The sequence below is a fragment of the Artemia franciscana genome, chromosome 6, assembly GCF_032884065.1.
Source record: "Artemia franciscana chromosome 6, ASM3288406v1, whole genome shotgun sequence".
Lineage (NCBI taxonomy): Eukaryota > Metazoa > Arthropoda > Branchiopoda > Anostraca > Artemiidae > Artemia > Artemia franciscana.
This window is the reverse complement of record NC_088868.1, coordinates 11961353-12079997: the sequence shown is the minus strand read 5'-3', so window position 1 is coordinate 12079997 and position 118645 is coordinate 11961353. Positions and strand designations below refer to the sequence as shown.

The window sequence follows — 118645 nt, the reverse complement described above, 5'->3', positions numbered from 1 at the left end:
TTATTTTCTTTAAATTTCTTTTTTACAGCTTTTGCTTGTCCTTATTGTCAACCTAAATAGTCAATGCATATTATATATATTTAGCGTTAGTCCAGGCATTGAATAGAAGAGTCAGGCTAGAAACTTTGTAGAAATTATTGAAAAAAAAGTTAAGAATACAAATATCAAAAATAATAACTGCAAAAGAAAATTCAGAAAACACAATTTTTAATGAATTTGGATACATTATACACATAGACATATATACATTTGGATATATATATATATATATATATATATATATATATATATATATATATATATATATATATATATATATATATATATATATATATATATATATATATATATATATATATATATATATATATATATATATATATATATATATATATATATATATATATATATATATATATATATATATATATATATATATATATATAGATAGATAATTTTTTCATTTGCAACAATTAAATAAACAAATATGACAAACCAGTGCCCCTTCCTTGGGGGCATACGTTAGCGCTGACAATGTTACAATGTTACATACACTACGAAAATAAAAACTGACAATGTTACATACATTAGCACTGACAAAATAAAAATGAATCAAGCTAAAGTAAATACAAGCCGACCAGCATCAGCATAAATATACTAAAAAAAAAAATAATAATAATTCCCCGTAACATATTAAACACAAATCACCTAATCATTTGTTGTTTAATAAAATATTTGAAAACCCATCATAGCTTACATATAAATCCGTCATACCTTTAATCGGACCCAATAATTTTGACAAATTTCAACTTTGCGATTATATTTTGCAACTTTTTAATAAATAGTAAGTTCATTATTTCTGAAAAAATTATTCTCATCACTGCGTCGTTAATTTTTTTTAATAATTTTAAAAACTCGCTTATTGCTACATTCTCGTACTGATACTGGAATTGAGTTCCAAATTTTTGACCCAGTTTGACGGATGCTGAAACCCACTCTTGACGTAGGACGAAATTCACATGAAAAATCTGAACGATGAGTGGTTGGATAGTTATGAAATTGGGAATTAGTTGAAAAAATACCAGCGAAATTTGAAGGTAAACTGTTGTATAAACAATCATAACAAATATTAGAAATAGAAATTGTAAGAAGTTAATCCAAAGTGGAAATTCCTGAATTCCCATATAACTGTCTAACTGAAGATCCATGCTCAACATTAAAAAGAATTCTCATTGTTTTATTCTGGAGTGTTTGGAGCTATTTAAATACAGATGGAAAAATAGAAGCCAAAGCATAAATACAATAAAGAAAATATGGGTGGACAAAAGAATAATAAATTGCTTTTAGAATATTTTTAGGAAAAAATAACGAAGACCTCATAGAATACCAACATTTCGGGAAACTTTTAACGATAGTGTCTTCACATGTTTATATAATGACAAATTTTCATCTAAAATAACACCAAGGTATTTAAACTGACCAACCCTTTTTAATTCAAGACCACTCAACAAAAGAGAAAATCCATCTGAAATGAATTCGCGAAATAACATATATTGGCATTTTTATCATTAAGAGCTAGTAAATTCCTTGAGTACCAAAAAGATACACCTTGTAACATGCATTCAAGGATATGGAAAAGAACAGCTAAGTCCCGGTGAGAGGAAAAAAATACTACATCACCAGCAAAAATAATTATTTTACGAAGAGGCAAAACATCCGGTAAATCATTTATAAAACGAAAAAATAAAACAGGCCCAAGGACAGAGCCCTGAGGTATACCATAATTAGTCTGGAAAGTACCTGAACGAAATTCACGGGATTTATCAATACATTCTAGTCGTCTCCCAGAAACGGGGGAAACCAGAAAGGTAAGATGGAAAAAAATTAACAGTTTGTGATGGAAATCCATAAGACTTAAGTTTCATAAGAAGCAAAGAATGATCTACAGTGTCAAACGCTTTAGCGACATCAAGGAAAATTGCCAAAGCATGTTGATCACCATCTAATGAGTCATTTATATTCAATAAAAGTTCATGAATTGCCAATTCAGTTGACTTTCCCTTTATAAATCCATATCGAGAAGTGTGTAATATCTTATTATCGAATAAATATTTTTGTAGTTGACTATTTGCAATTTTTTCCAAAATTTTACTATAAACTGAAAGCAAAGAAATACCTCTATAATCTGAATAACCAGTTGAATTACCGGCTTTAAGTAATGCTATAACATTTGCTTTTTTTAAAAGCTCAGGAAAAATCCCATGTGTAAGTGATAGATTAAAATTAACTTTGTTTAAGCTTCATAATAATTTTTTTTTTTATCTCATGAGGCGGAATCTCAGAAAAAGTAAAAATCATTTCCGCATGTTGTCCATTACCTGGAATAATAGGGGAAAATCAGCTGTGCACTCATATAGTCTAGAACCAATATTACTACAATAATCTCCCAAATCATTTAAAATATCTTTAGGTTGTGTAATTTGTTCCCCATTTATTTCCAGGCAATGTACACTAGTACTCTTACGACTGTGAGAACGTATTCCTTTATTTATCATTTGCCATGTCTTTCTCATATCAGATTTATATTCCAGGAATTTATCATTATAGAATTTTCTCTTCCCATGTCTTATAATTGAATTTAGCTTATTCCTATAAACTCTAAATTCTTTAAAAGATTCGGGTGTCTGCAATTTCAAATAATTCTTAAGCTTTTTATTTTTATGTTTTAGTGATACCAAAATACCTTCTAAAATCCATGGGTCAAATCTCTGCGCAAATTTTCTATGCAAAACACGTGTCGAAGAAGTCCTACCCCGCAGTCGAATCATTTGATCAATAAAATTCGAAAATGCAGCATTTGCATCATCTGAATTATAAACCGATCTTCAATCATGATCCTCAATTAACTGCTGAAGGACTTTACAATCAATCCATTCAAATCGTTTCTTCGAATTATTCCTTATTGAATCACGATGTTGTTTTAAAAAAACAAGTTTTTTAAATCAAAGTAAAGAGCGACATTAAAACTTAAAACGAACAGAAATTACTCCGTATATGAAAGGGGCTTTTCCTCCTCGACACCCCGCTCCTTGCGCTAAAGTTTGATTCTTTCTCGCAACTCTACTTTTTAAAACAATAAAATACTTTAGCGTAAAGAGCGGGGCGTTGAGAAGGAAAAGCCCCTTTCATATGCGGAGTAATTTCTGTTCGTTTTAAGTTTTAATGTCGCTCCTTATTTTCATATAAAAAACTTGTTTTTTTTCTTTAATTTCTGAACGTTTTTGAATCAATACATGTTTTGATTTTGGCTCTCCGCAGAGCAATAATAAAACGAAATTTGTATATTTTTTTTTTCTGCTAAATGGCTTTCTCATAATTTTGATCGAATGATTTTGAGAAAAAAAGAGCTGGGGAGGAAGCCTAGTTGCCCTCCGATTTTCGGTTAATTAAAAAGGCAACTAGAACTTTTAATTTTTTACGAATCTTTTCATAAGTAAAAGATATACGTAACTTATAAATTAGCTTACGTAAAGAACTTTTGTATTCTCATGTTTTTATATATGAGGGGGTTCGCCCCCTCGTCAGTACCTCGCTCTTTACACTAAAGCTTAAATTTTGTCCCAATTTATTCAGAATGACCCCTGAATCACAAAAGCCGCAGAATAAATAGTTGAAATTACTAAAAATACTTTAGCGTAAAGAGCAAGGTATTAGGAGGAGGTGAGCCCCTCATACGGGTAATAATTTTTATTCGTTTTAAGTTTTAATGCTGCTGCTTACTTCCAGCTGAAGAAAAACTTTTTCATGTTTATTTTTTCATTGTTTTTATTTAAATAATGCTAGTAAATCCTGCGCCCCCTTCATGGAAATTTTCTTCCCCCATGACAAATTCCTCGATGAAAAGTTCCCCCAGCATACCCCCCTCTTCTCAACCCCTGCCTCCAACCAAAAAATCTTCCTGAAAACGCCTGTACACTTCCCAATAACCATTACTATGTGTAAGCACTGGTCAAAGTTTTGAACTTGTAACCCCTCCCATGGGGACTGTGGGGGAGTAAGTCGTCCCCAAAGACATAGTTATAAGGTTTTTCGACTACGTTGAATCAAATGGCTATCTCAGAATTTTGATCCGTTGACTTTGGTAAAATAATTAGCGTGGGAGGGGGCCTAGGTGCCCTCCAATTTTCTTAATCACTTAAAAAGGGGACTAGAACTTTTCATATCCGCTAAAATGAGCCCTCTTGGAACATTCTAGGACAACTGGGTCGATACGATCACCCCTGGGGAAAAAAAACAACAAAAAAACAAATAAACACGCATCCGTGATCTGCCTTCTGGCAAAAAATACAAAATTCCACATTTCTGTAGATAGGAGCTTGAAACTTCTACAGTAAGGTTCTCTGATACGCTGAATCTGATGGTGTGATTTTCGTTAAGATTCTATGAGTTTTAGGGGGCGTTTCCCCCTCTTTTCTAAAATAATGCAAATTTCTCAGGCTCGTAACTCTCGATGGGTAAGACTAAACTTGATGAAACTTATAGATTTAAAATCAGCATTAAAATGCGATTCTTTTGATGTAGCTATTGGTATCAAAATTCCTTTTTTTACAGTTTTGAATAATATTGAGCCGGGTTGCTCCTTACTACAGTTCGTTACCACGAACTGTTTGATTTTTTAAATCAAAAAGAACACTCACCGGAAAATGATCTGACACATCAGACAAAATTACAAACGATTTTGTTGCATGGACTAAATCAGAAGAATGAAATATGTTATCCAATAGTGTAGCTGTATTAGCTGTGACTCCAGTTGGGCGAGATAAACTTGGAAGAAAACTAGAACCCATTATTATGGCCAACATCGATATTCAACGAATCAAAATTGAAGTCACCAGAAATTACGATCGGTTTCCTAGACACTTCTAGGTTCTTCAACTAGGTTCTAAAACTTCAAAAAAATCTTTAGGATTGCCAGACGGAGGTCTATAAACAGGCCAAAAATTAAAATAGTCTCACATAACCCTTCCTCAAAAACAGAAAAATCACTGAGAAATCGAAAAGACCAATCATCACGAATATGTAATATCGGCCCTCCCCTCCTATTCTGACAACTTGTACGTGAAATACACTTCATCCCAGGCTGATCAAACAGTTCGTGGTAACGAACTGTAGTAAGGAGCGACCCGGCTCAATAGTAACCAAAACTCTAATATTGATACCAATACCTACATGATAGGTATTGATACCAGTACCTACATCAAAAGAATTGCATTTTAATGCTGATTTTAAATATATAAGTTTCATCAAGTTTAGTCTTACCCATCAAAAGTTACGAGCCTGAGAAAATTTGCGTTATTTTAGAAAATAGGGGGAAACGCCCCCTAAAACTCATAGAATCTTAACGAAAATCACACCATCAGATTCAGCGTATCAGAGAATCCTACTGTAGAAGTTTCAAGCTCCTATCTACAGAAATGTGGAATTTTGTATTTTTTGCCAGAAGGCAGATCACGAATGCGTGTTTATTTGTTTTTTTGTTGTTTTTTTTCCCCAGGGGTGATCGTATCGACCCAGTTGTCCTAGAATGTTGCAAGAGGGCTCATTCTAGCGGAAATGAAAAGTTCTAGTCCCCTTTTTAAGTGACCAAAAAAATTGGAGGGCACCTAGGCCCCCTCCCACGCTAATTATTTTACCAAAGTCAACGGATCAAAATTCTGAGATAGCCATTTTATTCATCGTAGTCGAAAAACCTTATAACTATGTCGTTGGGGACGACTTACTCCCCCACAGTCCCCATGGGAGGGGCAACAAGTTACAAACTTTGACCAATGCTTACATATAGTAATGGTTATTGGGAAGTGTATAGGCGTTTTCAGGAGGATTTTTTTGGTTGGGGGAGGGGTTGAGAAGAGGGGGATATGCTGGGGGAATTTTCCATCGATAATTTGTCATGGGGGAAGAAAATCTCCATGAAGGGAGCGCAGGATTTACTAGCATTATTTACAAACACAATGAAAAAATAAATATGAAAAAGTTCTTTCAGCTGGAAGTAAGGAACAGCATTAAAACTTAAAACAAACAGAAATTATTACCCATTTGAGGGGCTCACCTCCTCCTAATACCTCGCTCTTTACGTTAAAGTATTTTTAGTAATTTCAACTATTTATTCTACGGTTTTGTGATTCTGGGGTCATTCTTAATGAATTGGGACAAAATTTAAATATTTAAATTTAATTTTACAAAATTACGTAAATCTTTTACTAATAAAAAGATTCGTAAAAAATTGAAAGTTCTAGTTGCCTTTTTAATTGACCAAAAAATCGGAGGGCAACTAGGCTTCCTCCCCCGCTCTTTTTTCTCAAAATCATTCGATCAAAATTATGAGAAAGCCATTTACAAAAAAAAAAAAAATGCAAATTTCGTTTTAATTATTCCTCTGCGGAGAGCCGTAATCAAAACATGCATTGATTCAAAAACGTTCAGAAATTAAATAAAAAAAAACAAGTTTTTTTTAACTGAAAGTAAGGAGCGACATTAAAACTTAAAACGAACAGAAATTACTTCGTATATGAAAGAGGCTGCTTCCTCATCAACGCCCTGCTCTTTACGCTAAAGTTTTTTACTGTTTTAAAAATAAGAATTGAGAGACAGAGTCAAACTTTAGCGTAAAGACCGGGGCGTTGATGAGGAAGCAGCCTCTTTCATATACGAATTAATTTCTGTTCGTTTTAAGTTTTAATGTCGCTCCTTACTTTCAGTTAAAAAAAACTTGTTTTTTTTTATTTAATTTCTGAACGTTTTTGAATCAATGCATGTTTTGATTTTGGCTCTCCGCAGAGGAATAATTAAAAAGCACTTTTAAAAAGCACTTTTTTCTCCCAATTGACTAAATTCTTTCTCTAATACCCAAAAAAATTAGAATTCCCAAAATAAAAGATGATAATATAGGGCAGTTACTGAGAGGTGGGGACACAGGTATAAGGCTTCTGTCCCCTGGCATAACGGTTTGTCCAACAACCTTTTGCATTTTCGAATCCTTATCAAAACCTTACATCCTAAGATTAAGCAGCATAATTGGTATTCTCTTAATGTCATACCAATCGGTTGTAAGTTGATAGTGAATGATTTTATAGGTCATTACTCTACTCTCAAAAGCAAGGTTAATCTGCCTATACTATACAAAAACCTTAAAATTAATAATGACTTTTAGTTCTCCAATGTCATTCATTCAATTTCCAAGGTAACCTTTTTTAGTGGACAAACTAGATAGAAAAAAAATGAAATAGAAGAACATGTTTCCCTTTCGAGCCTATATGACTTTGCGGTATTAGTCAATCATGGTAAAATCCGATTCTTTTACTTTGCTAAGAAGGAGGGAGTGAATTTCTCTGTTATAGGATAAATTTTCAAAATTACCTGACAAATTTTCTTCCTCACGAAGCATGTTGATAGAATGATTGAAAAAAATTAGAAAAGTTTTATTTTACAAAGGAAAAATCTAGTGCGAAGAAAATGGAGGGTTTACAGCGTGAAAACTAGTGCTCATGTCAAACGAAAAATCGTCATCTAATATCTGGCGACTGCTTTCCTTTTTTAGCCTACCCTAAAGCGTTACATGCTTGTCTTTTTAGGTACTTTAAATATAGGGCAGGGTAAAGAAAGCAACTTTTCACCAGTAGACATACCAGCTGAAAGTTTATTACTGTACTTAACCTGCCGAGATTTTATGAAGCTAAGCTTGACCTACTTTTTACAGACTGGATTTTGACTAAAAAAGAATAATTTTTGACATCAATAAAAATGCAAATTAATTACATCTTACAGAGAAATTTCAGCTTTAATCCTATTTAAAAGAAAGATTGATTATATCAGTTATTCAATTTTCTTCGAAATATCATAGTCTTCTAATAAACAGGCGAGACGCTACAAAATTTGGGACTAGTTGTTTTAATTCCTATGTTCTCAAGTCGAATTGCCAAAGATCAGTAATTTATTCGGCAATTCGGTGTATTATTGCCTGGCGACAATTACCGGTACGTAAATTTCCTCCCCTCTTTGATCTAGTCCATGTATCTTCTCACCTCAATAAGACTTTGCATTATATGAAATGAACTATTTTCAAATCCTTTTCTCCATCCTTTTCTTCTTCCAGTAGAACTTCTCCCTAATATTCAGAAATTTATGAAATTCTGCAGTTGGTTTCTAAGGACCCTTAAGAAAATTCCCATCCCCAAATAGATTTGAGCTTACGTACATGCTCTGCTCACTTCTAGTTTGAACATTTACCTGAAAGAATTTTGTAAATGCACTAAAATCTAACTTTTTTGAAATTATACTGATTTTTCCTATTTTACAAGAATGAAATTATAGTTATTCAATATTCCAGTGGCATCATCACAATTAATTTATTCAGAGGATATCACTTATTGCTGAATTTCTGCGTAATTAAGACGCATAGTAAGTAGTTGTATTTGAAATCATTCCTGCTGCAATTTTATCATAGCTATTCATTTGAATAATTGTTTTCGACTATTTTCACTTCGTTTAAATAAATTTAAAAATATAAAATTTAAAGGAATAATTCTGTGTAACGCCAGTTTTTCAATAGTAGTCGTAGTTCAAAAATTGAACCTAAATATTCAATTTTGACTCCAATTTTTTAATAGAGCAGAGCGTGCTCTACCTGTATCTCCTCAAATGTAAGCTATCTGACAACGCCCCTGGTAAACATTAAACTTTAAACAAAGCAAACATTATTTGTGCTCATGGGCTCACGTTGGAAATTGTGTCACGACTCACGATTAGTTAAGTCTCTGCTGTGACAATTTTTATTCTTTTCTTTTTAGTGCCATTCTGCCAAAAAGGGCAGCTCTTCTTTTCTACTAATATATGCCCATGATTGCGATCACGTCCTCCGAAGGAGAGGTCAAACAGATATCCTCAAAGAAGAGATTAAAATTAGATCCCTTAGTGATTTATTAACAACAGAAAGACAACAATACAGATAATAGATAACTTTGATGACCACACTGCCTTTCCATGATGAAAGTAAAACAGTTCAAAATAGGGATGAAACCTTTTTATTCATAGTGAATAGATATAAAATTATTTAACTAGATATTTCGAACACATATACAGTGTTCATCATCAGCAGTAAAACTCTGCTTTACTGCTGATGAGTTTTACTGCTGATGATGAACTCTGTATATGTGTTCGAAATATCCAGTTAAATAATTTTATATGTATTCACTATCAATAAAAAGGTTTCATCCCGATTTTGAACTGTTTTACTTTTTAATACAGATAATAGAATAGCCAAATCAGCTTCATGAGTTAAATACTTTATTGGCTTCATGCAAACCTGAATTGTGCAATGGAGCTGTGACAGAGCTGCTGCACCTGTTCTACAGTTGCTGGTGAATCTATAAAATAAAAATAATAGTTAAATATATAATACTAGGAGATAGTTACAAAAATTATTTAAAATAAAAATTAAAATTCTTAAATACAGACAATCTGACACTTTTTTGTCATATATATATGATATATATATATATATATATATATATATATATATATATATATATATATATATATATATATATATATATATCATGAAAAGAGAAATCACCAATGCTACAGCACAAACACAAAAAAAAAAAAAAAAAAAAAAAAAAAAAAAGAGAGACAGAAGGAGAAAAGGAAGACTGTTTTCCTAAATTAGTGATTAATATAGACCAGCACTTGAATGAGGCCTTAACCCTACTCATCCATACAATCACATAGGTCAAACAGCATAGCCACACACAATCAACCATAAAGAATAATCCATGGACTGGCAGTCATGTCGTCAATAAGTATAAGTCGTCATTTACCGAACAAAAGAAAAAATAATATAGACAAATAATTCAGAGGCAACACCCAACATAAGGGCTCATCAGGTGAATAGACTGGCCTATATAGGGTTTCGCCACTCTAAATTCTCTACCCAGCACAGTGTTGTGGCTACCACAGAATATCCATGGCATCCCCGCGTCAGGTATCACCCCCAAAATACATGCCTATGAAAAAAAAACAGCAACTGTAAAACAACCAAGTAAAACCAAAACAAGCTTATCTTGTTAATATATCCCTCCCTTTAGCAACAATAGGTAAACTAAATATTATAAATTTTACCAAATCACAAATATTAACACATTGTAAAAAACCTGAATGAACTAAACAATTATAGAATTCATCTTTACCATGTGGCTAATTTTTTAAAAAAAAATCCACTCAATTAGAAACACAATTCAAAATAAATGGCGCTGTGACAACATTTCTCGAACCTCCGAAATTAGTTAAAAATTTCTTTAAGTATTTCTAGATCGGCAACATTTTATTTCAGGAATCATTCTTAAATAGTTGGAACAAAAAGTAAACTTTAGCGTAAAGAGCGAGGTATTGAGGAGGGAACAACCCCCTCATAGATGCAATAGTTTCTGTTCGTTTTAAATGTTAAAGTTACTCCTTACTTTCAGTTGGAAAAAACTAGTTGTTTTTTAATTTAATTGTAGACAAGAACTTGAAACCCTTCACAGTAGGGTTCTCTAATATGCTGGGTCTAAGGCCCGGGACACGTTTGACCGAAACGTATTTTTCCAACTCAGCGTTTCTTAGAGGTGTATAGGATAGCAGTGCGACAGACACATTGGGTGGTAAATTTAGCAATTTAGCAATCTAAAATGCCACTCTTTTGTTTTAGCATGTTTTCTTCTGGATAGCCCCTACTCAACAGATTTTACCTTTTTTAAAAACAAATAAAGGTATTGTTCTAAAAAAATTACCAAAACTATTTAATGAAGGAGGAGGTGGTAAAAAAAAAATCAAAGGGGGTCACGGCTCTCCCCAAATGAGCTTCTCGTTTTGAGTTTTTTTTTTTTTTTTTTTTTTTAATACTTCATAATCTCTTTTATGGGGAAGCCACTCTCAGCTGTACAGTCAGTTTGGTGGTTATAAAGCTCAGACTAAAAAAAAAAAAAAAAAAAAAAAAAGAATCCACATACCAGGCAGTAGACCTAATCCAACAAAAATAAGACAGTTGTATATTTTTATGCAAAAGACTACAAAAAAAAATATTCAAACGATAGATGAAAAATTATCACATTCTGTTTCGATGTGAGTTTCCTTACAACAGGTGGGATCGAATAGCTGACCCTTTAACTTCTAGGCGCGTCTCTATCCATTGCACTATCACAAGGTATTTTGTGGTTTTATTCTTTAAGAGATTCGTTCACTTATTTTAGACAGAAGAATGGTGATGGCTGGTGCAGAGCCACGTTTTAGTGAACCTTAAAGCAGATTTGAGGATTTATTTACATCTCATGGGCAACTTGAAACTACTACTACTACTACTATTAATAACTCACTGCAGCACCAAGCCACCTGAGGCCAACACAGCTACACACGCTCCTCCTCCAACCTAATCTGTTCAAGGCCTCCCTCTTTAAACCCTCCCAGGAAGTTCCCATTTCCTTTAAATCTTTATTTACAACATCCTCCCAACCCAGAAAAGGACGATCTGCTTTCCGTGTAGCCCCAGACGGTTGGCCAAAAAGGACAATCTTCGGCAATCTGTCATCCTTCATCCGCAGAACGTGGCATAGCTATCTTAACCTTTCTTTCATTATAGCCCTAGAAAGCGGGCTTGAACCAAATTTTTCGTACAACCTACTGTTTGAAATACGGCCAGTCAGCCGGGAACCCCGAACAATCCGTACGTGAAAAGATAAAATGGTAAACGTCAAGAAAAGGGGCTCTTCAGAAGGAGACATGCCAGAACAAAAAGAGAAACATTTCTATATTACTAATGTTTTCTAATTTTCATGGTTTTGATAATACAGCCGCAGTATTTTTCACAATTCATCCCCAGCACTCCTCTAATGGTCACATTTAGCCCTAGGCTACATAAAAAAAAAACAAGATAAAAATGATGATATTTTTACTTTATAACATGTAACAAGCATCAATTAATGATACTTTCTAGTTTTCTCCAGTTTAATTCTTGTTTTTGAATCATTTCTCATAAAACTAGTCCTTCCAGGTTCATGAAACGAAATTACACCCGAGTCCATTCTATTTGAATTCTTAAGATGGGTTTCCTGAACTCATTTCTACTTTCACACTGTCAATTCTTGTCGACACAGAATTGTTGGCGTAAAAAGTGAATGAAAAATCTTCAAGTTTTGCACGGGAAACATAAAACTTGGTCAAAAGAATTGGATTTTTATGCTGATTTAAAATATATAAGTTTCATCAAATTTAGTCTTACTTATCAAAAGTTAAAAGCCTGGGAAAATTTGCCTCGTTTTGGAAAATGGAGGGAAACACCCCCTAAAAGTCATAGAATCTTAACGAAAATCACACCATCACATTCAGCGTATCAAAGAACCCTGAGAATCAAGCTCCTATCTACAAAAATGTGGAATTTCGTATTTTTTGCCAGAATACCGATCACGGGTGCGTATTTATTTATTTTTTTATTATTATTTTTTTCAGGGGTGATTGTATCGACCCAGTGGTCCTAGCATGTCGTGAGAGGGATCATTCTAACGGAAGTTAAAAGTTCTAGTGCCCTAATTAAGTGATCAAAAAATTAGAGGGCACCTAGACCCCCTCCCAAACTCATTTTTTCCCAAAGTCAACGGATACAAATTCTGAGATAGCCGTTTTTCTCAGCATAGTAAAAAAAACCTAATAACTTTGTCTTTGGGGACGACTTACTCCCTCACAGACCCCAGGGGAGGGGCTACAAGTTACAAACTTTGACCAGTGTTAACATATAGTAATGGTTGTCGGAAAGTGTACAGACGGTTTAAGGGGAATTTTTTTCTTGGATAGGGAGGGGGTTGAGGCGAGGGGTTACGTGAGAGGATCTTTCCATGGAGGAGTTTGTCATGGGAGGAGAGAATTTCCATAAAGGGGGTGCAGTATTTTCTAATATTATTCAAAACAAAAAACAATGAAAAGATAAACGTGAAAATGTTTTTTCAACTGAAAGTAAGGAGCATCATTAAAACAAAACGAACGGAAATTATCACGCATATGAGAGGTTCATCTCCTCCTAAATACCTGCTCTTTACGCTAAAGTATTTTTCGTAATTTCAACTATTTCTTCTACGGCCTTTGTGATTCAGGGGTCAATCTTAAAGAATTGGGACAAAATTTAAGCTTTAGTGTAAAGAGCAAGGTATTAAAGAGGGGGCAAACCCCTCATATACGTAATGAGTATATATGAATATAGAAGTTTGTTACGAAAGTTAATTCGGAAGTTACGTATATTTTTTATTAATAAAAACGTTCGTAAAAAATAAAAAGTTCTAGTTGTCTTTTTAAGTAATCAAAAGATTGAAGGGTAACTAAGCCTCCTCCCCCATTACTTTTTTCTCAAAATCGTCCGATCAAAACTAAGAAAAAGCCATTTAGCCAAAAAAAAAAAAAAAAAAAAAAAAAAAAAAAAAAAAAAAAAATGCAAATTTCGTTCTAAGTATTCATGTGCGGAGAGCCAAAATGAAAACATACATTAATTCAAAAACTTTCAGAAATTAAATAAAAAAAACTTAAACAAGTTTTTTAAACTGAAAGTAAGGAGCGACACTAAATCTTAAAACAAACAGAAATTACTCCGTATATAAAAGGGACTGTTCCCTCCTCAACGCCCCGCTCTTTACGCTAAACTTTTTCACTGTTTTAAAAAGTAGATTTGAGAGAAAGAGTCAAACTTTAGAGCAAAGATCGGGACGTTGAGGAGGGAACAGCCCCTCTCATATACGGAATTATTTCTGTTCGTTTTAAGTTTTAATGTCGCTCCTTACTTTTAGTTAAAAATAAACTTTTTTTTATTTAATAGCAAAGTTGAAGCAAGGAGAGACTCGGGCAAATAGTAACGTAAACTCTAAATAGGGTATTCAGATAACAAATGGTACATAAGAAAATTTAATTTTTATGTTGATTCCAAATGCAAAAACTTCATAATATTTACGGTTCATCTGAGAAACACGTATCGCTCAAAGCTGTCCTTGGTAAGTAGTTGTTACGCACCTGAATGTCCTTATGCCCTGAATGGGAAACTGTATCTTAAATAAAATTCCTCCCCAAGTACCTGCATAATTTGGCTGTGAATAAAAGAAGACTAGAAGATAAATTTGGATCAATATCCCATTGCTTTATCTCCCCATATTCTAGTAAAACATTAAAACTGCAAAGAAAATCTCGTTTTTTTTTATCAAACAGAAAAGCAAGTTTTTCAACTGAAAGTAAGGAGCAAAATTAAAACTGAAAACAAAACGAAATATTCCGTATATGGGGGAACTCTCCTTAACCCCTCGCTCGTTACGCTGAAGTTTAATGCTTTAAAAAGGCTTTTATTTCAATTAAAGGGGTTGACCCCTTGTGTATCAGGGGCCCTTCCTAAAGATTTGTGACATAAAGTCAAGCTTCAGACTAAAGAGTGAGGGTTCGAAGGGGGGATAATAGCTCCTGTCATATTTTGAATAATTTATGTTTGTTTTATCCCTTCTTACTTTCAGTTGAAACATTTTGTTATTTGTTTTCTATTTAATATCAGAGGCGAATACTCTTGAAATGTGTCGTTAGTAATTTGTCAACGAATCCTTTTTCTCCGCTAAATAGGTTCACTTCTTGGCATATTTGGCAAGTGCATATGTTGAAGTCAAACTGTAAGTATTTCAGTCTTAATTGATTTATTTAATGTATCTAAGGTATGTTTATTTAGCGTCCAGTGTAACGAAGCTCTAGCATTCTAAACGAAGTTCATAGTTTGATTATTTATACGATAAACAAAAATAAGATTAGGAGACTTTCCTTTTACATTCTTATGCGTAATATACTTAATGGTCTTAGTCAGCCTAAGATGCAACTCAAGGATTATGCTAGGAAGGACTATGAACTCGACTGGTAATTTTATTCTGTCGTATGAACCTTGGCACTCTCCCGAGTTTTCATTCAAGGTTTTCCGCAGTCAGAACTCGAACAAAGCAGACGAAGAAACAGGGCCGAATCCAGTATTTTTTTGTGGGGGAAGGGGGCTACAAAAGAATTTTTTAGGGAGGGGAGGGCTTACATAGAAAAAACTTTTAAAACACATAAAAAATTTGCTTCTATTCATTTTTGTTACGTTTTTGCAAGTCGAAAAAAAAACATTTCAGGGGGAGTCAAACCCCCACCTTAGATACGGCCTTGCGAAGGAATGTTACTCTTTCTTGCTAGTTTGTGAAAACATTCGTGCCAGAGTGTCTGTGAATAATTACTCTGTGGTGACAATGGTTAAAAATGGCTCTGAAGCATGGGTGCTCCGAAAAACGGATGAAAATTCACTAGATGTTTTCAAGAGAAATTACCTACGTGTTGTTCTGGGTACCCGGCTGACCAACCGTATTTCAAACAGTGGGTTGCACGAAAAATGTGGTCCAATCCCGCTTTCTAGGGATATAATGAAAGAAAGGTTGAGATGGCTAGGCCACGATCTGCGGATGAAGGATGACAGATTAACGAAGATTGTCCTTTTTGGCCAGCCGTCTGGGGCTAAGTGGAAAGTAGGTCTTCCTCGTCTGGGGTAGGGGGATGTCGTAAATAAAGATTTAAAGGAAATGGGAACTTCCTGGGAGGGCGTAAAGAGGGAGGTCTTGAATTGATTAGGTTGGAGGAGGACCGTGCGTAGCTGTGTTGGCCTCAGGCGGCTTGGTGCTGCAGAGAATTAGTAGTGGTAGTAGTAGTAGTAGTATTTGAAGGAGCAGAAAACCGTTAATAGGAATGTGTCGCTATTTTGTTCTCTCTACTGATAGCTCCACCCCGTGGCCATTTGGCAAACGCTGGTGTTCTGCAGGGAGACATCCAGGGCCCCCTCTTACTGTTATATACATTAATAGAGCATGGAAAAGCTTTTTGAACGCTATATCCCACTTTGCCAACCCAAAAAAGCCCGTTCAACTACCTCAAAAAGAAAGCAAAACCTGTAAATAATTCAGTATTGCTTCAAGTGGATCTCCCCTTACTATACGAATGAGGTCACAAATAGTCATACAGATCTACCTATATAGAGGAAGCTATCAGAGAGACTTGCTGAACTTTTTCTCCTGGGGATTTGCTTATTAGCTGACCTTTATTGGAATACCAAACTCAAATGAGTCTGATGCTATTGTACTACGAAGCTAGGATTGATTCTTTGCTCCAAAAATCCTCTCGCATCCAGCTTGAACATCCATCGAGATAAGTTTCCAAACTGTGTCTATAGCTCTAAAAAGAATCCGAATAATCTCTCACTCTCAGACTTTGGTAAAAATCTAATTCACTTATTTCAGACTCTAGTATACCACTTCTGACTCCAGTATATCACTTGTGAGCTGGTAATAGTGTATGTGTCTGACTGAATTTTGATAAATTGCTACTTCATACGTCTCTAACTCTAAAAAGAATCCAATTCACCTGTCTCTTTGTCAAACTTTGGTAAAAGCCTAATTCATCTATTTCAGACTCTAGTATACCACTTGTGAGCTGATAGTAGCGCCTGTGTTTGACAGAATCTTTATAAAATTCTCACTCCATGTGTCTCTAGCTCTAAAAATAATCTGAATAATCTCTCTCTCAGACTTTAATAAAAACCAAATTCAGTTATTTCAGACTCTAGTATACCACTTGTGAGCTGGTAGTAGTGTATGTGTCTCACATAATCATGATAAATTCCCACTTCATATGTCTCTAACTCTAGAAAAAATCCATTTTATCTCTCCCAGCCCTTGGTAAAAATAAATTCACCTATTTGAGACTCTAGTATACAGCTTATGAGCTGGTTGTAGCGTCTCTCTCTGACTGAATCTCGATAAATTCTCACTTCATATACATCTGAGTCTAAAAAGAATCCGATTTATGTCTCTCTCACGAAGGTAAAACCCAAATTAACCCATTTCAGATTCTAGAATACAACTTGTGAGCTAGCCGAAGCGTCTGTATCTGACTGAATCTTGATAAATTCTCACTTCATGTCCCTAACTTTAAAAAGAATCCGATTTATCTCTCTCCGACGACGGTAAAAACAAAAATCACCTATTTCAGACTCTAGTATACCACTGGTAAGCTGGTAGTAGTGTCAGTGTTTGATTGAATCTTGGTAATTTCCCACCTCATACGTCTTTAACTCTAAAAACAATACGATTCGTCCCTCTACTACTTTGGTAAAAACCAAATTCTCTATTTCAGACTCAAGTATACCACTTGTGAGGTGATAATAGTGCCTGTGTTTGATTCGGTCTTGATAAATTCTTACGCCATATATTTCTAGCTCTAAAAAGAATTCAATTCGTCTCTCTCTCTCATACTTTAGTAAAAACCTAATTCATCTATTTCAGACTCAGACTCTATTATGTCCCTAATTGTAAAAAGAATCCCATTCATCACTCGCATACTTTGGTAAAAGCCTAATTCACCTTTTTCAGACTCTACCTCTTCTGACCTGATAGCAGTGTCTGCATTCGACTGAATCTTGAAAATCTTTACTTCATATGTCTCTAACTCTATAAAGAATCCCGTTCTCCTCTGTCAGACTTTGTTAAAAACCTAGTTCATCTATTTCAGACTCTTGTTTACTACTTGTGAGCTGGTAGCAGAGTCCATGTTTGACTAAATCTTGATAATTCGCCAATTCTTATGTCTCTAACTCTAAAAAAATCTGATTCCTCGAACCTAGACTTCGGTAAAAACCTAATTCACCTCTTTCAGACTCTAGTATACCACTTCTGAGCTAATAGTATTTTCTGTGTTTGACTGAATCTTGATAAATTCCAATTTCATACGTCTCTAACTCTAAAAAGAATTCGATTCATCTCTCTTAGAATTTGGCAAAAACCTAATACACCTGTTTCAGACTCTAGTAAACCGCATGTGAGCTGGTATAGTTTCTAAGTTTGACTGAATCTTGAGGCATTTCCGCTTCAAATGTCTCTAACTCTAAACAGAATCCAATTAATCTCTTTCAAACTTTGGTAAAAACCACATTCATCTATTTCAAATTCTAATATATCACTTGTGAGCTGGCAGTAATGTCTGTATCTGATTGAATCTTGATAAAGTCTCACTTCTTATATCTCGATACCAATTTTGAGCGAATAGTTGTGTCTGTGTCTGTCTGAATCTTGAAAAATTTTCATTTCATATGTTTCCAACTCTAATACGAATCCTCTTCACCTTTCTCAGACTTTGGTAAAAAAAACCTAATTGACATAATTTAGACAATAATGTACAATTCGTGAGCTGATAGTAGTGTCCATATTTGACTGAATCTTGATAACTTCCCGCATCCTATGTCTCTAACTAAAAAAATAATTCAATTCATCTCTCTTTGACTTTGGTAAAATTCTAATTCATCTATTTCAGACTTTAGTATACCACTTGTGAGCTTTTAGTAATGTCTGTTTCTGACTGAATCTTGATAAATTCCCACTTCATATGTTTCTAAAAAGAAACCATTTCATCTTTCTCAGACTTTGTTACAAACCTAATTAATTTATTTCAGAATCTAGTATGCCACTTGTGAGCTGGTAGTAGGGTCTTTGTCTAACTGAATCTTGATAAATTCTCACTTGGTATGTTTTAACTATAAGAGGAATCAAATTCATCTCTCTCAGACTTTGGTAAAATCCTGATTCACCTATTTCAGACTCTAGTATACCACTAGTGAGCTTGTATGAGTGGGTGTTTGCTTGCCTGTGTGGATTCTGAATAAATTCAGCTCATCCCAATAAGACTTCAATAAAACCCCGCTTAATCTATCTCTGATTCTAATATTTTCCCATATAAACCCACTAGTGATATCTATTTCTCTGAAAATTCCATTTCTTACATCTCCAACTTTTTAATAAACATCCTAAACGGTCGACTTACTAGCGTACTCTAAAAATAATGGAAACATAAAATTTCCAATTAAAAAGTAATGTATAAATATTTATTATGAAATAACGACATGTAGTACATCATCATAAAAATAAACACATAATTATTTTTTTAATAGGAAAAATCATGATTAACATATCTACATCATTTTTATTTCGTATTTCGAAAGTTTGACAAGTGATTTTTTTTGGTTTTAAGTATATTTTGTCATTATAGGACATGAAAAAAATTGGAAAATTTCTATTTGAAAAAATTAAAGTTCAAAAGAATTAAGTAGAGAAATAAGGGGCAAAAAGTTGGGAGGGGACATTGGGGCCATTGGAAGTTGGGCGTGATTGACCAAAAGTTCCCTCTGTAAGAAGTTTTGATATAAGCACTTATTCCAATGAATGTGGTGATACAAGTGGTTGCATTATGTCTATGTTATAGATGCCGTTTTGTAAAGTTCAATACTATATGAAAATTTCTATTAATCCAATTTGAAATCAAATGAAACGATTCCCTTAAGTGCTCATTCCTCTGATTACGTCGATTCTACATTCCAAGGTTGAATACATGTTAAGCATGTTCTAACAGGAATATGTAGGTCATTCACCGGATCCGGTTGCCAGAAAAACCGGCTATGCTAATGAGGTATCTCTCTTTTAGTATGGTTATGTAAGTGAGTCAATGACCCAATTTATATAGGCAATCTTTAGTGGCTCAGGGTCTTACCGCTGGACCCACCCTTAGAATGGCTATTTCCCCAAGTCCTGGTTCTAAAAATGGACTGTCTCCATGAAAAGTTACGAGAGTAGGTCTTGATAGGGCTTTTTACTCTGACTTCTGATGTTTTGAAACAAATTTAATGAAAATACTAATTAAAACAAGTTTCTATGATAAGAATATGCTCCATGCAATCAGGGAGGCCTAATCCTAGTCAAAAAAGGGCTATATCAATGAAAAGTAAAAAAAGTATTCTTAATACGTCTTTTCACTCTAAATTCCGAGTTTTGCCAATAATTTTATAGAAAATACTAACTAAAACCCGTTTGTATGATTCAAATATGCACCACGCAAAAAAAGGACTGCTTCCTTGAAAAGCTCAAGTACCTGTGCGCAAATAGACCATATAGCGCCAAAACCTATTTCCACTAATCGATTTCTTGATCACTCCTGAAACGTACACTGGTATCTGTCTAGTGTAAACAACATGTCTTGGACAAACCCCCTAAGAAGCAAATTCCTAGTCCTCGGTACCCAAGGAGCATATTTGTAGGATATTAAAGTTTATCATGTCTGGTATTCACATTTAAAATGAGCATCTTAATAATTCAAGGCAAATTTAAATAAAGCATCTTTTCCATCTGACATTTAACTAGGATAAGCCAAAGACGTAGAGTCTATAGTATAGACAAGCTGTAGTGCCCAAATAAGGGTGTAAACTCTGTAGCTGGATACCCATCACTACTCATAAATTATAGTAACCAGTACTTGTATCGACGCTAAGAAGTGTCTTCAAAAGACACTTTTTTACACACGTATAATTAGATATAAAAAACAGAAAAAATACACCTTTACTAACAATGGCATCTTGTTAATCGCAGAAGGAAGACCTTTAAACTTCATCCCTGGCAGAAAACGACGGTACCTGAGACCACAAAGCTGATAGAGCATGGCAAACAGAGAAGACATACATCGTATACAATCGAATAGGCCTCTATGTTTACCGACCTGAAACCCTTTTGACATCAGCAGCCTTCCATATACATATTACGAAAACAAGTTGGGGCAACATTATAAATAAAATGATGCATTAATTTGAATTTACAAAACAAACGAAGTTATGAAAATTTTAGAAATTTTGTCAGTTTTGGTGACCTTGAGGAGTGGCGCCCCTCGAGGAAATTATAGCCTAGTATACGACAGAGCACTTACACCGTATTGTGATTAATGGATGATTCTCCTGGGTTTGGTCTGTGAAATTTTGGTAAAAGTCGAGAAAAATATATCAAAAAAAATCTAGGATAGAACCGTTTTAATTTTAATTTAATTTAAATTGAATTTCAAAAACTTGAGCTTCAGTTCTCATAATTTGTAAAAAAAACTTCCGAGTTGTGAGGTTTGAGAAGCTTTTTACAGTATTTTTACTCGCCTAGAGCAACTATTAAAACATTGAAAGCAGCATAAATATTTTATCCTTCCAATTTAAAATTTTCACTCCTTGGGGAGGAGGGGTAAGCAATATATTCCCAGTTTTCTTCAATATACTTTATTGGTTTTGTTTTGCCTAGCACACTGGTTTCTAGCAAGTAATGATCCCATCAGCATGTGTGCACTTTCATGTTATCTGCATTATTGATTTCCTTAAGAACCGAAATTTGCAATCGGCATCCATTAGTTTTGATTCTATTTATTTATTTATTTTATTTTTCACCCATACGATACATGAAGTATATACGGTGGAGTAAGAATAAATATGAAAAAAGACAAAAAGAGAAACAAATACACACACAAAATCAACGAACAAAAACAGATAAGACGGTGGTGAGGGGATAGGCGCGCAGTAGCTGTACTGGAGAGTTTTCTGTTAAGAATCTCCAACTTTAAAGCTATATCAGGAACTGAAAAATTTCTGATCGGAATCCGGTTCTTTGTCAAAGGTGGAAGATATAGAAGAAAAAACCACAATTTGGAAGCTGCTGCATCAACACAGATCTTTAGTGAAGTAACAGTGAATCATTACCATTATTGCTATTAATATCAGTTTGAAACAAATTAAACGTATTATTAAACTACCCTATACAGAAAGAGTAATGAATACAATCGTAACTCATGAAGATTATGCCCTTACAGATCTAAACAGCCGGAAGTAATAAGCCAGAAACGGTTCACAACTGTTCCCGGTGGATTTCACTTCAAATAACTTCTACAGTTAAAGTGAAGTTATTACAGTTCGCAGCCTGAAATAAAGCCTTTATCAGGAAAAGACGAAAAGAAACTTACCGAATTGGAACCATTTTTCGATACCAGCATCTTTCCTTGCAGATGAGATAGCGTGCCGTAGAGCGTTTAAAACGGAAACAGATAGACATAGTGGCGGTTCTCCAACAGCTAAGAAATAAAAATTTACTTTAATTCTTCCAGAAAATGAAAGTATTTAAATTAGAAAATTTTTCTATTAATCTCACTGGCGTAACTAAGAGTATCTAAAGAGAGCTAATCAATCCCTAGGAACGTGTAAAAAAAAAATTGGAAAAATTTCTACTTGAAAACAAAAAAAAATCAGATTACAACTAAAAGTAGTTAAACATCAGGGTAAAAAAAGATATTGATGTAAATTATCTAGTGGCAATAAATTTATTTCTAATATCTCAAAACGGCAACTTAGATCGTTGACATTTTCTTCCTTTTGAAACCATTTAAGTAAAATTTTTAATAGCTTCGATGATTTAAAAAAGCTTGCTAAAACTTTTTTTTTAATATTGATAATATCTGAAACAATATGCTACTAAGTAATCATACTATGTATATTATTGCCAAACTTAGATCTTAAAGTCTCCATCAAAGTACCCTGACGAACATTAACTGAGGTTAAAGGTCAGAGCTGTTCTGACGGTGTGGCGGTCGTGGGTCTCCACTCTGTCATATACTTTTTCTCCATCCTTATACCTAGACAGAAAATACTCCCTGCAAGGCCTCATAGAAAAGTTGGGTTGTACTATAGGCTTTGCGAAGTCTTCCAGAAGTTTGTGTAAGAAAAACCTTGACTGAGATCAGCATCACAGGTGACCTCGAGGAGGGAATACACCTCAGGGAAACTAAATCCTAGTTAATGACGATGTATTATATTTATTTTGAGGAAAAGATAATTATTCTGTGGTTCTTTTGAGAATGTACAAGTAGTGAGAAAGGGCCCAAATTGCAAAAACCTCCATTCAACTGAATGTCCCTGCAGCCTCTTGCTGTCCGATTGCAAGTCAGCTTAAGCGCTTTGCGTAGACCTGAGAAGGACTTGTTAGTCCCTGGAATGCACTTTTGAGTGTCTTTTATTTTTTAATGAGGCTCCGAAGGCTTGTCGATGTCGAAAGTCAACTATCATATTTATGTTTGTCTAAAGAGTTTACGGTTTTATAATGAAAGAAAGGTAAAAATAGTTGATCTATGTTTTACGAGTGAACGATTAAGTTACCAAAATAGTATTTTTGGTAGCCCTGGAATGGGTGAAGCAGTGGTCATAAGGAAAGACTAAAGAAAATCGAAACTTTACGTGAAGGAGTGAGTCTTTGAAAGGTTAACGGGGGTGGACGCGAATACTTAAATATGCTACACTTCAGCGGGCTTGATACTACAATGAGTTGTCAGTAGCAGTAGTAGCATAGCTAATAAAGGTCCGAACCAGTAGCCTTTCTGGCCTCCCTTGAACCTGGGGTAATATCTTGATTGCTTTTTTTCAAGATCCTTCAAAATTTTTAAGTCAAATTTTGACAAAATTTTCATTTGTTAACGACAGTGTTTTCAATCGAAAATAGTTTAGTTACTTATCTGTTGTAGCCACCACACTCAAGTTCTTTTTCTGACAGAACCGGTTTCTGTCCGTAGTTTCTTTCATTTTAGCGTGAGAAAGTGTATATCCACTACAATGTAGGTATGTTTTAATTAAATATTTTAGTTGGTATTTTGGTTAGATTAGAAAACAATTAAGTATAATGCGTTTTGGGGGAACTGGTTTCCATAATTCTCTGTTTTAGTTTCCAAATTTCGTTGCTAAAGTATTTTATTTTCATCAAGCTTGTGTATATTTCACTAATATTAACCTAACTTCACTTATTGAGTGTGGTGGCTATAATAGATAAGTACTATAGCTTATTTTTTGATTTATTGCTTAAATTATTTAACTATCACTAATTATTTACTCTAATCATCATCATTTAAGTATTTCATTTTTAAATTTAGTTTTATCTTATTGATTAATTAAAATTTACTGATCATTTTCCTTTATTAACTGTGCCATCTACTTTATTGCAATATATACGAAATTTTTTCTCAATTAAAAAAAATGATTATAAACATTAGATTATATATTTAGAATCTTTCACCCCTAATGTTTCTACGCCTGGGGCAAGTTCCCCCTCTGTGCCTTCCCTAAAACCGCTTCTGGTCCACACAAATAAGAGCGGGATTACTACGTCTCTTAAACCCCCTTCTAAGGTTAGGTGCCTGTGCTTTAATGAAACGAGAAACAATTTCTAAAAAACAAAGTCCTCGATATAATAAGTTTTGAGACAATTACCCTAGTTTTGAAATTTTTAAAAAAATACCCTTTGTTTTCTTCCTCTCGAAAACATCTCTTTTAAATATAGAACAGCATCAAATTAGGTAATAAAAACTTTCAATTTAACCAATCTAAATACTTTTCACTAAACTATAGAAGACATGCCTTCGAGGGGTCTCAGAAGGACCATTTCAGAAGGAGGCATTTCTTCATTCATAGTAATTGCTGTTCATTTTCAGCCTAAGTTCGGCTTATCTTTTTTCTCAGGGGGGAGGGCAAAAGTAGACTTTGCCAACCCTTGCTGCACCATTACTACTGTGAATATAACCCAATTTCGCCCATCAATACTACCATTTTAGCTTGTTTTGCCTCCCCCTCTACCCCCGTTTCTAGATTCGGCCCTGTTTTCAGCTATAATCTAGCTTATGCTCGTTTCAACCTCCCCATAATTAACATGTTCCTTGATTTTGTGGCTGCGTTCGACTCAGTAACCCGCGGAAACCTTTGGCGAATCATGGTGGAAGACGGTATGCTGGTTGAATTCGTGGAGCTGTTGAAAGCCTACTACGAGAATTGCAAATCGATCGTAAGAGTGCTGGGCGAGGAAACTGAGCCCTTCAGTGTGGAAAGCGGTGTGAAACAGGGGCGCATATTGTCCCATGTTTTGTTTAACCACTGCATGTATAGATTGGATTCTAGAAAGGGCACTCTCTCAAGTTTTGATGGTATTGTTATGGGATTGGGCATTAATGAGTCTGACCTGGACCACGCGGATGACATCGACGCTTTTGCTGCTGATCCAGCAACTGCCCAAGCAATGTTGAATGAACTAGCACATTTCTCTCAGCTACTGGGTATGAATATCAACACTGCCAAAACTAAAGTCATGGATCTAAATGCACAGGCGGATTATCAGCTTATTCTTTACAGACAAGAATTGGAAAAAGTCGATAGCTTCACCTATCTTGGCTCAGTAATAGACCCTCGTGGAGGTTGTGAATTTACGTACAGAATAGAATCAACAAGCCCAGGCCACCTTCTCACAACTCCGCCACCATTTATGGAACGGCGGGAGACCAGCATGAAGACAAAAATTCCCGTATATAAAGCGGCTGTTAGATCTATCCTTTTTTATGCAGTCGAAACTTGGTCACTGAAGGTGCTTCATCTCCATTATTTGGAATTCTCTGACCACCGCTGTCTACGAACAATCCTAAAGATTCGATACTCCAACAGAATCTCAAATGTTGATGTGCCCCACCACTGCTGTAAAATCGAAACCCACCGCTACGATTGTCAAACAGAGAAGACTGCGTTGGCTTGGTCATGTGCCTAGAAGACCCAATGACTGTATCATAAAGCAAGTGCTTCTAGCTGCCCCGTTGCCAGATTGGTGCAGACGGCCTGGTGGTCAATTGAAGAATAGGTGGGCAAAATACCAAAAACGACCGCAACCACATTGGTGGATTTCGAAGATTTGGCAGAAAGTGGGAGAGCTGCTGGCTCCGGTTTGCTGAAGAGTTGGCACAAGGTCGCGACAAATGGGAGTCTACGAATACCACACGTAGTCTTCTAGATGCCGGGTGAGGCGTCCTTGTCTGGTCCCGCTACAAGTACAAGTAAATACAAATAAAATATGCTCGTCTCACAGTAAAATTTGCGCTTTATGTTTGGCGGAAAAACTTTGCTTTTAAAGTTTTGTTTCTGCTTATTTCTTAATTTAAATATTATTTGTATATGTTTTATATAGAAACTTTTTTTTTAAGCTTTATTGTCCGGAACATTCGAAATGTTTACAGCTCCACATGTACAACTGTTTCTAAGTTACAAAATCACAGTTGGTGGGTAATACAGAGTTCTCAGGAAAACTTCTTTAAATTTTCATATTTAACCTTATGAATTTTCAAAAATTAGCACATATTCCAGCAAGCTTAGATTTATATCAGTAACAACGTTCCCAGGATTTTCCTCTGTTCTTACTAAAATCTTGCTTAAGACTAATAGAGCTATTCTTTTAAATGCAACATGGATTTTGATCAAAAATAAAATTATAGCGTCATTTTAATCCAGGAATAGGACTATTCATATGAAATAGAAAAAAATATAAAACTCTAATAATGTTTCCCATTCGGCTTCCCACCCCACAAAATACCATTCAACCTCACAATGACCCGAAATCTTTCCATGTGATTCTCCTTCAAAATAAAAAATTTGTAACAATAAGATATTTCAAAACTTTGTTCGAACTGGCTGACAAGTGCTAAGCAGCTGCTAACTGCTAAGTTGGCAGTGACTGAGCCTCAAATGGAACTAAATCTGTGTTTTAGATAACTACATAATGTATGTTGCTTTACAACCATCGCATTGCAATTTTAAACTCATATTTAAAACTAGCTGTTGGGGTGGCGCTTCGCGCCACCCCAACACCTAGTTGGTGGGGGCGCTTCGCGCCCCCCCAAGCCCTCCCCGCCGGCGTAAGTCGTTACGCGCCATATTAATTACGCGTCATTGTAGTTGTGTCCCTATGTCCCACCTGTGAATATAGATAGATATATCTATCTATATATATACAAATAAGTTCTCTGTCTGTGTGTCTGTCAGGTGACGTCATGTTTCTGTGTCGACTGACGTCATGAAGTTAGTTGTCGTCATTTTTGCTATGACGGTGACGTCATTAAAGATATTTAAGACATATATGTTAACGTAGAAATCTATTAATGTTTAAGTTTATAATGACTGATGAACTTACAATGGCAAAAGCCGATGAAGATGCTCAAAGAGTCTATGCCAAAAAACTTGCTGCTGATAGAGAAAGTCAGAAAAGAAAGCGTGCCGAGGAATCAAAAGAACAGCAAGGAAACAGGCTTGAGGCTGATAGAGAAAGAGAGAACAGAAAGCGTGCCGAGGAACTACCAGAGCAACGCGAAAGCAGACTTCCTGCTAAAAGAGAAAGTGAAAAAAGAAGGCGTGCCGAGGAATCACAAAAACAGCAAGAAATCAGGCTTGCTGCTGATAGAGAAAGTAAGAAAAGAAAGCGTGCCGAGGAATCACAAGAACAGCAAGAAATCAGGCTTGCTGCTGATAGAGAAAGTAAGAAAAGAAAGCGTGCCGAGGAATCAGAGCAACCTGAAAGTTATCGCCTGGCATTCAGGTACAGCCCAGTCGATGATTATAGCTTGAGTAGATGTGTTCAAATCGGGACAATGTCTAAAATTTGTCCCTATTGCAAGGCCTTGAAATTCAATGGTGAAACAATGGGAATGTGTTGCGCCTCAGGAAAAGTTAAACTTCCTCTATTGGCTGCACCACCAGAGCCATTGAAGACTTTCCTTACTGGAACTACGTCAGAATCTAAGCGTTTTTTGTCACAAATCAGAAAATACAACTCATGTTTCCAAATGATGTCGTTTGGAGCCCAAATCGAAGATCCAGATCAATTTATGTCTACTTTCAAAGTAAAAGGGCAAATTTATCATAGAGCAGGGTCCCTTCTACCATTCTCAGGCGAGAATCATAAATTTTTACAATTGTGATAGAAATTCTGAATTGAATGCACGTTGCGAAATTTCTCCCAACGTTGAAAGGACAATCGTTTCCCAATTGCAACATCTTTTCCACGAAAATAATAATTTAGTGAAGTGTTTGGGTCAGTTCGATGCTGGATGTACTCAGTGGAATGGCAAAAACGAGGTTTGCCACACACACATATACTAATCTGGCTACATAAAAAAATTACTTCGAACGAAATTGATGATGTGATTTCCGCTAAAATACCTGATAAAAATGTCGATAAGGAGTTACATGATATTATTGTAAAAAATATGATACATGGACCTTGCGGTGCACTGAACGAAAATTCACCATGCATGGCCAAAGGAAGGTGCACAAAGCAATATCCTCGACTTTTAGTATCTAACACAATTACTGGCAATGATGGTTACCCACAATATAGAAGAAGATCTACTGAAGATGGCGGTAAAACAGCAATAATAAAGAAGCGTAACGAAACCACCATCGAAGTAGATAACCAGTGGGTTGTTCCATATTCCCCATTATTATCAAAAACATTTAATGCACACATAAACGTTGAATACTGTAACTCCGTAAAGGCAATCAAATACATATGTAAATACGTCAACAAAGGCAGTGACATGGCAGTTTTTGGCTTGCAGCCCGAAATCAAAGATTTCGACGAAATCGTACAATATCAGGCTGAAAGATACATAAGCAGTAATGAAGCTGTTTGGCGAATTCTTTCATTTCCGATACATGAACGTAGTCCAGCTGTTGTTCACTTAGCGGTACATTTACAGAATGGTCAACGTGTTTATTTCTCGGAAACCAACGTGCAACAAAGAGCCCTGAATCCACCGGATACAAAATTAACAGCTTTTTTTTCGCTTTGCAAAAATGATTCTTTTGCAAAAAAAACTGCTGTATACTGAAGTGCCTTCGTATTGCACGTGGAATACTAAAAATAAAGTATTTGAACGTCGAAGACAGGGTAATTCAGTCGACGGCCAACCTACCATCTTCAAAGATACCACGATAGGAAGACTCTACACCGTTCACCCCAATCAACATGAATGCTTCTTTCTACGCCTGCTTTTGGTGAATGTACCCGGTCCGACATCCTTTGAGTATTTGAGAACTGTAAACGGTACTATACATGACACTTACCGTAGTGCATGCCAAGCTCTGAATTTATTGGAGAATGACCAACACTGGGATAACTGCATCAATGACGCGTGCGAAACGTCAACCCCAAGTCAAATTCGTGCATTGTTTGGCATCATTTTAACAACTTGCTCTCCATCAGCTCCTACAGAGTTATGGGAAAAATATAAGTCAAAAATGTCCGAAGATATACTCCATCGAAAACAGTTAGAGACGTCAGATATGACTTTTGATTTTACATCAGAAATCTATAACTACACTTTAGTTATTGTAGAAGATTTGTGCGTACGTATGGCAAACAAATCTCTTCAGGATTTGGGAATGCCTTGACCTAACCGTATCGCTGCTGTTTCGACATGTGCGGAATTTGATCGTGAACAAACTTACAGTACGAGTGATCTATTGTCGTATGTACAAAATAACATTTCCAAGTTAATGTCGGAACAAAAAGACATTTATGATACGATAATGCATTGTGTCGATAACAACGTTGGAGAAATTTTCTTTTTGGATGCGCCAGGAGGTACTGGTAAAACGTTTGTGATAAAACTGATTCTGGCATCAATTCGATCAAAAAATGATATAGCGTTGGCAATTGCGTCGTCCGGAATAGCCGCAACATTGCTGCCTGGTGGAAGAACTGCTCATTCCGCTTTGAAATTGCCTCTGAATTTGCATTCTACAGATACTCCCACGTGCAATATTTCCAAATCATCTGGGATGGGTAAAGTATTGCAGCAATGTAAACTTATTATTTGGGATGAGTGCACAATGGCACACAAAAAATCGCTCGAGGCTCTGGATCAATGCTTGAAAGATTTGAGAGGGAAGTCGAAACCCTTTGGCGGCACATTAATATTGCTTGCGGGAGATTTCAGGCAAACATAACCTATAATACCTAGATCAACTCCTGCAGACGAAATGAATGCTTGCCTGAAAAATTCTAATTTATGGGGACACGTAAAAATATTAAAATTAACTACAAATATGCGTGTCCGATTGCAAAACGATGACTCTGGTCAAACATTTTCAGATCAATTGCTGGCAATTGGAAACGGAAAGCTCCACGTAGACTCAATTTCAGGACGTATACAACTACCTGCTGATTTCTGTAATTTAGTGACGTCCAAAAATGAATTGATTGAAAAAGTATTTCCGAATATTCTAAAAAATTATAAAAATAATAAATGGCTAAGTGAAAGAGCGATTCTCGCACCCAAAAATATAGACGTCCACGAAATCAACAATATTGTTTTGACCAAGATTCGAGACCAGGCAGTCCTTTACAAGTCAGTCGACACAGTTTTGGAACCAAATGAAGCGGTTAATTATCCATCTGAATTTTTAAATTCCATAGATCTTTCAGGGTTTCCACCACACGTGCTACAACTAAAAATAGGCGTACCAATAATACTTTTAAGAAATATCAACCCACCAAAGCTTTGCAATGGCACGCGACTTGCCGTAAAAAAAAAACAATGGAAAACCTAATAGAGGCCACAATCTTGAAATGGCCTTTTGAGGGTGAGGCTGTTCTTATTCCTCGCATTCCCATGATTCCAACGGATCTGCCTTTTCAATTTAAAAGATTGCAATTCCCAATTCGATTAGCATTTGCAATCACCATTAACAAAGCTCAAGGTCAATCATTAGAAAAATGTGGTATAGATCTTAATACTGATTGTTTTTCCCATGGACAATTGTACGTTGCATGTTCGAGGGTCGGTAAACCTGACAATCTATTTATATGCAGCGACAATTGGACAGCGAAGAATGTTGTATATTCGCAAGTTTTACGCAGTTAATTTGTATTGTATCTATCTATCTATATAAAAACGAGTTGTGTGTATGCATGTTTGTTTGTTTGTAAAAAGAGCGTTTGCATAAAAAGAGCGTATATGACGTCATTATTAGTACATTCGGCTTTGTATATGCACAGACAATGGGAAAGCCAAGAATGTTGTATATTCGCAATTTTTACGTATTTTAACTCCTGCAGACGAAATGAATGCTTGCCTGAAAAATTCTAATTTATGGGCACACGTAAAAATATTAAAATTAACTACAAATATGCGTGTCCGATTGCAAAACGATGACTCTGGTCAAACATTTTCAGATCAATTGCTGGCAATTGGAAACGGAAAGCTCCCAGTAGTGGGAAAGCCAAGAATGTTGTATATTCGCAATTTTTACGTAGTTTGAAACACATATATAAATCTATCTATATTCACAGGTGGGACACAGGGACACAACTACAATGGCGCGTAACTAATATGGCACGTAACGACTTACGCGCGCGGGGGGGCGCGAAGCGCCCCACCAACTAGGTGTTGGGCTGGCACGAAGCGCCACCCCAACAGCTAGTATCTATATATATAAAAATAAGTTGTCTGTCTGTGGATCTGTGGATCAGGTGACGTCATGTTTCGGTGTCGGCTGACGTCATGAAATTAGGTGTCAGGTGACGTCATGTTTCTGTGTCGGCTGACGTCATGAAATTAGTTGTCGTCATTTTTGATTTGACGGTGACGTCATTCAAGTTATATAAGACATATGTTCACGTAGAAATCTATTAATGTTTAAGTTTACAATGACTGATGAAGATGCTCAAAGAGTCTATGCCAAAAAACTTGCTGCTGATAGTTTCTCGGCACGCTTTCTTTTCTGACTTTCTCTATCCTTAATTTAATCCTTAATTTAACCTGAATAAATTCTACATATTTTGTATTTAGGGAAAAGCCGTAATAAGTCGACTGTTTTGAGGTATGCGTCATAGTTGCAGCGATATAGTAAAGAGTGAAGCCCATAGTGACCAAAAACTTAAAAAATGAATTTTTAAATAAGTTTTTAAGTGTGAAGGAATTACTCGATGATGCTGATTTAGCATTGCTAACTATTATATTATGCTTTAAAGTTTAACAAAAATTAATGATAACAGCAATATTATGAGACAGTGACAATTTGTCTCCCTTCTCTAGATTTTGAAGAATGTATATGACAACCTGCATACATTACTATATAACTTAAAACAAGTCTACATCATCCTTTACATTTTTTTTTATCAAAAGTATGTGAACAGTCTATTCTAAAAATCAACATATAAGGTACCTTGTGATAGCGCAGTGGGTTAGGCCACGGCTCCAAATGATGGGGCTAAGGTTCAATCCTGCCTGTCGCAAGGACCAATGTATGTAAGAGCCAATTCTATGTAAGAACCAATAATTTTTTTCTTATGTTTGAATCAATTTGTTATATCGTTTCCATCTAACTTGAGACAATTTTTATCATGTGAATAAATAAAATACATATTTTTGTCTTCTAAATTTTTAACTTGTCAATTTTATTTTCTTCACATTTGGCCAAAGATATAAGACGTAAATTGGCCCAAAAGACACAAGAGCTTTGTTTCACAAAGAAAGTGAGACATCTTTTCAAATACCGAGATTGGCGTTATTATGTATCTGTTTTAAAAGGAATATGGTTGTGTACTTTTAAATTCTAATAAGTTTCTTCACTTTCTATTTTATTTTATCAAACAGTTCGTGTTAACGAACTGTAGTAAGGAGCAACCCGGCTCAATAGTAATCAAACCTCTAAGAAAAGGAATTATGATATCAATAGCTACATCGAAAGAATTGTATTTTAATGCTGATTCTAAATATATAAGTTTCATCAAATTTAGTCTTATCCATCAAAAGTTACGAGCCTGAGAAAATTTGCCTTATTTAAGATCAAAGGGGGAAACACCCCCTACAAGGCATAGAAGCTTAACGAAAATCACACCATCAGATTCAACGCATCAGAGAACCCTACTGTAGAAGTTTCAAGCTCTTATCTACAAAAATGTGGAATTTTGTATTTTTTGCCAGAAGGCAGATCAAGGATGCGTGTTTATTTGTTTGTTTGTTTTTTTGTTTTTAGTTTTTTTTTCCCCATGGGTGATCGTATCGACCCAGTTGTCCTAGAATGTTGCAAGAGGGCTCATTCTAACGGAAATAAAGTGTTCTAGTGCCCTTTTTAAGTGACTAAAAAAATTAAAGGGCACCTAGGCCCCCTCCCACGCTAATTATTTTCCCAAAGTCAGCGGATCAAAATACTGAGATAACGATTTTGTTCAGCGTAGTCGAAAAACCTTATAACTATGTCTTTAGTGACGACTTACTCCCCCACTGTCCCCATGGGAGGAGCTACAAGTTACAAACTAGTGCTTACATATAGTAATGGTTATTTGGAAGTGTACAGACGTTTTCAGGGGGATTTGTTGGTTGGGAGAGTGGTTGAGAAGAGGGGATATGTTGGGGGAACTTTCCTTGGAGGAATTTGTCATGGGGGAAGAAAATTTCCATGAACGAAGCTCAGGATTTCCTAGCATAATTAAAAAGAAACAATGAAAGAATAAATATGAAAAAGTTTTTTTTTTCAACTGGAAGTAAGGAGCAGCATTTAAACTTAAAACGAACAGAAATTATTACGCATATGAGGTTCTCACCTCCTCCTAATACCTCGCTCTTTACGCTGAAGTATTTTTACTAATTTCAACTATTTATTCTACGTCTTTAGTGATTCAGGGGTCATTCTTAATGCATTGGGACAATATTTAAACTTTAGTGTAAAGAGCGAGGTACTAACGAGGGGTTCAACCCCCTCATATCTATCTATATGAAAATAAGTTGCATGTATATCTGTTACACTATCTTCTATAAAAAAGGAAAAAAAACTGAAAAAAATAAGAGAAATAAAAGAAAACTAAAACAAGAAATAAACTAAAAAAAACTAAAAAGAAAAAACTAAAGAAAAAAACTAAGAAAACAAAAAAAAATAAAAGAAAACTAACAAAAAGGACAAAAACTAAAAAAAAACAAGAAAAAAATAAAAAAATAAGAAAATCTAAAGGAAAACTAAAAAAGAACTAAAAAGAAAAAAAACTAAAAAAGAACTAAAAAGATAAAAGAAAGACGAAAAACAACTAAAAAAATAAAAAAATACAAAAAATCGAAGAAAGAAAAAGACGAAACTAAAAAAAGAAAAAATTAAAAATGGAAAAAAACTAAAAACAAAAAAAAATGAAAAAAACGAAAAACTAAAAAAGAAAGGACTAAAAAAAGAAAAAAAAGACAAAAACTAAAGAAAAGAAAAAATCAAAAGAAAAAAAGAAAAAAAAAGTAAAAAAACAGAAAAAGAAAAATTAAAAAAGAAAAACTAAAAAACGGAAAAATTGAAAAAAGAAAAAAATTAAAATGAGGAAAAAAAAGAAAAACTAAGCTCAATGACAATTGAGCTTAGGCAATTCAATGGCAATTGCCTCAATGGCGAACTGTTTGATTCCATCTTTATAAATAAATGAAAAAAAAGAAAAAACTAAAAAAAAAGAAAAAAATATAAACCAAAAGAAAAAAAAGAAAAACTAAATCTATTAACAAAAGAAAAAAATAAAAAAACTAACAAAAAAGAAATGTAGAAAAATAAAAAAGAAAAAAAAAGGAAAAAACTAAAAAAGGAAAAAAAATAGAAGAAGAAAAGAAAAACTAAATCTACTAACCAAAAAAAATATATCCATCTATCTATCTATATATATATAAAAAATGTAGTGTCGGTCCGGCCGTCTGTTACACTATCTTTACCGTTACACCGTTACCCCTTATTATTGTTATAAAAGAAAAAAACACTAAAAAAACTAAAAAAGGTAAAAAACTAAAAAAAAAAACTAAAAAGAAAAACAAAAAAAACTGAAAATCTTAAAAAAAGTATAAAGAAGCAAAAAACTAAAAAAGAAAAAATAACCAAAAAAGAAAAGTAAAAAGATAAGAAACTAAAAAAAGAAAAAAACTAAAAACTAAAAAAGAAAAAAAGAAAAAGAAAGGAGAGAAAAACTAAAAAATAAAGAAGAAAAGAAAACTAAACTAGGAAAAATTGAAAAAAAAAATCTACACAAAACAAGCGAAAAATGTATAGCAATAAAACGTGAAAAAACACAAAAACTGATTATTTAAGAAAATCATCACGATGGTTCATACCTGCCCGGAGGACTTTTCCGATATTATTTACATTTAAGTAGCACCAGATTTTCAAAATTTAAAGAATATATTTAATTTAATATTATAAAATTTAATTTTATAACACCTACTTTTCATAGATAAGGAATCCATGACACATGTCTCTTATAATAATCTAACAATTTGTTTGATTTTCCAGAAATCCCTTCACTGATGTGCTTTCGTAGTAGGCTGTGCTTAATATCTAATATTAACAACAATTAGGCGCACCCTGATTTAAATTTGTCAGATGGCCGCAAAGCATCATTCTCCTCAGTTTTTACCAAAGCCAGTTTCAGGTTGTTTATATAAGCTATAAAAAACGATATTTTTTCCAAGCTTATAGTTGTATTTTTTCAAATTTTCATCCAATTGCTATACTCTTTTTGTTAACATACTTTTGTTTCTGTTACCAAACTTTTTAAATAATTTACAAACTTAATGATTTTGTCGCCAACACTTCTGTTAGCGACAAAATCATTTGTCGCCTGACAGGAAAATGTCAGCAAGTATCCTTAAACACTTTTTGGGAAAAAATCTAGTAATAACGTTGTAGTCAAAAGAATAATAAACTATTGACAACAAAATATGGTGAAAAGTGGAGCAATTGCGGCTTTGACAAAAAATTAGTCTTTGATGCAAATCAGAAATTCTGACTTCCAAGCTTGAGAGTTTCTTTTTTCAACTTTTCATCCAATTATTATGCTTTTTTTTTAATTTGTTAACACAATTTTTGTTTCTATCACCATTTTTTTTTAATATTTTACGAATATAATTATTTTTGTTGCCAAAACTTTTGTTTTTACGAACTAACAGGAAAATGTCAGCAAGTATCCTTAGTAAACATTTTTTGGGGAAAAATCTAGTAATAAACTTGTAGTCAAAAGAATAACAAACCCTTAACTACAAATTATGGTGAAAAGTGAAGCCATTGCGGCTTTGACAAAAAATTAGACTTTGATGCAAATGAGAATTTCTAACTGCTGCGGAGTTGTGGGTGGCGATGGAAGAATTGTGGGGCTAAAGAGTTTAGGGCTAAGGAGTTGTGGGTGCTGATTTGCGTATGTTAAAATTTGTGTGGTAAAGAGTAATGTGGTCACCGTCATAATTTTAGTTCCTCCAAATCTACGTTTATAGGTGACTATAGTGAACAAAAAGTAGTGCTAAAGAATTGATAGAAAATGTTGATTTTGTTTACTAAAAAGTAGAGAAGCTGAAAAGTCAATTCAGCACTATAAAAATACCATCAAACTGTAAAAATCTAATTTGAAATAAATCTTCATCGCCTACATATACTTTCGCAGTTTGGCTTCCTTTGGCACTAGGACCCTTTTTTCTGTTTTTGGTCTGTGATGGTTTATTTTTCTTATTTTTAATATCTTAATTCTACTTTAATTTTTTCCCCTATTTTTGAATCTCTCGTTTTGCTGATTGCTCAATGTATAACATATGTACAATATTTATGTACAATACTATGTACAATATTTATGTATTCAATATTTATGTATGTTTAATCACTATGCACAATATTTAACAGATTTTTCTTTTAAATTCTCTATTTTATAGTTGAACTTCAAATTCCTTTGTTTTTTCATGCTCAGTCACTTTGTCATTAAATCTTTCCTAAGAATAATCCAAAAACAAAGTTCCAATAATGAAGGTGATCACAGAGGCCAAAATAAACTTAAAAACATTCAGTGGAAAAGACTTGCTAATTTATATTCTAATAAACAGTGAAAAATTCGTAAATATGATAACCAGCCGAAAAATAGAGGCTGTTAAAATAGTAGCCCTCAATTAGCATTGAGGGCTCAATTAGTAACATCTGCCTAAACATTCCTGCCTAAACAGTCTGTGATTTCTCTTTGAGTGTCCCGGGCTTCATTTTTATTCCTTGTGTCCCGGTCGTCATTTATATCCCCTTGTGCCCCCCGGCGTCCCCGTTGTAGTTGTGTCCCTGTGTCCCGGTCGTCATTTATATTCCCTGTGTCCCGGTCGTCATTTGTATCCCGGTGTCCCGGTCTGTATATACATTCGTTTTTGAAATGGTATATGATGAAATAAATTTTTGTATTTTTCCCCTTTTTTTCTTTTTATTTTTTTTTTTTTTTGGTTTTTACTTTTTTTTTAGTTTTTTTAGTTTTTTTTCTTTTTTCTTTTTAGTTTTTTTTTATTTTTATTTTTTTTAGTTTTGTTTTTCTCCTTTATTTTTCATTTTTTTCCCTTTTTTCTTTTTTTTTCTTTTCTAGTTTTTTTTTAGTTTTTTAGCTTTTTTAGTTTTTTTTTATTAGTTTTTAGTTTTTTTTTTCTTTTTAGTTTTTTTGTAGTTTTTACCTTTGTTTTAGATTTTTTAGTTTTTTTTTACTTATGTCCTGGTCGTCATTTATACTCCCTGTGTCCCGGTCGTCATTTGTGTCCCGCTGCTTTGTTGATGGTGATTGCTAATCGAACATTCCTTGTGTCCCGGTCACTTTCTCTTTGAGTGTCCCGGTCGTCATTTATATTACCTAGTCACCAAACTTTTTTTTACCGCCAAATATGTTCGTCTTAATACTACTATCCTATACAGCTCTGAAAAACGCTCAGTAAAGGAAATACTCGGCAAAAAACGCAAAGTTCGTCTCTTGCCTTCAGTATTCAAGAAATAGCAGGTTATATGATCGGAATGGCTACTGCTTCAAAAGGAAAGATAGTTGTGGTTTCTTATAATTATTTTATAAAATTCGACAAGTTTTCTCAGGCTCACAACTTCTGATCCTTAATTTGACCTGAATGAATTCTACATATTTTGTATTTAGGGAAAAGCCGTAATAAGTCGATTGTTTTGAGGTATGCGTCATAGTTGCAGCGACATAGTAGAGTGAAGCCCATTGTGACCAAAAACTTAAAAAATGAATTTTTAAACAGGTTTTTAATTGTGAAGGAATTACTCGATGATGCTGATTTGGCATTGCTAACTATTATATCATGCTTTAAATTTTAACAAAAATTAATGATAAAAGCAATATTATGAGACAGTGACAATTTGTCTCCCTTCTCTACATTTTGAAGAATGTATATGACAACCTGCATACATTACTATATAACTTAAAACAAGTCTATATCATCTATCTATCTATCTATCTATATATATAAAAATAAGTTGTCTGTCTGTGTGTCTGTCTGTGGATCAGGTGAAGTCATGTTTCTGTGTTGACTGACGTCATGAAATTAGTTGTCGTCATTTTTGCTTTGACGGTGACGTCATTCAAGATATTTAAGACATTTGTTCACGGAAAAATGTTTAATTGTAAAATGACTGAAGAACCTACAATGGCAACAGCCGAGGAAGCTGCTCAAAGAGTTTATGCCAAAAAACTTGCTGCTGATAGAGAAAGTAAGAAAAGAAAGCGTTCCGAGGAATCACAAGAACAGCAAGAAAACAGGCTTGCAGCTGATAGAGAAAGTAAGAAAAGAAAGCGTGCCGGGGAATCACAAGAACAGCAAGAAAACAGGCTTGCGGCTAAAGAACGCAAAACCGCGCAGTTAGATGAAAATCCACCTGGACAGCGAGAGTCAAAACATATCAAAACTGAAAATGATAGCGATGATGATTGGCTTGGGGATTTTGACTTGGATAAGGTCATCAATGTCTACCAGATTTAAGTTAAAAAAACAAAGGTTTGTCGATATGTACTTCATTGTGACGCTGAAAAATAAAGAAGAAAAAGAAAACTGAAAAAGGAAAAAAGGTAAAAAACTAAAAAAAAAAACTAAAAAGAAAAAACACTCAAAGAGAAATTACAGACCGGGACACAAATGACGACCGAGACAGAGGGAATATAAGTGACGACCGGGAACCTCAAAGAGAAATTACAGACTGGGACACCCGGACACAAATCACGACCGGGACACAGGGACACAACTACAACGGGGAGGCCGAGGGCACAGGCGGGATATATAAATGACGACCGGGACACAGGGGCTAGTACTTTATATTTTTTTTATTTATTAAAAGTATGTGAACAGTCTATTCTAAAAATCAACATATGTGGTACCTTGTGATAGCGCAGTGGGTTATGCCTCGGCTCCAAATGATGTGGCTAAGGTTCAATCCCGCCTGTCGCAAGGAAGTAGAACTCTTAAATTCGATTAACATTAATTTAATATAATTTTTTTCGTATGTTTGAATCAATTTGTTATATCGTTTCCATCTAACTTGAGACAATTTCTATCATGTGAATAAATAAAATACATATTTTTGTCTTCTAAATTTTTAACTTGTCAATTTTATTTTCTTCACATTTGGCCAAAGATATAAGACGTAAATTAGCCCAAAAGACACAAGAGCTTTGTTTCACAAAGAAAGTGATACATATTTTCAAATACCGAGATTGGCGTTATTATGTATCTGTTTTAAAAGGAATATGGTTGTGTACTTTTAAATTCTAATAAGTTTCTTCACTTTCTATTTTGTTTTATCAAACAGTTCGTGGTAACGAACTGTAGTAAGGAGCGACCCGGCTCAATAGTAATCAAACCTCTGAAAAATGGAATTATGATATCAATAGCTACATCGAAAGAATCGTATTTTAATGCTGATTCTAAATATATAAGTTTCATCAAGTTTAGTCTTACCCACCAAAAGTTACGAGCCTGAGAAAATTTTCGTATCGACCCAGTGGTCCTAGAATGTTGCGAGAGGGCTCATTCTAACAGAAATAAAATGTTCTAGTGCCCTTTTTAAGTGACCAAAAAAATTGAAGGGCACCTAGGCCTCCTCCCACGCTACTTATTTTCCCAAAGTCAGCGGATCAAAATACTGAGATAACGATTTTGTTCAGCGTAATCGAAAAACGTTATAACTATGTCTTTAGTGACGACTTACTCCCCCACTGTCCCCGTGGGAGGAGCTACAAGTTACAAACTAGTGGTTACATATAGTAATGGTTATTTGGAAGTGTACAGACGTTTTCAGGGGGATTTGTTGGTTGGGGGAGTGGTTGAGAAGAGCGGATATGTTGGGGGAATTTTCCTTGGAGGAATTTGTCATGGGGGAAGAAAATTTCCATGAACGAAGATCAGGATTTCCAAGAATTATTAAAAAGAAACAATGAAAGAATAAATATGAAAAAGTTTTTTTCAACTGGAAGTAAGGAGCAGCATTAAAACTTAAAACGAACAGAAATTATTACGCATATGAGGTTCTCCCCTCCTCCTAATACCTCGCTCTTTACGCTGAAGTATTTTTAGTTTTTTCAACTATTTATTCTACGTCTTTAGTGATTCAGGGGTCATTCTTAATGCATTGGGACAATATTTAAGCTTTAATGTAAAGAGCGAGGTACTAACAAGGGGTTCAACCCCCTAATATCTATTTATATAAAAATAAGTTCCATGTATATCCGTTAAACTATCTTCTATAAAAAAAGGAAAAAAACTGAAAAAAATAAGAGAAATAAAAAAAAACTAAAAAAAGAAAAAAACTTAAAAAAAACTAAAGAAAAAACTAAGAAAAAAAAAGAAAAAGAAAACTAACACAAAGGACAAAAACTAAAAAAAAACAAGAAAAAAACTAAAAAAAATAAGAAAAAATAAAAGAAATTAAAAACTAAAGGAAAACTAAAAAAGAACTAAAAAGTAAAAAACTAAAAAAGAACTAGAAACAAAAAAAGAAAAAGACTAAAAACAACTAAAAAAATACAAAAAATCAAAAAAAGAAAAAGACGAAACTAAAAAAAGAAAAAATTAAAAATGGAAAAAAACTAAAAACAAAAAAAAATATGAAAAAAACGAAAAACCAAAAAAAGAAAGGACTAAAAAAAGAAAAACTAAAAAAAAGAAAAAAGACGAAAACTAAAGAAAAGAAAAAATCAAAAGAAAAAAAGAAAAAAGAAAAAAAAGAAAAAAAACTAAAAAAGAAAAATTTAAAAAGAAAAACTAAATAAAGGAAAAATTGAAAAAAGAAAAAAAAGAAAAATGAGGAAAAAAAGAAAAACTAAGCTCAATGGCAATTGAGCTTAGGCAATTCAATGGTAATTCAATGGCAATTGCCTCAATGGCGAACTGTTTGATTCCATCTGATATTTTTTCCAAGCTTATAGTTTTTTTTCAAATTTTCATCCAATTGCTATACTCTTTTTGTTAACATAATTGTTGTTTCTGTTACCAAACTTTTTAAATAAATTACAAACTGGAAGTAAGGAGCAGCATTAAAACTTAGAACGAACAGAAATTATTATGCATATGAAGTTCTCACCTCCTCCTAATACCTCGCTCTTTACGCTGAAGCATTTTTAGTTTTTTCAACTATTTATTCTACGTCTTTAGTGATTCAGGGGTCATTCTTAATGCATTGGGACAATATTTAAGCTTTAATGTAAAGAGCGAGGTACTAACAAGGGGTTCAACCCCCTAATATCTATCTATATAAAAATAAGTTGCATGTATATCCGTTACACTATCTTCTATAAAAAAAGGAAAAAAACTGAAAAAAAATAAGAGAAATAAAAGAAAACTAAAAAAAGAAATAAACTTAAAAAAAACTAAAGAAAAAAACTAAGAAAAAAAAGAAAAAGAAAACTAACACAAAGGACAAAAACTAAAAAAAAACAAGAAAAAAACTAAAAAAATAAGAAAAAATAAAAGAAATTAAAAACTAAAGGAAAACTAAAAAAGAACTAAAAAGTAAAAAAGTAAAAAAGAACTAAAAAGTAAAAAAGTAAAAAGACTAAAAACAACTAAAAAATATAAAAAAATACAAAAAATCAAAAAAAGAAAAAGACGAAACTAAAAAAAGAAAAAATTAAAAATGGAAAAAAACTAAAAACAAAAAAAATATGAAAAAAAAGAAAAACCAAAAAAGAAAGGACTAAAAAAAGAAAACTAAAAAAAAGAAAAAAGACGAAAACTAAAGAAAAGAAAAAATCAAAAGAAAAAAAGAAAAAAGAAAAAAAGAAAAAAAACTAAAAAAGAAAAATTAAAAAAGAAAAACTAAATAAAGGAAAAATTGAAAAAAGAAAAAAAAGAAAAATGAGGAAAAAAAAGAAAAACTAAGCTCAATGGCAATTGAGCTTAGGCAATTCAATGGCAATTCCATGGCAATTGCCTCAATGGCGAACTGTTTGATTCCATCTGTATAAATAAATGAAAAAAAAGAAAAAACTAAAAAAAAGAAAAAATATAAACCAAAAGAAAAAAAAGGAAAACTAAATCTATTAACAAAAGAAAAAAATAAAAAAACTAACAAAAAAGAAATGTAGAAAAATAAAAAAGAAAAAAAGGAAAAAACTAAAAAAGGAACAAAACTAGAAGAAGAAAAGAAAAACTAAATCTACTAACAAAAAAAATATATCCATCTATCTATCTATACATATAAAAAAAATGTAGTGTCGGTCCGGCCGTCTGTTACACTATCTTTACCGTTACACCGTTACCCGTTACTATTGTTATAAAAGAAAAAACACTAAAAAAACTAAAAAAAGGTAAAAAACTAAAAAAAAACTAAAAAGAAAAACAAAAAAAAAGCTGAAAAAGCTTAAAAAAAAGTATAAAGAAGAAAAAAACTAAAAAAGAAAAAACAACCAAACAAGAAAAGTAAAAAGATAAGAAACTAAAAAAAGAAAAAAACTAAAAAAGAAAAAAAAGAAAAAGCAAGAAAGGAGAGAAAAACTAAAAAATAAAGAAGAAAAGAAAACTAAACTAGGAAAAATTGAAAAAAAAATCTACACAAAACAAGCGAAAAAAGTATAGGAATAAAACGTGAAAAAACACAAAAACTGATTATTTAAGAAAGTCATCACGATGGTTCATACCTGCCCGGAGGACTTTTCCGATATTATTTACATTTAAGTAGCACCAGATTTTCAAAATTTAAAGAATATATTTAATTTAATATTATAAAATTTAATTTTATAACACCTACTTTTCATAGATAAGGAATCCATGACACATGTCTCTTATAATAATCTAAGAATTTGTTTGATTTTCCAGAAATCCCTTCACTGATGTGCTTTCGTAGTAGGCTGTGCTTAATATCTAATATTAACAACAATTAGGCGCACCCTGATTTAAATTTGTCAGATGGCCGCAAAGCATCATTCTCCTCAGTTTTTACCAAAGCCAGGTTTCAGGTTGTTTATATAAGCTATAAAAAACGATATTTTTTCCAAGCTTATAGTTTTTTTTTCAAATTTTCATCCAATTGCTATACTCTTTTTGTTAACATAATTTTTGTTTCTGTTACCAAACTTTTTAAATAATTTACAAACTTAATGGTTTTGTCGCCTACACTTCTGTTAGCGACAAAATCATTTGTCGCCTGACAGGAAAATGTCAGCAAGTATCCTTAAACACTTTTTGGGAAAAAATCTAGTAATAACGTTGTAGTCAAAAGAATAATAAACTATTGACAACAAAATATGGTGAAAAGTGGAGCAATTGCGGCTTTGACAAAAAATTAGTCTTTGATGCAAATCAGAAATTCTGACTTCCAAGCTTGAGAGTTTCTTTTTTCAACTTTTCATCCAATTATTATGCTTTTTTTTAATTTGTTAACACAATTTTTGTTTCTATCACCATTTTTTTTTTAATATTTTACGAATATAATTATTTTTGTTGCCAAAACTTTTGTTTCTACGAATTAACAGGAAAATGGCAGCAAGTATCCTTAGTAAACATTTTTTGGGGAAAAATCTAGTAATAAACTTGTAGTCAAAAGAATAACAAACCCTTAACTACAAATTATGGTGAAAAGTGAAGCCATTGCGGCTTTGACAAAAAATTAGACTTTGATGCAAATGAGAATTTCTAACTGCTGCGGAGTGGTGGGGTGGCGATGGAAGAATTGTGGGGCTAAAGAGTTTAGGGCTAAGGAGTTGTGGGTGCTGATTTGCGTATGTTAAAATTTGTGTGGTAAAGAGTAATGTGGTCACCGTCATAATTTTAGTTCCTCCAAATCTACGTTTATAGGTGACTCTAGTGAACAAAAAGTAGTGCTAAAGAATTGATAGAAAATGTTGATTTTGTTTACTAAAAAGTAGAGAAGCTGAAAAGTCAATTCAGCACTATAAAAATACCATCAAACTGTAAAAATCTAATTTGAAATAAATCTTCATCGCCTACATATACTTTCGCAGTTTGGCTTCCTTTGGCACTAAGACCCTTTTTTCTGTTTTTGGTCTGTGATGGTTTATTTTTCTTATTTTTAATATCTTAATTCTACTTTAATTTTTTCCCCTATTTTTGAATCTCTCGTTTTGCTGATTGCTCAATGTATCACATATGTACAATATTTATGTACAATACTATGTACAATATTTATGTATTCAATATTTATGTATGTTTAATCACTATGCACAATATTTAACAGATTTTTCTTTTAAATTCTCTATTTTATAGTTGAACCTCAAATTCCTTTGTTTTTTCATGCTCAGTCACTTTGTCATTAAATCTTTCCTAAGAATAATCCAAAAACAAAGTTTCAATAATGAAGGTGATCACAGAGGCCAAAATAAACTTAAAAACATTCAGTGGAAAAAACTTGCTAATTTATATTCTAATAAACAGTGAAAAATTCGTAAATATGATAACCAGCCGAAAAATAGAGGCTGTTAAAATAGTAGCCCTCAATTAGCATTGAGGGCTCAATTAGTAACATCTGCCTAAACATTCCTTTAAAGCTTCATCTTAATATCCTTCATGTATGTCCCGGTGTCCCAGTCTGTGATTTCTCTTTGAGTGTCCCGGGCTTCATTTATATTCCTTGTGTCCCGGTGTCCCGGTCGTCATTTATATCCCCTTGTGCCCCCCGGCGTCCCCGTTGTAGTTGTGTCCCTGTGTCCCGGTCGTCATTTATATTCCCTGTGTCCAAGTCGTCATTTGTATCCCGGTGTCCCGGTCTGTATATACATTCGGTTTGGAAATGGTATATGATGAAATAAATTTTTGTATTTTTCCCCTTTTTTTCTTTTTATTTTTTTTTGGTTTTTACTTTTTTTTTAGTTTTTTTAGTTTTTTTTCTTTTTTCTTTTTAGTTTTTTTTTATTTTTATTTTTTTAGTTTTGTTTTTCTCCTTTATTTTTCATTTTTTTTTCCCCTTTTTTCTTTTTTTTTCTTTTCTAGTTTTTTTAGTTTTTTAGCTTTTTTAGTTTTTTTATTAGTTTTTAGTTTTTTTTTTCTTTTTAGTTTTTTTGTAGTTTTTACCTTTGTTTTAGATTTTTTAGTTTTTTTTTACTTATGTCCTGGTCGTCATTTATACTCCCTGTGTCCCGGTCGTCATTTGTGTCCCGGTGCTTTGTTGATGGTGATTGCTAATCGAACATTCCTTGTGTCCCGGTCACTTTCTCTTTGAGTGTCCCGGTCGTCATTTATATTACCTATGTGCCGGTGTCCCGGTGGTCATTTGTGTCCCGATGTCCCGGTCTGTAATTTCGTCAGTCGAAAAATTGACGTCAGTCGACACACAAACATGACGTCACTCGACAGACACACACACACACTCACAAAGACAACTAATAAGTTGTATATATATACAACTTATTATATACAACAACAGTTGTATATATATATATACTAGCTGTTGGGATGGCACTTCGCGCCAGCCCAACACCAAGTTGTTGGGGGCGCTTCGCGCCCCCCTAAGCCCCCCCGCGCGCGTAAATCGTTACGCGCCATATTAGTTACGCGCCATTGTAGTTGTGTCCCTATGTCCCACCTGTGAATATATATATATATATATATATATATATATGTTTTTAACTACGTAAAACTTGCGAATATACAACATTCTTTGCTGTCCCATTGTCTGTGCATATAAATAGATTGTCAGGTTTACCGACTCTTGAACATACAACATATAATGGTCCATGGGAAAACAATCCGTATTCAGATCTATACCTCATGATTCTAATGATTGCCCTTGAGCTTTGTTGATGGTGATTGCTAATCGACCATTCCCTGTGTCGCTGTCATCATTTATATATCCCCCTGTGCCCCCCGGCGTCCCCTTTGTAGTTGTGTCCCTGTGTCCCGGTCGTCATTTATATTCCCTGTGTCCCGGTCGTCATTTGTGTCCCGGTCGTCATTTGTGTCCCGGTGTCCCAGTCTGTGATTTCTCTTTGAGTGTCCCGGGCTTCATTTATATTCCTTGTGTCCCGGTGTCCCGGTCGTCATTTATATCCCCTTGTGCCCCCCGGCGTCCCCGTTGTAGTTGTGTCCCTTTGTCTCGGTCGTCATTTATATTCCCTGTGTCCCGGTCGTCATTTGTATCCCGGTGTCCCGGTCTGTATATACATTCGTTTTTTTAGTTTTTTTTTCTCCTTTATTTTTCATTTTTTTCCTTTTTTAGTTTTTTCTTTTTTAGTTTTTTTAGTTTTTTAGCTTTTTTAGTTTTTTTTATTAGTTTTTAGTTTTTTTTTCTTTTTGGTTTTTTTTGTAGTTTTTACCTTTTTTTAGTTTTTTTTACTTATGTCCTGGTCGTCATTTATACTCCCTGTGTCCCGGTCGTCATTTGTGTCCCGGTGCTTTGTTGATGGTGATTGCTAATCGAACATTCCTTTTGTCCCGGTCGCTTTCTCTTTGAGTGTCGTCATTTATATTCCCTATGTGCCGGTGTCCCGGTCACCATTTGTGTCCCGATGTCCCGGTCTGTAATTTCGTCAGTTGAAAACATGACTTCAGTCGACACACAAACATGACGTCACCCGACAGACAGACCCACACACACACAGACAACTTATTTATATCCCCCTGTGCCCCTTTTTTTAGTTTTCTTTTTCTCCTTTATTTTAGGATTTTTTTCTTTTTTAGGTTTTAGTTTTTTAACTTTTTTTTACTTTTTTTTGCTTTTTTTTTGTTTTTTTTTGTAGTTTTGTAAGGTTTGAACCTGGAACCTCTCGAACCTAGAACCTGGAACATACCGCGTTACCAACTCAGCTACATCAGCTTGTATACTTTCGTTTTGAATTGGTATATGATGAAATAATTCAGACGTCATATGCGGACAGACAGACAGACAAACAGACAGACATAACCCACAAACAACTTATTTTTATATATATAGATATATATATATATATATATATATATATATATATATATATATATATATATATATATATATATATATATATATATATATATATATATATATATATATATAGACATTCACTTATAAACGATCTCCTATTTTTCACTCACTGTAGTGGCAATGAACGGCTACATTGCTGCCGTCAACGCTTGTGTCACCAAACTTTTTTTTTTACCGCCAAATATGTTCGTCTTAATACTACTATCCTATACAGCTCTGAAAAACGCTCAGTAAAGGAAATACTCGGCAAAAAACGCAAAGTTCGTCTCTTGCCTTCAGTATTCAAGAAATAGCAGGTTATATGATCGGAATGGCTACTGCTTCAAAAGGAAAGATAGTTGTGGTTTCTTATAATTATTTTATAAAATTTGACAAGTTTTCTCAGGCTCACAACTTCTGATCCTTAATTTGACCTGAATGAATTCTACATATTTCGTATTTAGGGAAAAGCCGTAATAAGTCGATTGTTTTGAGGTATGCGTCATAGTTGCAGCGACATAGTAAAGAGTGAAGCCCATTGTGACCAAAAACTTAAAAAATGAATTTTTAAACAGGTTTTTAATTGTGAAGGAATTACTCGATGATGCTGATTTGGCATTGCTAACTATTATATCATGCTTTAAAGTTTAACAAAAATTAATGATAAAAGCAATATTATGAGACAGTGACAATTTGTCTCCCTTCTCTACATTTTGAAGAATGTATATGACAACCTGCATACATTACTATATAACTTAAAACAAGTCTATATCATACTTTATATTTTTTTATTTATTAAAAGTATGTGAACAGTCTATTCTAAAAATCAACATATGTGGTACCTTGTGATAGCGCAGTGGGTTACGCCACGGCTCCAAATGATGTGGCTAAGGTTCAATCCCGCCTGTCGCAAGGAAGCTTAACCCATAAATATTCTTAACATTAATTTAATATAATTTTTTTCGTATGTTTGAATCAATTTGTTATATCGTTTCCATCTAACTTGAGACAATTTCTATCATGTGAATAAATAAAATACATATTTTTGTCTTCTAAATTTTTAACTTGTCAATTTTATTTTCTTCACATTTGGCCAAAGATATAAGACGTAAATTGGCCCAAAAGACACAAGAGCTTTGTTTCACAAAGAAAGTGAGACATATTTTCAAATACCGAGATTGGCGTTATTATGTATCTGTTTTAAAAGGAATATGGTTGTGTACTTTTAAATTCTAATAAGTTTCTTCACTTTCTATTTTGTTTTATCAAACAGTTCGTGGTAACGAACTGTAGTAAGGAGCGACCCGGCTCAATAGTAATCAAACCTCTAAAAAATGGAATTATGATATCAATAGCTACATCGAAAGAATCTTATTTTAATGCTGATTCTAAATATATACGTTTCATCAAGTTTAGTCTTACCCACCAAAAGTTACGAGCCTGAGAAAATTTGCCTTATTTAAGAACAGAGAGGGAAACACCCCCTACAAGGCATAGAAGCTTAACGAAAATCGCACCATCAGATTCAACGCATCAGAGAACCCTACTGTAGAAGTTTCAAGCTCTTATCTACAAAAATGTGGAATTTTGTATTTTTTGCCAGAAGGCAGATCACGGATGCGTGTTTATTTGTTTGTTTGTTTTTTTTTGTTTTTTTTTCCCCCAGGGGTGATCGTATCGACCCAGTGGTCCTAGAACGTTGCGAGAGGGCTCATTCTAACAGAAATAAAATGTTCTAGTGCCCTTTTTAAGTGACCAAAAAAATTGAAGGGCACCTAGGCCCCCTGCCACGCTACTTATTTTCCCAAAGTCAGCGGATCAAAATACTGAGATAACGATTTTGTTCAGCGTAATCGAAAAACTTTATAACTATGTCTTTAGTGACGACTTACTCCCCCACTGTCCCCGTGGGAGGAGCTACAAGTTACAAACTAGTGGTTACATATAGTAATGGTTATTTGGAAGTGTACAGACGTTTTCAGGGGGATTTGTTGGTCGGGGGAGTGGTTGAGAAGAGGGGATATGTTGGGGGAACTTTCCATGGAGGAATTTGTCATGGGGGAAGAAACTTTCTATGAACGAAGCTCAGGATTTGCTAGCATTATTAAAAAGAAACAATGAAAGAATAAATATGAAAAAGTTTTTTTCAACTGGAAGTAAGGAGCAGCATTAAAACTTAAAACGAACAGAAATTATTACGCATATGAGGTTCTCACCTCCTCCTAATACCTCGCTCTTTACGCTGAAGTATTTTTAGTTTTTTCAACTATTTATTCTACGTCTTTAGTGATTCAGGGGTCATTCTTAATGCATTGGGACAATATTTAAGCTTTAATGTAAAGAGCGAGGTACTAACGAGGGGTTCAACCCCCTAATATCTATCTATATAAAAATAAGTTGCATGTATATCCGTTACACTATCTTCTATAAAAAAAAGGAAAAAAACTGAAAAAAATAAGAGAAATAAAAGAAAACTAAAAAAAAGAAATAAACTTAAAAAAAACTAAAGAAAAAAACTAAGAAATAAAAGAAAAAGAAAACTAACAAAAAGGACAAAAACTAAAAAAACAAGAAAAAAACTAAAAAAATAAGAAAAAATAAAAGAAATTAAAAACTAAAGGAAAACTAAAAAAGAACTAAAAAGTAAAAAACTAAAAAAGAACTAGAAACAAAAAAAGAAAAAGACTAAAAACAACTAAAAAAATAAAAAAAATAAATACGAAAAAAACGAAAAACCAAAAAAAGAAAGGACTAAAAAAAGAAAAACTAAAAAAAAGAAAAAAAGACGAAAACTAAAGAAAAGAAAAAATCAAAAGAAAAAAAGAAAAAGAAAAAAAAACTAAAAAAGAAAAATTAAAAAAGAAAAACTGAATAAAGGAAAAATTGAAAAAAGAAAAAAAATAAAAATGAGGAAAAAAAGAAAAACTAAGCTCAATGGCAATTGAGCTTAGGCAATTCAATGGCAATTCAATGGCAATTGCCTCAATGGCGAACTGTTTGATTCCTTCTGTATAAATAAATGAAAAAAAAGAAAAAACTAAAAAAAAAAAAAATATATAAACCAAAAGAAAAAAAAGGAAAACAGAATCTATTAACAAAAGAAAAAAAGAAAAAAAACTAACAAAAAAGAAATGTAGAAAAATAAAAAAGAAAAAAAAGGAAAAAACTAAAAAAGGAACAAAACTAGAAGAAGAAAAGAAAAACTAAATCTACTAACAAAAAAAATATATCCATCTATCTATCTATATATATAAAAAAAATTTAGTGTCGGTCCGGCCGTCTGTTACACTATCTTTACCGTTACACCGTTACCCGTTATTATTGTTATAAAAGAAAAAACACTAAAAAAACTAAAAAAAGGTAAAAAACTAAAAAAAAACTAAAAAGAAAAACAAAAAAAAGCTGAAAAAGCTTAAAAAAAGTATAAAGAAGAAAAAAACTAAAAAAGAAAAAACAACCAAAAAAGAAAAGTAAAAAGATAAGAAACTAAAAAAAGAAAAAAACTAAAAACTAAAAAAGAAAAAAAAGAAAAAGCAAGAAAGGAGAGAAAAACTAAAAAATAAAGAAGAAAAGAAAACTGAACTAGGAAAAATTGAAAAAAAAATCTACACAAAACAAGCGAAAAAAGTATAGCAATAAAACGTGAAAAAACACAAAAACTGATTATTTAAGAAAATCATCACGATGGTTCATACCTGCCCGGAGGACTTTTCCGATATTATTTACATTTAAGTAGCACCAGATTTTCAAAATTTAAAGAATATATTTAATTTAATATTATAAAATTTAATTTTATAACACCTACTTTTCATAGATAAGGAATCCATGACACATGTCTCTTATAATAATCTAAGAATTTGTTTGATTTTCCAGAAATCCCTTCACTGATGTGCTTTCGTAGTAGGCTGTGCTTAATATCTAATATTAACAACAATTAGGCGCACCCTGATTTAAATTTGTCAGATGGCCACAAAGCATCATTCTCCTCAGTTTTTACCAAAGCCAGGTTTCAGGTTGTTTATATAAGCTATAAAAAACGATATTTTTTCCAAGCTTATAGTTGTATTTTTTCAAATTTTCATCCAATTGCTATACTCTTTTTGTTAACATACTTTTGTTTCTGTTACCAAACTTTTTAAATAATTTACAAACTTAATGATTTTGTCGCCAACACTTCTGTTAGCGACAAAATCATTTGTCGCCTGACAGGAAAATGTCAGCAAGTATCCTTAAACACTTTTTGGGAAAAAATCTAGTAATAACGTTGTAGTCAAAAGAATAATAAACTATTGACAACAAAATATGGTGAAAAGTGGAGCAATTGCGGCTTTGACAAAAAATTAGTCTTTGATGCAAATCAGAAATTCTCACTTCCAAGCTTGAGAGTTTCTTTTTTCAACTTTTCATCCAATTATTATGTTTTTTTTAATTTGTTAACACAATTTTTGTTTCTATCACCATTTTTTTTAATATTGTACGAATATAATTATTTTTGTTGCCAAAACTTTTGTTTCTACGAACTAACAGGAAAATGTCAGCAAGTATCCTTAGTAAACATTTTTTGGGGAAAAATCTAGTAATAAACTTGTAGTCAAAACAATAACAAACCCTTAACTACAAATTATGGTGAAAAGTGGAGCCATTGCAGCTTTGACAAAAATTAGACTTTGATGCAAATGAGAATTTCTAACTGCTGCGGAGTTGTAGGGTGGCGATGGAAGAATTGTGGGGCTAAAGAGTTTAGGGCTAAGGAGTTGTGGGTGCTGATTTGCGTATGTTAAAATTTGTGTGGTAAAGAGTAATGTGGTCACCGTCATAATTTTAGTTCCTCCAAATCTACGTTTATAGGTGACTCTAGTGAACAAAAAGTAGTGCTAAAGAATTGATAGAAAATGTTGATTTTGTTTACTAAAAAGTAGACAAGCTGAAAAGTCAATTCAGCACTATAAAAATACCATCAAACTGTAAAAATCTAATTTGAAATAAATCTTCATCGCCTACATATACTTTCGCAGTTTGGCTTCCTTTGGCACTAGGACCCTTTTTTCTGTTTTTGGTCTGTGATGGTTTATTTTTCTTATTTTTAATATCTTAATTCTACTTTAATTTTTTCCCCTATTTTTGAATCTCTCGTTTTGCTGATTGCTCAATGTATCACATATGTACAATACTATGTACAATATTTATGTATTCAATATTTATGTATGTTTAATCATTATGCACAATATTTAACAGATTTTTCTTTTAAATTCTCTACTTTATAGTTGAACTTCAAATTCCTTTGTTTTTTCATGCTCAGTCACTTTGTCATTAAATCTTTCCTAAGAATAATCCAAAAACAAAGTTTCAATAATGAAGGTGATCACAGAGGCCAAAATAAACTTAAAAACATTCAGTGGAAAAAACTTGCTAATTTATATTCTAATAAACAGTGAAAAATTCGTAAATATGATAACCAGCCGAAAAATAGAGGCTGTTAAAATAGTAGCCCTCAATTAGCATTGAGGGCTCAATTAGTAACATCTGCCTAAACATTCCTTTAAAGCTTCATCTTAATATCCTTCATGTATGTCCCGGTGTCCCAGTCTGTGATTTCTCTTTGAGTGTCCCGGGCTTCATTTATATTCCTTGTGTCCCGGTGTCACGGTCGTCATTTATATCCCCTTGTGCCCCCCGGCGTCCCCGTTCTAGTTGTGTCCCTGTGTCCCGGTCGTCATTTATATTCCCTGTGTCCCGGTCGTCATTTGTATCCCGGTGTCCCGGTCTGTATATACATTCGTTTTTGAAATGGTATATGATGAAATAAATTTTTGTATTTTTCCCCTTTTTTTCTTTTTATTTTTTTTTTTGGTTTTTACTTTTTTTTAGTTTTTTTAGTTTTTTTTTCTTTTTTCTTTTTATTTTTTTTTTATTTTTATTTTTTTAGTTTTGTTTTTCTCCTTTATTTTTCATTTTTTTTCCCTTTTTTCTTTTTTTTTCTTTTCTAGTTTTTTTAGTTTTTTAGCTTTTTTAGTTTTTTTATTAGTTTTTAGTTTTTTTTTCTTTTTAGTTTTTTTGTAGTTTTTACCTTTTTTTTAGTTTCTTTAGTTTTTTTTTACTTATGTCCTGGTCGTCATTTATACTCCCTGTGTCCCGGTCGTCATTTGTGTCCCGGTGCTTTGTTGATGGTGATCGCTAATCGAACATTCCTTGTGTCCCGGTCACTTTCTCTTTGAGTGTCCCGGTCGTCATTTATATTACCTATTTGCCGGTGTCCCAGGTGGTCATTTGTGTCCCGATGTCCCGGTCTGTAATTTCGTCAGTCGAAAAATTGACGTCAGTCGACACACAAACATGACGTCACTCGACAGACACACACACACACTCACACAGACAACTAATAAGTTGTATATATATACAACTTATTATATACAACAACAGTTGTATATATATATATATATACTAGCTGTTGGGGTGGCACTTCGCGCCAGCCCAACACCAAGTTGGTGGGGGCGCTTCGCGCCCCCCCAAGCCCCCCGCGCGCGTAAATCGTTACGCGCCATATTAGTTACGCGCCATTGTAGTTGTGTCCCTATGTCCCACCTGTGAATATAGATAGATATATATATATATATATATATATATATATATATATATATATATATATATATATATATATATATATATATATATGTTTTTAACTACGTAAAACTTGCGAATATACAACATTCTTTGCTGTCCCATTGTCTGTGCATATAAATAGATTGTCAGGTTTACCGACTCTTGAACATACAACATATAATGGTCCATGGGAAAACAATCCGTATTCAGATCTATACCTCATGATTCTGGTGATTGCCCTTGAGCTTTGTTGATGATGATTGCTAATCGACCATTCCCTGTGTCGCTGTCATCATTTATATATCCCCCTGTGCCCCCCCCGGCGTCCCCTTTGTAGTTGTGTCCCTGTGTCCCGGTCGTCATTTATATTCCCTGTGTCCCGGTCGTCATTTGTGTCCCGGTGTCCCAGTCTGTGATTTCTCTTTGAGTGTCCCGGGCTTCATTTATATTCCTTGTGTCCCGGTGTCCCGGTCGTCATTTATATCCCCTTGTGCCCCCCGGCGTCCCCGTTGTAGTTGTGTCCCTGTGTCCCGGTCGTCATTTATATTCCTTGTGTCCCGGTCGTCATTTGTATCCCGGTGTCCCGGTCTGTATATACATTCGTTTTTTTAGTTTTTTTCTCCTTTATTTTTCATTTTTGTCCTTTTTTATTTTTTTCTTTTTTAGTTTTTTTAGTTTTTTTAGTTTTTTAGCTTTTTTAGTTTTTTTATTAGTTTTTAGTTTTTTTTTCTTTTTAGTTTTTTTTGTAGTTTTTACCTTTTTTTTAGTTTTTTTTTTTTACTTATGTCCTGGTGCTTTGTTGATGGTGATTGCTAATCGAACATTCCTTTTGTCCCGGTCGCTTTCTCTTTGAGTATCGTCATTTATATTCCCTATGTGCCGGTGTCCCGGTCACCATTTGTGTCCCGATGTCCCGGTCTGTAATTTCGTCAGTTGAAAACATGACGTCAGTCGACACACAAACATGACGTCACCCGACAGACAGACCCACACACAAAGACAACTTATTTATATCCCCCTGTGCCCCTTTTTTTAGTTTTCTTTTTCTCCTTTATTTTTCAGTTTTTTCCTTTTTTAGTTTTTTTCTTTTTTAGTTTTTAGTTTTTTTATTTATTTTTTTTTAGTTTTTGGTTTGTTTTGTAGTTTTTACCTTTTTTTTAGTTATTTTTATTAGTTTTTAGGTTTTTTTTCTTTTTTAGGTTTTAGTTTTTTACCTTTTTTTTACTGTTTTTAGCTTCTTTTTTTTTTGTAGTTTTTGTAAGGTTTGAACCTGGAACCTCTCGAACCTAGAACCTGGAACATACCGCGTTACCAACTCAGCTACATCAGCTTGTATACTTTCGTTTTGAATTGGTATATGATGAAATAATTCAGACGTCATATGCGGACAGACAGACAGACAGACATAACCCACAAACAACTTATTTTTATATATATAGATATATATATATATATATATATATATATATATATATATATATATATATATATATATATATATATATATATATATATATATATATATATATATATATATATATATATATATATATATATATCATGAAAAGAAAAATCACTAATGCCACAGCACAAACACACACAAAAAAAAAAAAAAAAAAAAAAAAAAAAAAAAAAAAAAAAAAAAGAGAGACAGAAGGAGAAAAGGAAGAGTGTTAATAAGTCGATTGTTTTGAGGTCTGCGTCATAGTTGCAGCGACATAGTAGAGTGAAGCCCATTGTGACCAAAAACTTAAAAAATGAATTTTTAAACAGGTTTTTAATTGTGAAGGAATTACTCGATGATGCTGATTTGGCATTGCTAACTATTATATCATGCTTTAAAGTTTAACAAAAATTAATGATAAAAGCAATATTATGAGACAGTGACAATTTGTCTCCCTTCTCTACATTTTGAAGAATGTATATGACAGCCTGCATACATTACTATATAACTTAAAACAAGTCTATATCATACTTTATATTTTTTTATTTATTAAAAGTATGTGAACAGTCTATTCTAAAAATCAACATATGTGGCACCTTGTGATAGCGCAGTGGGCTATGCCACGGCTCAAAATGATGTGACTAAGGTTCAATCCCGCCTGTCGCAAGGAAGCAGAACTCTTAAATTTCCTTAACATTAATTTAATATAATTTTTTTCGTATGTTTGAATCAATTTGTTATATCGTTTCCATCTAACTTGAGACAATTTCTATCATGTGAATAAATAAAATACATATTTTTGTCTTCTAAATTTTTAACTTGTAAATTTTATTTTCTTCACATTTGGCCAAAGATATAAGACGTAAATTTGCCCAAAAGACACAAGAGCTTTGTTTCACAAAGAAAGTGATACATATTTTCAAATACCGAGATTGGCGTTATCATGTATCTGTTTTAAAAGGAATATGGTTGTGTACTTTTAATTTTTAATAAGTTTCTTCACTTTCTATTTTGTTTTATCAAAAAGTTCGTGGTAACGAACTGTAGTAAGGAGCGACCCGGCTCAATAGTAATCAAATCTCTAAAAAATGGAATTATGATATCAATAGCTACATCGAAAGAATCGTATTTTAATGCTGATTCTAAATATATAAGTTTCATCAAGTTTAGTCTTACCCACCAAAAGTTACGAGCCTGAGAAAATTTGCCTTATTTAAGAACAGAGGGGGAAACACCCCCTACAAGGCATAGAAGCTTAACGAAAATCGCACCATCAGATTCAACGCATCAGAGAACCCTACTGTAGAAGTTTCAAGCTCTTATCTACAAAAATGTGGAATTTTGTATTTTTTGCCAGAAGGCAGATCACGGATGCGTGTTTATTTGTTTGTTTGTTTTTTTGTTTTTTTTCCCCAGGGGTGATCGTATCGACCCAGTGGTCCTAGAATGTTGCGAGAGGGCTCATTCTAACAGAAATAAAATGTTCTAGTGCCCTTTTTAAGTGACCAAAAAAATTGAAGGGCACCTAGGCCCCCTCCCACGCTACTTATTTTCCCAAAGTCAGCGGATCAAAATACTGAGATAACGATTTTGTTCAGCGTAATCGAAAAACCTTATAACTATGTCTTTAGTGACGACTTACTCCCCCACTGTCCCCGTGGGAGGAGCTACAAGTTACAAACTAGTGGTTACATATAGTAATGGTTATTTGGAAGTGTACAAACGTTTTCAGGGGGATTTGGTGGTTGGGGGAGTGGTTGAGAAGAGGGGATATGTTGGGGGAACTTTCCTTGGAGGAATTTGTCATGGGGGAAGAAAATTTCCATGAACGAAGCTCAGGATTTCCTAGCCTTATTAAAAAGAAACAATGAAAGAATAAATATGAAAAAGTTTTTTTCAACTGGAAGTAAGGAGCACCATTAAAACTTAAAACGAACAGAAATTATTACGCATATGAGGTTCTCACCTCCTCCTAATACCTCGCTCTTTAAGCTGAAGTATTTTTAGTTTTTTCAACTATTTATTCTCCGTCTTTAGTGATTCAGGGGTCATTCTTAATGCATTGGGACAATATTTAAGCTTTAATGTAAAGAGTGAGGTACTAACAAGGGGTTCAACCCCCTAATATCTATCTATATAAAAATAAGTTGCATGTATATCCGTTACACTATCTTCTATAAAAAAGGAAAAAAACTGAAAAAAATAAGAGAAATAAAAAAAAACTAAAAAAAGAAATAAACTAAAAAAAAACTAAAAAGAAAAAACTAAAGAAAAAAAAACTAAGGAAACAAAAAAAAATAAAAGAAAACTAACAAAAAGGACAAAAACTAAAAAAAAAACAAGAAAAAAATAAAAAAATTAGAAAATCTAAAGGAAAACTAAAAAAGAACTAAAAAGAAAAAAAAACTAAAAAAGAACTAAAAAGAAAAAAGAAAGACTAAAAACAACTAAAAAAATACAAAAAATCAAAGAAAGAAAAAGACGAAACTAAAAAAAGAAAAAATTAAAAATGGAAAAAAACTAAAAACAAAAAAAAATGAAAAAAACGAAAAACTAAAAAAGAAAAGACTTAAAAAAGAAAAAAAAGAAGAAAACTAAAGAAAAGAAAAAATCAAAAGAAAAAAAGAAAAAAAATTAAAAAAACTGAAAAAGAAAAATTAAAAAAGAAAAACTAAAAAACGGAAAAATTGAAAAAAGGAAAAAAATAAAAATGAGGAAAAAAAAGAAAAACTAAGCTCAATGACAATTGAGCTTAGGCAATTGTTTTTAAGAAAAAAACACTAAAAAAACTAAAAAAGGTAAAAAACTAAAAAAAAAAACTACAAAGAAAAACAAAAAAACTGAAAATCTTAAAAAAACTAAAACAGAAAAAATAACCAAAAAAGAAAAGTAAAAAGATAAGAAACTAAAAAAAGAAAAAAACTAAAAACTAAAAAAGAAAAAAAGAAAAAGAAAGGAGAGAAAAACTAAAAAATAAAGAAGAAAAGAAAACTAAACTAGGAAAAATTGAAAAAAAAAATCTACACAAAACAAGCGAAAAATGTATAGCAATAAAACGTGAAAAAACATAAAAACTGATTATTTAAGAAAATCATCACGATGGTTCATACCTGCCCGGTGGACTTTTCCGATATTATTTACATTTAAGTAGCACCAGATTTTCAAAATTTAAAGAATATATTTAATTTAATATTATAAAATTTAATTTTATAACACCTACTTTTCATAGATAAGGAATCCATGACACATGTCTCTTATAATAATCTAAGAATTTGTTTGATTTTCCAGAAATCCCTTCACTGATGTGCTTTCGTAGTAGGCTGTGCTTAATATCTAATATTAACAACAATTAGGCGCACCCTGATTTAAATTTGTCAGATGGCCGCAAAGCATCATTCTCCTCATTTTTTACCAAAGCCAGTTTCAGGTTGTTTATATAAGCTATAAAAAACGATATTTTTTCCAAGCTTATAGTTTTTTTTTTCAAATTTTCATCCAATTGCTATACTCTTTTTGTTAACATAATTTTTGTTTCTGTTACCAAACTTTTTAAATAATTTACAAACTTAATGGTTTTGTCGCCAACACTTCTGTTAGCGACAAAATCATTTGTCGCCTGACAGGAAAATGTCAGCAAGTATCCTTAAACACTTTTTGGGAAAAAATCTAGTAATAACGTTGTAGTCAAAAGAATAATAAACTATTGACAACAAAATATGGTGAAAAGTGGAGCAATTGCGGCTTTGACAAAAAATTAGTCTTTGATGCAAATCAGAAATTCTGACTTCCAAGCTTGAGAGTTTCTTTTTTCAACTTTTCATCCAATTATTATGCTTTTTTTTAATTTGTTAACACAATTTTTGTTTCTATCACCATTTTTTTTAATATTTTACGAATATAATTATTTTTGTTGCCAAAACTTTTGTTTCTACGAACTAACAGGAAAATGTCAGCAAGTATCCTTAGTAAACATTTTTTGGGGAAAAATCTAGTAATAAACTTGTAGTCAAAAGAATAACAAACCCTTAACTACAAATTATGGTGAAAATTGCGGCTTTGACAAAAAATTAGACTTTGATGCAAATGAGAATTTCTAACTGCTGCGGAGTTGTGGGGTGGCGATGGAAGAATTGTGGGGCTAAAGAGTTTAGGGCTAAGGAGTTGTGGGTGCTGATTTGCGTATGTTAAAATTTGTGTGGTAAAGAGTAATGTGGTCACCGTCATAATTTTAGTTCCTCCAAATCTACGTTTATAGGTGACTCTAGTGAACAAAAAGTAGTGCTAAAGAATTGATAGAAAATGTTGATTTTGTTTACTAAAAAGTAGACAAGCTGAAAAGTCAATTCAGCACTATAAAAATACCATCAAACTGTAAAAATCTAATTTGAAATAAATCTTCATCGCCTAGATATACTTTCGCAGTTTGGCTTCCTTTGGCACTAGGACCCTTTTTTCTGTTTTTGGTCTGTGATGGTTTGTTTTTCTTATTTTTAATATCTTAATTCTACTTTAATTTTTTCCCCTATTTATGAATCTCTCGTTTTGCTGATTGCTCAATGTATCACATATGTACAATATTTATGTGCAATACTATGTACAATATTTATGTATTCAATATTTATGTATGTTTAATCATTATGCACAATATTTAACAGATTTTTCTTTTAAATTCTCTACTTTATAGTTGAACTTCAAATTCCTTTGTTTTTTCATGCTCAGTCACTTTGTCATTAAATCTTTCCTAAGAATAATCCAAAAACAAAGTTTCAATAATGAAGGTGATCACAGAGGCCAAAATAAACTTAAAAACATTCAGTGGAAAAAACTTGCTAATTTATATTCTAATAAACAGTGAAAAATTCGTAAATATGATAACCAGCCGAAAAACAGAGGCTGTTAAAATAGTAGCCCTCAATTAGCATTGAGGGATCAATTAGTAACATCTGCCTAAACATTCCTTTAAAGCTTCATCTTAATATCCTTAGCTCGCAAAGTCGCAATAGTTATAGCAGCATTAGTAGTAGTATAAGTATAGCACCTTTGGTTTCTTCAACATCCAAAAGTTTTTTATATACAACTCGTGCTATGAGCAACCATTGGACAACAACACATATATTACAAGAATAATTAAATTCTTTTACTTTTATAACAACATAATTTATATAACATTATATATAAAATATTCTATAACAACATAATTAAATTCTTTTACTTTTATAACAATATATATATTACAAGAATAAGTAAATTGTTTTACTTTTATAACAACATAATTTATATAACATTATATATAAAATATTCTGTAACAACATAATTAAATTCTTTTACTTTTATAACAATATATATATTACAAGAATAATTAAATTGTTTTACTTTTAATTCATTGATTCTAATTTATTTTAATGAAGATTTGTTTTAAATTTGACCTAAATAATAATTTAAAAATGTTCAAATTAATGTTCTAGAATGTTTATTTTAGATTTAATTTATAAGTTAATTGTAATTCCGTGTTAAAAAAATGTAAGTTAGGAGTGATTCGGTTCAATAGCAACCGAAATTCCAAAAAGCGGAATTTTGATGTACATAAAAGCATCAAAAGTTTTGGCTTATAATGTTCCAAATATAAACGATTCCTCAAGTTTAGTGCTACCCATCAAAACCAAAAATAACAGAAAAAATGTATACTATTCCTTGTTCTAGTCAACTATTGAAACATACTGCTTCCTGTCAGAGATTGTCGCCAAAAACCAACAAAATTAAGCAAAAGATCCAAGACAAGAAAAACCTAATAGAGCATACAAAAAAAAATCACGAAACAATAAAATTAATAAAGAACATCTTTGAGCAGGCACTTACTTACAATCATTTTTAATACTTGTTACTTTTTTTTACAACATACCCTGTAATTTTCCCCGGACAATTCCTACATATATATCTGGGTTTGAGAAGAAAAGAAATATAGTACACACCTTTCGACCTCATCACTCCGGCAGTATTATTTGGATTGTCGTACAATGTGATGCGAAAGTCAATTGGAATGTCCAGAGCAGTCGGGGGTTTGTACTCCTAAACATAAAATATGAATTAAAAGGACCAAAGCAAACAACTAATGAAGCGTCACATATTTTACAGTCATGAGTCGTGATTTTACAGATGTGACTGGGTCATATCTTGAAAGGCCCAGAGCCATACGAAAAATGCGAGAGAAGTTGCCACCTCTCCCCCCCCCCTTGTGTAAATCTAACAATTCCATTTATTCTGGCCACACAGCACACTTCCACCACGGCTGACTTTTTCATACCAAATGTAGTAGGAACATTTTCGCCACACTGTACCCTCTCGTTCAACGTATTACAAATTTTAAATGCAGGGTATGTCCCACATGGTGTGCACTATTTTTGGGAGTGGTCAATCGTTTGAAAATGTTCTAGTGCTAAGTTCTGGACATACTCAAAGGGATCCATACACACACACTTGTTTCTATGTTCTAGTGTTGTTGGTGGCAGTCCTGGCCTCTGTTGCACTTGGGGCAAAATTTTAATTACCCCCCCCCCGAAAAAAGAAAGAAATCAGGCCAAATTTTAACAAAATTTTCATTTATTAATTAAACTCCTATTTATTTTGAATGCGAAATATCACAAAGAACCTTAAAATTAATTAAATTCGACCAACTTATAATACTCTTATTTTCAAAGAATTGTGACGAAGATATGAGAAAAATAAAAATTTCGGAAAATTTTCATATACTTACTGCCCTCTGAAGTGGCGGATTCAGGGAGACCTTGCCTCCCAAACCTGTTTCTGGCGCCCACACTCCTTTTTCTGTTTTTCAATTTCTTTTTTGAATTGTCAATTTGGTCAATTATTGGTGCCCTTGTCACATTGGCCCTTCAAGATTTTGCTTATTGGCACTTTTGTCAATTTGGCCCCAATCCCAAAATTTTGCTCTAGATCTGTCATTGGCCATCTACGCCCTCTACTTTATTTTAATAAAATAAAATTCCAAGTTGTAAATGATTATAACCGTTAGATTGTTTATTTGAAACTTTGCTTCCTTAAAATTTCTGCACCTGAGTGGTCCTATAACCAACTCTGCGTGTTGTATGCTTTGTCTATAGCCTATTTCCTGTTAATCGACCTTGAAATCCTTTAATAATTTGTTCAAAAATAGAATCAAGATTTTAATTTGTAATCCTACTAAATTTAACTTTCAGCAGGTCTATATTCATCACCGGCTGGACTAGAATCCTCATCTAGTTAAAGCGACTCAAAAAAAGTGAAAGTATGATGCAATAAGAAACTACAAGTTGACGTTAGTCATTAATTGTTTCACTGAGTAGCAACTGCCATCGCTATTATTTTCTTTAAATTTCTTTTTTGCAGCTTTTGCTTGTCCATATTGTCAACCTAAATAGCCAATGCATGTTATATATATTTAGCGTTAGTCCAGGCATTGAATAGAAGAGTCAAGCTAAAAACTTTGTAGAAATTATTGAACAAAAAGTTAAGAATACAAATATCAAAAATAATAACTGCAAAAGAAAATTCAGAAAACACAATTTTTAATGAATTTGGATACAATATATATATATATATATATATATATATATATATATATATATATATATATATATATATATATATATATATATATATATATATATATATATATATATATATATATAATATATATATATATATATATATATAATTTTTTTATTTGCAACAATTAAATAAACAAATATGACAAACCAGTGCACATGCCTGGGGGCATACGTTAGCGCTGACAATGTTACAATGTTACATACACTACGAAAATAAAAACTGACAATGTTACATACATTAGCACTGACAAAATAAAAATAAATCAAGCCAAAGTAAATACAAGCCGACCAGCATCAGCATAAATATACTAAAAAAAAAATAATAATTTCCCGTAACATATTAAACACAAATCACCTAATCATTTGTTGTTTAATAAAATATTTGAAAACCCATCATAGCTTACATATAAATCCGTCATACCTTTAATCGGACCCAATAATTTTGACAAATTTCAACTTTGCGATTATATTTTGCAACTTTTTAATAAATAGTAAGTTCATTATTTCTGAAAAAATTATTCTCATCACTGCGTCGTTAATTCTTTTTAATAATTTTAAAAACTCTCGCTTATTGCTACATTCTCGTACTGATACTGGAATTGAGTTCCAAATTTTTGACCCAGTTTGACGGATGCTGAAACCCACTCTTGACGTAGGACGAAATTCACATGAAAAATCTGAACGATGAGTGGTTGGATAGTTATGAAATTGGGAATTAGTTGAAAAAATACCAGCGAAATTTGAAGGTAAACTATTGTTTAAACAATCATGACAAATATTAGAAATAGAAATTGTATGAAGTTAATCCAAAGAGGAAATTCCTGAATTCCCATATAACTGTCTAACTGAAGATCCATGCTCAACATTAAAAAGAATTCTCAATGTTTTATTCTGGAGTGTTTGGAGAGATTTAAATACAGATGGAAAAGTAGAAGCCGAAGCATAAATACAATAAAGAAAATATGGGTGGACAAAAGAATAATAAATTGCTTTTAGAACATTTTTAGGAAAAAATAACGAAGACGTCATAGAATACCAACATTTCGGGAAATTTTTAACGATAGTGTCTTCACATGTTTATATAATGACAAATTTTCATCCAAAATAACACCAAGGTATTTAAACTGACCAACCCTCTTTAATTCAAGACCATTCAACAAAAGAGAAAATCCATCTGAAATGAATTCGTGAAAACAACATATATTGGCATTTTTTCTCATTAAGAGCTAGTAAATTCCTTGAGTACCAAAAAGATACACCTTGTAACGTGCATTCAAGGGTATGGAAAAGAACAGCTAAGTCCCGGTGAGAGGAAAAAAAATACTACATCACCAGCAAAAATAATTATTTTACGAAGAGGCAAAACATCCGGTAAATCATTTATAAAACGAAAAAATAAAACAGGCCCAAGGACAGAGCCCTGAGGTATACCATAATTAGTCTGGAAAGTACCTGAACGAAATTCACGGGATTTATCAATACATTCTAGTCGTCTCCCAGAAACGGGGGAAACCAGAAAGGTAAGATGGAAAAAAATTAACAGTTTGTGATGGAAATCCATAAGACTTAAGTTTCATAAGAAGCAAAGAATGATCTACAGTGTCAAACGCTTTAGCGACATCAAGGAAAATTGCCAAAGCATGTTGATCACCATCTAATGAGTCATTTATATTCAATAAAAGTTCATGAATTGCCAATTCAGTTGACTTTCCCTTTATAAATCAATATCGAGAAGTGTGTAATATCTTATTATCGAATAAATATTTTTGTAGTTGACTATTTGCAATTTTTTCCAAAATTTTACTATAAACTGAAAGCAAAGAAATACCTCTATAATCTGAATAATCAGTTGAATTACCGGCTTTAAGTAATGCTATAACATTTGCTTTTTATAAAAGCTCAGGAAAAATCCCATGTGTAAGTGACAGATTAAAAATAAACTTTGTTTAAGCTTCATAATAATTTTTTTTTATCTCCTGAGGCGGAATCTCAGAAAAAGTAAAAATCATTTCCGCATGTTGTCCATTACCTGGAATAATAGGGGAAATCAGCTGTGCACTCATATAGTCTAGAACCAATATTACTAAAATAATCTCCCAAATCATTTAAAATATCTCTAGGTTGTGTAATTTGTTCCCCATTTATTTCCAGGCAATGTTCACTAGTACTCTTACGACTATGAGAACGTATTCCTTTATTTGTCATTTGCCATGTCTTTCTCATATCAGATTTATATTCCAGGAATTTATCATTATAGAATTTTCTCTTCCCATGTCTTATAATTGAATTTAGCTTATTCCTATAAACTCTACATTCTTTAAAAGATGCGGGTGTCTGCAATTTCAAATAATTCTTAAGCTTTTTATTTTTATGTTTTAGTGATGCCAAAATACCTTCTAAAATCCATGGGTCAAATCTCTGCGCAAATTTTCCATGCAAAACACGTGTCGAAGAATTCCTACCCCGCAGTCGAATCATTTGATCACTAAAATTCGAAAATGCAGCATTTGCATCATCTGAATTATAAACCGATCTTCAATCATGATCCTCAATTAACTGCTGAAGGACTTTACAATCAATCCATTCATTTCGTTTCTTCGAATTATTCTTTATTGAATCACGATGTTGTTTAAAAAAAACAAGTTTTTTAAATCAAAGAAAGGAGCGACATCAAAACTTAAAACGAACAGAAATTACTCCGTATATGAAAGGGGCTTTTCCTTCTCAACGCCCCGCTCCTTGCGCTAAAGTTTGATTCTTTCTCGCAACTCTACTTTTTAAAACAATAAAATACTTTAGCGTAAAGAGCGGGGCGTTGAGAAGGAAAAGCCCCTTTCATATGCGGAGTAATTTCTGTTCGTTTTAAGTTTTAATGTCACTCCTTACTTTCATATAAAAAACTTGTTTTTTTTTATTTAATTTCTGAACGTTTTTGAATCAATACATGTTTTGATTTTGGCTCTCCGCAGAGGAATACTTAAAACGAAATTTGTATATTTATTTTTTTTTTTGCTAAATGGCTTTCTCATAATTTTGATCGAATGATTTTGAGAAAAAAAGAGCGGGGGAAGAAGCCTAGTTGCCCTCCGATTTTCGGTTAATTAAAAAGGCAACTAGAACTTTTAATTTTTTACGAATCTTTTTATAAGTAAAAGATATACGTAGCTTATAAATTAGCTTACGTAAAGAACTTTTGTATTCTCATGTTTTTATATATGAGGGGGTTCGCCCCCTCGTCAGTACCTCGCTCTTTACACTAAAGCTTAAATTTTGTCCCAATTCATTAAGAATGACCCCTGAATCACAAAAGCCGCAGAATAAATAGTTGAAATTACTAAAAATACTTTAGCATAAAGAGCGGGGTATTAGGAGGAGGTGAGCCCCTCATATGGGTAATAATTTTTGTTCGTTTTAAGTTTTAATGCTGCTGCTTACTTCCAGCAGAAAAAAAACTTTTTCATATTTATTTTTTCATTGTTTTTTTTTAAATAATGCTAGTAAATCCTGCGCCCCCTTCATGGAAATTTTCTTCCCCCATGACAAATTCCTCGATGAAAAGTTCCCCCTGCATACCCCCCTCTTCTCAACCCCTGTCTCCAACCAAAAATTCCTCCTGAAAACGCCTGTACACTTCCCAATAACCATTACTATGTGTAAGCACTGGTCAAAGTTTTGAACTTTTAACCCCTCCCACGGGGACTGTGGGGGAGTAAGTCGTCCCCAAAGACATAGTTATAAGGTTTTTTGACTACGTTGAATCAAATTGCTATCTCAGAATTTTGATCCGTTGACGTTGGGAAAATAATTAGCGTGGGAGGGGGCCTAGGTGCCCTCCAATTTTTTGGTCACTTAAAAAGGGCACTAGAACTTTTCATTGTTAGAACGAGCCCTCTTGCAACATTCTAGGACAGCTGGGTCGATACGATCACCCATGGGAAAAAAAAAACTAAAAACAAAAAAACAAACAAACAAATAAACACGCATCCGTGATCTGCCTTCTGGCAAAAAATATAAATTCCGCATTTTTGTAGATGGGAGCTTGAGACTTCTACAGAAAGGGTTCTCTGATACGCTGAATCTGATGGTGTGAGATTCTAGATCTCATTCAACGAGAATCGTTAAGATTCTATGACTTTTAGGGGGTGTTCCCCCCTATTTTCTAAAATAATGTAAATTTTCTCAGGCTCGTAACTCTCGATGGGTAAGACTAAACTTGATGAAACTTATATATTTAAAATCAGCATTAAAATGCGATTCTTTTGATGTAGCTATTGGTACCGAAATTCCATTTTTTAGAGTTTTGGATAATATTGAGCCGGGTCGCTCCTTACTACAGTTCGTTACCACGAACTGTTTGATTTTTTAAATCAAGAAGAACACTCACCGGAAAATGATCTGACATATCAGACAAATTACAAACGATTTTGTTGCATGGACTAAATCAGAAGAATGAAATATGTTATCCAATAGTGTAGCTGTATTAGCTGTGACTCCAGTTGGGAGAGATAAACTTGGAAGACAACTAGAACACATTATTATTGCCAACATCGATATTCAACGAATCAAAATTGAAGTCACCAGAAATTACGATCGGTTTCCTAGACGCTTCTAGGTTCTTCAACTAGGTTCTAAAACTTCAAAAAAATCTTTAGGATTGCCAGACGGAGGTCTATAAACAGGCCTAAAAATTAAAATAGACTCACATAACCCTTCCTCAAAAACAGAAAAATCACTGAGAAATCAAAAAGACCAATCATCACGAATATGTAATATTGGCCATCCCCTCCTATTCTGACACCTTGTACGTGAAATACACTTCATCCCAGGCTGATCTAACATTGTAAGAGGTGTATTAGTAGACAAAAAAGTTTCACAAACCCCGACAACGTCCTTAGGACTAGATGTAAGCAAGAACTTGAGTTCGCTGAATGCACTTTGCAACCCTTGCGCATTAATTATATATATATACATATATATATATATATATATATATATATATATATATATATATATATATATATATATATATATATATATATACTACCACTACTACTACTACTACTACTACTACTAATAACTCACTGCAGCACCAAGCCACCTGAGGCCGACACAGCTACGCAAGCTCCACCTCCAACCTAATCTATTCAAGGCCTCCCTCTTTACACCCTCCCAGGAAGTTCCCATTTCCCTTAAATTTTTGTTTATGACATCCTCCCAACCCAGACAAGGACGACATGCTTTCCGTGTAGCCCCAGACGGTTCGCCAAAAAGGACGAACTTCGGCAATCTCTCATCCTTCATCCACAGAACATGGCCTAGCCATCTCAACCTTTCTTTCATTACAGCCCTAGAAAGCAGGATTGAACCACATTTTTCGCACAACCTACTGTTTGAAATACGGTCAGTCAGCTGGGTACCCAGAACAATCCGTAGGCAATTTCTCTGGAAAAAATCTATAAAATTTTCATCTGCCTTTCGGATCGCCCATGCTTCAGAGCCATATTTGACCACTGTCTTCACTGTAGCTTCCAATATTCTAATCCTGGTTTGCAGACTTATCTTTCTATTCTTCCAAACTTTTTTTAACTATTCTATTCTAGCACCCTGAACTCGCAAAACCTCTAAAAATTCATTCATTTTGCTCAAACTTTCATCTAATATGCTTAAATCATCTGTATAATCTAAGTCCAGGAGATTTTTTCCTCCCCATTTGATTCCATGGTCTCCAATTGCCTTTCCTGTGCTCCTTGAGGCGAAGTCAATCAAAATGATCCATATAAAGGGGGATAGAACACAACCCTGCTTAACTCCAGATTTAATACAAAACCAGTTGCTAACGTTATTTCCTACCTTAACCGCAGCGGTATTATTCTCGTACACAGCACAATCACTTTAATGTATGTTTCTGGTATACCACATAAGGATAAGACCTTTGCTAACGCTCTTCTATCAACAGAATGACAACGAAGGGACTTCTCAATTATTAACCTAATAGTAAAAACTTGGTTAACACATCCTCTACCTTTTCTAAAACCGCACTGTTCTATCCTTAAAACTTTGTCTACAGCATCTCTCAGTCTAAAAAGTATCATATTACTCAGTAATCTGCTACCTAAAGAGACCAGACTAATAACTCGATAATTACGACACTCACTCTTGTCATCTTTCTCATACAGTGGTTTAATTAAGGTTTTCCTAAAATCATTAGGTACTTCCCCTTTTTCAAAAATCATATTCATAATCTTCAGTAGCTTATTCCTAACCTCAGAGCCACCATATTTAAGAAACTCATTTATCACACTATCAGCACCTGGAGCCTTATTCTTTATCCTTTATACTTAGTCTTTATACTTAATCCTTTTAGTACTGTCGCTAATTCTTCCTCACTAAACAAATCTTCCTTCACATCCAAGGCATCAAAAACTTTTTCATTTTCATCTGTATCTTTTCCTGCAACTGTGTCTCGGTTTAGCACATTCTCAAAATGTTCCACCCATCTTTTTTTAACTTTTTCCTTATATATATATATATATATATATATATATATATATATATATATATATATATATATATATATATATATATATATATATATATATATACAGATATATATATAGATATATATATATAGTACGCCACCAATGGATTATAGTGAGTTATGACGGTTTCTTTGAGCTTATTTTCAATTAGGAAGCTCTGCCCCAAAGCCAATTCTTAAATTCAGAAGAAGTTGGAAGACGGTGAGCGCTAGGTCAAGATTATATGGTGCACGTTTAAAAACAAAAACGATAAATGCACACAAACAAGGGGTAACAGCTAGAAGGGTGCAGAAGATTAGTTGTCCGAACCCCCAACATTTTGAAAAATATCTTTAGTTTTCCATATGATTTTTGTTTCTATTTTCGTAAAACAAATCCCCCCACCAGATTAGGAAAAATACATTTTTCTTTCCCATCCGACACTTTCGTTTATTGGCACCCCTGTACACAAAACTTCAAAAGAACATCCAAAAACAACGAGCTTTTGCAGCTGTATTTTGGACATAAAAAGGTGGACTGCTTGCGGAGTTTATGCAGCCAGGGACAGCTTCTTATCACGAAAATTTTGCTGCTTACAGCGAGCTATCCAAACAGGCTACAGGCCAATTTGACTTCTGGTGTTTTGATCCGTGGCAGTGCCAGTCCTCACAGTGGTCGTGTAAATCGCTCCTTGATCAATTAAATTAGAAAAAAAAATCGGATTTTTTCAGCTAAAAGTGAGGAGCAATATTAAAACTTAAAACAAAAGAAAATATTCAGGATATGAAGGTATCCGCTATAGTTGGACGTTTTGTCACAATACTTCACAAAAAACTGCTGAAACCCGTTGACCGTTGAATTTGAATGATAAGTACTTTTCAATAGCTTTAAGATTTTAGAGTAAAATATATTGTTGAAGAAGAGGCAGCCCGCCTGATACACGAAATAATTTCTGCTCATTTGAAGTTTTACTATTGCTCTTTACTGTCAGCTAACAAACCGGTTTTTTTTACATAATTTCTGACCATTTTTCCAATCATTCCAGGAAAAGCCTCTCCCCCATTTGTAAAATCTTACCAAAAAAATCCTTCTGGAAACTTACATCCTCATGGAAATTTCTGCCCGTGGAAACTCATCACGCAAAAAATCCCTCACCCAAAAAATAAAAAAATTCGACATATTTCCTGATAATAAATATTATGTAAGAACGGGGAAACTATATATCTTACAAGCCTTTCTTTAGGGTCTATGGGGGGTCAAGTCATCTCCATAGGGATAGTAATTGGACCTTTCAACTATGCTGAATCAAACGGCTTTCTCAAAATTGGAATTAAATGTCTCTCGGAAAAAACGGGCGTGGGACGGGGGTTAGTTGCCCTCCAATATTTTTCTCAATTAAAAAAGGCACCAGAGATTTTGACTTTCGTTCAATGAGCTCTCTTCCCTTCATCTAGTTCATCTCACGATCATCCCTGTGGAAGAAAAAACAAACACTTTTCCGTGATCTTTCTTCAGGAAAAAAAATACAGAATTTCACATTTTTGTAGATAGGAGCTTGAAACCTCTACAATGGCGTTTTCTGATATACTGAACCTGATAGTGTGATTTTCAATAAGATCCCTTGACTTTTTCCGAGTGTTTACCCCTTTTTTTCTAAAACTGGGTAAATTTTCTTAAGCTAGTAGCTTTTAATGGGTAACATTAAACATAATGAATTTATTATATCTGGAATCAGCGTAAAAAGCCTCTTTTGACGTATCAGATGTTACAGAAATCTCAAATTTTAGAATTTCGGTCACTATTGTGCCAAGTTGCTTTTTACTTTGAGTTCGTTACCACGAACTGTTTGGTTAAACGAGACATTCTTGAACACCCAGTATATAGTCTTGACTTAATGCGGAATGACTGCCATCTACATTCTGATTAGAAATAGCGCCTTGGAGCCAGCGCTCCCCAGCTTACTAGGAGCTCGGAAAAACCGTCATAACTTACTTTAGCGTTTTGACGATGATATTTAATTAAGCGTATTACCATTAGCAGTAAGATCATTTTTGGTTTCATCTGTCTCTCTGTATAGCCATTCGGAGGTCAATAAGATTCTTTACGTGTTTTTAAATTCAAAATTGTCGAAACAATTCAACCAACAAATTTTCAATTGTGGATCGTTTTGTTAACAGCTGTTCGTCACAAATGTGTAGCTTCCAGGATTGCCGACTTGTTGGTCCATGAATGTATCCCCTTAGCATCCAAAAATGTGCCATTTTTAGCTTAAATGTGTCCGTCTTGAAATCTCAAAAACTATAGGTTAATTTTTTACCACACGTTTTATTGACAAAATGACGCTTCGTTAACCTCTTTCAAAGTGGTGAGTTAACATCAATATAATGAAAACGAAAAAAAATTAATATGAAACATTCATACAAAGTGACATAGTGTGAAAGCACGAAACTCGTACAAACATGCAAATCTCTTACTTTGGAGAAAATTCTTTACTTACGACATCTCTGACAAAACCAGGTTGCTAAAAAAAAAACCATACCGAGAAAAAGCACCACGGTACTTTGTTGAAAAGTGTCGTATTTATTTTTTTTCCAAAATATGTATCTAGTAGGGAAGTGTTTCATTTTATTTCATAAATTTGTAAAATGTATCTTTTTTTGCCCTATTATGTCCCAAATTTTGAAAAATGTATCGCTTTTCGAAAATAGCGACGAAGACCACACTGCCTTTCCATAACAAACAAATACAACGTAGAAACAATAGGGAAAGTTTTTTCAAGACAATGGAAATTATTTATGTAGATATTTCGGCCCTATGTCCAAGGGCCGTCTTCAGCACAATACAATACTATATATATATATAAAAGAACTTACGTCAAATTGTGAGAATTAAAACTGAATATAAAAACACTTATTAAAACAATTTTTTTTAAAAATATAGCCCTAGCATCCTTACTTCAGCGAAGTTCAACCAGGACTCTATGGTGATAAAATATTGGTCCTGGTTGAACTTCGCTGAAGTAAGGATGCTAGGGCTATATTTTTAAAAAAAATTGTTTTAATAAGTGTTTTTATATTCAGTTTTAATTCTCACAATTTGACGTAAGTTCTTTTATATATATATATAGTATTGTATTGTGCTGAAGACGGCCCTTGGACATAGGGCCGAAATATCTACATAAATAATTTCCATTGTCTTGAAAAAACTTTCCCTATTGTTTCTACGTTGTATTTGTTTGTATTGCTTTTTTGCTCTTTTATATCAATGTGTCCTGGCACATGGGCATGTGCCCTTTTGATACGAAATGGGTCCAGCTGGCAACCCTGTCAGCTGCTCGCTGCCATCAATTTATTCACCAACATTACCCCGGCCTAAGCAAAGTGACAAGATAAGGCTTATAATTCACGGTTGCTAAGCGATAACTCCAAAGGAAGTTAAAATTATGGTTAATAGTGAAAAAGTAAGTAAATAAAAAAATATTGGCGAGTGTCATAAGAAAAGGATATAGAAAGACAAATGCTTTCCATTGTATAAAGCTAAAAGAAAAACTACATAACAAAGCTTAAACTTTATAAAATAGACAATGTGACACTCTTGGGAATAAAAGTCGCTAGAACTAAGTCCTTTGAGGGATAAAAAATTATTTATGTTAAGCTTAAAAATTATAAAATAGGAAATAGGAAAATTGGGGACCAAAAGATGATAGAACTAAGCCTTCTTTGGATAGGAGATCATTTACATTAACAATTATAATAAATAATAATTTATTTATAACCCACAAAGTACATTAAACTGTGGAGTAAACACACAAAAAAAGAAAAAACAAGACAAAAAACATAATAACATAAATAACATAGCAGCATAACGACATACAACATAAATAAATTACCTCCAATCAAAAAATGGCCAAAGAGGGTCAAAAACACCGACCATTTGCCGAGTTTTAAAACATATATCTTTAGATAAATGTTTCAGTCGCGAGGGCGCATCAACGATGTCAAATTTAGAGACGACTGTATGATTCCGATACCACCGAGGCAGACGCAGCAAATACTTGCAATACTTAAAATATCCTGAGCGTATTTTCTTTGTATCCTTCTTGCGAAGGAGGAAAGCAAAACCAGAAAGATAAAAAAACAGCAGGAGCACAAAAACTAGAATAAAGACGGCATAGTCCATTTCGGTTATACCGACCACGATTTGGTGAAATTTTCGCGTATCCAACCCGCATACTTTTCAGCACGCTGGACGTAATAGCGGAGCAAGTAGACGAAAGTGACGTGGAAAAAGAGAGACCCAACCATTTAATACTTGCTGAACATGGTATAGTTGAAGAACCCAAGCAAAGAGGTGATGCTGGTGGAGGACTCCCAAAACACAAAAACTCACATTTGGAGGCATTAACTGAAAGGCCTACTGTGGATAGTGCGGCTGAAAGCCGGTAGAAGTTGGTAATTAGACTATTTTTTGTCCGGCTAAGAAGCAGAACATCATCAGCATATGCAACGTGACTAATACCTAAATTATCATTGTAAAAAATTGACGGTTGAAGACGTTGGAGACACGAAGCTAAAACACATTTAAAAATGCTTGGGGATAACACGGCACCTTGCCTAACGCCTTTTTTAACAGGAATATACTCCCCTACCGTACCATTCCACTTCACCCTAACTGAAGAATTAGCATACCAATACTTAAGCACGGAAACAATAGAAAGGTTAACACCCGAGGCTGCTAGAGAAAACAAAGCATTTGGATGAATTACATTATCAAAAGCACTAGATATGTCAACAGTCAAACAATACAGGGTACTTTTTTGAGCAACAGCTTGTTTCATTAGCCGACCCACAATATGGTGAGCTTGAAAACAGCCCATACCTTTTCTAAAACCAAGCTGGAAGGGTGTAAAATTGCACTTGGAGTTAATGGCCGTCAGCAATACATATTCAAATAGCTTACTAACAAAACAAGACACAGTGATAGGACGATAATTAGAGCAAGCACTGGGGTCCTTACCCCTCTTGACTATGGGAGATATACAACCGGACAAAAAACTATCTGGCACAACGGACTGTGCCAAACACATCTGAAACAATAATTGCAAATGCTTCAGCAGTTCAGGACAATCATAAGCAAAAAACTTGAAGCAAAGACCATCACTATCGAGAGACTCAGACTTATTCACTTGCATAAGAGCTCGGAGTATAACACCAGATTCCACCGACAACACTTGAGATTGGTTGATACGAATTGGGAGGATTGAGTTTACAAGCTTTGTAAAATGATTTTGGAGATTAATATTAAACGAAAGCAAAATATTTTTATAATGAGAAACGAAGTCACATAGCCGAAGAGACGAATTAATTGGAGGTGAACACTTAACACTGTTTATAACACGATCCCAGGATTTCTTGTCACAAGGACCATCCCAGGCATTCAGTCTCGCTCTACGCAGGGAATATTTGTACTCTCGTTTGGTTTTCTGTTTTATTTGATGTACTGAACCAGAAGAAGGACGATCACAGGCTATCCACATACGGAGCCAGAACTTAGCTTTTTGTTTAGCTATCTTCACTTTAGGATCAACTTTCCAAAAGGGATTGCGAGTACCCGTTCGCACGCACTCGGAGAGTACAGCTGTTTTAGCGGCAGACTTTAGACAGAACACTATTTGCTGATAATACGAGTTGATATCTATCCGCGTTGAATTTGTAGATACAGATGTTTGCAATAAGTGAAAAGGCACTTTAATAGATGATAATAACTGGGACAATGTCAATACATAAAGTGGAACATTGGTATTTTCCCAATTTAGCTTTGAGAACCACTTGGGAGAGTTACGTTGCACAGAGGTCGCCATGGAGCAAGATAGTTGGCACGTGATTGGTAAATGATCGTCGTCGATTTTAGAGCCTTCCACATGAACTATTGATGAAAGTAGAGTTGAATCTGACACAATTACATGATCAAGGTTGGAAGTAAGACCACCACGATTGTGAATATAAGTAAATAGAAGATCTTTATCAGCAAGATGGAATCCTCCAGGTAGTGAATCGAGAAAGATTTCAGATCGGTCGGAATTAGATAATAAGTCAGTGTTCATGTCACCGGCGAGAACCCATTTGGTATTTTGTTTTGAAAGGTCGCTAAGTAGTGTTCGTAGGCGATTACATGCTTGTGAAAAACTAGACAATGACTGCACAGTCTTTTTATTACAGGGGAAATAAATGTTTATAAATGCGGTATCACCACATTTTATCGCTAAGATGTTAGCGTCGCTTTGCAATAATATCGGCTGAGTCTTGTGTCTGAAATAGATGGCCAGACCTCCTGATGGTCTTCCACGGGTTTTTTGGGCGGCTCTCAAGAAGGTATAATGGGTCCGAGAACGCTTTAGGCTATCAACATTCACTTTAGAGAGAAGGTGCTCCTGTAGAAACACAATATCATTTTCAAGTAGCTCACTTATCAGTAGATCCTTGTCTTTTGTACCATTAATATTAAGGGAAACAAAGCTAAACGGAGTTTGAGCATTCATTTATTAGCATTGTTGAGAGCCGATCGGAGAACTTTGCATTTCAGGCTAAAACTTACATGTTCCATAGTACAATTTGCACATTTTGGTGAGGCTTGGCAAGGGTTTTCCTTGGAATTCACATGAGGGCAAGAACATCTGGAACACTTGGGATGTGCTGGTGAGCTGGGACAAGCTCCAATCAGGTGATCAGTACTTTGACAGCGAAAGCATCGACGCGGAATGGATTGAAAGGGCTTAGCGCGAAAAATTTCATATCCAATACGGATTCCCGACTCCAGAACCGCATTCAGAGCGGTTTTGTCGACGAACTCGAGGCGAAAAGTACGAGAGTCGCCGATTTGACTAGCACTAATAAGTCCTTCCACTGAGGCCTCCAAATCAGCTCTTGAATAATTATGGGGTATATCCCGGACCACAGCTAAAGGCTTTTTATCAATCACTCTGGCTCCAACGTTAGGGATGGAGCTAGTAACAGCTTCAGCAAGCGAGTCGGCTGAGCGCTTATCGCGTACCATCACAACCCAGCTTTTGCTATGTGGCTTAGATTTTAGACTTATGATTCCGTCGTGACCATCCAACGTTTCGAGCTTCTTCATGCGAAGGATAGGGTCGCTGAGCTCCGGGGGCGGGTTTCTTACAACGACAGCGTAGGGTGGTTTTTTCGTATTTTGAGTAGGGGCTACAAGCTTAGACTGTCCCTCTGTAACCTTGGACGCAATATCACGCAGATGTTCAAGGCAAGAATTCACCTTGGCACTGAGGGTACTGAAGGCATCGACAGGGATCATTGGCACTTCGCTGGGACATTTGATAACAAAGTCCGGAAGCTTTATGTTCTGGGAATCGCACTTTACAAGCGAAGAAATAATGTCCGAAGCACAGTTCAATGCAGCATTGGCTCCTACGAGCTTCGATGGGACTTCATTCGGAAAAAGATTTAAAAAAAGCAATTTACGGGTCTCACCAAGAGAAGAAGACTCGAAGAAATCGGCCAAGTACTCTTTTATCGTATCGGGCGAAACTCCTTTTGCAAGATTTTTCTGTACAAAGCACAGGATAGGATTGTAGAAAAGTTCATTTTCGCACCAATTGCCAATTCCCATTTTCTCTAGATTGAAGGTTCACTTGCGAGAGAAGTAAGGGAAGCGTTGGAGGCTGCCTACCTTGTCCCTGCAATTTAAGGGACAAGCCCGGCGGGTACCACGGCTCTTGCAAACAGCTCTCCCCCACCCTTCTGCTTACTTTTCTCCTCTCACCTTAATCGTAACGCAATCGTCTATAATATCGGAAATTATAATTATTTTTGCAACTGCTTAATCCTGACCTATATCATATATAGGTCATGAAAATATCGATAAGAGAAATCACTGTTCCCAAGGGAATTTTCACTCAAGTCTGAAAATAATCCTCTTATTTATAATTCTTTGGACACTGAATTAATTATTATGAAAAAATTGGCTATATGTCAGGTAGAGACGATAATCCTGTACCAAATATTAGTGATAGGTTCAATCCAAATATAGGTCCTCACACCTTGAACTCTGAATCAATACTGATTGTAAATTATATATATTATACAATTATAATAATTGTGTGCTAACGTTAAACTTGGGTTCAGTTCACAGCATCTTTTTCTGAAGTCTGTTCGAAATAGCCCTAAAAAGATTATACTTGGTTGTTTTTGTTAATTTTTTCGTTTTGTAAATGACTCTATTCAATAATAATAAAAAATGCTAATCAAACAAGGATTTGCAGAAAAATTAATAAACAACAAATAAAACGTAAGTGAAGTTAACTAGGAAAAACTTTATAAACTTCGCATACGTCTGACAAAAAATGACGAAAGGATCAAAAAAATTTCAGGGGGGATGCTAAAAACTTCATTTTTCGTGAATTGTTTCAACGTAAAGGAAAGGGGGGTGATAGGGTGAAACTTCCATGTCCCTCGTGGTGTGGTTCTTCAGAGAGAAGCTACAATACTAAAGTAAAATTACCCATGATCCATTAGTAAGTAGTTTGCCGCTATTGGGATCTCTCTTGACAATTTCAGTTAAATACATCCCAAGTCCCATGACAAGGGCTCCTTCAATTTGGCACAAGTCAATTTTAGGGCTAATGGACCTTCCCGCGTCCTCGCAAATATCAACTCGGGTAACCTGGAATAAAGAAATCTAGTAATTCGTAAGCAATCACATAGGATCCATTGCTTTTACCTAATTGGTTGATTATCCGTAACTTTAAGTCGAAGTACCGGAGAACATGTTTAAATGGGGGTCGATTACGGTACTCATGCGACCCTTCATCCTATAGCATAGTCTCCCCTCTATAGAATGTTATAAAATGAAATCCCTAAAACTAATATACTTAATGATATGTTTGGAAACGCGAGAAAATAGTCTCTTGGCCAGCAGAAATTATAGCAAAAACATAAGCTATTTTTAGCAAGGTAGAAGAAAAAACTAAACTTTTTTTGAATGAACTTCGAGATAGATTCTCTTTTTGAAGTCATTTTTGCTCTTTATGTTCTACTTTTTCAATCTTTAGCAAATTTATTCAACGAAAAAAATATATTTTTCCATGTTTCGTCATGTTAAGATTCATATTTTATGCTAACAAAATGTCACTTGAGAAACTTCATACCGAGACCACACCTATCGCTAATTAAAACAATCAGTAGCCATAGCATTTATTGTATATGATGAATGCCAATGGATAAATTCTACCCCAAGTCACAAAGGGACGAGAAACTGTACAGCTACGTCCTTTCATGTAGTTGACCTAAACATTAACCGATGTACGCTAATTTTAACCAATTTACCTGTCAACGTACCTATAACGTTACCTTCAATGTGCCTGTCGACGTACCTGTACCTATAACTTTAACCAATTTACCTGTCTTTCACCGGTGAGAACATCAACCTCAACTTCTGATACAATTCCAGCAATCACGTAAAAGTGATGTTTTACATCAACATTTCCATTAAAGTACTTCCTTGCGCAGAGGTCAACATTGTCGTTGTAAGCTTGACTGACCAGTTGAATCCAGTTTGCTCCTTTACCTAGCTTCTGCTTGATAGGATTCAGGCGACTCATTAGCTCTTTACAAGCCTCAGCAATGGCCTATAAAATAATAAGGAAAAAATTCATTTAAAGCATATATTTTTCCAATTTACTGAAAGAATAAGGTAGATACATATAATAAATGGCACTCAATGAATACTATCAATAATTCAGGAAAGAACTAACGCCTTATCTTTACTACTGAATTATTTTACAAGCTTTTACGACTGCTATTAACAACTCACCACACCATAAAAGCATTTGGATTTTAAGAGACAGTCATCCCTAAAATATCCAGAGACATGCTCTTTGCCACTTCTCGTAATGCTTTGACTTCTTTTCTTAATCGTTTCTTATAATCCCTTCCCATCTATTCTAGGACCTCGTGCTTTTAATTTTATCCCGATTTTTAGCAGCTTATTCTCTGTAAAATGTAATCCATCCATCTTATCCTTTGGCTCATTATGCGTCGCCTCATTAATAAGTAATATTAACTGATGTCTGCCGAACTAGAACAAGGCTGATATTGGCTAGAATTTAAAATAATGGATGTTCCAACCATTGTGTCCTATCTAAGGCATGTTTATGACCCTTTTGGAATTAGTGCATGAAATCTGGTAATGAAATCTGGTAATCCATCCCCCCCCCCACTGGCTATGGTCTTGTGATTAGGTAATGCCTTTTTAAGAAACTTATTAATAATAAAAATGTGTTTAAAAGACACAAGTAAACAGAAACACACAAGTAAAAGAATAAGACAAAATAGCTGATAGTAAGAAAAGAACTGAAAAAAAAATTATGACTGAGTGAACAAGAAAATACTAATAATGAAAATTAACTAAAGACAGATAAATCAGAAAGATAAAAGCGTTTTAGAGAATACGGATAGAGCAGAAAAAACAATCTTACAGCAGTTGTGTGACAAGAAATGAAGTTTATTCACTACTTCTAGTAAGTATGTGAAGAGGTAAGTATTTAGAGCTCTCTAAGAGGCTATATCTAAGAGGCAACTAGGCAGGCCTTAACATAGCAATTAACAAAAGAAAAAAATATTGTATGTTCACCCATTTGATCATCCTTTATAGGATAAAACAGTAGAGGATATGATAAACTGTATCTCGAATTCTATAAATAAACAGCTTTCTCATATGCGCAAATAGACATCGTTTTGTGAGCGGGTAATGAAATTAGATTCTATCTGTAGTTAATAAAAGACTGTTGCTAATTTTTTGTACAGGCGCTTTACTAATTCAAACGATTTTAGTAATCTAACTTGGAAAGAAGCACTTTTTCATTAGTTTGCTAGCGCAAAAAATTTAAGCTAAGGAAACGTTTGCTTCGATTCAGCAAATATAAAGTAAGCAAATAAGTCAAATAAATATATAATATAAATATAAATATAATATATAATATACATATATATATATATATATACACATATATATATATATATATATATATATATATATATATATATATATATATATATATATATATATATACATATATATATATATATATATATATATATATATATATATATATATATATATATATATATATATATATATATATACATGGCAGTTGAACAAGGATTTTATTATTAGTATTACACGGCGTATACGTTGTATTCTACGTAAAATATATTATGCTCGTTTCTTTGGGTTTTAGTCAGATTATCTGTACTCTTTCTTTGGGTCGTCAAGTCAAACATATTACAAATCAAATTCAGACATCTCACTAAAAGAAATCTCTTCAACCCAAGGAGACGAAGAAGCTAACTCCCCTCCCCCTTCTCTCCGTCTCCAAAAGCTTCTTTATGCTGTTTGGCATTTACCCTGGTCCAGGTTTTCAACCTGATATTGTTAATTATTGGTGAGATGGCACTTATGCAAATTTCATGTTCTTTCATCTTTTTGTTTATGTATTTATTGACCTATTGACCTTGGCATGTTTTTTGGACTATGATTGTTGGATTTTGATTTGGATGTTGGTTTGTTTTGGATTTATTTTCAATAACTTTTTATGCAACAAAACACAAATATTAGCCTCGGAACTCGGAACGATTTTTTGAAAGTTAGTAAGTGTAAAAGTCGTTGTTTTCTTTGCCAAGATCATTTTGTCCCACGGACTTCTGTTAAAAGTACATTGTATAATAAAAATTTTGCATGCAAGTTACGTGGTAATGTTAATTGTAGAACAACCAATGTAATTTACCTATTAGAATGTAATAAATGCTGCCTACAATATGTGGTGGAAACAACTAATAATATATATAAAAGATTTTCTGGACACAAGACAACAGTTAATAATGAAAAAACTAATAACTATTTAGTTCAACATTGTAGTAATGGTAAATGTTCCATATCAGATATAACTGTCACAATTTTAGAAAATTTAGAATTAGAAAATTTAAATAAAGAAGAGAAGAATAATAGACTACGTAAACAGGAGGATTTCTGGATCCATACTCTTGGTACAGCTTATCCTTTTGGGCTAAATGATCGTGTAGCAAAATATGGTGACATGTCTCATGTTGTTGTTAAATGTATTGATGGTTTTATGGACCATCCTTCTTTTACTTGTCCTACTAAACGTAAAAAACAATCGAGAGGACATAGGAAAAATAATAGAAAAAATGAATTAGATGTACATATGCTTTCTATAGATCTATGCCAGCTACTTGAATCTAGGGGTATGATTTCTGTAATAAAGTGTCTAAATAATTTATCCAAGAGGAATTTAATCAAACTTTTCTGGATTGTTAAGAATAATACAGCTCTTGATTATAATTTTAAAGTAATATGTGATACAATTTGTATTCTAACTAAAACGAAATTTATTTCAAAAAAGAAAAAGTTCGATAAGATTAGTAATAAGGATAACAGATTATATTTACCTATTAATTTTACTTGTAAGCAGATTGAAGATATTAATTTACCAGAAATTTTAAATCAGCGGCATGTGAAACATGCCCTTCCTAGTAATTTAAATTATAATGATAGTCCAGTTTTAACTTATAAATTTTCAAAAACTATTGGGCAAATTATTTTTAATTATAATTTAATACTAAAAAAACTAGATAGCGATATAAATTGGGAACCGGTTTGTAATTGTAAGCAACTTGGCCCATTTGTAAATCCTACTTACAAACATGTTATAACAGGGGACTTGTCAATAATAAAGCAAGATGATCTCCAAATTATAATGAATAAAGGGGCTAATTTCCGTCTTTCTCATCATCTGAAACCATCGAGTGTTCTTGATGGCTTGGAAAATGATTTTGATTTATTTATTGATAAGTGGTGTAAGAAAGAGAATAAAAATAAAGAGAGTTTTCAAAGTTGGAAGAATTTAATTATTAGTAGAGTAAGAAATAAAATATATTCTAACTTAAAAAATAGTAACACTAAATCATTATTTTATAATGCGAAGATTAAACAAGCAATTGCTAATCTAAAGAATGAATTTGTAATTGTGCCAGTGGATAAAGCTAATAATAATTTTGCCATAATTTGTCAGAAGCTGTATTGTGATATCTTAAAAAGGGAGTTATGCACAACTAATGTTTATGAAAAGGTAAATATAGAGGATGAGAATTTAATTGAAAAGACTGAAGAAATACTTTTTAAAAATTTTAATATTAAAATAAATGACAATGATAAAAAGTTCCCTTTCCTATATTGGACTGTAAAATTTCATAAGAATCCCCCTAAACCACGGTTTATTGCTGGAGCAGCTAAATGTCCAACCCGCATTGTTGCTACTGACCTCTCTTTAATTTTAAAGGAAATTGTAAATAAACTTAAAACCTATTGTTCTGGTATTAAAAAATTTTCGAATTTTAATCCATATTGGAGTGTTAATAATTCACTGCAGGTGATAGATTCTTTAACAATGGTTTCAGCTAAAAGAATTGAGTCTTTCGATTTTGCGACAATGTATACTAATTTATCACTTAATTTAGTGTTTGATAATTTAAAAACTGTTATAAAGAAATCTTTCCTCTTATCTAGTAAAAGGTTCTTAAAAATAGACAGTTATAATAATAAAGCCATATGGACAAACTGCTTTAATACTACAGTTAACTTGAGATGTTACAGCTTGGATATGATTTTTGAGTTATTGGAATTTGTTTTATACAATACTTATATAAGATTTGGGGGTGATTTGTACAAGCAAATTATGGGAATTCCCATGGGGGGGAATGCCAGCCCATTTATAGCTGACTTGTTTTTAAGTCAACTAGAATATAAATATATGATGGATAAGAATAATCCAATTAATTTCAAACATGCTTTGTCAAATAATAAAAGATATTTAGATGATATTTTGGTCTTAAATTGTAAGGATTTCATTGATATTTCTAAAAATATATATCCATCAGAGCTTATTCTTGAGCCTAGTCATGGCGCTGGTCATGAAGATCATTTCTTAGATTTAAATATTAATATTTGTGATAATAATAAATTAAGTTTTAAAATGTATAATAAAACGGATGATTTTGATTTTGAAGTGATTAGTTTCCCATTCCCTGAAAGTAATATACACTCAAATATCACATATTCAGCGTTTTTCTCACAGTTACTTCGTTATGCAAGGATTTGTAGTAATTATATTGATTTTAAAAATAGATGTAAAATCTTAAGCCAAAAATTGATATCAAGAGGTTTTTCTGCAAATAAATTAACTTGGCAATTTAAAAAATTTAGTTTTCATTATAACGAACTTTTAAATAAATATCAAAAGAATTATCTAGAAATACTTAAAGAAATTTTTAACTAATTTCGGAGGTTCGAGAAATGTTGTCACAGCGCCATTTATTTTGAATTGTGTTTCTAATTGAGCGGATTTTTTTTAAAAATTAGCCACATGGTAAAGATGAATTCTATAATTGTTTAGTTCATTCAGGTTTTTTGCAATGTGTTAATATTTGTGATTTGGTAAAATTTATAATATTTAGTTTACCTATTGTTGCTAAAGGGAGGGATATATTAACAAGATAAGCTTGTTTTGGTTTTACTTGGTTGTTTTACATTTGCTGTTTTTTTTTTTTTCATAGGCATGTATTTTGGGGGTGATACCTGACGCGGGGATGCCATGGATATTCTGTGGTAGCCACAACACTGTGCTGGGTAGAGAATTTAGAGTGGCGAAACCCTATATAGGCCAGTGTATTCTCCTGATGAGCCCTTATGTTGGGTGTTGCCTCTGAATTATTTGTCTATATTATTTTTTCTATTGTTCGGTAAATGACGACTTATACTTATTGACGACATGACTGCCTGTCCATGGATTATTCTTTATGGTTGATTGTGTGTGGCTATGCTGTTTGACCTATGTGATTGTATGGATGAGTAGGGTTAAGGCCTCATTCAAGTGCTGGTCTATATTAATCACTAATTTAGGAAAACAGTCTTCCTTTTCTCCTTCTGTCTCTTTTTTTTTTTTTTTTTTTTTTTTTTTTTTTTTTTTTTTTTTTTTTTTTTTTTTTTTTTTTTTGTGTTTGTACTGTAGCATTGGTGATTTCTCTTTTCATATATATATATATATATATATATATATATATATATATATATATATATATATATATATATATATATATATATATATATATATATATATATATATATATATATATATATATATATATATATATATATATATATATGTGTATATATATATATATATTATATATATATATATATATATATATATATATATATATATATATATATATATATATATATATATATATATATATATATATATATATATATATACATATATATATACATATATATATATATATATATATATATATATATATATATATATATATATATATATATATATATATATATATAATATATATATATATATATATATATATATATACATATATATATATAGGCATACAAATAAACATCGTTTTGTGAGCGGATAATGAAATTACATTTTACATGCAGTCAAAAAAAGACTGTCGCTCGTTTTTCGTATAAGGCAATTTAATTAATTTGAAGGATTTTAGTAATCTAACTTGGAAAGAAGCATTTTTTTTTTATTAATTTGCAAGCGCAGAAAATTTAAGCTGAGGAAAGGTTTGCTTCGATTCAGCAAATTTATACGAGTCAATTTGATAACTGAATTGATGGCGATGTATCAGATGAATTACAAATGAAATCCTTTTAATAAACTTTTAATTACCAGTTGTTACTCTTTAAAAATAGGAAAACTTTCATTTCATCATAAAATCGATCTGACAAATTCCGGACAATTCTGATAATTCAAAATAGTCTATTCCTAGACGCTTCTCGTAAAATTTCAATAATATCTGACGTTAACAAGACTAATTTCAGAAAAGATAGATAGCGTTAAAAATGGATGAAAAAGAATAGGGATGTACCAGCAAAGTTACATGTGAAGGCCAAAATTCATCTACATAATCATTCAAATCATGTAATCAGTAAAAGATATTTCCTGTTTTATGTGTTATCTCCCCAAGTAGCTGATAGGCATTTAATTACCGAGACTTGTGGCGTATGTTCAATTATTCCTGCCATAGTTTTTTTTTTTTTTGAAATTATGTGTACAGAAGAATAAATATATTGAACTACTGATTTAGATATAGATGGTTTTATCGTCAGGGGAGATTAAGTAAGGTTATTCACAAGGTTAAAGCAGGATATAATTTCTATTCATGTAGAAACTCGAAGTGGGGATTTGAAACCATTTTTCTGGGTGAAACCAATTTTCGCTCCAAATTCGTTCCTAAAATTTTCCGTCAAATAGAAAACTTTTAATTCTATTTAAATAAAAAAGAATTGGCCTATGCTTAAAATATGGGTGAAATCCTGGGAGCGACCTTGATAAAACCCAAGTTTTAAGTATAGAAGTCATGGAAGAAGGAGACGTAAATATTGATATTCACTCACCCAACAATTAGCATCACTAGTAGTACTTCCTCCAGTAGGTGCACTATTTGGGTTGGTTAAGCTATTCGTTGGCTTAACTGAAATCATATCAACAGAAATTCCTAGCTCTTTTGCAGCCACTTGCGCCACCTAAAATTAGATAAGCAAATAAAAACAATGTTGAAACTTTGAATTCCAAATGAGACCAATTCTAAACAGTACAACGAAACCCTACGCCGCGTTAAAATATAACAGCTTAATAAACTTAATGAATTTTATGTGGTTGGAATCAGCATGAAACCCAAACCTTTTGATGTATAAATTGTTGTCAAAATTCCGTTTTATTGCTACCGGGCCGAGTCACTCCATACTTACAATGCACTAACACGAACTGTTTGAAATGCTTTTATTGAACTTCACCTGTCCAGTTGATCAGAGATAAACAAAGAACAAGAGCTAAGAGCTCATATGGCACTTGTGACGAGGCGAGAAGAGCTAAGAGCCAAGAGATCATATGGTATGAGCTCTAACAAAATTCTATGAATCAATAGATTGATTTAAAAAGGAGAATAAGAGGCTTAATGCCGGTCAGGACTTAAAATAAGAACTCTGAGTCGCGATGTCCTTCTAAATATGAAAATTCATTAAGATCCAATCACCCACTCGTAAGTTATAAATACCTAATTTTTTCTAATTTTTCCTCTCCCTTTAGCCCCCCAGATGGTCGAATCTGGGAAAACGACTTTATCAAGTCAAATTGTGCAGCTCCCTAACACGCCTATCAATTTTCATCGTCCAAGCACGTCCAGAAGCACCAAACTCGCCAAATCACTGAACCCCTCCCCCCAACTCGCCCAAAGAGAGCGAAACCAGTACGATTCTGTCAATCACGTATCAAGGACATTTGTTTATTCTATCCACCAAACTTCATCCCGATTCCTACACTCCAAGTGTTTTTCCAAGATTCCCCCCTCCAACTCCCCCCAAAAGTCAAACAATCTGGTCGGGATTTGAAATAACAGCTCTGAGACATGAATTCTTTCTAAAAATCAAATTTCATTAAGATCCGATCATCTATTCGTAAGATAAAATTACCCCAATTTCCACATTTTCCAAGAATTCCGGTCCCCCCCCCCAATTATGCTTGATCCGGTTGAGATTTAAAATAAGATATCTGAGTTGCGAGGTCCTTCTAAATATGAAGTTTCATGAAGATCCTATCACTCCTTCGTAAGTTAAAAATGCGTAATTTTTTCTTATTTTTCAGGATTAACCCCCCCCCCCGCCAATAGATCGGATCCGTTCCAGCTATGTAAATCACGTATGTAAGACTTCTTCTTATTTAACCCACCAAGTTTCATCCCGATCCCTCCAATCTAAGCGTTTTCCATGATTTTAGGTTCCCCCACCCCAAACTCCCCCCGACGTCACCAGATCCAGTCAGGATTTGAAATAAAAGCTTTGAGACACGATATCCTTCTAAATATCAAATTTCATTGAGATCCGATAACCCGTTCGTAAGTTAAAAATACCTCATTTTTTCTAATTTTTCAGAATTAACCCCTCCTCCAGCTACCCCAAAGAGAGCGGATCCGTTCCGGTTATGTCAATCATGTATCTAGGACTCGTGGTTATTTTTTCCACCAGGTTTCATCCCAATCCCTCCACTCTAAGTGTTTTTCAAGTTTTAGGTTTCCCCCTCCCAACTCCCCCCCCCCCCCAATGTCACCAGATCTGGTTGGGTTTAAAATAAGAGCTCTGAGCCACGATATCCTTCTAAATATCAAATTTCATTGAAATCCGTTCACCTGTTCGTAAGTTAAAAATGCCTCCTTTTTTCTAATTTTTCAGAAACCCCCCCCCCCCCCAACTATCCCAAAGAGAGCGGATCCGTTCCGTTTATGTCAATCATGTGTCGAGCACTTGTGTTTATTTTTCCAACCAAGTTTCATCCCGATCCCTCCACTCTAAGTGTTTTTCAAGTTTTAGGTTTCCCCCTCCAAACTCTCCCCAATGTCACAAGATCCTGTCGGGATTTAAAATAAGAGCTCCAAAACACGATATCCTTCTAAACATCAAATTTCATTGAGATCCGATCACCCGTTCGCAAGTTAAAAATACCTAATTTTTTCTAATTTTTCAGAATTACCCCCCCCCCCAACTACCACAAAGAGAGCGGATCCGTTCCGATTATGTCAATCATGTATCTGGGGCTTGTGCTTATTTTTTCCACCAAGTTTCACCCCGATCCCTCCACTCTAAGTCTTTTCAAGTTTTAGGTTTCCCCCTCCCAACTCCCCCCCCCCAATGTCACCAGATCTGGTTGGGTTTAAAATAAGACCTCTGAGCCATGATATCCTTCTAAATATCAAATTTCATTGAGATCCGATCACCTGTTCGTAAGTTAAAAATACCTCATTTTTTCTAATTTTTCCAAAATAAACCCCCCCCCCAACTATCCCAAAGAGAGCGGATACGTTCCGTTTATGTCAATCATGTATCTAGCGCTTGTGTTTAATTTTCCCACCAAGTTTCATCCCGATCCCTCCACTCTGAGTGTTTTCCAAGTTTTAGGTTTCCCCCTCCCAACTCTCCCCCCCCCCAATGTCACCAGATCCGGTCGGGATTTAAAATATGAGCTCTAAGACACGATATCCTTCTTAACATCAAATTTCATTGAGATCCGATCACCCGTTCGTAAGTTAAAAATACCTAATTTTTTCTAATTTTTCAGAATGCCCCCCCCCCAACTACCCCAAAGAGAGCGGATCCGTTCCGATTATGTCAATCATGTATCTGGGACTTGTGAATATTTTTCCCATCAAGTTTTATCCCGATCCCTCCACTCTAAGTGTTTTCCAAGATTTTCGGTTTCCCCCCTCCAACTCCCCCCAATGTCATCAGATCCCGTCGGGATTTAAAATAAGAACACTGAGACACAATATCATTCCAAACATCAAATTTCATTAAGATCCCATGACCCATTCATAAGTTAAAAATACTTCATTTTTTCTATTTTTTCCGAATTAACCGGCCCCCCACTCCCCCCCCCCAGATGGTCAAATTGGGAAAACGACTATTTCTAATTTAAGCTGGTCCTGTCCCTGATACGCCTGCCAAATTTCATCGTCCTAGCTTACCTGGAAGTGCCTAAAGTAGCGAAACCGGGACCAACAGACAGACCGACAGAATTGGCGATTGCTATATGTCACTTGGTTAATACCAAGTGCCATAAAAAAAATCCTGACCTGTTAACAGGTATGGTATTTATCCGAGACAAGTAGTGGTATAGCTACTAAAAATGATAAATCTGGTCTCGGCATGAAGTTTACCAAACAAAATTTCGTGTAAAGTATTAGGTCTGTAGGATGAAATATGAAGGATGGGGATTTCCCATAAGAAATTTCTGCGAGAGGACAGTCACCGAGGGGAAATTTTTTAGAGGAAATTTTTACACGGGGGACGGGATGGAAGGGCATCCAGGATTTTTAAATCCTGGTATGACTTAAAAAATGGTCAGAAAGCAAATAAAAAACACATTTTTTAACTGAAAGTAAGGAACACCATTAAAACTTAAAGGTGAACAGAAAATATTCGGTATATGAGATTACGGAATAATTATTCCGTAATTATTACCCTTCCTCAACCCTCGCTCTTTACGATAAAGTTTGACTTTTTGACAAAATTTTTCAAAAAAGACTGTCCAAACATGAGGGTTGTTGAATTTGAATGGGATAATATTTATAGTATTCTTAAAGAACTTTAAGATTTTAACGTAAAGAGCGAGGAATGGGACGTAAAAAAGGGGCAGCCCCATCCAATATGCACTGTTTTTTGTTCATTTTAAGTTTTAACATTGTTCCTTTCTTTCAGTAAAAAAGTTTTTTGTTTTTGATTTGACAAAAAAGAAAGGAAGCGATTGAGGGGCTTTTATATTACATTATATGTGATAAATAAATAAAAAATAGAATAAGTAACAAGTCACGTTAAACTCCAAAAGCTACTGTATATTTGTCATGCTGTGGATGTTTTTGGCTTGTTAAAACATTTTTTCCTAATACATACTTTACCCTTTGATTGATCTTTCCTTAAAGTAGTTTGTGACTGAATTTCACAAAGAGGATGTTTAGGATTCTGCTTAATTAAATAAATAGATAGCGCTGCAGTTTCCGCCAAAGGATGGTTATGTCAAGGAAATGAAAAGGTGGAAGGAATTGCATGTAACTAATCAAATTCAAACATAAGCAGTGAAATATATATATATATATATATATATATATATATATATATATATATATATATATATATATGTATATATATATATATATACCAGGGGTAATATTCCATAATGTTGGTCTTAAAATGTCTATTAGTACACGTCAATTAAACTGATTACAATTTCATAAATAAAAAATAAGGCAATTTTTTACTGAAGCCTTTCATGGTTCCAGGCCATTTAATGTTAGTAGTACCTGATACGCGACTAGTTGATCTTTTACCAAGGTTATTCTTTGAAGCCGTGTCTGCTGACTTTCCTTTTAACGAATCGACAAAGAGGTTTTATGGAATAGTTTTTCTGGGGTGGGGGCATCTCCACCCAAAATGAAGAAGCAGGGTATTAAAAAGCTGCTCTTCAAGTACTCATCACGTATTGTCTCCTCTTGTAAGCACTGAGAAAACCGTGTTTCTGCGAGTTTAGTGTATTGGCTTGGCAAACAGCAGGGCGGAGGAATGAAGGGTAGGGATGTACAAAAAAAGGAGACCATATAAATCCTCTCATACATACAGTAAAAGAATTACAGTCTTTACTTTTAATTTTCAAATAAATAAATAAATCGATCAGTTTTTCCTATCAGCCCTTTGAAATATATAAAGTTGTAAATATTCCTAAGATTCCTATGACATATTGCTATTGTGTTCAAAAAGACATATTTGCCAGATTTAACTCATTTATATCCAAAATAGATATTTGTGATATTTCTGAAAATCAATATTCCTATTCTAATAGATTACGTTGGATAGAACATTAGGAAAGCAATTAAATATGGATAGCTCAATGATGAGTATGCACAAGAGATTCTTCCTTAAAACTCACCTTTGTGTTGATCCCCTGTCCAACTTCGATACCACCATGTGCAATCGCTACCGTTCCATCATTACGATAAATAGATACAATGACATTGTATTTGCACCAAGATGAATCCATGACATATCCCATCAAATCAAACGATATTCCACACTTTTTCCATCGATTTTCCTAAAAGAATATAATGATCCTCAAATTTATTAGTGTTATATGATTCAAGTTTGTTGGCTATTTAGCCAGGAACATTTGTTCAGTTTAAACTTCTCTAAAAATCCCAACTTAGGATCCTATTATGTTTATAGCTCAAAGAATGTTATAAAAAAATAACTTTGGCTCAAATGACTGAACCTTTACATTTATTAACACCAAGAACATAATTTGCGCCACCTTCCATGGGCACCAAGCTAATTATATCTCTAACCCAACTATAATCAGACTTGGCCATTAAAGGTATCTCATCTCCATAATATGGAATCTTTGACCACCACTGTCTAAAAAAACCCTATGGATACAATGGATCGACAAACTCTCAAATATTGATCTCGGTCGTCACTGCTGTAACATTGAGCCGCCCACCACCACAATTGCCACCACTTAGTTGGACTCAAATATTTTGCTGAAAATGGGATAGCTAGGGACTCCGATATACCGGAGAGCAAGCACAAGATCACAAAAGATGGGAGTCATTCATATGGACTTTTCTAGATGTCAGAAGAGGCACCAAATTTAAAAATTTGAACCTTAGTTCCTTTCTCGGAAAAAGAAAATATTCAGCATCCTGGATTATGAGGAATTATTTACAGAAGAAACAATCTGATTTCTTTTTCTTTTTTTAAGAACGGAGATTGGATAATCATTTCAATTCATTCATCAATATAAGTGAGCAAAATGATGACTTCAAAGTACCAAAGATACCAAAATGAAAACATTTATTTCACCTAAAACCATCTTAGGTCTTAGATTTATTTCCTTAGATTTTGTTTTGGTTGTTTCAAAATTATAAACTTTGTATGGCAGCACCATATTTCGTCGGTGTCACCACGTTGAAAATAAATCACCAAAACAAAGTAGCTAAGTTTGACTATACTTTTCGCCCATAAGATTTCAAATATTAACAATCTATTGATTGCCAAAGATAAATACAGCTTCGAAAGAAAGCCACATACTCTTAAACTATTTGTTAACATGTGTTTTTAGCTTAATTTATGATGGTTTTTCACCCACGTTTCTTTTTTTTCTAATTTAACACCAGTTAAAACCAATAACTGCATGCGAAAGCTTTTTTTCCATAAAAGATTGAATTGCTGATTTTTCGTAATCTTTTAAGATGTACATGCTTGTGTATGGTTCCGTTCAACCAATTCAAACAATCAGATTATATTTTCACTGTCCTTGGTACTTTAAGGGAAGAATCACAAATGCATTAATTACTTGATAATATGCCAATCGTCTCAATAATTGCTATTAATTAACTGTGAGTGTAAGTATCATGGGTGGTTTGGCTGAGAAAGCTAGTGAGACAACACTGTTTCTAAAGAAGAGAAACCATGAATAGTTTTATATTAATCCCCCAAAAATGGTGAAATAACCCCCATCGTATATGTGCCCTGAATTTTTTGTTAGGTCACGGAAACGCCATTATTAATAAAATTGCATGCTTATTACTTTTGCTAGGACATTGGACTCAATTCCTGGTTCCGAAATTTTTATAAAAATGGGTAATAATCATAAGAATTTTACTATGTTAAATGGATGCATTTACTTTTTTATTGGCAAAAAGAAGCTAGACAAAAAGAAAATTCTATTCTTGGAAATGCAAGGATCAAAAATTTGTTTATATGCATTTTTGTTACGATTTACGAGCCGGACCGAAATTGGGGGGGGGGGGGTTTAAAGCCCTCATAAAATCGTTTAAAATCGTGCGCTTACCATGTTTTCAAGGACATTGGAACAACCACTTATTAGGAATAGTGAGCCAAATCGAAAAAAAAAAATCAAGGTGGTAAGCTTAGCTAAGGACATCAGTTAGTTTTTTCAAATCATTCAAGTAAAATTAACCAGAATTCAGTAACAGCTTGTACATTTATTTAGATTGTGTTCAATATTTTCCATTTTTATTTTTTTTAACAGATGTACTTTCGAGTAAGTTGCGCAAGGATAATAAATAAGCCTTAAAAGTGCAATTAAGTAATAGCGGCTAAAGTATGTACAAGTTAATGCTAATTTACATTAATTGTTATTTTTCTTGTTTTCTTGGGTCCTTCTATGCTCAAACCTCTACTAATCTTCACTTATCGCCCTATGTCAGACACCTTAAAAAGAAGGGCTCGCCCTTTCTAAAAAAATAAAACGATTATATAATTTATTTTCCATGGAAGGACTACGTATCCTCTTTATGGTCCTAATTATAAAGATTGAAAATCCCTACATGATGCCACATCTAAAAAAGGGCAAAATTTTCTATGCAAAAAATCTGAGGTGGAGAGGGTTGGATAGAGAAAGTTGACAAAAGGGCAAACTATCCACCTTTCCCCACTAGGTCGTTTTACATTGAATTATGACTTAGCTCACTTAGAGCACAGCCATTACCCAATATATTTCACGTTTGTACCACAACAAAGAAGTTACCTGTCTCCCAATTTTTTTTTAGATTGTGTACTTCATGAGCAAATTTATGCAAAGAAAACGATGCAATTTCTCTTGAAAGATCATTTCTCATGAAATCATATCTTGAAACAGGACTGATATGGTCTAAAAAGGAAATCGTACAGCATATCTTTCAGTTCAAAAGTTAATTTTGTAGTTGCCTGCCCCCCCCCTGAAATTTTTTAAATTATGTACTTCATGAACAAATTTATGCAAAAAACAAAAACAATGTAATTTCTCTTGAAAAATCATTTCTCATGAAATCATATCATGAAACAGGAATGATATGGTCTAAAAAGGAATTGTACAGTATATCTTTCAGTTCAAAAGTTAATATTGTAGTTGCCTGCCTACTCTGCCTCAAGAATAGGTAACAACCGCCCTTTTTGGTTCCAGGCAAAACTTATGCATAGCTTTCCAAAATGTATCATCAGGTCCATCAATCCGGCAAGAGGTCCAAAATTTCGGTAAAAACCATGGTGGTTAGACTCTTAGACCCTTCTTTCGATAGACGAAACGGTGGTATAAGAAAAATAGGACAGAGTCAAAGTGGTACTCCAGCAGTACAATTAGAAAAAAGGTATTTTTATTTTATTTGGTGCTAATATTAATCTGGATTAATCTTATTAGTCTACAAACCAAAATCAGAATAGTGGAAACTACAGTGATGACAATGGTCAAATATGGCTCTGAAGCATGGGCACTCCAAAAAGCGGGTGAAAATTTACTAGATGTTTTCCAGAGAAATTGCCTACGGATTGTTCTGGGTGCCCGGCTGACTGACCGTATTTTAAACAGTAGGTTATGCGAAAATTTTGTGGGTCAATCCCACTTTCTAGGGCTACGATGAAAGAAAGATTAGGATGGCTAGGCCACATTCTGCGGATGAAGGGTGACAGATTGCCGAAGATTGTCCTTTTTGGCCAACCGTCTGGGGCTAAACGGATTGTAGGTCATCCTCGTCTGGGGTGGGAGGATGTCATAAATAAAGATTTAAGGGAGGCCTTGAATAGAATAGGTTGGAGGAGGAACGTGCATAGCTGTGTTGTGATGGCCTCAGGCGGCTTGGTGTTGCGGTGAGTTAGTAGTAGTAGTGGTAGAAGTAGTAATATTAATCAAAGTCCATGTTCTAAAAATATTACACCTATTGACAGAAAAATTAGAGCAAAGCGTTGTTTGTATGAAATACTCTTCATTAACTTTGCTAGTCTTTTTGGGAAGAAATTGCGCAGAACCAAAATCCATAGAATAGATAGGCCTTATCACTGCATAAAAGAGCCATAACTTATAGTTGGTACTAAACATTGTAAGTAGAAAAATTTCCGGTACATATACAAAAATGTATCTCGAACAGGAAACAACCCTTTTTTAGAGGGAGGCTTGGGGGTCAAAAACGAAAAAAAGATAACACAGAAACTTAAGAAGGAAATCTTAAGATTTTAGGAGAAAGGCACAGAGCTAAAGACCACCCTACCTCATTTGCGGTGCTGTACATACCATTATTAAAATCATCGCTAGTAAAAACTAAGGTCTCTTGAAATGAACTTCTTAGGTTTAAGAGGGGAGCTAACGGACGAATCGACTTTGTTTTTTAAAAGTGACGGCGCATGTCACTCATAAGCTACTTAAAATGATTATTAAAACGTTTCATAATTCGGCATAATATAAAGCTGGACTAATAATCTAATTCCTCACTGCATTCCTCACTGCATAGATCATTTTTTGGGGTAGGAGGGGCGAAAGAGAAGATACCTCAGGGGGAAGGGATATTTCAGAAAAAGGGTAAATCTACGATTTATATTAAAAACACAGAAAACTATGACAAAAACCTCGAAAATCTGTAGGCATTGGGACAGAGACCTTCCGCTGAAAGTATCCTCCCTGTGGGCGCCCTGTATAGGTCGTAGATATATGTCTATGGCACTTACCACAGCAGAAGAGTATAAACAGTTATCAGTAGAAGGTTGTTTTAAGCCCTTCAAAGTACTTTATTACCCTCACTTATTCAAAGAGTTTATTTAGTTTCAATACTGACTTCTTTTTTAATTTCAAATTGTACTAATTTCGCTATTTAACAGATAGATAGATAGATAGATAGATAGACAGAACTATCCAACAATGAATTTAAAATAATTAAAACAATGAAAATAATTAAAAACATATCATCATAAATGGCCACAAGGATCTACGGCCAGGAATTACGGCCAGAAAAAAAGTATGCTAAAAACAAAATGACTAACAGCCGCCCATCACTTATATACCCACCGAAACCAAGTCATAGCAGAGTGTGATGCGAAATAAACTACACAGAGAAACACAACATAATCCAGAGACATCCACCGCACGGGGCATTAAATAAATATAAACAAGTCCAGAAATCAAAAATACTTTTTACGATTGCTTTACTTTGAAATGGAGAATCTTGTTACATTGAATCTTGCGGTATTGAGAGAAAAAAAAAGCAAAACTTGAACTTCTGTTTGACCAGAATTGGAAACAACGGCTAAGGAAAATCAGCTGTATTTTAATTTTCATGCTGTTTTGTAATTTTATTTAAATACGGTCTAGTTTAAGCAGCATTTGAAGTACTTGTGTATATTACGTTTCCTTAGAGATGCTGTATTTTGAAACAAAAGGTCTTGTGTGAAAAAAAAAACTAAGAAAAACAGCTAAAAGCAACCAACAATTTTTGTCAAAAACCTGTACTGAGAAAAGAAAACGATGGATTAAAACCATTTAGAGGTTGAAACTGAATATTCAATAAGGAATGCAAGCAATTTTGTGGCTAAGTCTGTGAAATTTAATTTGGCACTATCATTATGCGATAGCAGAAAAACTAGAAAGTAAATGGATCCGTTAGTCCGAAAATTTTTCTAAGTTAAGCATCATTTTACTTCTTCACTTACTGCTTCATACATTTTTGTTCCTTCGGAAAAAGGGGAAGGAAAGAATAAAAACATTTTGGTGTTAAAAATATCTGCGCAAGCTTTCATGCTTATTCTACAGAATTCAGTCGCTTTTAAGTTACCTGTAGAAACTTATCAGCAAAAGGAAATTTGCTTGATTTTAAAAAATCGAGAAAACAACGGTAAATATTTCGCAGTTCATATGATTGACTTACCAATAACGTACCACTTGATGCCTTTTCTTTATGTTCTTTACGAATATAATAATCACTTCTATCTTAAAGTCAAATTTAAGCACTTTTTGAACTCTTAAAATTGACGAATTTTCAATTACAGTATGAGTTATCGGTCGTTTTTGACAAAACAATACTGCGTTTTCTCTGTCGTTTTTTGAAAAAATAATATCACATTTTCTCAGTGTCAAAACTATTTATGGTTAGGTTAGGTTAGTTAGCTTAGGTCAAAAAGTGCTTAAATTTGAGTTTGCAATAGAAGCGATTATTATATTCGTAAAGAACATAAGAAAAGGCATCGAGTGGTATGTTCACTTTATTGGTAAGTCAATTATATGAACTGCAAAATATTTACCAAAACAACTATATAGTACAAATGAGTTCAATATGTCTGGGAATCTTGAAACGGGACTAGAAGCATCAATTTACACGAACAAAATTTGATATTACTCCCTAGAAAGATAGGCGCACACGTGGGTTTTTAAGCTTTCCTTACGCTATTACCCTCAGATATGACCGTACCGAATCTGTCGTTGCAGAATATCAAAAGGGTTTCCACCGAAACTTTAAAAGTCAAGCCTTTTCCACTGACAATTCATATAACTTCACAGCACAGAACCAACTTCTCTCATTTTGTGCCACAACCAGGGAAGTAATTTTGGTCCAAATAGGGTCAAAATGGTATTGATAGAAAATTCCAGAGAACCACTCGGCTAAGAACCATCGGAAAATTGTCTTCATGGCCTTCGGGTCTCAGAGGCCAGTTTTACGCACAGAGGCACATTCGTTCCTAGACTTATAAGTAGTCTACTTGCAGTCAAACTATGATATTAAAAGCAACGATAAATTAAACTAAAAAGATTCTTTTTTCAAATTAAAGTAAAGATTGATGCTAAAACTTAAAATGAAAACAAAATTATGCTAAAAATGAGGTGGGTTGCTGCACCCTTTCCCCACTCTAAAAACCGGACTCTTGGACTCTAAAGTCCAAGCATGATTTGTTAATGCTTTACAAATGAATGCTATACCTCCCCCCCCCCCCCGAAAAAAAGAAGAAAATTTTAATTCTTTTCATCGTCATGCTCCCAGAATTAAAGTGCTCATTTAGTTAAACTTTAGCGTAAAGCTTGGAGGTTGATTTTTCTTCGTTTTGATCTTAATGTCACTCTTTAATGTCATATGACTTTCTGTTTGATACTAAAAAATGCTGGGAAAAATCCTACATGAATCATATTGTCAACAAAAGCTTTGGCAAATTGTTGTTACCAAAGGGGTAAATACAATTTATTATTATCGAACTTGAAGTAGCATAAGGATTATAATGGGGAAAGCGCAAGATTTAAAAGCAATCAATTTGCTAAAAATTGTTTTTTGAATACACTATTTCTGACTTGGGGGATTTAAATATCTTTAAATGGGGGATTTAAACTTTTTCAAATCTTCCGAAAAGCCATTGAAAAGACACCGAAGGGTGAGGAACACCCCCCCCCCCCCACTTTTCTGTCTGTGGATACAACTATGACACAGTTAATATCTTGTCCATGAAAAGTCTCATGCTTACTAAGTTCCCCAACAGAAGTCATTTTTTTTGGGGGGGGGGGCGAGGTATATATTAAAAATTAAAGTAATGAAAGTCCTGTTACAAATTATTCTTTACTTCTCTTGACAGTACAAACGAAATAACTTGGCTTCAGATCCTAAAGCGATTCTGGTCAAGATTTCGATTATTTAAAATAATTATGTTACGTTTTATCATGCAAATAGACCTATTTTTTATTTTATTATAGATTGAGGAAACGTTCTTGGATTGCTTCAGTAGAAAACGAAAGTATGTTTTGGTAACACCTGACTTTGACATTGACAACATTCTAATTAGGTTTGTGAAAGTGATCAATATTGGAAATATGAATTCTGAGGAGACCTAGAGTGGATAATTCAAGCCTGCATAGAATATAGATAATCAGTCTATAAACAAATCTAAAGTGAAATCATATTTCAAAAAATAAAAACAGATTCTGCATAATAAGTGCCATCATACCTATTTCATAATATTGAAAATAGATAAAAACCTCATTGAAGCCTAATTGTGTTAAAGTGGATTTTGAGGTAAAAAAAAGATAATTCAATTTAAGATTGAAAATAAAGCGCATTGATTTATCTTGGAAGGAACAAAAAACTTAAATTCTACATAATAAGGATTGAAATAATTTTGTGAAAGTCATAAATATTGAGAACATGAATTTTCAAGAAGACCGGTGTCAATATCTAAGCATGCTTAGAGTTTAAATTAAGTTTTTCCATTTATAGGCGTAGAGTGAAACCATATATTGAAAAGAGACAAAAAAAAACATATTCAAAATGAAATGCGATTTTAATACTTTCTTACCAACATTGAAGATAAAATAAAAAAAAATCAATTAGGGCCTTTACTAAATAAATTTAAACTCCTAAGCTATGCCTAATCAAATTGATTAGATCAAATCAAAATCAGATCTTCAGATCAAGATTATGAATTTGAAAATACAAAGAAGACAACAACTCTAAAAATATACAGGACTATGGAACATATCTTAAAAATCTTGATATTTCAGGGTGGGCAGGGGAGAACAATAGAAAAGTAAAATTTTGATTAAAAAATTTTTATGAATAAGGATTTATTTACTAAGATTTTTTGGGGGGAATAGCGATTTATTTACTATGATAGTAATGCTATGATGTTAACGATTTTGATGTTATGTTCAGACTAAATTCGGATCAAAATTATGAATTTGAAAACACAAACAGACAACAACGTTAAGAAGGTACGGAATTATTTAGCAGATCTTAAGAATCTTGAAATTGCAGGGGGAACGGGGACCAGCAGCGGGACAGGAGTAGAAAAACAAATTTTGAATAAAAAAGCTTTTATGAATAAGGATTTATTTACTAAAACAGTAATACTATGGTGTCAACGATTTTTATGTTGTATTCAGATTAAATTCAGATCAAAATTATGAATTTGTAAACACAAAAAGAGACAACTACTGTAAAACTATACAGAATTATGGAAAAGATCTTACGAATGTTGGGATTTTGAGGGGAACGGGGACCACCAGTAGAAAAACAAAATTTTGATTAAAACTTTTGTTATGATTAAGGATTTATTTATATGGCAGTATTGCAATTGTATTAACAATTATTCAATCAACAAAACAAATTTCGGGGAGAGTTGACAAATTTAAGCCTCAAAACGTACCTTTTAAGGCACCCCCTCCTCTAAGAGAAAGATCTAGTATCTTCCTCAAATCTTTATGGAATTTACTCAGTCAATTAAGCTTACGAATGAGTGCCTACATTATCCGTTCAAATTGCTTCAACTCAAATCGACTGCATAGATGAATATGCCACCATGTATTAGTACAGGGTCAGAATCTCGGAGGCTAAATAAATACCGATTTAATAGTTCTAAACGGTTGGTTATATTACAATTTAAATTGATAGCGTTTCAGTTCTAGTCGGATCATCAATGCTGGTTTCTGGCACAAAATTACACAAATCAGTGCTTTATTCTAGTGCGATCTTTATCAAATATTTCGTGGTAACGAACTGTAGTAAGGAGCAACCCGAATCAATAGTAACTGAAACTCTAAAAAAAGGGAATTTGATACCAATAGTTACGTCAAAAGCATTACATTTTCGTTCTGATTTTCAATATATAAGTTCCATCAAGTTTAATTTTACCCATCAAAAGTTACAAGCCTGAGATGATTCGCCTTATTCCAGAAAATAGGAGGAAACACCCCCTAAAAGTCATAGAATCTTGATCAGACCATCAGATTCAGCGTATTAGATAACTATACAGAAGTTTCAATCTCAAATCTACAAAAATGTGGAATTTTGTTTGTTTTTTGTTTTTGCCAGAAGACAGATCACGGATGCGTGTTTATTTGTTGTTGTTTTTTTTTTTGTTTTTTTCATAGGGGTGATTGCATCGACCCAGTGGTCCTAGAATGTCACAAGAAGGCTCATTATAACGGAAATTAAAAGTTATGGTACCTTTTTTAAATGACCAACAAAATGAAGGGCACCTAGGCCCCCTCACACGCTTTTGTTTTCCCAAAGTCACCTAATCAAAATTTTGAGATAGCCATTTTGTTCAGAATAGTCGAAAAACCAAAAAATTAAGTCTTTTGGGACGACTTGATCCTCACAGTCCCCGGGGAGGGGCTGCAAGTTACAAACTTTGACCATTGTTTACATATGGTAATAGTCATGGGAAAGTATACGTAAATTTTCAGGGGGAATTTTTTTGCGTTGAGGGGGAGGGGGTTATGCGGGAGGAACATTCCATGGAGGGATTTATCATGAGGGAAGAGAATTTCCATGAAGGGGGCGCAGAATTTTCTAGCATTATTTAAAAAGAACAATGAGAAAATAAATATAGGAAGTTTTTTTCAGCTGGAAGTAAGGAGCAGCATTAAAACCTAAAACGAAAAGAAATTATTTCGTATATAAGGGGGTTCGTCTTCTCCACAATACCTCGCTCTTTACACTAAAGTATTTCTAGTAAATTCAACTATTTATTCTACGGCCTTTGTGATTCAGGGGTCATTCTTAAAGAAATGGGACAAATTTCAAGCTTTAGTTTAAAGAGCGAGATATTAATGAGGGGGCGAACCCCCTCGTATACGTAATAAAAATATACAAATGTAGAAGGTCGCTACGTAAGTTAATTCGTAAGTTATGAATATATATTACTGATAAAAGGAGCGAAATTAAAACTCAAAACGAATTATTCCGTATATGATAGGGCTTCCACCCCCCTCAACGCGTCGCTCTTTACTCTAAAGTTTTTCATTGTTTTAAAAAGTAGAGTTGTGAGAAAGAGTCAAACTTTGGCGTAAAGAGCGAGGCGTCGAGGAAGGACAACCCCTTTCTTATACGGAATAATTTCTGTTTGTTTTAAGTTTTAATGTCGCTCCTTATTTGCAGTTAAAAAAAAAACTTGTTTTTTCATTTAATTGCTATAAAAAAGTCACATCAGCTTTAATATCTTTATTCTAATGAACCCTTTTCCAATATTTATTTATCACAGGATCGATATGACCAACCATAGTGAAAAAATAGTTGACAATAAAGTATTTTGTCATTAGTTGAGTTTAACTCTTAGTAGCTACCCGCAATTCAACGAAATAGAGGGAACGAAATTAAAAGGACGATTCACAAATACAAGGTTATTTTCAATGGCATTTTAAAGACTATTATGAATTAAAAGTCAAGATAATTAATGGTAATGAGCATTAGAAACATATGTTAAGCCATACCCGTCCAGTAGTCAGTGCAACCAGAGATAGCCAAAAGAAAAATTAAACTTTGCGTGTCCAGAATATAGTTTCTGGTCACATCTACGGTTTGGATCCAAAGAATAAATAATAAGATAGTAACACAGCAGTAATACTTCACGTCTGAGATTTGACATGTCTGAGATATGGGTTGGTCGGAGGTTTAGTCCCCTTTCGCAGCAAACAAATTAGCCCTCCTCTTCATTAAATACAACATGCCTTTACTAATGCAAACAATGCCAACAAGAGCCAACACCAGGGGCGTAGCTACGTTATTTTTATGTGGGGGGACAAGAGGGGGTGCTACTGAAGTATGTGCTCTTCAGGCAGTTATGACAAAGGCAAATATTTAACTAACACACTACTTAGTGAATTTAAAAACAATGCGCAGTACATTATTAATAATAGACACATTAAATAATCATACATATAAGTACCGGTGCATGACTTTTACTTAAATTGTTTGCAATAAGCTGCCTGAACTGCTGCAGACGACAGTAGTAGGCTTTTTTCAACCAGATTCACCACTAATGCTGCAGTACATATCCTCCCTCCACTTCCCGCAATCCCCACGCCAAGCACAGGATTATCAATCTCAAAATTGAACCAAGCTTTATTCTAATGGCCATCGCGCTATTCATTTGCTCTTAATTTCGAATGGGTTTCGACTCTGTAAGATTTAATTAATCGTACTAAACTCTAAATATGCGTGATTTACTGAAATATTATTAAAAATATTACTAAATTGATTCGTTTACGGGTTCGCCGATTTATCTTAAAAAATAGCATTGACATAAGCAAGCCACATAAAGCCGAAACAAAAATGTTAGGCAGCGCAATTGCGCTGTCTAAGTAAAGGTACAGGATAAGTCAAAGTATTAACATACATTGTGTGACACTATATTGTGACATATTCCCCACATTTAAGTAGTGACCGTATTTCATATTTGAAAGTTTTCGGAAAATAAAGTTAGAATTATTAACTTATACGTTGGGCATTGTTTGACAAAGAATATCCAGAAAATATGGGCAACTCTTAGCATTATTGAGGCAGAAATCTTAAATAATTAAAAATTGCCAGGGATGCTATTTGGAAGGGAAAATTGACTCCTAGAGTTTGAAAATTACTTTCCTCTTTGTATCTTTGTTTAAAAAAATATATTTTATAGAAATTACACAACAGTTTTCCTTGCGTAAATCTGGCTATTACACTGAATATTGTTTTTATGTCTATAATTCCCTTCAAAAGCAAAACTCGGTCTCCCAGTGCTGCATGGTAAAACTGATTTCAATAGAAAAGGAGAATGGTTTCTTACAGCTTATACATGCACACAAAATTTCTAAATTGTGAGAAAAATATATATATTTTATTTAAATTCACTTTATTCTATTCTCAGCGGACATTTCGTACAGCATGCTGATGTAGAGATCCCACAAGTAGTGGCCCACAAGTGTCCCACAAGTAGTGCTGGCGTTGTGGGGAATGCGACTAATTTCAGTCACAATTTTTAGCACATTTATGTCTTTTTGGAGCTGGTTAAAAAAAATATTTAGGAAAGTGAAAATAGCAAGAAGTCAGCAGGGTACTATATATAAGCAGTTCTACATTTATGGGTAATTTGTGAATCCCGAACGTAAGGGAATAGGACGTTATCAGCGCTTATTAGGCATTTCAATGACAAATAAGATAATCGGAGTTTCAATTAGATAATGGAAACAAAAATTAAAACAATTAAATGATTCTTGGAGCGGATCCCCCTCTACCAAATTCCATGACTAAACTACAACAGATTTGACCAATCTAATTATAGTACAAGTATCATTATAAAAAGCACTTACTTTCTTTTTCAATGATTTTGTTTTATTCAGAAAATTATGTTCACTGTAAATCTACCTTCGTATTCTTCAGTGGTTTCGATTCTGTTCTATTTTTACACATGTAGATGTAGATGTTTTACAGATATAGAGAGTACATTCATTTCCACTTTTGAAAGTTTTATAAAAAAGAGAATCTAATCTTGGACTGATAGATTTTAGGAAGTAAAAGCACCTTAAATATCGGGGGGGGGGGGAAGTGACCTTAGTATGGCGAAACAGGAAGCATGAGACATTTTTCAATTGTGCCATTAACTAGGCTCACATTTTTACTTGACGACAAGGTTTCAAAGGCAGTATATTTGGGAAAAAATTAATGTAGAACATATCGAGAAGTGTAATAGACCCCTATTTCTCTCGTTTCCCTTATGTTGAAACGAACAAGGAATAATTAGAAAAACATCTGCTCAAAGTAAAGAGTAAGTTTGACAAAACAAGAAACAGGTTTAAAACTGCTTAATAAATCACAGTTTTTTCCAGGTTATTGCGGGGGGTGACTGTCCCTCTTTGCCCCCCTCCTCAACGACGCCACTGGCTAACACTGGACCCTATAGGACTAGTTTCTTCTTGCATCCTCCTCCATGCATTAATTTTTCTTTGTTTAGGAATATTAATACTGATAAATATGAGAGGGGGTCATCTCATTAGTTTTTGGTATAAGTCGAACTACGGATTATTAGGTTTCCATCGTCCATTTTTAGAAGGAAAATTTTAGGTTCTTCTATTTAATTTCCCTATCCCAAAGCGCAAAAATTATTAGCTTAATTTTGTCGTGCGTTTGACTCATGAGAAATCGATTGCTACTTCTCTCATGCTACTGTTTCAGAAAATCACTAAACATTGCACAAAGTTGCTAAGGGTGGTAACACTGATTGCGAGCAAAGAATTCCATTTAATAATTCTCTGGCCCTCTCACGAATTTATATTTTTGAGATGCATATGCAGGATTCTTCGAAAGCTTTCACTTGTATTCAGTTTATATGAAAAAAAAAAATAAAGGATACGGCACTAGACTTCTTAAGGTCCGAACCAGTTGTGCTGATCTCCGTCTCAAGGCCCTTCAACCAGGCAGTACAATGGGAGGAGGGGGTGGGGGCCAGCCATCCTGGGTTTTCGCACACCCTTCTTCTTTACCTTCACTAGATTTCTCCAGGCACCTATTTAGAGCTGGGTCGACTCTGGCTGAGCTTACAGAGTCACGCCACTGAGCCCAAACCAAATAGCTGGCGACACCACGAATCGAACCCTTGCCCTTCAGACAAAGGATTGGTTTAGCAGGCCACTAGTTTCTGTACATACAAGTACAGCATTGTGAAGTCAGCTGTATATTTGAAGTTCATTGTATGGGTTGTTGCACTTTAAAATTTAATTGAGGAAGATCTCAAGGGGTTCCCGAATTCATACAGCCATTCATAAAAATGACTTCCTACATTACAACTAAACTATGATACGAACAATGATCAGTTTCATTCAGGACGCTGATCTTAAGGGCGCTCAGCTTGGATATTTTGATGACAGACTTGAGTCTGGAAACATTTAAATTAAGGCGTTGCCAGGTCAGTCAACGTTACTTTAGGAAATGACATATTTCGTCCCCCAAAACTAATTTTTAGATTGCATTGATTGTAGCTAATTCATTTTATAATATTCTGAACATACTTAATCCATGCATATTCTGGCTATGATCTCCTTACCGAAGGAACTCAGTCAGGATCTCAGAATCACAGATTCTAGGATCAAGATTGTCTTATCAGCAAATGATCAGCCGTTATTAAACAGAATACAACCAAATAGAGACACTCTTCTTATTTAAGTTCCTTCATTCCACTCCTAAATTTAATAAACCCATTTGAAATAGGCTACGCCTCCGCCAACTTATAAAATGTCCTTCATAACTGCACATTCACACAAAATTTTTCTTACTAAGTTTGAATCAAAATAAACTCATATCTAATCCTAATATACATTTCTTTCATAGGACAAAACGAACTTACAAATGTGAAGGAAGAATACAAACATGCCAAAAGTTCATATTTTTACACCCTTGATATAGAAAGATAAAATTGTTAGTTCTTTTTTTTAATATGGAATTTGAGTGATGATTCTCAAAATCAATAATTTAGTTCATTACAACGTTCCTGGTTCAATTTGGCTAGTTCAAGCCCTTCTAGCCTCATTTTCATTGTCGCTGATTTAAAATCATTCAGTCAAGTCTGCCAGTATGAATTACAAACAATCAGTCACGTGTAGTAAAACTATAAATAAAAACACATGTAATAATTCTTTATCAAACAGTTCGTAGTGACGAATTGTAGTAAGGAGCGACTCGGCTCAATAGTAACCGAAACTCTAAAAAGGGAATTTTGATTACATCGCATTTTAATGCTGATTTTAAACATACAAGTTTCATCAAGTCTAGTCTTACCCATCAAAATTTAAGAGCCTGAGAAAATTTGCCTTATTTTAGAAAATAGGGGAAAACACCCCCTAAAACCCTTTTTTTCCAGAGGTGATCTTATCGAATCAGTGGTCCTAGAATGCTCGAAGAGAGCTCATTCTAACGGAATCAAAAGTTCTAGTACCCTTTTTAAGTGACCAAAAAAATTGGAGGGCACCTAGGCCCCCTCCCACGCTCAATTTTTCCAAAAGTTACCGGATCAAAATACTAAGATACCCATTTTATTAAACATAGTCGAAAAACCTAGGAACTATGCCTTTGGGGACGACTTACTCGCCCAAAGTCCCCGTGGGAGGGGCTGCAAGTTACAAACTTTGACCAGCGTTTACATATAGTAATGGTTATTGGGAGGTGTACTGACGTTTTCAGGGGGATTTTGTTTTGGTTGGGTGGAGGGGTTGAGGGGAGGGGGTTACGCGGGGGAATCTTTCCATGGAGGAATTGTTCATGGGGGGAGAGAATTTCCATGAAGGGGAGCAAGGTTTTCTAGCAAAATTGAAAAAAAAAAACAATGACAAAATAAATATGAAAAGTTTTTTCAACGGAAAGTAAGGAACAGCATTAAAACTTTAAACGAACAGAAATTATTAGAAATATGAGGGGTTCACCTCCTCCTAATACCTCACTCTTTGCGCTAAAGTAATTTCACAAATTTCAGCTATTTATTCTACGGCCTTTGTGATTCAGGGGTCATTCTTAAGGAATTGGGACACAATTTAAGCTTTAGTGTAAAGAGCGAGGTATTGACGAGGGGGCGAACCCCTTCATATACGTAATAAAAACATACGAATATAGAAGTTCGTTACGTAAGTTAATTCGTAAGTTATGTATATTTTTTACTAATAAAAATGTTCGTAACAAATCAAAAGTTCTAGTTGCCTTTTTAAGCAACCAAAAATTTGAGGGCACCTAGCCCTTTTCCCCACTCCTTTTTTTCTCAAAATCGTCCGATCAAAACTGTGAGAAAGCCATTTAGCCAAAAAAATATTAATATGCAAATTTCGTTTTAATTATTTATGTACGGAGAGCCAAATTCAAAACATGAATCAATTCAAAAAAAATCCAGAAATTAAATATAATTTTTTTTTGAAACTCAAAGTAAGGAGCGACATTAAAACTTAAAACAAACAGAAATTACTCCGTATATGGAAAGGGCTGTTCCCTCCTCAACGCCCCGCTCTTTACACTAAATATTTACTGTTTTGAAAAGTAGAGTTGAGAGAAAGAGTCAAACTTTAGCGTAAAGAGCGGCGCGTTGAGGAGGGAACAGCCCCTTTCATATACGGAGTAATTTCTGCTCGTTTTAAGTTTTAATTTCGCTCCTTACTATCAGTTTAAAAAAAAAATTGTTTTTTATTTAAAATCAAAAGGGATAGGATTTGTACGCGTCCAGAATGATATGACAGTGTGTTTATTTGGTAGAGAGCTCCTTACTTAAAAAGAAATCTACTTAAAAATCCAACTTAGTCCCTTAGGTCGAACTCTGATTCTTTAAATTGAATACACAAACTATGAAATTCTATACTTGACAAATGGATATTCCAGTATTAAAATAAGCCAAGTACATTTTTTTTGTAATTTTCAAGGTATCTATATGCCCCAATGACAATCAGTGTCACCTACCTGCCTTTGAAACCAAATTCATACGACGCATCGCCAGTGTGACCTACCACGACAGGGTCCCTAACTCCAAACTTCTCCGTAATCTGAAAGTCAAACTCACAATACTGGATAAAATAAAACTACAACAACTCAAATGGCTAGGACATATTCAACGCATGGCTAGCATTCGTCTTCAAAACATAGCTTTCGATGGACGAGTACACGGCTTTCGCCCCAGAGGTCGCCCCCCCCCCCCCGAAGATATGGAAAGAATACTTTTTACCCTATATCATGCCACAGCTCTTCCACCTGGCCGACAGCAGAAGCACCTACGGGAGGCATATTAATAAACTGGTTAAAGAAGAGGCCCCAAAAAGACCTTCGAGGATGGACAGAACTTAAGTCAAGTCATGTATACACCAAATGTATCGCATCTGGAGTTATGATTCTTCGGTATAATTGTTATATTTCAGTATATGTTGAGCATTTTCCACAGGCCTTCAGTATATCTCCAGCATATCTTCAATATCAAAACCAAAGGAGTAAATCTTGAAAACTGCAGGTCTGTGGCCAGTAGGAGGAAAAAAAAGAAGAGTAAAAACAACCAAACGAATATTTTGCCTGTATACAAGAAGGCGTCTCCAGCGTAGAAAAAGGGAAAGAATTTAACCGTTGCAAAAAAATAAAAAAAACAAACTAAGAAATAACTAAGAAATAAACTAATATAAAAATAAGAAAAGATGGGATAAGAAAATAAACAAAGCAATAAAGAAAAAAACTAAGAATAATAAAAACAATGAATACAATACTTACTATGTGCAAAACCCAGGGAAGAAAAATATAAACAATCAATGAGCTGCTCCTCTCAACAATACAGAAGCAGTTGCCTTTTTTCCTCTCTTAATGCTCAGGACACTTTGTTGTATGCAGCCAAAATTCTTCTTCTGTTTCTTCAATTAGGTGAAATATGGGCTTTTCAGTTGAGAATATTTAGCCCTCTCCCTTTTGCTTCTTTACATGAGGTGCTTTGGACTAATACAAGGTGGCTGCTAGTTGTCTGTCTTGAATCGGCTCTTTGAATTTCAGGAACTGGACTATCCTGGTATATCTTTCGACTTCAGAATTCTTTATGTAGACGTAGTCAGCTCTTTTTAATAGTAGCTGATAGCTCCGTTTTAATTATATGTCTCGCAGTAGGTCTTTGCATTCCAGAAAATGAATAATCCAGGTATATATTTCGAGTTCAGACCTCTTTGAGCAAGTTTAGTCAGCCACGCTTTGAACTAATGGTGGAACTTTGAGGTGTTTTAATTACTTTAACAGTTTACTTGGAAGGACATGCTGTGCAGACGTTTGCATAGTACATTCAAATAGGTAACCGCTCCTTGTTTCTATTGTGATATCTGCAGAATGGTTGACAACAACTATTTGTTCTTGTTCTTCTTTTTCTTCCTAATGGCCATACCCTTTTCAAAAACCGCTGTTTTCAAGAATTACTTCTTTGGTTTTGTAATGGTTGGCCTGTTTCAGTTGAGATCTTGTATGTTCAAGATATTCAACATATTATTTTTATTTAGTAAATTTCTGTACTGAAGAAAGGTACATCTTTACATTTTTTGGGGCATATACCCACCAAAAAACACTCCCTGATCCAACCCTAGGAGTTACTGTGGTGAAGATCATTTGCTGTTGTCTCTCCCATTGCTTATAAAGTAAATATAATTTACTTCTTACAAATTCTTGGTTTGCCACCCTTGAGTCAACCATTCTACATGGCCATTCGGATTTTTTCACCTATGAAAAGCCAAAATCTGAGATGGCGTGGATGTTCAATGATTGATCTCTGCCATATGGGAGGAACGGGAAAGCTTTTTAGTTCTTAGAATGAAATTAATAATTATCTGAAGCTCATTTGGTGAATGGTGAATTTTATATGTGATCCCTCAAAATTTATTTACGTGCTTAAGCAGCGCAGTTGGCCAAAATATCTAGAATATGTTGAAGGCCCCCCCCCCCCTGAAGGACTTCGCACATCATTATACATTTTTATTGGATTATAATGTTTTACATTTAGTTGGTTCCATCCTAACAAAGGAATAGCCACCATCTAGCTATGCCGATGCAACCACACCAGTGATAGGGATGAAATGCTATAGGCTTATTTACCCACTTTTGCCCGTGGGCGGCGATTTGATAACCCAGACACAGAGGCAAAAATTATGTGGTCACTCTTTCCTAGCACGTTGGGACAGCAATTTTATTCCTTGAAATTTATCATCGAACTAAAATAATCTCTGTTCTCCGTTTTTGTGGTAAAAATACAAAAACAATGACGCCAATCGTAGAGGATCAAGCCCTCTAAAGCCATATGATGTTAACAAATAATCAATTTTTTTCAGCCTTTCCTTCAAAAAATTCTTACTTCCCAACCCCTTCTTACCCAAAAGACAACAAAATAGTGCATCTGTCCAACCGAAAGCTGTCTTAAAAATATTTATTTTTCCGTTATTAATAAAGTCAAACATTACATGGGCTGCCGCATGAAGATGAGGAGCTTGTCCCTCACCCCTTATAAAGCACAAATTAAAAAAGAAATGCTAAATTTTGTAAAACTAAAAAAAATTGTAGTTTGGTACTTATCCGTTGTATGAACGGAACTAATTAATACATACAATTTAGTCTAGAGCTGTAAATATTATACTTATTTAGAACGAGGATCTTGTGAGGATTCCTAATTTGTATAACTGGAGAGGGCGAAGTTTGGGCCTAATTGATCCACTATATTCAAACTTTCTTAGTAGATACGCATAATCAAATAAAAGCAAACCTGTTTTTTTTAGACATCTTTCCCATTAATAAATATTTTCCAGATTACAATCCCATCCTCCCTCTCTAGAAAATTTTCGCAGTCACCCATGAAACATTATAGCAGCACAATCAACAGCTGACAAGACTCATTTTATTCAACTTTGATTCTTCCTGTATTCACTTTGTTTCCCATCATTTATTTGCAGTATCATTGCAGTTTTATATATTAGTATTTGTAAATTAATAGTGACAATAACAAATTATCATATAAGCTGAGTAGTTCAAAAAATGAAAGTGAAAGCAAGTCACCTCATTGAACTTCCGAATTCGAAGCTTCCTTTCGTCATAGTTAGAAGAAACACGCAATTTGTCAATCAGCTTCTGGAAGTTTTCTCCATCCCAGGGTAGTTGGCGATGACCAGGGCTTCCATGTGTTCGAACGTTTTTCAATCTTACATTAAATGGGTCTAAACCTAATTCAGAAGCAATGTGATCCATGATTATTTCACTCATAGCAATACCGCATTCAGAACCTGAAATAGAAAATATATATTTACGACATAAATACAAACAACAGGGAATTTTTTCTTAAGACAGTGGAGCTTTAAACCTAAATGAATATTTCGACCCTACATCCAAAGGGTGTCCTCAGAAAGACTAAAAATAAAAATATAAAAGAAACTTACATTCAAATATTACCATTAAACTATTTTTTTTTAAACAGTCCTAGCGTCCTTACTTCAGGGAAGTTCAAACAGGACTGTTTTACGACCAGTAAGGATGCTAGGACTGTTATAATTCTTCTTTTTTTTTTGTCGTATTTGAATGTAAGTTTCTTTCATATTTGCATTCGTTGTTTTGCTGTGGGTGGCCCTTGGACATGGGTCGAAGTAATCATTTAGGTTTAAAGTTCCACTGTCTAAAGAAAAAATACCCAGTTGTTCTACTTGTTGTTTATGTTTATGATGGAAAGGCAGTGTGGTCTTTGTCGCTATTTATATTTACGACAGGTCATGTATGTTAATTCAGAAGGCGTTATGTTACAAAACAACAAATTTTTATTGGAGAAAAAGATAACTTGAAAAATGTGTTTTAAGTTTAATCGTTTTCTCGCATTGTCCCGGAATGTTTCAATATCATATGTAGGCTTCCTGATAGATTCCTCGAGCAGTAACCTGCTGTATTTCTTAAAAATCATCACATTCGGTGTATTTGAGAAAATACTCCTGGTTTGGCTGACAAACACCAGTCATAAATTACGATCATTGTTTCCAAGGGTCTTCTGGAGTGAATGGCACAGCACCCCAAGCCTACAAAAACCTTGTGACAATTCAGTCTATGAGTTTTTGAACTCCAGTCTAAAATCCTCTTCCCAGATTAGGATGATTCTGAAAGGAAATATTCCTGTATCTACAGCCTGTATCGTCGCATGTTAAGAAAATATAGTTGTCTTCGGCACTAAATCAAAGAATTTGCGAATAGCAGCAAATAAACCCGTCAACATATACTATTCATCTTTTAAAATTTGGTTCTAAATTGATTTTTAAATAGTTTTGAAAGCTAAAGTTTTCTTACAGAAACTCAATTCTATTCAAATTCTCGTCAATCGACTACGTTAATTACTGAAAAAAGAAACAAGCTGGAAAGGGAAAACTGAGCAAATTTGAAAATAAAATGGTCAAACTGATGGTAATAAACGGTAAGTAAAGAGCGACCCTTGTCAATACACCACAAGACCCCAAAAAGCTAAATTTTCGAAACAATATATTGATAAGACAAATCCATATTATATGCAAATTTGCAATATTCAAAATCCAAGAAGTTGCTCAAAAGTTATTAGTCTGCAAAATGTGTATTCCTTTAAAAACAAAACGATAATGGCCATGATACTATGGGAATTTAGATTCTTAAATTCAGCATGTCTGAGAGCCCTGGAAGTAAGGATTCCGTCTTCTATCTACAAGGACGCATTTTAGTTTTACCAAATATTATCAAGGATGTTTTTTCTCTTCTTTTTTTGTCGCGAGTGATCCTATCGAACAAACCAACTTTAGTAAGCTTTCTGCTAAAATTACCTGGTGCTCTCATCCATGTTGTTGACGGTGTATCTGTTAGCACTACATATGGTGTAATTTTGTAAGCCTCTGCATCATAGCAATTGTAGAACTGTAATGCTGCTTGAAACGATGCAGCCTCATTTTTGTCGCATCCAGTGTCATTGTAGAAATCGACTTTTGCCGCAATCATCTTCCCGTCTTTTGTAATACCAACCTTCAAGATCATAAATACTCACTATTCAGAAAAAAAAACAAGCTAAAATTAGGATAAATTAAATCATTTTTAAGAACAAGATCAATGGTGGCAACAATTAGTATTATTCATCGCCAATCTCCCAATTATCAATTTTAAACCGTTTTTGACTTCCCTCAACTGACTTTTTCTATACAAAATGGGAGGAATTTTCCAACATAAAATATAACCTATTCTTCATCCATAAAATATTACTCATTTAACTTGCACGATATTTTAGCATCCATTTTACATATGGTGGTTAATTGCAACCAAGGCCAGAATTTTTATTCCGGGAGAAGGGACAAAAAATTGGGTACTTGTGTCTTATAGCCACCACACTCAAGTTCTGTCGAGAAGTGAACTTTGATTAATGGAACCAGTTTTTTAGACCAAGACCTAACCTAACCTCACCTGAGCTGGAACAAACAGGATTCACACATTTGACTGTGAACCACAAAACCAATTTTCTCGACCCAGAAACCGGCTCATCTACTCAAAAAGTAGAGAGAATGTGGGGTTCCACAAAGTGGAAGAATAAACTACACCGAGGTACATCCCGCATCATTTAAAATCAAACCTAGCGGAGTACAAGTGGCGGGCGGCAGCAACGACAGAAGACAGAGCTCATTTCTACGCGATTCTTTGGCAACATTTCTGCGTTCCGGGCGCATATTTCTAAAATGTAGCTGTCATTCTTTTGTTGATCAAGCATCATATTTTGTTTTATTTCATTAACATTAACCAAACTTCACTTCTCGATAGAACTCGAGTGTGGTGTCTATAAGACACAAGTACCAAATATTGTATAAAAATTTGTTTATATGCATTTTGTTACGTTTTTACAAGTCGAAAAAAATCTAGAGGAGGGGGGTTCAAAACCGATACTTACCCTGGATACAGCCTTGAATGCGATGTATACACTATTTTATTTCTTAAAATCAAATTATAGGAAAAGATTCTGAGAAGAAGTCCCATCTTGCCACGCCCCAGTTCCAGCACAGCCCATGATAATATTACAAGTTTTCATAAACTTCATATGGTGCAAGGGAAAAATAACTGTAAAAACTAAAAAAAAAATACTAAAAATATCCGTAAAAACTTAATGTCAGCGTTATATTCATATATAGCTGGAATCCTGACGCATACCCAGGAATGGTATGGGCCCAAGATATTGTGATTTTTAACGATTTTTCTTATTTTTACGATTTCAAAACATTTAGTTTCAAATTTGCCATATGATTTGTCTATTATTTTTTCTGTTTTTACAATTCTCCGTTCCCTGAAAAAATGCCTTCATGACATATATTTGTCTGTCCGAATTTTTATCAATTCAGCAGCTATAAAACAAGTCACAAAATGGAACCTAATATAATTAGCATTTTCCCTATTAACCTTATTTGTTAAGTAAATTATGCTGCTAAAATATAAGGGCATAATCGATAGAGTTGTTTGTTTGCTTTGAGATAAGGGAAAAAAAAAATGTTTCGTCACAATTTAATATCATCTGCCAATTTAGCCGACAGTCATCAATAAGAATCGGAAGTCATATAAGAACTTATTCAAAGATCTCCTGGATAACCCACATAGATAATACAAGACACTAAATGTTGTTCAAATGACATAGATAAACCCAAAAACATTTGCCAGATATGAGATAATTGTCACATATAAGATGTTTTCTAACTATTAGTCTAGACTTGAAAGTGTTGTGTTGTCAGAAAAGGGGGATCCTTACAACTTTTTAGAGGATTTATGCTCCATCCCACCGCTATGCAAGAATATTCTTGACCCTTCTGCACGCTAAGAAAGGTCTTAAGCTTGTTATAAGATAAAAAAAATGCATTAAAATTATTGGGTTTTTTTTTTTTTTTGGAGTGGATAAAACAGAAACTTTAAACATGGTAAATGGAAGAGGAGTATTTGCCAGTGCGTTTGTCTTAAGTCCCTGATCGCTCTGATAAGAATGCAATGTTCTAGCATTAGTTGAAGAAAGTTAAAGATGTTCAGTCAGGGAAAACATTGTAGTGACTATCAATCCACTCTTGGGAGCCTTGGGAGCTCTCTTGGGAGAGCTCCCAAGAGATCCCAAGTCTCTTGGGAGCTCGGTATTATCCATTGAAGTCATGTCGTTCAACATTCCTCCATAGGACAAAAAAAACAAATCTTTTCTTTTTTGCTCTTTTTGAGAGCATGGAGGGGTCAAATTGGGAAACCTTTCTAGGCCTCAATCCTGTAGAATATGCCTATAGTATGAGACAATTATCGGAAAATGGGGTTAAAAAGAAAGTCGTATTAAATAGAATTACAGGATTATCCCATGGGTCTATACTTTCTATCAAAGGAAGATTTTATGCGAAATTCTAGCACAGTATAGGCTATATGCACAGGTAGGCTACGAAGAGCCCTACGAGGCTTTTCCCCCTTTTCTAAGCAATTGTTTTCAGCTTTTGGTCCCTCTTTTACCTTTTCCTTTTTTGATCCCCTTTTTTCTTTTTGACTCCTCTTTTAAAGCCCGAGAACAATTATTTTTTAAAGGTATTCATACATTTTATGTTTCTTTTACTTTGAGCAGCAACCCCTATTCAGTGGCATCAGTTCAGAAAAACGTAAGGGGGAATATATTTTTCTAAATCTAGAAGAGGAAATTTTATTGTTAGTCTTAATTTGTCGACCAAAATACCACAAAAGGGAATTTTCAATGAAAATACCAAAAAAAAGGTACGTAGAACAAAAAACCTGCCACCCCTATTCACGCCTTATCTCTTCCACTTGTATTCAGAAGCTTGACTTTATTTTTCCCTTTTTCAGAACTTGACTTTATTTATTTTTAGTTTTAAGTTAATAAGTGTCCGCTTTGTCCATCCTAACGATCCATATCTTGAAAATTTTTGTGAGCTGCTCTCGGTCTGGCTGGTCTTGACGTAGTGACCTTGACAATGCTACCATTTCCGTCAGACCCGTCAGAAGACATAACTTTCGAATCAAATACCGTGTGGTTTTATTGCAAATTAAGTGCGTAAAAAATAAGTGTTAAAAAATAATAACAAATTGTTGAAAAAAAACGGTTAGTTTTTCATGAGAAGGAAAGAAAACTGAAATTTTACTTAGAATGTAGTCTATACATTTTACCAAAAACTTGTTATTGGGTTCGAAGCGCTTCCATTCCCCTCCTCCAGGCCTTTTGTTGGTTATTTCCGGCACACCCCCCCCCCCAAAAAAAAAATCACTTTTTTATTTTGTGAGGCATTAAAACAAGGGTAGTTCAAAATTCATAGGTCGATTTTATTTATCATAGTCTTAAATAACTAACCACCGATCTTCACAAATTGGTTGCCAAACAATTTGATCAAAACCACTCACCATTATTTATAACAATAAAAATATGTAGACACCAACCAAGAAGCGAATGTTGGGGGCTATGGGACCAGAAGCGGCCCCAAAAGCTGCTTTGGGGACAGGTTTCACCGAGATTTTTAAATGGTACTAAACATTTCACTATGGCAGAAATAATCGTAAAATTTGACTAATTCCAAAATATAAGTCTCAGCCCTTCTCCAGGAAAAAGCAAAAACAAATCAACCTTAGCACCCAGGTAAGCCCGGTCCCACAAATTTGCTTTATTCCGGTAAAAAAGATATCGTAATTTTTTCCGGGGGTTTTATCACTAGATTTTAGTTCGTGTGCCAAGCACGGATTGATATAAGATTACAGGGAAAGGGGGTGAATATTAGTTGTACCTATGCAACTAGCCTAGTGCGTTCAATTAATCAGATATGAAGATACCAAAACCACAAATTTTATTTGTAAGACGAATAAGACAATGTCGAGGTATATGAGAAAATTTAGGATTTTGGTAAGTTTTGATTTGACATCTTATATGTTTGAAGAGTTTCGGGCTCTTTTTCGTAATTCCTAGTGATTTTGTTTTGGATTAATTTAAACAGCAATTAATTTCACGAACCAATGTAAGTAAAACATTTTTTCACTAGACAGTTTTTTCGGAAGCACATTTCTTAATATTCTTCAACTGTGAACCAAGGTTCGCTCTTTACTAGGCTTGAATTCACTAAATGACACTCGCAGCAAAGGAATTTCGTTTTACATGCCAAGTCTGCGATCTGAAATTATCGCAGTTACCAAATTTTCGAGCTATTGAATTATTGAGCAGTTACCGAGTTACCGAATTACTGAAATTATTGAATTACCTGCTTACAAACTTAAAAACTTCCTTAATATTGGTAACAAATTATACGACTTGCTGGGCTCCGATTTTGCATGCTTGTGTTGGCGGTTAATCGAACACTCTTATTTCCTGTCACTAGATTCTAGCATGCAAACCACATACTGGGAGTCTCTGCATAGGGACGCACTTGGAGGAAGGGGCTCAGGGCCTGGTACCCAAAATCCTAAATATTCTTGCATTTCTTGGCCCTTTGTATTTACATTATCCAATGCATTTGTTTTTATACACCTACCACCCACCCCTACATTTTCTTTATTATGGACTCCCTTGAAAACTTTTATGCGTACGTGCCTAGTACTGCACAACCGCATTAGAAGAATAGGCACTATAAATATTTTGGAAGATAAACAAAAAACAAGTTTTAAACCAGAAAAGTATCGTTTTTTTCTAATATGCGAAACGTCCCAATCGTTTGACATTTATAGTCTCCTGGTGCAGGGGATGGGGTCAAGTGCCGCATAGACCCCCCCCCACCTATTTGCAGGTGCCAATGATTATTGCAATTACTATTATTAGTCTTTGCTAATAACAAATTCGAGCTTAAGCGAATTACAGGATAGGCAGGAAATTTAATTGGCTTATAATGCTTCATGTTTATCATAAGCCTGAAGTGCTACCTGCTTTTACCGTTTTTAAATTGCAAGAATTTCTTTTCAGGTTCAATCTCAAAGAAAACAGGAACCTGTTTACCAGAAAGGTATTCATTAAAATGGGATGTACAAAAGGGCTTTTGGGGTGTTGTAAATAATTTCACACTGCTCTTGAGGTGAAAATCGATCGTCTTCACTGCTATACGCACTGAACTATTTATTCGTTTTCTTAAAAATCCGGGAAGGTACTTGGCCTGTGGCACAAGGATTAAATAATTTGAATTCTCTCTGAAGATAATTTAAAATCTTCTTTTTGAAGATAATTTTTAATTTTGTGTCAACGACATTCAGTTGGGTTGTAATTATTTATTACATTTTAATTAATTTATTTTATTATTAAGTAATTGGGCCTTAGCCAGTACACACTCGAGAAGTGAAGTTAGGTTTTTCATAATTAAATATACCAAAATAAGATGAAAATACAATACTTTAGAAACAAAATGTATAACAAAGAATTATGGCAGGGGGCCACGCTACATAGAACGCATAATATTAAATACCAAACCTAGCATAACCTAACTCAACCAAAATGTCATCTCTATACATTAGATATGAAATAAAAATAAACCTTCCAACTGAGCCTAAGTTAATTTTCTTTGAATACTAACAGGTATAAACCGGTTATTGTCTGATCTGCAGATCCGAATTCTAGAGTGTGTATTGGCTAAGACACAAGTACCTATTATTATTTTTAAGGATTGTAGGGTTTTGTAAAGGATGATGTCTACCAATACAAGTTTGTAAACTTCGGTTCAGTAGTTAATGTTTTTATTTCTTTTAATAAAATGCCTTTTCTTAAAAAAAAAGAAAAAAAAGAGTAAACCAAGATTGAAGACCTAGCCAGGGTTTTGCTAAGGGAAGTGTTCAAATTATAAGATTTTAATTAGTATATCTTA

At 33.8% G+C, this 118645-nt stretch overlaps 1 protein-coding gene across 2 annotated transcripts; it reads right to left on the bottom strand.

Annotated features, from left to right (window-relative positions):
* Positions 1-8958: 8958 nt before the first annotated feature.
* On the bottom strand, positions 8959-112833 carry LOC136028056 (xanthine dehydrogenase/oxidase-like). 2 transcript variants are annotated; one of them, XM_065705649.1, is made up of 9 exons: positions 112640-112833; positions 110874-111097; positions 90725-90886; positions 85651-85779; positions 78548-78775; positions 77650-77811; positions 60965-61061; positions 21928-22035; positions 8959-9422 (listed from the first exon to the last, which is right to left on the bottom strand). In XM_065705649.1, the coding sequence occupies exons 1-9, from the start codon at positions 112809-112811 to the stop codon at positions 9352-9354; spliced, it is 1353 nt and encodes a 450-aa protein (XP_065561721.1). In that variant the 5' UTR covers positions 112812-112833; the 3' UTR covers positions 8959-9351. The 2 variants fall into 2 exon arrangements, with proteins under 2 accessions (XP_065561721.1, XP_065561723.1); XM_065705651.1 differs by lacking the exon at positions 90725-90886.
* Between the last annotated feature and the right edge of the window lie 5812 nt (positions 112834-118645).

Bases quoted from the DNA above. Each gene is read 5' to 3' on its own strand.
- LOC136028056 (XM_065705649.1), bottom strand. From the start codon at position 112,811: ATGATTGCGGCAAAAGTCGATTTCTACAATGACACTGGATGCGACAAA. The intron at 111,098-112,639 runs GTAATTTTAGCA...TTTCTATTTCAG, and splicing joins AACATGGATGAGAGCACCAG to GTTCTGAATGCGGTATTGCT. The intron at 9,423-21,927 runs GTAAGTTTCTTT...TTTATTTTATAG, and splicing joins CGAAAAATGGTTCCAATTCG to ATTCACCAGCAACTGTAGAA.